The sequence below is a fragment of the Tursiops truncatus genome, chromosome 3 (assembly GCF_011762595.2).
Source record: "Tursiops truncatus isolate mTurTru1 chromosome 3, mTurTru1.mat.Y, whole genome shotgun sequence".
NCBI classification, from domain to species: domain Eukaryota; kingdom Metazoa; phylum Chordata; class Mammalia; order Artiodactyla; family Delphinidae; genus Tursiops; species Tursiops truncatus.
In genome coordinates this window covers 116,561,291-116,671,044 of record NC_047036.1, presented here as the reverse complement: position 1 = coordinate 116,671,044, position 109,754 = coordinate 116,561,291, and the positions used below count along the sequence as shown (strand labels likewise).

The window sequence follows — 109,754 nt, the reverse complement described above, 5'->3', positions numbered from 1 at the left end:
ACTCTGAGCTCGTCTCTTCCACGCCTACACAAATGCCTGCCTTCCTCCAATCCTGTATTCTGGTCCTAGCAATCTTGTCTTTCCCTCTGTTGGTGTCCTTCACAGCTGGAGGGAAGTCCACCCCTCAGTGACAATAGTGTGGCTAAGTCCAATGCACATTTTTGAGTTCTAACCTGACCTCCCAGCAATGATGCTACTGATCACTCCCTAAATACAAATTCTTCTACTTTCAGGACATCCCATTCTCCTGGTTTTCCATCTTTGACTCCTTTGCAGGTTCATCATCTACAGGTGCAAGTCAGTTTTCCTTAAAGCTCAGCCCTACACTGCCACCTTCTCTTTTCCCTCCACATTTCTACCTGATGTGATCTCATTCACTCCCACAGTTCTAGTTACTACCAATATACCAGTGCCTTCCACATTTAAATCTCCAGCCCAACCTCTCCTCCAAGCTCCAGGTGTATATACAACTGCTTACCTGACATCTCTACTCTAATGTCTCATAAACACCTCAGTCTAACCCAACACATTCAGAGCCCAACATGATTTTCTTCCTCCTGAGCAAATATACTCCTTTCCTTTGTTTCCAACCTCCACAAACACCACCACTAGGCATCTAGTTGCAGTCAGAATCTCAGGAGTCATCCCCACTCCCTGTTTCTTCAATCCCCACAGCCAATCCATCTACAAGTCCTGTGATTTTACTTCCAAATTTCTCAAGTATGTTCATGTCTTTCCATCATCATCATGTGAACTTGTGCCTCAAACCATTCTCTACATGGAAGTCAAAGGGGGCTCTTAAAAATGCAAATTTGATCATGTCATCCCTTTGCTTAAAATCCGTCAATGGCTTCCCACTGCTCACAGGACAAAAACCAAAATCCCTAAGTGGGGCTGTGAGCTCCCTGTCTTGCCCCTGCCTGTTCTTCATCTATTCCCAACACCCCACTGTTCTTTGCCACACCAGTTTCCTCTTCTAGTTTCTCAAATGAGGCATGTTCTCTCCTGCCATTGGGCCTATGCACCTGCTTTTCCTGCCATTGTTTTGCCTATTAACAGCTATTCATCTTTCAGCACCCTCCCAGACTGTGCAGACTGTCCCCTTTTTCATATGTTTTCATAGCAATACATATCTTCTTTTCATAGGAAAGCAGAATGTCAATAATACCTGTGGGACTGTTTAATGTCTGGTTCCCTCCCTAGAGTGTAAGCCCCATGGGGGCAGGGATGGGGTCTGTTCTCTGTGGTCCATCGCCTAACATACTGGAGATGTTCAGCATCTACTGAGTGTCAGTCGGAGGGTGATTGCCTGGGAGTGCACTTGGGGCAGATTGAAGAACTGCTCCTCCCACAGTTTAAAGTGTCCCAAGGCAATGTTGTGATAAAACTGGGTTAAAAGAGTCCATTTACAATAGCATTAAGCCTGCAAGGTACCTGAGAAGACTTCCAGTTTTAAAGACCAACGAAGGATATGCGAAAGCTACGTGAAGAAATTAAAAGATTTTATCTAAGGACATAAAAGAAGTCCAAAAAAACGAAGGGATACCATGTTCCAGATAGGAAGACAACTCTCTTAAATACATCAACTCTTCCCCCCAATTACTCTATAAATTACATGCTGTTCCGATTAAAGCCAAACATGGTAGTTTTCCATAGAAACTGCCAGACTCATCCTAAAATCCAGATTACAGTAAAAGAGTAAATGGCTAAGAACATCCAAGAAAATTCTAAAGAAGAAAAAGGAGTATGTGTGTATGCATGTCCTGGGGGCAGGGAAGATGCTTGTCACACCAGACTTATGATTTTAGCCCATTTATATGTAGGAACTTGTTATATGACAAATCTCATTTCAAATCAGTGGGGAAAGGGTGACCTAATCAATAAATGGTGCTGGAACTATCAAAATGGAAAAAGAAAACCAGAACCCTAACCTACACCATGATCAAACACAAATTTAGGTGGACTAAAGACTATGTGAAAGGGCTTCCCTGGTGGCGCAGTGGTTAAGAATCTGCCTGCCAATGCAGGGGACACGGGTTCGAGCCCTGGTCCGGGAAGATCCCACATGCCGCAGAGCAACTAAGCCTGTGCTCTAGAGCCTGCGCTCTGCAACAAGAGAAGCCGCCGCAATGAGAAGCCCACGCACTGCAATGAAGAGTAGCCCCTGCTCGCCACAACTAGAGAAAGCCCGCGTGCAGCAATGGAGACCAAATGCAGCCAAAAAAAAAAAAAAAGACTGTGAAAAAGTTTTAGAAGAAAATATAGGCTTATCTTTGCAATCTTGGAATAGAAAATGATTTTTCAAAGATTAAAACACACAAAAGCATGAGGGAAAGATTGATAAACATGACATTTAGAAACTTTCGGGACTTCCCTGGTAGCACAGTGGTTAAGATCCGCCTGCCAATGTAGGGGACATGAGTTTGATCCCTGGTCCGGGAAGATCCCACATGCCATGGAGCAGCTAAGCCTGTGCGCCACAACTACTGAGCCTGTGCTCTAGAGCCCATGCACCCTAGAACCCGCACACAGCAATTACTAAAGCCCACACGCTGCCAACTACTGAGTCCACATGCTGCAACTACTGAAGCCTGTGCGCCACAACAAGAGAAGCCTCTGCAATGAGAAGCCTGCGCACTGCAACGAAGAGTTGACCCTGCTCGCCACAACTAGAGAAAGCCCACGTGCAGCAACGAAGATGCAACGAAGACCCAACGTAGCCAAAAATAATAAAATAGAAAATAAACAAAACTTTCATACTAGAAAATACACTATAAAAAGGTTAAGAGACAGATAAGAAGAAGGTATTTCCAAGCCTATAAAAGTGACAAATATTAGTGTGTGGAATATTTAAAGATTCCCTACAAATCAGTAAGAGAAGACAAACGAATAGAAAAAACGGGCTAAGGATATGTAACAAGCAATTCACAAGATTTGTAAAGGCAAATCAAAAACATCTTTTATGTTCAAGGTCACTAGTAAGGAGGAAGGTAAGTTAAAATAGTGAGATAACCATTTCACACCTATCATAGATGCTAAAATTTTGAAGTCTGTAGATTAGGTAATTTTTAAAGAAAGAAAAAAGTAAACTGCAGCACTAGTAGTTTATTCCAGTAACAGAAGGTAGGCAGGCCTGCAGGGAGCACTTGGGTCTCGGCTGCTCAGTCCAAGTTGTCCAGGAGGCAGCAGCAGCAGAGAGCAGCCCAGCACGCGGCCAGGGCCGCCAGACACCCGGTGTCGTCCGTCTTCCTTTCCTGCTCCACGTACACTGGGGGGCAGGGGAGGGGCGGGGGCGGGGAGAGAGAGACCCAGTCAGAGGGCACGGTGAGCAGACATGTGCTGTGCTGCTCAAGCACTTAGCACAATCTGTGGAGACCTGTTCGAGGTCTCCCTCTCTCTCCAGACTGTCAGCTCCGTGAAGGCGGAGCCACGCTATCTGGTTCCCTGCTCCATCCCCGCTCCAGTGTCTGGCGCACATCAGGTAGTTTCCTGGATGTGTGAATGAAGGTGACATCTGCTCAGCAGCTGTCAGACCACTGTTTCCTGCCACCTCCCCTTCCCCAAGCTGACTACGAAACCCAACCCAGCACTTGACTCATCAAAGTGATTCCCTTTGCAGTGAGGCCTGCCCTACAGCCTGATGTGGCAGGGACTGGCTGAAAGCTTTACACATTATCTCATTTAATCCTCACAACAGCTCTGTTACTATCATTTGTAACTCTCAAAATCTGTTTGCAGGAGTGTGAATTGGTAGAAACCCCTTGGGAGGGGGCGAGGGGGGGCAATGCATACAACTTTGACCCAGAAAACCTGTATCTAGGGTTTTTCTACAGAAATAATTGTCCCGTTGTTCAAAAATATGTGTACATTGTGACTGCTGCTGTATCAAAATAACCCCAAACTAGCAACAACCTTGATGTCTGTCACCTGGAGACTGATTAGGTACGCTAATGCATACCACAGAATAGAATACTAAATGGCCATTAAAAAGAACGGGATGGTTCTTCCATGTTGCCAGTAAATTAAGCAAGGGATAAAAGGTATACAGCAGTGCATTGTTATTTTTGTACAATTAAAAGGATATACACACACACACATATACATACAGGTTTTTGAAAGAATGCAAGAAACATAGATCAGAGTGTGGGAGGGGTGGGAGCTTTTACTCTGCTTTGCATTTTATATCTTTCTCAAATCCAGGCTTGTCCGGTTCCAAAGCCACACTCAAAGCCGCTCGTCCAATGTCACTGCCAGGGTCCTTGTAGGCAGGAGGGAGGGCTGTCCAGTTTCAGCAGAGTTCGGACCTCTTCTAGCCTCTGCCACAGTGCTAGCTCCAGGGGCTTTCTTTGGGGGCAGCTGGCAACCACTGATCTGGGCTCCCTGGTGGCACTGGCCTCAGTCCTGGATGCCTTCCCCAATGTCACAGTTACCTACTGACACCCCTTGGCCCAGCTCCCCTAACCTGTGCTCCCAGTTATGTCGCTCCCTTCACGGCCTGTGACCTTCAGTTTCATCCATCAGATTTGCCTTCAATGCAGTTCTGACTCCCCTCAGGCCTTGCTGACTCAGCCCTGGGCACACACTGGGGTTCCTACTGGGCAAACCTGGCAAGCGGCAGCTGTATCAAATCACCACTCCTCCCTGCAAGGAGCTCGGAGACCAGAGGGTCCTCACGCTGGTGCAATTCCTAAGACTGAGCCCCATAAGCCAGAAACACTCCCACGCCAGGTCGCAAACAGCCCCACTTGCCACTCCTTCCCTCTCCAGCAACACGAGCTGGTGGCATTTCCCAAACCAACCCCAGCCTCTTCTCTTCCTCCCCTTTGGGTTTGAGCAGGTAGTCAGAAGCCCACTGGAGCCTGGTCCTGCAGAAAGAGGGCACCGAGGAGCAGGTACAGTGAGTCTAGCCTTTGCAAACCCCTGGGGAGTCCATGGTCTGCCAGGGGCCACCTTCAGGTCCCTCACCCCCCCCCCCACCTCGGCTCCCCTCTCTCTGTCACCCATGTGAGTGCCAGCATCATGCCTTTCTTTCTCCTCCCACTTCCTCAGCAGAGCCCCACGCTGCTGCTGTCCGCCCTACCAGCCTGTTCCCTCGGCAGCGCTGTCGGCAACTTTAGTGCCTTTGCACCTGACCTCTCCTGAAAGCAGCGCCCGCCCCAGCCCTTGGCTTTCTCTTGACCCTAGCAACACAGTCACTGGGCTCATCCTCCATTCCTTCGTCCTGGAAGTATCCCCTCCACATTTCTGCTCTGCCTCTGGGGCCCTCCAGCAGCACCCCAGGGTGCTGGGACGTGGGATAGATGCCTTCTCACCAAGGCACCTGCCTGCTGCTCCCAGACTCAGCCCTCATCACCCTTTTCTTCACCATCATTGGACTGAAGTCTGTAGATCCCTGCACATTCACAGGCAGAGAACACACTGTGGTCCCATTTCACAGAGGAGGCAACCGCATGAGGGAAGGCTATGTGGTCCGTCCAGAGTCAACCAGAAGGTAGCACTGACACGCCAGTTTCCCGGCTTCTCACACGGCACACTCCCACTGTTCTACACCCGCCTGCCCATCGAGTCGCTCCTTTGCTCACAGACATCCAGGCTCCTCCTTCCTACAGTGCTTTCTCCGTGGCCACCTAGACTGTTCAGTCACGCTGCATGGATCCCATGGGCCTGTATCCGGCCACGTTCAGCAACCCCACTACCGAGCCCTACCTATAAGGGCCTTGGGCACCTCAGGGCCAAATTCCCTTGCTTTTGCAAGACTCAGATCGGATCTACCTGCCCCCACGAGTAAGGCTGCTTGTCAGCAGGCACAGCCCAGCCCTGGCTCAGCGAGCGTCATACCACACGAGAGCACCGGAAGGTCTCCTGAAAAGGAGTGGGGCCAATGCCTCCCCTTCACGAGTCAGGAAACCCAATTCCAGGCACGTGCACAGTGTGAAGGCTGGTACTTGGCTAACTAATAATCCAAAGAAAAGTATTCATTCTATGGGCTGAAGTTCCTCTGGGCTTCAAACACGGAGGCCTGTATTTGGTGGCCACAGAACTCTGGTCTCTGTGGAAAGCAGGGTGAGGACAGCTTTGCCGTGAGGAGGCAGGAGCCCACTTAGGGCCGTATTCACGGAGCAGAGAGACAACTGCCTTGAACCTCAGTGATGCTGACGGCTGCAGCGGGCAAGGTGTGTATTAGCACATCCCTCCCGCAGGCAGAGACTGCCTAGCACAGACCCAGCCTGCGCTCTGCACCCTACCGACAGCACACAAAAAGACAACCCAGTGCAGGGGCACTGGCTGTGTTCTCAGACAAGCTTGTCCCCATCTGCCCAGCCCTCCCTCCTCCTTGCTAAAGCGGCCCCAGAGGCTCCAACAACTCTTCACAGGAACCCGAGATTCAGCAGGAGGGGCGGTGGGATGGGTAAGCAGTGGGTTGTCAGCAGAGTCTGGGGATGGGAAGTTTGGAGAGAAGCAGGGAAGAAACCCTTCCCTACCTGATACTGCTGCCCCAATCCAGGTCACAATTCCCAAAGACACACTGCTCCAATCTAATGGGAGGCACCACAATTAGAATTTAGGGGCAGAGATTTTAATAAGCCATATCAAATTGGATTTAAATACAGGCTCATCTAACTCACTGGCCATGTAGCCTTGGGCAGGTAGCAACCTCTCTTAGCCTCAGCTTCCTGAGCTGTACAATAGGAGTAACGGCAGTAAGCTGTACCCCACAGGCTTGCTGGGAAAATGGAGAGATCAGGCAGGCAAAATGCTGACAGCACAGTGCCTAGCACGTTGTCAGGCGTTCAATAAATGCTCACTGGTGTTACTGCTGTTACTCAAATGGGTGACTCTCAGGCAGACCCCTCCCAGGACTGACTAAAGAGCTGGCCTAAACCGGCAGAGGGAAGGGGTGGGGGGCTCACCCGGACTCAGGGGAGAAGCCTCAGAAATAAACAAGAGGCCAGGAGGCAGAGTCATAGGCTGTTCTGGAAGCAAAGGGCCTGCAAGGTCAGCTAGCCCTTCACTGGGCAGAGGCTAACAGGTCCATCGCAAGGGAGGGGTGTGCTCAAAGCCACTATGAGGGGAGGGGGCAGATGAAGAGAGCCAGGCCACCTCCAGTGGCGCCACAGCAGGAGGACGGACGACTGCTGGAGGGAGAACTGCCAGCCAACTCCGGGCCCTGCTCTCACCCCAACTGCCCGTGGGCATGTGTGCACGTGCATGCGCGCGCGCACACACCCCCCCCACACACACACACATACACATACATACAGTCCCTGTCAATTTTCCTTTGGCCTCAACCAACCACATGGTATCAGAGCCCAGGTTCAGGGTCAGGGAGACATGGTTACATCTTTGGGAAGTGTGACTCTGGAAACCTCAGGCAGAGCCCAGAACAGGGGATGGGGGAGCTGATACACTGAGCCTGGGACAGAAGAGGGACCCGGTTAGCATGGGAACAAACAGGACAACAGCACAAGGGCTATAACCCAAGGACCAGAGACAGACCTGCATCCTGACTGCCAGGCCCATGCCTAGTGACAACCCACCCGCCTGCTAAAGACCTGAAGGCTGTGTGGCAGGAAAGCCCACAGTGCGTTTCACAGTCCCTCCCAGACCACTTGCAGGTCCTCAGCCTTCCCGTACAGAGTGTGACACCTGAGCAGAGATGCCTGCCTGCCTCCCAGATCCGGCTGTGCACCCTTAACAGCCTCTTCCTTCTCTCCCTGCCAGAGAAATGGCTCACCTGCCTCTCCTCCAGGTCAGCTCCAGAAACAGCTGCCTGATTCATTAGCTCCCAGGGTTTAGGCCAGAGATCTTGCTCCAGGTTGGGTTACTATGTGAAAGGTTCTTCCACACCTCACACAGATCTTTCAGATCCTCTGAGAAGCATCTAATCCGCTGTCTGGCAAACTCCCCCCTTCATCCTCCAGCATCTAAAACCAAGCCCAATAAGGCGACCATCAGGGGACTAAAACGGCGGCACAGTACTAAGCGTGTACTAGTGCCACGTGCCAGAGCAGGAGAAAGCAACAGTCAGCCCCGAGAACAGCAGAAGAGAAACAGCCGCCTTCCTCCTCCTCTGCATCGCTGACAGGACAGGACCCACCACCTGCGGCTCAGCGCATCTCCGAGAAGCCTTCCTGACCTGGCCCAGCCCATCAAGGATCTTTCTGACTCTGAATTGCTGCTATCACACTATCATTACAATCATTCAAAAACCTTAGTCTTAGAAATACCAAGCAGTCCTTAAGAAGAATGCAGCACCAAGACAGAGATGGGCCCGAGGGAAGCCCTTAGATGAAAAGGGGAGGCTACGTACAGTACGTGTGGTACAGGGCCCAGAACAGAGCCTGGGGGTAAGAGCAGGAGCCTTTCCCTTTGTAGGCCGGCAATGAGTTTTTTACTTGCGGCATTGGAAATGATAAGAAAACAGGACTGCCTCAGAAATGGCTAGTTTATCCTCAGGGTTTCTAAATGCTGTAACTAGACTATGAGGTCCTCAAGTGCAGGGTACAGGTCTTCTCCCTGGGCTCCCATCTCTACTTCCTAACCCATCTGACAAATACAGACGGGCGCTGGCCAAAGGAAGTCTCGTACAGAGGTAGAGAGACCCATGCGTGACAGGACACGTGAATCCATCGAAAGCCCATCGTCCCCCAGATGGGGCCCCTAGGGCTGGGTCTAAGCTGGTGCAGGGAACACCAGTGCTTGCAGCAATTCCAAATGTCAAGGTATTTCAGAAAAGTATTTTACTCTCCTAGGAAAGAAATGATGTATAATTCTTATAACGTTAAATGTTGTATAAGAACTGGATGAAACGAAAACAGATGACAAGAACCAGCAGACCTGGGGGGTAACACCACACCTGCCCAAAGCTGCTGCGCGTGGAAGACAAGTGACCTCAACATCCTCAGCTGTCAGTGGGCTCAGGGTTTCGGGTCCCAGGACGGAGCCAGGTCTGGGGTCGAGACCGAAAGACCAGCCTGACTTGGGTTAGGAGGGGCAAAATCATCAAGAGCCTGCACCCCCGGGAAGCAAGCGGGTGTAATGAGGTGCACTGCCTAGCATCAGTGCCCACCATCGAGTGACAAGGGTGCCTCCACAATCACAAGGAAGTGGCCAGCTAGGTGCAGTCAGTGACAGGTAATGTGTAAAACTGGAACTTTAACATGCTGTGAGAGCCTATCAAATATCAAAATGAAGCCTGACGTTACGAGTGACCAGTGGTGGTTATGCTGGAGTCTAAAATTAGGCAGTGAGTAAAGCCACCTTTTGGCCTGTGAGTCTAGCCCCCAGTGGAGAAGGGTGAGTCATCAGAAACTGACCTTCAAAAGACATCCTGTTCCTGTGCTTTACAACTCGTAACCAAAAGAATTGAAAGCAGGTGCTTCAACAGGTATTTGCACACCCATGTTCGCAGCAGCGTATTCGCAACAGCCAAAAGGTGGAAGCCACCCAAGTGTCCACCGATGGATGAAAGGATAAACAAAACACGGTTTATACCTACGATGGGATATTCTTCAGTCTTAGAAAGAAATTTTGACATTTGCTACAACACGGGTGTACCTTAAAGACCTTTTGCTAAGTGAAGTACGCCAGTCCCACAAGGACAAATACCATATGACTCCTGTTACATGAGGTCCCTAGAGCTGCCAAATTCAGAGACAGAAGTAGAAAGGTGGTTGTCAGGGACTGGAGAGTGGGTTTATTTTTTAGTGGGTAAGGAGTTCTAGTTTGGGCTGATGAACAACGTTGTGGAGATGGACGGTGGTGATGGTTGCACAACAACGTGAATGGACTTAATACCACCAAACTGTACACTTAAAAGTGGTTGAAATGATAAACGCTACTTTCTTTCATCCTCCGCTTATTCATGAGGATTCCAGGCATATCAACACCCTGCAGGGAAAGAGATATGGGAGCTTTGCAGGAGGCAAGGCTCTATAGGCTGGTGGCTCAGGGACGTTCTGTCCCAGCAGCTGTTTCAATTCTCCTGGGTTGGTGGTGTGATTGATCCCGCCTTCCCCCGGGCTGCCCTTGAGGCCAGACGGCTAGACGCCCATCACAGCCATCAAAAAAAGGAGATCCGCTGTCTGCCAGGTGCCCACCTGCCCTCCAGCCCGAAGACCCCTCCAGACCTCTCCAGCCAGACCTCACAGAGGATGTGCTGGAGGAGAGAGAAGCTGCTGTGGCGGCGGGTACTCTGCTCAGGCTCCCTCCCACCCCACATGCTCACTCCTCATTTCCCTGACACAGCCAACCCTGCAGGGGAGTCCGGGATGAAAGACACGGTGCCTGACTCAGGCAGCTCACAGACACCTTGGAAAGAAGAGCCAAGGACCTATCTGAGGAAGTGCATGGTGACATGCCATACTGGGGGGCGGGGGGACCAATGTTCAAAACTAGAATCCAGAATCAGGACAGGGCCTTTCAGAAGGAGCTAAGGAGAGAGGAATATCAATCCTACTACTGCCCTGTCCTTGTTTTCCTTCCTTTACAAGAAAATTTAAAGAAATGCTGGCTAGTGAGCAGCTCACCCAGAAACAGGCAGCATTTTAGGTTGGCCCAGGCTGTGCTACAGCCCTGGCTTCTCCTGACCGATAGAGTCATCATGGCCTGACACCCCCTGCCCCAAGGAGGGAGTGGTGGTGACGGTGATGAACTGCACGATCTGTTATTTCATACCCTGCTAAGCAGCAGGGAAGACGCTCGGAACCAGGGAATCACGGAAACAAAGCAAGGAGAAAAAAGGTAGGAGTAGAACAGAAATAGAAGCCTCAAACTCCCACTGTCAGCGGCCCCTGAATATAAGACAACAACTGCCATGATTCTGGATGCTAAACAGAAACAGGAAAATTATTTTTCTGGTTTCAGGCACCGGGTTACAGAAAAAAGTGGAGAGGCTCCTTTGGGGGGAGCTGGCTCTTTGGAATGGGCCCAGATGGGCAGAGATCACCACGGAAGTGGCTGCGGGTTCTTACAATTAGTGCCCCGGCACAGACAGGCACAGGCTGCTCTGCCATCGGCAATATGAGCCTGACTCACACTGAGTGCCGGCCTCAGGAGCCTCGTCCAAATAGGTCTTGCTGCATTTTCTAACAAGGCAAACACCACCATATCGCTTTTATTGAACACAAAATGTGTCTTTATCTTAGGTATACAGACGACAACTGGCTTCTGCACGTACCAGGTTCCCGAGTTACTGATTAACAGTCCTAGCAGACACATTTATGTAAAACGCCCGAGGTTGTTTTCTTCCTCCTTGGTCAAGCTTAATTTGGCAGACAGTAAAAATAGCTGTATTTTCACCTGAAGGCACCCCAGTTTAGAGCCCTGGTACATGGTGAGTTCTAAGGGAGGGACGGGACAGGAGAGCCACTCTCAGTGGGCGTGGTGAGCAGGTGATCCAAGCAAGGCACACCTGACTTGTAACGAGTGCCCCCCCACCCCACCCTCTGCCCCCTGAAGCACACCGCCCACCACTTCACAGCACCAAAGGTCATCCTTATAGATCTGGAAAGGACTGTGGGGGGGACCTGGGCTCCGCCAAGCAGTCCCCAACGGTCCCTGCTGTTCTGTAACACCGCCGCAAGCCACCCAAAAGTCAACCACCAAGGGTCCTGAAAACTACCACCACATCCACTGAGATGGGCCATTTGGCAAACGTGAGGCCAGAGACTTCCCCAGGGGAGAAGGGGAGGCGGGGGCCTGGCCTGCAGGGCTGTGACTAGAACTCTGTTAGGCAGGCAGGGCTGGAGTTCAGGAAGACAACTTCCTTCCATGGTCAACTCTACTAGTTCTAGCCGGCTTGTCACTGAAGCTGAATCCAAAAACAAGTCTCCAACAGCATGACCAATCACCTTGCCAGTGAAACAGGAAGAGACAGGCTAATCCTTGCTATGAAAGGCTGAGGTGGGAAACTAGGTGGGAGATTAGCCTTGGAGATGGAGAGGGTACGCAGGGAGCCTCCAACACGTCAGGAAGGACGGAAGGCAGCTGATTGCTCCCCATCCACTGAGCGGGGTTCAGCTGCCCAAAGCGGTGGGTTTATTTACAGCCCCGCCAGTTTGGAGAATGGAAGGGCTCTCAGCAAACTCTGAAAGCCCGGCACACTTGGCCTAGGGCTCACTCCTGCCTCCCTGCTGTCGTCCTCAGCCAGGAGCGCCCCTGAGATCACAGCACAAACAGACCCCAGCCTCCTAGCAGCTCGCCAAGAAACACCGTGGAGATGAGGAGAGGTGGCTGTAGAGTCGTAGCCCCCGGGTCCGCTCTCAGTGCCACTTTGAAGGGTGACAACCTCTCCTAGCTTCAGTTTCCTCACTTGTAAGATGGGAATAATAATAGCACCTCTTCCGTCATTGGGTTTTTGGGGACTTAATGAGTTAAGCCACATAGGCCAGTGCCCAGTATACAGCAGACTCTTGGTTTTTGTTAGCTGCCATTGTTACTCCCAAGACAGAGACCTGAAGGACAGAAGGCAGGACTCCCTAACTGCTGAGACACCTGGAAGCAACATGGGCATTATGTAAGGTTGCTAGCAGAGTCTATAAACAGTTTTTCCTTCTACACAATGAACTGAGGTCTTTTTGAAGAACCAACAAGTGACAGGGAAATAGGGTAAAAGAGGTGTCTGTTTCCCTTAGGTACTGCCGGGCCACCTCCTGAGGATGCCAGGCTGCTGGGCGATGACCCAGAAGGGCCGAGGGCGCTGCCCCCTAATGAGGCACAACCTCACAGCTGCCCCAGTGATCCGCCCCACCACGGCAGCAGCTGGAGCTGACGACCACCAAGAATCCTTCTGCCAAGCCCTCACCCTCCCTACCCTTCTCCCAGGTCTGCACAGGGGAAAGGTCTTGCTGAGGAATTCCTTTTGCTCTCCAAGACGAATTCTGGTGACCCTTAGCTCCTGATTCTACCTGGATAAAAATGCCGAACATGCCAGCGTCACTCACCACGTCATGCCCCTAGTCTGGCACAGGGCACTCCGTAGGCCTGGCATATAGGGGACATGGAATGAATGAGTGAACGAATGAATGAGTGAATGAACGATTTGTCTTGCACCTTTCACCTCAGTTGGAAAAGCTGTTTCCAGTCTACCTTGCGAGCAAGCTGCAGATACAGGCTTAGCTGGCTATTCTGTGAAGCAATGGCAAAGCACTATTAAGAAAAAATATGAAGACCCTGTCAGTCTTAAGTTCTTAAGGAAGGGTGTCACTCCCACTTCTGTCAGTTTAAGTCCTTCAAGAGATCTTGGCTCATCCTGAACTTTCCTGAAATGGTTGAGGGCAGTCCCTGGTATCAGGGCCATCACTCTATCCCAGAAGGGATCCATGTGACTAGGAGATCATCTTGGGAAAGAATGAAGCAAGCAAAAGGAGCTCAGGGGCCCGAGCCTGGCTGGGCCAGGGAGAGTCGGCCGCGCAGCCCCAGAAGACACTTTCTCCAGAGGGCCTTCCTGAGAGCCTTTCCTTCAGATCTGTAGGCCTAGGGTACTGTGCCCACAGCCTTGAGGAACTCATGGTTACCCATGGCTGCCCAAGGGTACTTGGACAGGGCTTTTTTGGGGGGAGGGGGTGGGGCCGGAGAATATTGATCCTTTATGAACTACCCATGATACACCTATTCTCAGAAGCAAAAGTCCATTTCTACCCATTAAGAACAACTCGAAAAGAATCTTGCATGCTCCAAAATCCTCCAGGCTGACAAGGTATCCCAGGCTACCAAATGGACTCATTTCAGGGTTAAATGGAAAAGTTCAGAGGGAACCAAGACACTACCAAAAAGTAAGGCTAATGGAAATGTTTTTTTTCCCCTAAGGAAATGCAATTGAAAAGCACTGAAATCTTTCCTAGGCTATTCTCAATTTATGGTCTTTAAGCAGGTTGTGTCCCTGGGAAAGGTTCTGATGCCTTGGACACCAAGAACAAAGCTTTCCACATCACCGCCACACACACCCAGGTGCAAGCTCTAGGGGAAACGTGTGTGCGTGTGCATGCACTTACACGTGTGTGGGGCAGCGGTGGGGATGCCCTTCTCCAGCTTCAGAAAGCCTCTAAGGTCTAGGAGGCTGAGGATGCGTAAGGGCACCCTAGGGAGTGAGCCACCTTTTCCAACCAGGATCCTAGCTTGGACATGCAGCACACCACTGATATAATGAGAAAAAAGCCACTGAGGCCAGCAGGGGAACAAGGAGGGAAGCAGTACTGGCCTCTCAAAACTAAAAGAGTTACAGCCCTGACGGCACACAGCAGCAAGCTTCCTGGCTGCGAGCTGATAAGGCTTTCCAGAAGAGTGGATAGGAAAGTTGGTATTTCCTGGAGGAGGAAGCCACTCCCTCAGGGAGCCAAGGCAAGGGTCCAACAGCAGAAGGGAAGGGCAGGCTACAAATACCGTCACGGTCCACTCACTGGCCGGTCCCAGTGGGTCTCTCAGCCCCTGCCAGACCAGCTCTCAGGGGAGGAAGCCCCCAAGGGCTGTAGCCCCCAAGGTCCAGCCGCTGCGGATGCAGGTTCACTGGGCTTGGGGGCCGAGCTTGCTACAGCTGGCATAGTCCACTTCGGTAAAATGCATTTCCCTTAAGCTGTCTGTGGCTCGGCTTCCTCACCTGAAAAACGGAGACAGTAACACCACCGACCTCTTGGGATTCTTATAAAGATTAGATGATTAACGCCTTGAAAAGCAGCACAGTGCCAGGCACAAAGTAAACAGATAATACATTATAAGTATTATTGCTGCTGTAAAAAAAATAAATGGCTAGAAGGAAAAGCACTGTATTGTAGAGTGGGGGGGGAGGGGGTGCTGGGGGCGCCCAGCATGAAGTCAGCAGCGTGAGACTGACATCCGCAATGGAGACTTCACCGGAAACCACTGATTGCCACCCGCAAGACTCACATTCTACGGGACCAAGATGCAGCTGAGGGTACACAGATTGATGAATTTAAGATGAAGAAAAAAACCCAAAACACCCAACAACAATTTTACATAGCATTTATATTAGCTGCAAATATATCTCCTGGACAGAGATGAACATACTAGTCAAATTTCAAAAAGGGCTGCATCATAAAAAACTGAACACAGACCAAAAGATTTATACAAAAATGTTAACTACTGTCTCTGGATAGCAAAAGAATGGGTATTATTTACTTTCTATAAAGAAGAGATATTCCTGTAATTTAAAAAGTAACTCCTGTAATTTAGAATGAAGCCATGTTTTTCTATGTGAGAACCCGGTTGTACCCTAGGAGTAAGTGGCCTGGGATACAGCAGAGCTGCACTAAATCAGGGTTCGGAGAACGCCACTCTTCTGGCCCCTGACCACGCTGGGCGTGGTCCCCACACTGGTGTCAGTGAACACTGGGCTAACCCCTCATCTACAGACACCAGCCCTCGCCATCTTCATTGTCAGCATTTTAGTTATGATCGTCCTGTGTTGCGTCCCGCTTTTTGGAGCGTCTCAGCTCTGGGGAGCCACAATGTAAGCAGAATATAGATTTTTCCCCTGCGGCTAACCACACTGACCACGGGGAAGTGGGTGCCCATGGGCGCTGGGCCACAACAGCTGGGGCTGCAGGCAGAGCCACACGGACTGTGCTCGGGCCCTGGGCCGGCCTCGGCACAGCTAATGCCTCACTGCCATTTGGAAGGACGCATCGTAGTGAAAGTCCCCCGCCACCCTAGGTGACCTCACTCACAGGGCGGTCCCAACACCACGGTCCTGGCTCCAATCCTAGAGACGACCTGATCTATCCCACCTGCACCTTCCAGTTTCCCTGGATGCCTTTTACCCAAAGCAGCCTTCCTTTCCTTGCCCACCAAACTAATTTCTTCATTGTTTACATCAACCTAACTTTAAAAAGCTTATGCGAGATGTGAACGAAAGGCATGCAGTACTGGAGCAGAAAACCCGGGCTGCACCTGGGCGCGAGTGGTCTGGGAGCAGGGTAGGACTTCAAACACCCCTGTTTCCTGGGCCAGCCCGGTCCAGCCAACTGAGCACACTTCCCTGACCAGCTGAGTAAACTGGATCTGCAAAGAGCAGCTGCCCTTTCATACTCCATTACCCCTGAGCGCTGGGCAGGCCAAGGCTTTTGAAAAGGCAAAACAGAGTGTTTTACATGAAGCATTTGACCAAAACAGATTGTGTCTCTACATCCAAGAAGATGGAAAAACCCAAGGCCATCTTTAGGAGCCTTTGGTCCCCCAGTGTCCTCGTGACCAGACTGTCTTCATGTGACGCCAGTTCCCAGACCTAGTGCAGTCACAGGGCAGGGGCCGGGGCACAGGCGCACGGGACTTCATCTAAGCACGGGCCTAGCTAAGCAGATCTATCAAGTTAAAGCCTGAGGTCACTAATACGGGGAATGAGAATCAAAACTGGTGCCAAGAGCCCAGTTCACTCACTAAAGGCCAATCGCATCTGCTTTTGTGAAAAGAAAGGAAAAGAGTTGCAACTGAGTGTCCCAGAGAACACACGTCATACTCAGAGAGCCCACCTCTTTACCGCTGTTAACAATGCAAGTTATTATTAATATTATATATATAATATAAAATATTATATAAAAATATTAATATTTTGAAGTATTTCAAGGGTATTTCCTAAAGGAATGCAAATGAGCATGAAAGTTAAGAATACAATTTGAACCAGATAGACCTGGGTTCAATTCATGGCTTAGTGAGTTACTCTTTGACTTTAGGCCAGTTCATTCACCTCTCTGAACCTGTGTCCTCATCTCTGAAATAGGAAACCACCAAGACCACTGTATGGATTAAAAAAAATAATGTACACAAAGCACCTGAACAAGATCTAATTAGAAACAGTAACATTTATTTAGTGCTTGGCACTAAATTACACAAGGCATTTCACAATTGTTGAACGAGTGAGTGGTGAGATTCCAAAAAGAAAGGAAGACAAAGTTAAAAAACAAAAACAAAAACAAAACTTCTACTCATTCATGGGAGGCCCCATGACACACGGAAGCATGTCAGGCTCTGGGTCAGACACCTGGGGAACCACAGGCAAAACATTACAGCCTCTCTAAGACTCAGGTTCCATATGTGTAAGATCTGGGATAACACCACTTACCTGGAAGGACTATTGCAAGAATTGAAGCCATGCCCATAAAGCTCTCAGCCCAAAGCTGGGCACCTCACTAGGTGCTCAATAAATGGTAGTCACTGAGGAGCACAGGCTTTGGGGTTAGATTGGTGGGTTTGAATCTCAGCTCTACCACCTCCTAGCTGTGAGACCATGAACAAGTTTCATGCTTTCTCTGCTTGAGTTCCTTCATCTACATGACGGGGATGAGAAAAGATCTACCTCAGAGGGTTGTTCTCAAGACTAAATGGGTTAACACATAAAAATGCCTGACACACCGTAACCACTTGATAATTATTAGCTCTTTTATTTAACTATTATTTATTAACTATTCGACAATTAATATTAAATGTTCAAAAGCTTAGACCACTGGCTTCAAACTCTTCTTGTCCTCCTGGTTTTAATCTAGGAATTGGTATCAAACACCCAGATTCTCCCATCCCACCTGCAGAGAGGCTCAGAAACAAAGCCTGTCTGTCCAGTAAGAGGTCAAGAGGGAATTCTTTATAGCTCCAAGTTCCCGGAGCCTTCTTCCTGGGCAGGTCACCAGAAAAAGTCATGAATTTTTCAGCTGCTAATGAAGCTGATTAGGAAGGCCTCTTTCTCCACTGGGCTCAAAAGCCCAACGTACAGTTTTCATTATGAAGACTCTATCGCAGTGGTCCTCAAAGGCAGGTTCTGGGCCCCTAGGGAACATCTGGTAATGTCTGGACAACATTTTTGGTTGTCATAACTGAGCAGATACCACTGGCATTTAGTGGGAAGAGGCCAGAGATGCTGCGAAGCATTGTACAATGCACAGGACAGTGCCCCATTGCCCCCGCCAAAATTATCCGGCCCAGACGTCAATGTGCTGAGGTTGAGAAATCCTGCCTTATAGGAAATTTGCTTATGACAAAGTAAGTTGGGAGGAAAACAATACACAATGGAATCTACACTACAATGGCAGCCAGGTGCAAATGACACGTGCACGTAAGTAAGACCTGTCTAGGAAATAAGAACACAAAAAAGATTTGAGATGATGGGGTATCTGGACTATGAATGGGAAAACATTTTTTTTTTCTATGAGAGTCATTACTATGTTTAGGGACCAGACCACTCAATGGAGGCAAAAATGACCCAAAGCTGCATCTCTCAGTTCTGATAATTCACACACCTGTGACTGCCAGTATCACAACAGTGCTCCACAGTGAATATTCTGCTCAGAACCCAGACCAAAAAATAACGTGAGGGAGTGAAAAGTAGTGCAAAACAGTCTTTTCTGCAAATTCAAACCCAGAGTTTAACACTTGAAAAAGCTTATTCCAGAAACTCACCCTGTCTTCTCTCCTGCATATCTTTATTTTTTTAAACTTTCTATTTATACTGGAGTATAGTTAACTGTTGTGTTAGTTTCAGGTGTACACAGTGATTCAGTTATACACATACATGTATCTATTCTTTTTCAAATTCTTTTCTCAACCAGGTTGTTATAAAATATTGAGCAGAGTTCCCTGTGCTATCTTTAAACTTCTCATCTTCAATCACTCAACAAGTAGTTACTGGGGAATCAAGTGGTCAGTCAAATTAGACAAGGTCTCTACTATCAGGATGCTTTCAGACAGTGGTGGAGACCGTAATTCTCTAACTAGAGCCAAGGCTGTAAAATTACAAACCCAAGAGTCCTATGAAGGACAGAAGCTGACCCAGACCGGGGTGGGGGTAAGGTATCACTCAGCATCACTGAAATGACACAGGAGTGAAATGGGAAGGATTAATAGGTTATTTGTACTGAGTCAAGAGAGGTGTGAATTTTCCAAGCCATACAGAGGAAATACCATTTGCAAAAGCCATATGGGAGGAGAGGCCCAGAGAGGCTGAGAAACTGAAACAGAATCTGCTGGCAAGGCTAGACCCTGAAGGACCTCTCAAGACCTTTTGGAATGTTGGTCTTTATTCTAAGAATAATAGAAAACCATTAAGGAGGGCAAAAGAAATGTTTGAGCCCTTAACTTGTATAGGTTCTACTCTGGCACGCCCAAGTATTAGGTGAGGAACTGCTTCCACAAAAACCTTTTTATCCTCAGGTAAATCAAAACTTCTGGCCTATCACAAAGAAACCCAGGCTGGTAGCAAAGCCTCCACTAAATGGAAGCCAGTAGACCATGACAAAAGTAAGAAAGAGCAGTTTCCCCTCCAAAGCAAGAATCAGCAAGCTCCAAGCCTGATGGGCCATGAAGGTCCCTGCCCTCCCTAAGATAGGGAAAGGGGTCCCTGCAGTGCTGAGAGAAACAGCTGGGGTCAGAGCCCTTACCAAGAGCCACGCATCCCAGGAGGACCCCATAAGCAGCCCGCCTTCTCCTAGTTGAGGGGCCAAGTTCAGGCTGGATCAGACCACAGGCAACCGTCCCATTTGCCCCCAGTTTCTGCACCTTCATCTAGATAGGCCCTGAGATTTCATGCTTTCTGTAGATCTTTCTGGAAGCACTACTACCTACCAGCTACCGTGCTAGGTCTGGGAACCATATTGTCTCCCTCTCATATCCCTTCCTTACTCATCTTCCTCTTCTTCCTCCCTTTCTAGAGACCTCCCTCCTGTGGCCACTGGGTCTGTCTCTCTTCTCATAGCAAAGAGTCTATGTGACCAGACCTACTTGCTGAGTCAGAAACCACAAGTTTCCCGATTCTGACAGGGCTGGCTGAAGTTTTAAAGATGTTGGCCCAAGCCCATGTGAGACATAAGGGCACTTTTCCAAGGAATTCCATGAAAATGCCCTTTGGGCACTAGAAGATTCAACTGAACGTCCCAGAACGTGTGCTAAGAGATGCAAGAGGAAGGACGAAGGTTAAATGAATTAACTGAACAAAGATCAAGTGAGGATAAGATATAAAGAAGTATTTCACAAGACAGTCAACCCTTGCCATGAAGAAGGCAGAGATCAGGATAAACCAGGAGACCAAGAAGGAAGCAGCACAAGGTAGGCCAAGCGTGGACCTTGGCCAGACTGGAAGGCAGCAACGGGGCAGAGCCCTCGGGCGCTGGCACCTACCCCGGTGGAGGAGCCTCAGGGGCACCGTCATGGAGAACAGGCTCTCAGGTCACACACGGTGTTAGAATGTTTGCTCGCCACTTACTAGCTCTGACCTTGGGCAAACTCTTCTTTAGTGAGACCCACCTCATAGAGCTGTCACGCTGACTAAATGGATATACAGTGTTCAGCACCAGGCGTGACACAGCAAAAACTCAGTTAGTAGCAGCTCCTTGGAGCCACTCCCAGGGTTCTGTACAGAGGGGATGAGGAGGAACAGGGACCCAAGGTAAAGCTGGGAGTAGAATGCTGCAAAGACACCTGTGCAGGCAGAGGACATTGGGGGAGGGGACGCTCAGCCAGTCAGCACATACTTGGAATCGAGTAGTGAACATGACATACAAAAGTCCCTGCCTTCAAGGAGCTTACATTCCAGCAGGAGGAGAAAGGCAGCCAAAGGGACATGTGAACAATGTGTTGGTAAGAGAAAAGAGGTGGACATAGTGGGGAGAGTGTGCCAGGCTGTGGTACTTGGTTAAATGGGGCAGAGGGAGAGGGGAGGTGGCTGGAAGGCCTCTCTGACTAGGTGACTGACAGCTGAGCAAGAACCACGAGAGGACACAAGCCCAGTCGACTTCGGAGGAGAGGGAAAGGGAATGGCAAATACCAAGGCCGGGGTGGGAATGGGGCAGCCTGTGAAGGTGGAGCAGTGCATGGGGGCAGCCCGCTCATGGAGGGCCTGGCTGGTCACCCTAAGGACTGGCTTTTACTCTGAGTGATAAGGGAAGCTTCTAGAGGGTCTGGGGAGAAAACAGACAGCAGGGGGCAAGAGCAGGAGGAGGGAGACCAGTTATAAGGCTACAAACTGCAGATGACATGACTTTGGAGTTGTCCGTCCTATGGTTGTCTCAGACGGGTGGGGATTCTCAGGGTAGATCAGGAATGACCCTCAGCAACTGGCTTCCCCACCTTTCCCCTGAGGGCTTCCGGTCTTCACCACCCCCCATCCAACCACAAGCAAAAATTCAGAAAAGTGGTGTGGGCCAAGGGAGGGTGCTAAGTCCCTGTTGCCCATACACTCTACGTGGTATATGACTTTGTTTACGGCTTCGCCACAGTCCTATAATACCAATATTACAGATAAGGAAACAGAAACTCAGGGAACTGGAGAAACTCCACCTAGATTCCTAAGCCAATGCGGCTTTAGGTGGCACCAGGCAGTGTCCTTGCTGAGACATTCTGTCATCTGATGCCTGGCAGAGAAAGAAGGTACTGAGCTGGACTTTATCTATGCTGAAAAGTCTTCTCGGGGCAATGACGATGCCTGATCGGAGTTTCTGATGAAAAAAAAGCATAAAAGGCTCAAACAAGCCAAGCTGTAATTCCAGACCTCAAGCCAGTTAGCCAGAGATGCCAGACGGTTAAACTCCTTTCTCGTTTATCCCTGCGCTGAGTGATGAGAGCAGCGTCAGACACCAAAGGGAGTGTGCAGGGGCACCATGCCATGTTACCAGCCGGCACTCTGACTGTGGACTGAGGAAAGGCCGCTCACAGCATCTTGCTGGTTGGCCAGTGACCCGGCAGGGCTCTCCTGGAACAGGTGCTCCCCCCTTTTGCTTCTTCAAATTACAAAGAGCAAGAAAAGGGGCACTTTTTTACAGGCTGAGAAATCCGGTTCAAAGGCCAATCAGGCTTCTGAACTCCATGGGGGCATCCCAAGGACTCTGCTGGAGCAGAATTCATTTTATTTTACGTCGATACATTGTCAGATATCGGTCCTAACCCAGAAGAATAAAACCGCAGTATCTGGACTCACAAGAGTTAAATAGCAAGGGAAGGGGCTCAAAGGGAAAGGGGACCAGACATGGAGCATGAATTCACAACCACCTTTCGAACTGGTGATATTTCCATCCATCCAGCAAATATTTACTGAGCATATACCACGTGTCAGCACTGTTCTAGGTTCTGTGGAAGCAGAGATGAAGGAGAGAAAAAATCACCTTCAGGAAGCTTACAAGGGGAGGCAGGCACACTCAAAGATCGGGGAGGTTAAACAATCTGCCCAGGTCCTCGTGTTAATAAGGGGATCTGAACGCAGTTTTTATCACACTCCACTTCACCTGTCTACTAGGAAAGTGGTACCCTGTTATAACCACCAGGTTTTTGTGTTTGTTTCGGTGGCTGGGGGCAAGGCAGAGGGAGGAGGTGGAGGGAAGGTGTCTGGGAATTGCTGTGGAATCAGTGCTGGATCGCAGTAGCAGGCCATAAAGAAGAAATGCATTTAGCTTGGAATCAGGACTTACATCCTAGTCAAAACTCGTGGACCCTGGGCAAGTCACTAAACCTCACTGTACTTCAGTTTTAGTATCTCTAAAAAGAGGGATTCGGCCTAGCAAGGAATGGTAAAACGGCCTCATTTTACCTAACAATTCAAGCCTCACTCATAGCGGCTGCCTAGGCTCCTTCGGTAAGGAGGATTCTGAAGCCAAATTTGGGGCTGAGCAGCTAGAGCCAGAATTGATGAGTGATGTCTGCCATGAGCTCGGAAGGGTGATCAGCTGAGAACTCTATAACATTCCCAATGATTTGAGGTATCTGAGTGGGAGCCATTTCAATTTTGGTGAGAGAATTTCTTTCTTTCTTTTTTCTTTTAAACATCTTTATTGGAGTATAATTGCTTTACAATAGTGTGTTAGTCTCGGCTTTATAACAAAGTGAATCAGCCATACATATACACATATCCCCATATCCCCTCCCTCTTGCGTCTCCCTCCCTCCCACCCTCCCTATCCCACCGCTCTAGATGGACACAAAGCACCGAGCTGATCTCCCTGTGCTATGCGGCTGCTTCCCACTAGCTATCTATTTTACATTTGGTACTGTATATAAGTCCATACCACTTGGTGAGAGAATTTAAAAACCTCGGACTTCATGACTTTCTAACCAATTCACAGAACTTTCCTTTGAAAGACAGATGGCCTATCTTCTGACCTAAGACTGGAGATATTGTTGTGTTTAATTTTCACTTTAAACAGTTTTGTTACTATGGCATATTCATAAGAACCTAGAGTTTTGTTATTTAGAATGCTTCACTGAACATGAGTTCCCCCATCACCCCTGGGACTTGGGAGTAGAGTTTCTGAAGATCTCCCCACCCATGTGCCATTTTGCACTGTGGCTTTGTCACCCACCCATCAAGAGTAAAGTCCATTTCCCCTCCCCTTGACTCTCTGCTAGCTAGACCTGTGGCTGCTTTGACAGAGAGTGTGGTGGAAGTGATGTGCTGAGACTTCTGAGCCTGGGCAGTAAAAAAGCCGGGGAGATCATTACCTTGTAGTTGCAGAAGATTTGGGGAAATCTGGGTGAAAGGTATACAGAATTGTTTGTACTATTTCTGCAAAGTTTTTGTAAGTCTGGAATATTTTCAAAATTAGAAGTAAAATGAAAAGTTTTTTGTTCGTTTGTTTTTTAAAGGAAAGCCTGGCAGCTGCCACTTTTGCACTCTAACGCCTAAGGAGCCCAGACCTCCTGAGGCTGTCACACTGTGAGGCCCAAGTCAGCCACACTGAGAGGCCACGTGGAAGGAGGGAGAGGGGGAAAAGGGATACTGGATGGGGGATTTTCTTTTTTCTTTTTTTTTTTTTGCACTCAAAAGAACAATTCCTTGTTATGATGAACCAGAAGTACAAGATTTCACTGAAACTGAAAACAGGTGACAGAATACGACTGAACTTAAATTAACTTCACGGGAAACAAGAGGGTCAAACCAAGCCAGTAAGAGTGGAAAAGCCCAAGCCTGGACGGGACACGCATAAACATAGTAGCTTCTCAGCACGGGCATCACGTGACCCCTCCCAGCAGTGAGACAGCCAGCAGTCATGCTCCCATCCTTCTCTCTCTTCCAAAGCATCTGCCAAACCGAACAGCTTCTTCCTCTGTATTATTGGTGTGAGCCAACCCAATGGTGCCCCTTTAGACAACTATAAATATGAAAGCCAAGAAAGAAAGTTTGTAAATCCCATTCAAGGGTAGAAAGTACATATATTCAACTCAGCAAACTGGTTATCTCCTATGTTCCAGGCCCAGGGAGCAGAGATAAATCTTTCCTGCCAAGTCCTGCCCAAATTATAGAATCTCTAACGCCAAGATTTGGGGTGATTTACTACATAGCAATAGATAACCAAAACATATGTCAAGCTTCCACCTGTGGCAAAAAGCCTTAAGTTCTGGTTTGGCAAGACCTGGCTATCCAAATGGGTCTTTGAACACAATCCTTGGGCTGACACATGCTCCTTGCCTAAGTGCTTTTGTATCCTGAGTTGCTTTTTTTTTTTTTTTTTTTTCGTGGTTCGCGAGCCTCTCACTGTTGTGGCCTCTCCTGTTGCGGAGCACAGGCTCCAGATGCGCAGGCTCAGTGGCCATGACTCACGGGCCCAGCCGCTCCGCGGCATGTGGGATCTTCCCGGACCGGGGCATGAACCCGTGTCCCCTGCATCGGCAGGCAGACTCTCAACCACTGCGCCACCAGGGAAGCCCCTGAGTTGCTTTTTAAACAGCATCCCTACTCTTATTTCAGTAAGAAATCTCCCTGCATATCTAAGAATATTAGAAGATTCCCCCCCTTTTTTGTAGTAGGGTTTTTGCTCCTTGTGCTGCCTCTGTTCCCTCAGTGTCCCTTTTTCCTGTCTGTTTTGGTCACCATCTATCATCTGGGGCCTTTACTCAGGTCTCCGATGATCCTCTGTTGTTGGTTAATATTTAAGGCTGAGATTCTGTCACTTGCAATCTTAAGAGTCTTGACCAACACAAATGGTGGAAGCCTAAACTAAAATAGTATGAGCAAGGTTGACTGGAGTCAGACATTAAAGAGGTAAATTAGAGAGAACATGAAAACTAACTGAATTTGGAGAGAGGAGATGCTTTGAAAGAAGTCTGTATGGGGTGCAGCTGAAGCACTTAGGAGTGGTCAATTCTATGGGAGGTGTGGGATACAGGAGGGAAAGCTTCACAGAAGTGCTGATATTCTGTTTGATCTCTCCGTACAGTTGGGCAGAATGGGAATGAGGAGTAGGGAGTGAAGGGAGCAGCATGGCTGGTTAGAGGCCATCCTCGATGGTGACATCCTTAACTCCAAGCCGAGGGAGTTACTGGATGAGACATCTGGTGGTCTTAGAAGGGGATGGGTATAATTTGCATATGGGAGAGAGGTGAATTGTTAAAAGGAAAGATTGGAGCGTGGTGGACTATCTGCCAAGATGGCCACCAATGATTCCTCTCACTCTGTATTCACATGCTGTTCCTCCTAGTAAGATGGAATCTATTTTACACCAATGTTTATAACAGCCATTATTTATTATTCAAAATAGCTCAAAAGCAGATACCCAAATGTCCATCAACTAATGAACAGATGAATAAAATATGAACAGATGAATAAAATATGGTATATCCATACAATAAAATATTATTTGGCAAATGAATGGAGCACTGATAGTTGCTACAACGTGGCTGAACCTTGAAAACATTACACTAAGTGAAAGAAGCCAGTCATAAGAGAGCGCATATTACGTGATTCCATTTATAAGAAAAGTTCAACACAGGCAAATCAATAGAGACAAAAAGTAGATTCGTGTAGGAGGAGAGTTAAGGAAATCGGGAGTGATTGCCAAAGGGTTTCTTTTCGGGGTGATGAAAATCTTCTGGAATTAGACAGTGCTGATGGTCACACAACTCTGTGAATACACCAAAAACCACTGGATTGGACACTTTAAATGGGAGAATTGTATTGTATGTGAATTCTATCTCAATAAAGCTGTTGCCAAAAACGCAGGAGTGGGGGGAGATGGCATCTATTTCCCCTCCTGCTGAATCTGGCCAGCCTTTGAGCAACAGAATACAGGGTACGTGAGGCGGTGCCAGCTCTGGGCCTAGCCGTTAAAAGCCTGGCAGCTGCTACTTTCACACTCTTGGAAGCTAGTTGCCGTGGAAAGGGAGATGTGTAGAGAGAGGCCTCATGGAGCTATACCCAGGCCTTCGTCACGTGAGCGAGGCAGTCTTGGACATTTCAGCTCCAGCCAAGGTGACAGCTGCATTAAGTCATGCAAGTGACCCCAGGAGAGATCCCCTAAAGCCAACTCACAGAATCATGAGAAATAATAAATCACTGTTGTTTTAAGCCACTGAGTTTCAGGGTGGTATGTTATACAATAAATAACTGAATCACAACCTCTCTGAGCCTCAGATTCCACCTCTATAACACGGGACTAATGCTTCAGGGTCATTATGAAGATTATGCCAGTGAAGCTAATGCCAGTGCAAGAAATACTAGTTGGTATAGTTGTTATTATTATTAAAAATCTCCCCAGGAGATCCTTGACGTATTGCAGGTGTGCTCCCTGGGAAGCCTCATTCCCACAAGCACCTGCTGCTTCCAATCACATGGTTTCCAAAAAGCTGGTTTCCTGAGAAAAACAAAGGCTTAAAAAAAAAAATACTGGGGCTTCCCTGGTGGGGAGAGTCCGCCTGCCAATGCAGGGGACACGGGTTTGAGCCCTAGTCCGGGAGGATCCCATGGGCCACGAAGCAACTAAGCCCGTGTGCCACAGCTGCTGAGCCTGCGCTCTGGAGCCCGCGAGCAACAAGTGCTGAGCCCGCATGCCACAACTACTGAGGCCCGTGCTCCTGGAGCCTGTGCTCCGCAGTGGGAGAAGCCACCGCAATGAGAAACCTGCGCATCGCAATGAAGAGTAGCCCCTGCTCGCCACAACTAGAGAAAGCCCGCGCACAGCAACGAAGACCCAATGCAGCCAAAAATAAATTAATTAATTAAAAAAATACAATATCTGAAAAAGTGAAATTTGAACTAAAAAATAGACTACCAAAGAAGGTTCTGCTTAGATTAGCCATCTACCCACCGACTTGTCCATTCAACACTTTATTAAACTCTTACTAATTACCAGACACCAATTAAGAGTAGCTAAGACCCTAAAACAAATAATTTCCACCTAGGTAGCTGTTAACAGAAGGGACTACACACATGAACTTCAGCTGAGAGATGGCATATGCAGTAGTAGATACATCTAAAATCATCCTGCTAGAGGAAAAAACCCTTAAATTTCTGCAGAGAGCTCAAAGACACATGCTTAGAATGCAGGCCCCAAGAATGATTCCGACTGGGGATTCCAGGAGCAATATAAAGAGAAAGAAATGAAAGGGGTCCCTAAAAAGCACATCCCTTAGAGAGAGGGGAGTCAGAGGGTCCCATTCACAGAACCTGGACCCCAGGTTGAGAGAAGAACTTGACCACCTGGCATCCCCTGCCATACCTGGTATAGAACAGGTCTGGGCAACTAACGATGCACAGGCTGATGACAGAGAGAGAAATCCTGTAGAAAAGGATGTTAAACTGCTTTCAACTGCATTTATGAAATCATTGATAAATTGATAACACTGAAATAAAAAAGCCTTTTAATCCTAAGAAGAATTAAGATATTTTTTTTTCCCTCAAAAACGCTGATGTAATACTTAAATTACACCAAACGTAAGAAAGAGGGCCAAACCTGTATTTTCTGCATGAGGGGACAAGGTCCACTGAGCCCAGGAAGCACTTATTCTAGACAAGCTCTATAATGTTCCAAATCCACTGAATGGTAATTACAGTCAGTATAAACAATACAGGCCCAGAAGTGGCCTACAAACCATACAGCAGGAGGGCTGTGGGTGAAAGACACAACCTAGGGAGGCACTGGCCTGAATCTATTGTTTAGTACAAACGCTGGGCTGACTTTTTTTTTCATTGACATATAACATATACTAAAGTGCACAAATATTAAGTGTGTGGCTTGAAAATGTTTATACCCAGATTAAGATAAAAGAATACTCCTAGGGCTTCCCTGGTGGCACAGTGGTTAAGAATCCGCCTGCCACTGTAGGGGACATGGGTTCGAGCCCTGGTCCGGGAAGATCCCTCATGCTGCAGAGCAACTAAGACCATGCACCACAACTACTGAGCCTGCGCTCTGGAGCCCGCGAGCCACAACTACTGAAGCCCGCGCGTCTAGAGCCTGTGCTCCGCAAGAAGAGAAGCCACCACAGTGAGAAGCCCACACACTGCAACGAGGAGTAGCCACCGCTCGCCACAAATAGAGAAAGGCTGCACACAGTAATGAAGACCCAACGCAGCCAAAAACAAAAAACCAAAAAAACTCCTAATACCCCAGAAGTTTCCCTGTGTCCTTCCTAGTCAATAACAAACCCTATCCTAGTCTCCGACACCACAGCCAGGAGTAACCACTATTTTGATCTCCATCACCATAGATTAGTTTGGCTTAATCTTGAAATGCACATAAACGGAATCATATATTATGTGGTCTTTTCAGTCGGCCTTCTTTCATTCATCACAGGGTTACCTTGTTTTGAAGCAGAAACCCCAGAAACTGAGATTTATTTTCAGGAAATCCCCCTCTCATGTCATAGACCTGGATGCCAACTGCTCTGATTTATACTGGTTGCACTTCCTGCAGTCCTCCAAGCACATGTTATAACAATTTATAACAAAACAGAACCATGGATTGTAAAAGTTTTCCTTCAAGATAAACTAAATCTTTTAAAGCTATTCAAATCTATTCAATCTCAATACAGCCCCTGACTTGACCCCATAAAAGTAAAATCTTTCCCATATTGAGCGCACAATTCCTCTTAAACCTATTTTTCTTCCTTGGCATCCACCCATTTTAAAGAACCCTCAAATTCTGAAATAAAATGAATTGTCAGTTCTGTTACTACTTTTGATTAGTAAGGGGTTAAACTATAGGAAAATCTCGGAGGCAGCCTAAGGCCCTAAATTCAGACAAATGTGTCAGGTCAGAAAAGACAGGAAAGGGACAACAGTACAGCAATAACATACAGGTACAGATTCCACAGTCAAACTTTCAGGATTTAAATCTGGGGTCTGGCCATTTCTAGTTGGGTGGCGTTGGGCAAGTCGTTACTCCACAATGTGTCTCAATTACTTCATTGTAAAATGGGAATAACTTCATAAGACTGTTGCAAGGATTAAATGTGAATGTATATAAAGCTCTTAGGAGAGCACCTGGCACATAATAAGCACTCGGTAAGAATGAGCTATATTCAAAAGCTGAAAGCTCTAAGACAGCAACTAGTCTGCAAACCAAAAGGTCATAACGGTCACCAAGACATGTAGCACAGTGCTTCTCAAGATGTTTCCTTCCTAACCCTTCACAGACTGCTACTTTTTTGTAAAACGCAAGATTCCATGCTCGAATGTCACAGCAATGTCAAATTGCTCTCAAAGTTTTAAAATTTTTACTCTCACTTTCTGTATTTATCTCATTGCAGCCTGATAGCCGCTCAGGGACTGGCACTTGTCTGCACAGTAAACTTTGAGTAGCACTGTTCCAGCACACAAGAAGGACTCAGAAGCCTACTGACAACTCAGCTAGCAGGTTAAATAGAATTATGAAAACATATTAGTAAAGAAAACCCACCCCAATAGCAGGGGCAAGAGGATGACTTGAGGGTCAACAAGTTGAGACATAAAACAACCCCAACAGGCTAAACCTGTAAAGCAAAACTGGCTGCCAGAGCAAGAATCCAACCGGTACTTTGCCCCCTCTCACTGCTCGAGCAGATGCCTTCAGAAAACATGTCGGCCAGGAAGTCATCAGCCCCACAGGGGACAAGAGAAAGGAGGCAGAATTGATTCAGCCCTCCCAAGAAAGAAGTCCTTCTCAGGAGTTAGAAGCCACCCTAAGCAGTCACCAAGCTTTGGAAATGTCACATGGCAAACAAAGGCCAGAGTTTCTTCCCTGCCAAAGAAAACATGCAAACATTTCCATTGGTGACACTGGACTGCACACATGCACACCTACGTAATACACATACAGTCGCCCCTCGGTATCCACGGAGGATTGGTTTCAGGACCCACATGATACCAAAATCTGCGGTGGCGCAAGTCCCTTATATATAAATACCTTATATGAAAGGTATTTGCATATAACCTACGCACATCCTCCTATATACTTTAAATCATTTCTAGATTATTTATAATACGTAACACAATGTAAATGTCATTTAAATAGTTGTAAATACAACGTGAATGTTATGTAAGTAGTTTCTGGAGCACAGTAAATTCAAGTTTTGCTTTTTAGAACTTTCTGGAATTTTTTTTCCCCAAATATTTTCAATCTGGTGGTTGGTTGAATCTGTGGGTGCAGAACCTGCAGATATGGAGGACCAACTGTATACATGCCCCATTCACATCACAGTACCTGTGCTTTTAGGAGGCTCCTGAGGTCCGCCCGGCCAGCCATACTGTGGGTATCCTTGGTAGGGGTACCCCTGAGGAGGTGGGTAGGGTCCCCCCATAGGTCCTGGAGGGTAGCCCTCAGGCCCCATCGGTTGCTGTGGATAAGGTGGGTACGGAGCCGTCGGACCGGGCCCTGGATACGGTGGAGGGTTCCCTTGGTTCATCAGGGATCTGCTGAGTACACCTAAGAGACAGACAATGAAAGTTATTTGCATTTAATCTGGGGAAATCGTTAGGATAAAAACTGTAATCATGAGATCATTTACAAATTGCCTTAAAGATATCTTAAACCTCTTGCACATCTTCAGCTCTGCCCATTTTGTTTCCTTCTCACCATCACAATTGGCAAATATCTTATGTATCTGTTTGCCTTTTGTCTGCCCCCCCCACTAGACTACAGGCTGTGACAGCAGGAATCACATCAGTTTGGGGTCATCACCATGACCCTGGAGCTTAGCATAGTGACCGGCACAAGGCAGGCCCCAGTAAATGTGCTGAATGAAGAACCGATTATTATTTTGTTTTTTAATTCTCTAAAATATCCATAAATGTGACTGGATAGCTCTAAGAAGAAGGCAGAAAGTCTAACAGCATTAATTATGAATCAGATCAGCAGAGGCTGACCTGGTGACAGAAATCCTCCAACAAACAGGGCTGGGCCACAATGGGGTTTTCTAACAAGCAGCAACACTGGCAGTGAGTGACCAGTGAGTATAAAGCTTGCCCCCACCCTGGGCACTGGGTGATCTGCTTGCTCTCCTGAGACCCACAGCTCTGAGCAGTTGAGCAGTATGCTCGGTTGTCACTACACAAAGGGCAGAGATGTCCACAGAGCATGCCAAGCACCTCCTCTGACCATCCAGGCTCCCAGGACTCTGGAGCCCTCCCCAGGAGCCCCCACTTTGTTTTACAGGTTCCTGCTCTCGGTGGTTTGCTTCTGTGAGGGAGGCCATTTCTTCCCAGTCCCCAAAGCCTTTTATCCATTCTCTTGATTGGGCCTGAAGTCTGGAGGGGGCCAGCATCTCCTTTCTATCATCTCTGTAGCCCCCGAAGTGCCTGACACAATGACTTCCTGATTAAAAGCATTACTGGGGAATACAAAGTACATATATTCTGGATGAACATGATTGCTATCATCTTGTTGCCTTGTACTCACCCCTCTCCTGTACTGATATTTAACGTTTTACCTATCTGAGTAAGTTAATAGAGGGAAGAGTCTCATACTCAAAATTTAATAATTTCACCATTAGTTCTTTTTCATAATATGCAATCAATAAATTCATAAATGACTCTATAAGAAGAACAGAGTAGCCATAAAGTAAGGTTCCCTAGAAAATCTGCATTAAAACAGTGGACTTTGCTGGCTGCCCACGCAACAACCACATCCCCCTTCATAATAAGTCAGATTTCCAGTTAAGTATCCATTCTTTCTTCCTGTAGTTTATGTGCTTTGGGGGAAGCTCATTCCTTACCAGTTCCAGGGTGAGCCCAATCTAACCTAAGCCAATCCAGGTCACCCTTTCCTCTTTTCCATCAAGACTGATTCAAGGACTCCAGGACTAAGCCAATCACAAATGGCATCCTTTGGGCACTCGGATTAGTTCGAAAGTGGTTTGATCAGTTAAAATCTTGGGGCTTGGGCTTCCCTGGTGGCGCAGTGGTTAAGAATCCGCCTGGCAATGCAGGGGACAAGGGCTCAAGCCCTGGTCCGGGAAGTTCCCACATGCCACGGAGCAATGAAGCCCACGAGCCACAACTACGGAAGCCTGCATGACTAGAGCCCATCCTCCGCAACAAGAGAAGCCCACGCAATGAGAAGCCCACGCACCGCAACGAAGAGTAGCCCCCCACTCGCCGCAACTAGAGAAAGCACGCACGCAGCAAGAAGAGCCAACGCAGCCAAAAATAAATAAATAAAATAAATAAACTTAACAACAACAACAACAAAAATCTTGGGCCTCTCCTAACACACTCCCAACCTTCCCTTCCCCTTAACATAGTCAAATACACGGTCTAGCAAGGACATGGCCTACAAAATTGCTGACAGCCAATCTGCAGCCGTGAGGGAGCCACCAGCCTTAAGATGAAGTAGATACTTCAGAAAGGTAGAGCAGAAAGAAGGAAAGAAATGGGATTCCAGGGACTTCCCTGGCGGTCCAGTGGTTAAGACTCTGCACTCCCAATGCAGGGGGCCTGGGTTCGATCCCTAGTCAGGGAACTAGATCCCACATGCCACAACTAAAACAACAACAAAAAAGATCCCGCAGGCTGCAATGAAGGTCCTGCATGTGGCAACAAAGATTCCGTGTGCAGCAACTAAGACCCAACGCAGCCACATACACACATACATAAATACATAACTAAATAATTTTTAAAAAAATAAAGAAAGAAATGGGATTCCAGATGACTTTATAATAGCTCATAAATCAGATTAAAACCCAACCTAGGGCTTCCCTGGTGGCGCAGTGGTTGAGAGTCCGCCTGCCGATGCAGGGGACACGGGTTTGTGCCCGGGTCCTGGAAGATCCCACATGCCGTGGAGCAGCTAGGCCCATGAGCCATGGCCGCTGAGCCTGCGCTCCACAAAGGGAGAGGCCACAACAGTGAGAGGCCCCTGTACCGCAAAAAAAAAAAAAAACAGAAAAACAAAAAAAACCCCACCAACCTAACCTAAGCTACCTCTGTAGAATTTCCACTACTAGGAACCAATAGTAAGGTAAGCTAATGAACCCCTCTGATTGATGTTCAAGCAAGCAGACATTTATGCAGTGCTGACTGTGCCTGGCACTGTGCTAAGTAGTGGGGTATAGAAATGGATATGCTTCAAATCCTTCCCCTGGACAACAGGTTAAAAAGACAAACATAAGGATGGTAGTTTTTAGAAAAGGTGGTAAACAGACTGCTGGGTAGCAGTAGGGGCTTAAACTCAGTTGAGAGGAGGTGGGAGTGAGGAGAGTATCACTTGAAGGAGGGGATAATAAACTGAAACTTTGTAAGATGAAATCGGAATGGCTAGAAGATCTCTCTTTTGACCTCATCTGCATTCTGTCTCTCATTCTTCTTTCTTCAGGGGCCTGGGAGGGATTCAGAAAAGAACTAGGGTTCTTTCCCTTCTTTGCTCTCTGGTCTATGCCAACGTGGCATCACACTCTGACCTGGAAATGGCCTTTCCCTTTACCCTAAACCAAAGGCTCACGGTGACAAACACTGCAATCATCACGTGAACCTGGGCACCTAACTGCTGACTACTTCTGCATTCCCTCTCTCCTGCCTGGAAGGCTGTGGTAAACCTAGTGAGCCCTGGTTAACACAGAAATCAGTCTCATTAACCTCCCTACAGCTATTCCATTAGTTATTTTTTAAGTCACAGAAGTAGAACACAGCCATCATAACTACTCTTTCCTGAAGTTCAGTGTGTGTGTGTGTGTGTGTGTGTGTGTGTGTGTCCTCTGTACTGACCTAATTCCATCAAAACTGTAGTTTAACTTCATTAATCCAACAAGACCCTGTAATAATGATCATTCTCCCTCTAGCAAAGTCTACACCTATATTTCTCTGAAGACACTGCCCTTCTAAGAACAATGAGCAGTGAGAAGGCACAGAGAATAAAGCGTTTAGAACTATCACAACCTCACACCTCAATGTTTCCTGACTTTTCTTGATCGATCTATGTGTATCTATTCCTCATTATTCCTGGGACCCTCAAAACTCTCCCAAATGTATGTCCTCCCCTTTCTCCCTCAATCATGTTTCCCCCTCATTTTTAGTATGTAACTTTCTCCCTCTGCCTGAGAAATTGCTTAATGTCTGGGGTCAGGGGAACCCCATGTACTACTCAGATGCACTTATAAAGGCATAACAGATGCTCTACTGTCATGACCAACCCCCACCCCACACTCTGTCCTGTGTTCCCAGAACACAGTCACCTTAGAGGAATAAAATCTGGAACTATTTTCAGTTTCCTCTAAGCAGGAAAAACATCCCAGTAAGAGAACAGCAAAAGTCATAGAAATAGCATCTGTGTCAAGATCAAAGATTCCAGAGCTGGCATCTTAAAAGCAGGAGTTCACCCAGTGGGAATCCATTGTTCCCATGTTTGTACAGAAGCGAACCCAAGTAAAGAAAGATTCCCTCACCTTGACACAGTCTAGTACAAACCACTTAACATAAGCAAAATATAAATGAGCTTTAAATTTAAGGTATGATACAAAACTTTAAAACATGAATGTTTTCCCTTATAAATTTGGTCAGGTGAAATGTAAGCTCTACTATAATAGAGTGTGTTACACTGAGGATCAAATGTAAACAGTGGAAATTGTAGCATTAAAGACAAATCATAGCTCCAAAAGAGACAGCTCAAATCAAGCAGCAGCCAAGATCCATTAAAACTGCATTGAATCTGGGCTTCCCTGGTGGCACAGTGGTTGACAATCCGCCCGCCAGTGCAGGGGACACAGGTTCGATCCTTGGTCCGGGAAGATCCTGCATGCCATAGAGCAGCTGGGCCCGTGCGCCACAACTACTGAGCCTGCGCTCTAGAGCCCACGAGCCACAACTCCTGAGCCCACATGCCACAACTACTGAAGCCTGTGTACCTGGAGTCCGTGCTCTGCAACAAGAGAAGCCACCACAATGAGAAGCGCACAAATCGCAACAAAGAGTAGCCCCCACTCACCGCAACCAGAGAAAAGCCCACGCGCAGTGACGAAGACACAACACAGCCAGAAACAATAAATAAATAATAATAAAATAAATAAATTTTTTAAAAAACCACTGCATTGAATCTATTTGCAAAAGAATTCAGATTAATGATAGTAAAGATGATCCAAGATCTCAGGAAAAGAATGGAGGCATAGACCGAGAAGACAAGAAATGTTTAACGAAGAGCTAGAAGATCTAAAGAACAAACAAATGGAGATGAACAATACAGTAACTGAAGTGAAAAATACACTAGAAGAAATCAATAGCAGAATAAATGAGGCAGAAGAACTGGTGAGCTGGAAGACAGAATGGTGGAAATTAATGCCATGGAATAGAATAAAGAAAAAAGAATGAAAAGAAATGAAGACAGTCTCAGAGACCTCTGGGACAACATGAAACACACTAACATTTGCATTATAGGGGTCCCAGAAGGAGAAGAGAGAAAGGACCTGAGAAAATATTTGAAGAGATAATAGCTGAAAACTTCCCTAGCATGGGAAAGGAAACAGTCACCCAAGTCCAGGAAGCACAGAGAGTCCCATACAGGATAAACCCAAGGAGGAACACGCTGAGACACATAGTCAAATTGACAAAAAATTAAAGACAAAGAGAAAATATTAAAAGCAACAAGGGAAGGGACTTCCCTGGTGGCACAGCGGTTAAGAATCCGCCTTCCAGTGCAGGGGATGTGGGTTCAATCCCTGGTCACGGAACTAGATCCCACATGCATGCCACCACTAAGGAGACCACTGGCACAAACTAAGGAGCCAGTGAGCCGCAACTAAGGAGCCCACCCGCTGCAACTAAGACCCAGCACAACCAAAATAAATAAATAAAATAAAAATTTTTTAAAAGCAACGAGGGAAAAGCAACAAATAACATAAAAGGGGGGGTGGGACTTCCCTGGTGGTGCAGTGGTTAAGAATCCGCCTGCCAATGCAGGGGACAGGTGTTCAAGCCCTGGTCCGGGAAGATCCCACATGCCGCGGAGCAACTAAGCCCATGCGCAACAACTACTGAGCCTGCACTCTAGAGCCCGTGAGCCACAACTACTGAAGCCCATGCGCCCAGAGCCTGTGCTCCACAACAAAGAGAAGTCACTGCAATGAGAAGCCCATGCACCACAACGAAGAGTAGGCCCCGCTCACTGCAACTAGAGAAAGCCCGTGTGCAGCAACGAAGACCCAATGCAGCCAAAAATAAATAAATAAAATTAAAAATTTTTTTAAAAAAGAAAAAAAACATACAAGGGGGGAGTTCCCTGGCAGTCCAGTGGTTAGGACTCAGCACTTTCACTGCTGGGTGAAAGCCCTGGGTTCAATCCCTGTTGGGAAACTAACATCCCACAAGTTGCTTGGGGAAAAACAAAAACAAAAAAACATACATGGGAATTCCCATAAAGTTATCAGCTGATTTTTCAGCAGAAACTGCAGGCCAGAGGGGAGTGGCATGATGTATTTAAAGTGATGAAAGGGAAGAACCTACAACCAAGAATACTCTACCCAGCAAGGCTCTCATTCAGATTTGACAGAGAAATCAAAAGCTTTACAGACAAACAAAAGCTAAGAGAATTCAGCACCACCAGACCAGCTTTGCAACAAATGCTAAAGGAACTTCTCTACGTGGAAAAGAAAAGGCCACAACTAGAAATAAGAAAATTATAAGTGGAAAAGCTCACCAGTAAAGGCAAATATACAGTAAAGGTAGGAAATCATCCACACACAAATATGATATGAAAACCAGCACTCACGAGAAGAGGAGAGCACAAATGTAGGATATTAGAAATGAATTTGAAATTAAAAGACTGGCAACTTAAGACAATCATGTTTATATAACTAGTGGGAAGCAGCCGCATAGTATAGGGAGATCAGCTCGGTGCTTTGTGACCCCTAGAGGGGTTGGATAGGGAGGGTGGGAGGGAGGGAGACGCAAGAGGGAAGAGATATGGGGATATATGTATATGTATAACTGATTCACTTTGTTATAAAGCAGAAACTAACACACCACTGTAAAGCAATTATACTCCAATAAAGATGTAAAAACATTAAAAAAATAATAATAAAGTAAGATTCCACAGGGTGGGGGAAAAAACAAAAAACCTTCATGGGAACCGCAAACTGAAAATCTAAAATAGATAAAAAACGCACAAAAAAGAAAAAGCAATCCAAACACAACACTAAAGTTAGTCATCAAATCACAAGAGAACGAAAGAGGAGGGGGAGAAAGAAGACCTACAAAAACAAATCCAAAATAATTAACAAAATGGCAATAGAAACATACATACTGATAATTACCTTAAATTTAAATGGATTAAATGCTCCAACCAAAAGATACAGAATGGCTGAATGGCTACAAAAACAAGACCTGTATACATGCTGTCTACAAGAGACCCAATTCAAATCTAGGGACACATACAGACTGAAAGTGAGGGGATGGAAAAAGGTATTCCATGCAAATAGAAATCAAAAGAAAGCTGGAGTGGCAATATTCATATCAGACAAAGTAGACTTTAAAATAAAGACTGTTACAAGAGACAAAGAGGACACCACATAATGATCAAGGGATCAATCCAAGAAGATATAACAATTATAAATATATATGCACCCAACATAAGAGCACCTCAATATACAAGACAAATACTAACAGCCATAAAAGGAAGAATCGACAGTATCACAATAATAGTGGGGGACTTTAACACCCCACTTTGATCAATGGACAGATCATCCAGACAGAAAATCAATAAAGAAACACAGGCCTTAAATGACACATTAGACTACATGGACTTAATTTATATTTATAGAGCACTCCATCCAAAAACAGCAAAATAAACATTCTTTTCAAGTGCACATGGAACATACTCCAGGACTGACCACACGCTGGGCCACAAAGCAAGCTTCGATAAATTTAAGAAAACTGAAATCATGTGAAACATCTTTCCCAACCACAACACTCAGATTAGAAATCAATTACCGGAAAAAAAAAAAAAAACTGTAAAAAAACACAAAAGTGGAGGCTAAACAATATATTATTAAACAACCAATGCAGCACCAAAGAAATCAAAGAGGAAATCAAAATATACCTACAGACAAACACAATGACCCAAAACCTATGGGACACAACAAAAGCAGTTCTAAGAGGGAAGTTTATAGCAATACAATCTTACCTCAGGAAACAAGAAGAATCTCAAACAACCTAACCTTACACCTAAAGCAACTAGAGAAAGAACAAACAAAACCCAAAGTTAGTAGAAGGTAAGTAATAAAGATCAGAGCAGAAATAAATGAAATAGAGACAAAGAAAACAATAGAAAAGATCAATGAAACTAAAAGTTGCTTCTCTGAGAAGATAACCAAAATCGATAAATCTTTTTTTTTTTTGCTTTTACTTTCATTTGCATTTATTTTTTGCAGCATTTATTCCCGGGCCATAAGTTTTTGTTTCTTCAATTTCTTCTGGGATATCTTTTTCTTCTGGGCAACCTCCTCTTCTGGTTTAGGAACAATCTGTTCTTTTTCAGTAAGGATCATCTCAATGTGGCACGGAGAGCTCATGTATGGGTTGATCCGACCATGAGCTCTATAAGTCCTGCGCCGCATCTTGGGGGCTTTGTTCACCTGGATGTGCTCAATGACCAGAGAATCTACATCTAAGCCCTTAAGTTCAGCATTACTCTCTGCATTTTTGAGCAGGTGCAGTAAAAATTCAGCACTCTTTTGGGCCACCAACCCTGTGTCCAGCCCCACTGTTTGGCCTGGGCACACCTACCAACTCCACCATTGTAGCGACGGAATGGCACACACTGCTTCTTTTTTTTTTTTTTTTTTTAATTTATTTATTATATTTGGCTGCATTGGGTCTTCGTTGCTGCGCGCGGGCTTTCTCTAGTTGCGGTGAGCAGGGGCTACTCTTTATTGTGGTGCGTGGGCTTCTCATTGCGGTGGCTTCTCTTGTTGTGGAGCATGGACTCTACGCATGCGGGCTTCAGTAGTTGCAGCACGCGGGCTCAGCAGTTGTGGCTCGAGGGCTCTAGAGCGCAGGCTCAGTAGTTGTGGCGCACGGGCTTAGTTGCTCCGCGGCATGTGGGATCTTCCCGGACCAGGGCTCGAACCCGTGTCCCCTGCATTGGCAGGTAGACTCTTAACCACTGTGCCACCAGGGAAGCCCCACACTGCTTCTTTAAAGTGACATCCTTCAGATACTTAGTGGCTTTTCGGATATGCATACCCTTAATGGCCTGGGCTGTTTCACGAGTGTTCTTAAAGTGAACATGAAGATTTGAACCTCTCGACTTGCATGATTTTGTGGGATTTTCTGGGTCAAGTGAATAGCGAACCATTTTTAGAGGTCACCTCAGGCCGCTGACCGGAAAAGCAAATTGATAAATCTTTAGCCAGCCTCATCAGGAAAAAAAGGGAGAAGGCTCAAATCAATAAAATTAGAAATGAAAAAGGAGATGTTACAACTGACACCACAAAAATACAAAGGATCATAACAGACTACTACAAACAGCTATATGCCAAAAAAATGGACAACCTGGAAGAAATGAACAAATTCTTAGAAAGGTACAACCTTCCAGGACTGAACCAGGAAGAAATAGAAAATATGAACAGACCAATCACAAGTACTGAAATTGAAACTGTGATTTAAAAACTCCCAACAAACAAAAGTCCAGGACCAGATGGTTTCACAGGTGAATTCTATCAAACATTTAGAGAAAAGTTTACATCTATCCTTGTGAAACTAGTCCAAAAAATTGCAAAGAGGGCTTCCCTGGTGGCGCAGTGGTTGAGAGTCCGCCTGCTGATGCAGGGGACACGGGTTCATACCCCGGTCCGGGAAGATCCCACATGCCGCGGAGCGGCTGGGCCCGTGAGCCATGGCCACTGAGCCTGCGCATCCGGAGCCTGTGCTCCGCAACGGCAGAGGCCACAACGGTGAGAGGCCTGCGTACAGCAAAAAAAAAAAAAAAAAAAAAAAAAATTGCAAAGAAAGGAACACTCCCTAACTCATTCTGTGAGGCCACTATCACCCTGATACCAAAACCAGACAAAGATACCACAAAAAAAAGAAAATTACAGACCAATATCACTGATGAACATACATGCAAAAAGACTCTACAAAATACTAGCAAACAGAATCCAACGATACGTTAAAAGGATCATATACTATGATCAAGTGGGATTCATCCCAGGAATGCAAGGATTTTTCAGTATCTGCAAATCAATCAGTGTGATTCACCACATTAACAAATTGAAGAATAAAAACCATATGATTATCTCAATAGATGCATAAAAAGCTTTCGACAAAATTCAACACCCATTTATGATAAAAACTCTCCAGAAAGTGCGCACAGAGGAAACATACCTCAACATAATAAAGGCCATATATGACAAACCCACAGCTAACATCATACTCAATGGTGAGAAGCTGAAAGCATTTTCTCTGAGATCAGGAACAAGTCAAGGATGTCCACTCTTGCCATTTTTATTCAACATAGTTTTGGAAGTCCTAGCCATGCCAATTAGAGAAGAAAAACAAATAAAAGGAATACAAATTGGAAAAGAAAAAGTAAATCTGTCACTGTTTGCAGATGACATGATACTATACACGGATAATCCTAAAGATGCCACTAGAAAACTACTAGAGCTAATCAATGAATTTGGTAAAGTTGCAGCATACAAAATTAATACACAGAAATCTGTTGCATTGTTATACACTAACAACAAAAGAGAAAGAAACAATCCCATTTGCCATCACATCAAAAAGAATAAAATACCTAGGAATAAACCTACCTAGGGAGACAAAAGACCTGTACTCTGAAAACTACAAGATGCTGATGAAAGAAACTGAAGATGACACAAACAGATGGAGAGATATACCATGTTCTTGGATTGGAAGACTCAATATTGTCAAAATGACTATACTACCCAAGGCAATCTACAGATTCAATGCAATCCCTATCAAATTACCAATGGCATTTTTCACAGAACTAGAAAAAAAAATTTTTTTTCTCATGAACCATGTGCATGGCTAAAATTTTTTTTAACTTGTATGGAGACACGAAAGACCCTGAACAGCCAAAGCAATCTTGAGAAAGAAAAATGGAGCTGGAGGAATCAGGCTCCCTGACTTCAGGCTATACCACAAAGCTACAGTCATCAAAACAGTATGGTACTGACACAAAAACAGAAATATAGATCAATGGAACAGGATAGAAAGCCCAGAAATAAATCCAAGTACCTATGGTCAATTAATCTATGAGAAAGGAGGCAAGACTATACAGAAAAGACAGTCTCTTCAAAAATGGTGCTGGGAAGACTGGGCAGCTAACATGTAAAAGAATGAAATAGAATATTTTTTAACACCATGCACAAAAATAAACTCAAAATGGATTAAAGACCTAAATGTAAGACCAGATACTGTAAAACTCTTAGAGGAAAACAGGCAGAATGCTCTATGACATAAAACACAACAATTTCTTTTTCTATCTGTCTCCTAGAGTAATGGAAATAAAAACAAAAATAAACAAATGGGACCTAACTAAACTCAAAAGCTTTTGCACAGCAAAGGAAACCATAAAGTGAAAAGACAACCCACAGAATGGGAGAAAATATTTGCAAATGATGCAACCAACAAGGGATTAATCTCCAAAATATACAAACAGCTCATGCAGCTCAATATAAAAAAACAAAAAACAAAACAAACAAAAGCAAAAAACCCAACCCAATCCAAAAATGGGCAGAAGACCTAAATAGACATTTCTCCAAAGAAGACATACAGATGGCCAACAGGCACATGAAAAAATGCTCAACATTGCTAATTGTTAGAGAAATGCAAATCAAAACTATAATGAGATATCATCTCACCCCAGTCAGAATGGCCATCATCAAAAAGTTTATGAACAACAGGTGCTGGAGAGGGTGTGGAGAAAAAAGGGGACCCTCCTACACTGTTGGTGGGAATGTAAATTGGTACAGCCACTATGGAGAACAGTATGGAGGCTCCTTAAAAAACTAAAAATAGAGCTGTTGTATGATCCAGCAATCCCACTCCTGGGCATATATCCAGAGAAAACCATGGTTTGAAAGGATACATGCACCCCAGTGTTTACTGCAGCACTGTTTACAATAGCCAAGACATGGAAGCAACCTAAATGTCCATCAACAGATGAATGGATAAAGAAGATGTGGTACATACATACAATGGCATATTACTCAGCCATAAAAAAGAATGAAATAATGCCATTTGCAGCAACATGGACATGGAGACTATCATACTTAGTGAAGTAAGTCAGACAGAGAAAGACAAATATATGATACTGCTTATATGCGGAATCTAAAAAAAATGATACAAACGAATTTATTTACAAAACAGAAACAGACTTACAGACTTAGAGAACAAACTTATGGTTACCAAAGGGGAAATGTGGGGGTGGGGAGATAAGTTGGGAGTTTGGGATTGACGTGTACACTATATTTAAAACAGGTAACCAGCAAGGGCCTACTGTACAGCACAGGGATCTCTAATCAATATTCTGTAATAACCTAAATGGGAAAAGAATCTGAAAAAAAATAGATACATGTATATGTACAACTGAATCACTTTGCTGTACACCTGAAACTAACACAACATTGTAAATCAACTATACTCCAATATAAAACAAAAATTTTTTAAAAAAAGGCTGCATTGAACACTCTTATCTGATGATCCCACTCAAGACATGCTCAAAGTCATAGGATTTTCAGTCATTCAACCATACAATGAGAAGAGCAGAAACTATTCTTTCGGAAAGTGGCCCATGGAGGTAAGATCACAATAAAAGACCTCATCAAAGCAGAGATGAAGGAAAGAATAATAGTTTTCAAAGTTATTTTTTTTAATGACAAGACACCTGGTAGCATGGCACTGACCCTGCAGGCAGTAGAGTGGAGAATGTTCCTCTGGAAAAACTGAGCAGCCCGAGGGGAAAAAATTACTGATAATACTCGAGGAGACTCCAATGACTCACCCAGTCACTCCTCAGAAAAGCCCATGCACGCAGAACTTCTAATCAGCTTTTTATTGCCTCATAAATAAATGAATGAACAAGGATTATCAAGACATTTAAGGAAAGCCTGCAACATAAAAGAACAAAACAGAAAAAAGAAAAAACAACCCAAACGTCCAAAAAAAAAGAAAAGAATAAATTACGGTACATCTATATAATAGTTCCTTTGCAATTATTCTCAATTTGAAGCATGATATTAATAGTAAGCGTAGAAAAATGTAAAAGCATGATCCCATTTTCTTTAAAATAAATATTAATAAATGGATCAGTGTTACAGAATGAAGAATTCTACAAGAGACCCACACAGTAGTCACCTAATTTAATAGAAAGGCATCACTGCAACTCAGAAAGTAAAAATTAATCTTTCCAATAAATAGTGCTGGCTATTCTAATGGGAGAAAATTAAAAAAATGAACCTTGATCTCCATCCTTATAAACAAAGAATAATTCACACTGTACCCTGGACACAGTCACACTTTTAGAACAAAGTTTATAATATATTCATGACTTTGGAAATATTTATCTTATGACCCAGCAATTCTACTCTTAGATATATACTGAAGTAAAATGAGCACGTAAGTCCACCAAAGACACATGTAAGAATAGTCAGTGACTTCCCTAGTGGTCCAGCGGTTAAGACTCCGTGCTTTCAGTGCAGAGGGCACAGGTTCAATATCTAGTCAGGGAACTAAGACCCCACATTCCCACATGCAGCACAGCATGGCCAAAAAAAAAAAAAAAAGGAATGGTCAAAGCAGCTTGATTTATTATAGCCCCAAACCGGAAACCATCCAAATGTTCATCAACAGCAGAACAGAAAGATTACGGTACAGTTATACAATAGACACTGCCCAGTGATAAGGAAAGAACAATTACTACATGCAGCAACGTGGATGAGTCCCACAGACAATGATGAACAAAAGCCAGACTCAACAGACTTCACACTGTAAGACTGCATTTATATGAGGTTCAAGAACAGCCAAAACGAATCTACGGATATTGACTGGAAGAGGCACAAGAGGAGATTTCTGGGATGATGGAGATGTTCCACATCTTGAGCTGAGTCATGATTACATGGAACAGTTTTGGAGTTGTACATTAAGATTTTCATGCTTTGGCAGACAAGCCTGGGAAGGGCTGAGGGGACCGTCCTGAGAAGCCTTGATTAAAATGGGGAAAAAAAAAAAAAGATTTTCATGCTTTAAGTGTACAGTAACAGTAGACAGACAAAATTTGGCTAGAAGGAAAAAAACATTTATAGTGGTTTTCCCTGGGTGCTGGAATTATTGGCAATTGTTATTCTGTATGTTTGAAAATTTCAATAAGGAACCTATATAGTCAGAAAAAAAATAAGTTTTCTTAGTGCTTTTTGGTATTTTCATGTTACCCACCTCTTTTTTTTTTTTAAATGCCTAGAATGCTTCTGTAGACCCCTTCTAGTGTCCCAACTTCCCTATTATTAATTTTCCCTTGTGGATAAACTATTTTATATCTGCTCTTCACTGCTTTTTACAGTGATTTTTGTAATTGTGGTTCTTTTTTGTGGGGGGGAGGCACTCCATGCGGCATGTGGAATCTTAGTTCCCCGACCAGGGATCGAACCCGTAGCCCCTGCAGTGGACGTGCAGAGTCTTAACCACTGGACTGCCAGGGAAGTCCCATGATTCTTTGTTTCACAAGACACTTCAGCTTCTTAAGTTCTTTAAATGTTTTTTCTCTGCTTCAAACTGAAAAGTCACTTGGCTAAGTACCAAACATGGGGTTAAAAAAAAAATTCTCTTGGTTACATGCAGACTTCCCCTACCTTGGGACTATTCTTATCTTCAAAGCCAGAAGTCATGCTTATCCCTCCATCTTTACATATCCTTCTTGGGAATTTATAAAATTGTAAAGTTTTTTTTAAAAAAAGGGCTGATTTTACTCTGAAGACCTCCTCTGTGTCTTTTCTGAACTCCCTAATTAGGGATCTTCGTAAATAGATTATTTTATATTCTAGGTCCCTCAGTTTTTCTTGATTCTCATACCCATAATTTTGGGTATTGTTTGTTGGGCTAAAAAAAGCTTTAGAATTACTGGTTTGGTGGTGCTCTATCATCTCAGGTTTACAGTTTTTGTTAAATTTTGGCATTGATGTGTTCGTTTATTCCATTCACACAGTCATTTGTTCCTTCTATAAAAAGTAGAGACAGGGCTTCCCTGGTGGCGCAGTGGTTGAGAGTCCGCGTGCCAATGCAGGGCCCCGGTCCGGGAAGATCCCACATGCCGCGCAGCGGCTGGGCCCGTGAGCCATGGCCGCTGAGCAGCTGGGCCCGTGAGCCATGGCCGCTGAGCCTGCGTGTCCAGAGCCTGTGCTCCACAACGGGAGAGGCCACAACAGTGAGAGGCCCGCGTACCGCAAAAAATAAATAAATAAATAAATAAATAAAAATTAAAAAGTAGAGCCAGTAGGTCAGGGAAGTCAGAGAAGGCTTCTAACGGGAAGCAATGATCACACTGAGAGTTAGGCAGAAAGGGAAATGCGGATTACTCAACCTTCACACTCTGGTCAGAAATAACGCTCACAAACAGCCTTACTAAGAGTAGACTTTCAGGATCACTGCAGCTTCTTTTTCTATAGTTATCCTTTATCTCTTTTAATAGGAGTCATGTAATTTTATTCGTTTACTTGTCAGATACTATTGGCAAACCTAATCATTTGTTTATTCAACATTATTAAGTACTTATTACATGACAAGCCCAGTACTGAGGATATGAGAGAAAGAACTCTAGCTGCCTTCCTCTTCCCCTTCAGTACCACTGATAATAGAAATAAAATAATTGGGACTTCCCTGGTGGCATAGTGGATAAGAATCCACCTGCCAATGCAGGAGACGCGGGTTCGATCCTTGGTCTGGGAAGATCCCACATGCCACGGAGCAACTAAGCCCATGCGCCACAACTACTGAGTCTGTGCTCTAGAACCCATGAGCCACAACTACTGAGCCCACACGCCTAGAGCCTGTGCTCCGCAACAAGAGAAGCCACTGCAACGAGAAGCCTGCCCACCGCAACAAAGAGTAGCCCCTACTCGCCACAACTAGAGAAAGCCCGCACGAAGCAACGAAGACCCAACACAGCCAAAAATAAATAAAATAAATTTATAAAAAAATAATAAGTAATCTAGAGATGATTTAAAGTATTCAGAGGATGTGCGTAGGTTAAATGCAAACCCTATGCCATTTTATTTACGGGACTTGAGCATCCACATTATTTTGGTATGAAGGGGTCCTGGAACTACTGAGAGATGACTACACACAGTAAAAAATGAAAGATATCTTTGGGTAATGTCTGCCCCATGGCTTTTAGGAGAAAATAACCTATTTCTTCACTTGTTGAGCAGGAAAGCCACACTTCTAGATGCTTCCAACAACCATCCAGCTACCACTGAGAACATGTTTTGTCCCAGCACCAGGGCAGGATCCACAGCTGTGAACAGTCCCATGGGTTTCAGGCCAACCTCACCAAGGGCCCCTTCTCCAGCCTTTATTAGTCACGGATGGTCCTCTGCAGAAGCCAGAGGACTACCTGAATGTAGGACAGCCTTCTGCCTTCAGCTTCTGGAAGGACACCCCAAAGGTGGACCTCACTCAGCCCCTTGTCTGACAGCTCCCATAATGCCAGCAAGCCCACCCCCCCACTGCCCACTCCCCCCTTGGGAACTCCAACCACCAGCTGCGTCCCACCCCTCAGCTCGGGAACTCCGGTCAGCACCCCACTGATGCTGCTATCTTAAAGCCATGGGGAAGTGAAGGCTGGCTCCTGCTCAGAAAAAAAGGCTGGGGACCTCTGAATTACATCTAGTCATGGGATGTACAGGAGAGCATTGTAACTCTGGAGCTTCAAACAGCCAGCCCTCAAAGTGACAATGGAGGGAAAATGAGCCCAGCAAGAGGGAGGGTAGGAAGCAAAAGCAGCAGTGAACAGAAGGGAAAGAAAAAGGGAAGAAAGCTGTTAACAGAGAAAGTGAGTTGGGGAGATTAAAGAATAGGTTAGAGCAGGGAGAGAGAGAAAAGGGAGGAACTCTGCTCCCTGCCAACTTGACAGGACACACTAGAAAGGGACAGTCTATTCCTCCCAACAAGCCTGACAAGGCCACTTCCCAGGCCAGGTCCCTCACCAGCACGGCCCCTGAAAGACAGGCTCTGCCTGCCCCCTCCCAGAGCATTAGACTAGGCTTTGTGGGAAAACTGAAATCTTGACGGCTTAGAAAAAGGCCCCTACAGCTTCATGTGCTGGCAATTTAACTAAGCACTCCTGGTTCCTGCCGGCTACCAGCCCAGCCCTGGCTTTGCTCCACCATTAAAGCACGCTCTCCTGACCGACCCTCTGCGGGAGCGGCAGCTCAGTCAGCACCGCAGGGCGGCTTTAAAGGACAAGAGTGAATTTCACTGAACACCAGCAAGTACCAGTCACACCTGCCATGTGAGCACCCTAAGGACCAGACATCCCAGGGCAGCTCACTCCCCCCGCTTTCATTTTCATAGAATCTTTTTAAAGGAATACGCATTATGGACAAAAAGGTTAGAAAAAACACATGCTAGATGATAACTTCAGAGTTCTGTCATTAGTAACATCCACCAAGAGCAACTGTATGTATGGAAGACAAGGGGCCCAAAGTAGTATGGAGTATTGATGAATTAAAAACAAAAACAAGAAAACAAACTGCATCCACCCTGAACAAAAACCTGAGTTTTCCAAGAGCGCACCTGCACAGAAAGAACAACAGAACACAGCATCAATAAAGTCACATCCCTGGTGGAGGGCCTAGAGTTTAATGTAGTATACAGGCTCACCACCACTTGGGCCTCCTTCTGGCAAACCTCATGTCAAAACACCAGTGTTTTCAACTGACTGCATGTATTTCTTTTCAGTTCCTATGTTTTTCACTCTGCTGTCTTCCTGGTGTCATATAGCCATGCAGAGTTTCAGAAGATGGGATTCAAGGGGCCCTCTCTGAAGGCCTGCCTACCCCCAAACCATTCCTACCACCTGTTTACTGCCACCTGAAAAAATTAACAGAGTGAGTCATGTCTTTGGATGAAGGCAGTATTTTTCCAACTGGAGTATGTGGAACGATTTGGGGAATGTGGACAGACAACTTAATTTTAATAGTTATGCTTTTTAATATTTGCTTTCTATTTGTGGCAGGTGATAGTGGTTTCCAATTTAAGCCAATCATAGGTTCCCCTTCAAATAACTTTTAGAGTTTTTAAAAAATGGCGTAATTTAAAGAAAAATGTTAAATAATAGTACTGATGGCAAAGAGATAAGACAAAAATCATGCAGGTGGAACACAAATTAAGTGTGAGAAACAGATGAAGCACCCACCTCCAAGCCCTTAGAATGCAACCACCCCTCGCTGGAGTTCTGCCACCATCACACATCGAATATCACCAAGATTTAGTTCAGCAAAGTCAGCAGAACCAGAGGACGCAGAAATTGGATCAGAGATTGATGAATCACACCAGCCTTTAGAGAGGGTGCTGCGGAAGAAAGGCTGGGGGTGGGGGAAGGGGGGACACGGGGTCTGGGGTCTCTGGGAAGCTAGCGGGCAGCAGGAAAGCAGTAAGTATAGGTTTAACGACAAGGACTCATGAGATAGGCACATTCCTACAGAAGTCCCCCTCTTCACACATACTGTCCCCAAATGATCCTGCCCGAGGTCCCAATACTGAAAGCTGATGGGTGAAGTACTGAGAGCAGAAGTCTAGCACCACTTCCCAGGTCTTCCTATTCCCAAATACCTTTGCAATTCAATTGTTCCCCACCCCTGCCTTTCTTTGAACACTGGCCAGGAGGCCAGGTAGATTTCAGTGGTGATTTATTTTCTGGGCCAATTCTCTTGAGACTAATGACTCTTTAACACAAATCAGAGAACTGATGAAAGGCATCTGTGAATAAGGCATTACTCTCCAATGAGTAAATTCAGGTAGATCAAACCCTCCCCTCACCATGATTACCAAGACTCCCTTAAATCATTCACACACATCACCACAATAAACTGAATATCAACGATAAAGAGAGTCACACAAATTTTTTGGTTTCTCAGTGCAGATGAAAGTTATGTTTTCACTATACCGTAGTCTATTGAGGGTACAACAGCATTATGTCTAAAAAAATAATGTACACACCGTAATTTAAAAATACTTCACCACTGTGGGACTTCCCTGGTGGTCCAGTGGTTAAGACTCCGTGCTCCCAACGCAGGGGCCACGGGTTGGATCCCTGGTCAGGGAACTAGATCCCACACGCATGCTGTAGCTAAGAACCGGCGCAGCCAAATAAATAAAATAAATATTAAAAAGAAAATACTTTATCACTGAAAAATACTAACAAACTTCTGAGCCTTCAGCGAGTTGTAATCTTTTTTGCTGATGGAGGTTTGAAGTATTGCGAGAATTACCAAAATGTGACACAGAGAAACAAAGTGAACAAGTGCTGTTGGAAAAATGACGCCGACAGACACAGGGTTGCCACAAACCTTCTATCTGTAAAAATCGCAGTATCTGCAAGGCCCAACAGATCAAAGTACAATGAAACGAGGTATGCCTTTAATCAAAAGGTTCAGAAAAATATAAACCATCCTTTGTTTTTGACAAAGCCATACCAGACTTGCTACCCACAGACACTGGATTCAAACCATTTATCTCCCTTGCTTTTTTTTTAATTTTTTTTTTTTTTTTGGCTGCGTTGGGTCTTAATTGCTGCGTGCAGGCTTTCTCTAGTTACAGAGACTGGGGAGCTACTCTTCGTTGTGGTACACAGGCTCCTTATTGTGGTGGCTTCTCTTGTTACAGAGCACAGGACTAGGCGCGCGGGCTCAGTAGTTGTGGTGCATGGGCTTAGAGGTTCCGCACCATGTGGGATCTTCCCGGCCCAGGGATCAAACCCATGTCCCCTGCATTGGCAGGCAGATTCTTAACCACTGCGCCACCAGGGAACTCCCTCCCTTGCTTTAGAACTGAGGGCCCATCCAGTTTCCTAGCTCTGGTTTTGAGGCCTAAATCAGTACTAATATTCCACATACGTCTCCTAAAAACTACAAAAGAAGTCATTCTAAGCTCACTGCCTTTTGAAGAGCCCTTTGTATATAGTGCCCAAAATGGTGTGAACCTTTTTGGCCAGAGCCCGGAGGGTCAACTCATGCCCAATCCCCTTGCTTTTAAACTGCTGTGTTTTAATTGCTGACTCCCATTGTACAGCCAAGCCAATTAGTAGGGCTGGTCAAGCGTGAGGAGCTTGGAGGCCTAGAACACAGCACTCAATTCAGCCTGAGAAAAACAGGAAGCCTCTCCTGTCAGAACTTCCCTGTGAGAACTATGCCTAGACAACAAATGTCACAAGTCCGAGAGACGGATGTTGTAGTTCTGTAGTTCCCTGGGCACGTCAGCAAGCACTTGAATCTCTATCTGATGGAGGACTGGCAGAGTGACTCAAGAGAATGAAATTTTAAAAGATGACTATTTCACTCCTCATTCAATTTAGTGAGCATTATTGCCCACTTCAGTCTCTGAAGTGCTTAGTGAATAACTCCTTTAGGGTTGAAAGGATGTAGGGTCCAAAACCCAAGAAGCTGCAAGGTTTACTCCAGGCACTCTAAACCAGCTGGATAAAGTGTGAAACAGTCTGAACTTATTTACATATGAAATGCAAACATGCACTTACCCTCAGGTCTCCAGATCTGATTATTGGCTTATTGGTAACCAAGCCCAAATACACCCGGAAACAAAAACAAAAAAGCCTTAGGGTGCTGAATGAGGCTTTTACCAAAAAAATTTAGAACGTCCACCCTCTTTTTTTATTTCACTGCATCTCAAAAAAATATCAATCATCCAAAAATTAAAATATTCTGCTTTAGAGGAGCTCAAATTTCATAAAAGCCTCCCATTAATATTCCTTCAGAACCTCTGTGAAGGACTTCCCTGGTGGTGCAGTGGTTAAGAATCCGCCTGTCAATGCAGGGGACACGGGTTCGAGCCCTGGGCGGGGAAAATCCCACATGCCGTGGAGAAACTAAGCCCACGCGCCACAACTACCGAGCCTGTGCTCCAGAGCCTGTGAGTCACAACTACTGAGCCCGCGCGCCTAGAGCCCGTGCTCCGCAACAAGAGAAGCCACCACAATGAGAAGCCCACGCACCACAACGAAGAGTAACGCCCACCCCCACCCCGCTCTCCACAACTAGAGCAAGCCCGCGCGCAGCAACAAAGACCCAACAGAGCCAAAAATAAATAAATAAATAAATAAATTTATGGGGGGGGGCCCTCTGTGAAGCCTTTCCTTTCGGCGGAGCGCGGTGGCAAAATGGCCGTGCAGATTTCCAAGAAGAGGAAGTTTGTCACTGACGGCATATTCAAAGCTGAACTGAACGAGTTTCTCACTAGGGAGCTGGCTGAAGATGGGTACTCTGGAGTTGAGGTCCGAGTTACACCAACCAGGACAGAAATCATTATCTTGGCCACCAGGACACAGAATGTTCTTGGTGAGGAAGGGCTGACGGATCCAGGAATTGACTACTGTGCTTCAGAAGAGATTTGGCTTCCATGAGGGCAGTGTAGAGCTTTATGCTGAAAAGTTGGCCATAAGCGGTCCGTGCTCCACTGCCCAGGCAGAGTCTCTGCATTACAAACCCTTAGGAGGCCTTGCTGTGCAGAGGACCTGCTATGGTGTGCTGCGGTCCATTACCCCGTTTCAAGGTTGAGGACTGTTTCCAGCCAAGAAAGGAGGGCCTGCCCTTGGGTGACAAAGGTGCAGGCCTAGAACGCTCGTGGGGGTCTCTGGCTCATACCCTAGCCCTGGTTCCCACCTGGGCCGAGTTCCCCTTAAGGGAGGGTATTTCTGTTCTTCAACAGAACAGCCAGGCCTGGTGTTTATCATTGCTTGTGTTGAGGGAAACACTATCTTTCTTTCCTAACATTGAAGTCTTAAATTCTCTACCAATGGGAACATTTGTGGGGGCAGCCGGGGTGAATGAAAGCAGAAAATTTCCCAAAACTCTCGGCCTACTTAACCGCCCTGACAGCACATAGTTACAGTGTCTGGGGGAGGGGGAGTGGACTGTTTCCAAAGGAAGCATGATTAGTTGGCCGTTCCAAATAATTCCAAAGACCATTTAGAAAATGGTTAACAGTTTTTTAAAAATGTGGCCCAGAAATCTAACTTCCAGCGATTCTTAATATTATGGGGCTTCTGGAGAGCCCTGTAAAAAGCTCTTTCATAACAAGCCCAGCCAATGAATAGGTACACGGGGGGGGGGGGGGGGGGGGGACTCTTCAGGTAAGTAGAAATATGTGGTAAACACACATTGCTCAATGCTCAAATGACCTGTCTTAAGACATGTTTTACAGAGAATGATGTGGCTGATCTGACTGGGAAGCTCGCTCTCCCCAGCTGCCAGCACTCTGGATTTGTCCTCCCTTGAGTGCTGTGCTGGTTTCTCCGTTTAATGCATAAACCAGCTGCAGCCACCTTGCCAAGTTCTCAGCAATTCCCTCAACTGCCTTTTACTGTACAGGATTCCTGGAGTCCAATTCTGTTTTCTGGAGTCAAACAAATACAAAACAAATTGGTGAGAAGTTTCAGCTATTTCACTTCCTCCCAGAAAACAGAAGTTTGTGAAAGGTTCAATCTAAAAAGGACAACTGTGTGCTTTTTGTTGTTCACAGGATCAGTAAATTTCAGAGCTGGAAAAAAACCCATATATCACCAAATCATTCCTCTTCAAAAATCAAAATATCTTCTTCCTATTTCTCAAGAATTTAAGACAAAATGGCCAATTAACACTTAAGCAGCCTTACCTAAGAAGCCCACAAACTGAGGGTAGCAGGTAGGAAAGGGGAACTCTGTTCTACAATTAACAAAGAGCAGGGGACTCCTTTCAGCTTCCCCAATGCCCCCATTCATGTTTGGGGCACTGATTATCCTTCAATAACTTCTCTGCCATTAAATCTCCTACTACTCGCTCAGGGTTGGGTTTCACCCTGGGGATAAGAGGTGTTTGTAGAACACGCTGAAATTTCTAAAGGGTAAGTGCTCTGGACAATACAACCTCAGTGCATATCAAGGGTAGCAAAGCCCTCAGAGAGTCATTAACTCACCCGGCCAAATGAGAAGAGAAAATGAGCCGCAGCTGCGTGCTTCCTTTCCCGCATAAGAAGGAATTTTTAAAAAATCTGCTAACAATGGCCGGGGTAATTGGCACCTGGCTGCCTGCTCCCACATCCTTGTCTGATACAAAGATTTCAGAAGCAGGGTTCACAGAATCCCAACGGACCAGAGTTCTAGGCGTTGTCACCTCTTTTCCTGCCTCCTCGGTGTCTCCCCATCCCAGTGTTCCCCTACCCCAACCCAGCCGACGCTTCAATGGCTCCCCACAGTACACAAACCCTCAGCTGAGCGCTCAAAGAGTTTTCCCCAACCGGCCCTAACCTAAATCTCCAAACTTCCCCTCCGCCCCCAAAACCGCCCTAGCACTCGGTCCAGTAAGTCGCCGAATCGTCTTTCCCTTACCTCCAGCGCGAGACTCAAGGTCTCCTTCTCCAGAGGTCCCCTTTCCCTCCCTCTACTCGTCCAATGCCCACAGCTGCCGGAGATTAGCCGCCCCCCTCAGGGCTCCGCTCAGATTTCACTTCCTCCAACAGGTCTATTCAGATCCCTAGACACCGTTCTCAATAGTGAAGATTCCTTTTCCCCCGCAACACCTTTCCTGAACACCCCCGGCCCCTGCTCCCACCCGAGGGGCTCCCGAGCGCTCTCCCGCCCCAGCAGGCCCGGCTCAGAGCACGGAGTGGATCCCCGGCAGCGCCCTAGAAATCGCAGCCCAAGGCGAAGAGATGCAGAAGCCTCCCGCAGACGTCTCCCGAGACCGGGTGTGGCGAGCCCAGCTCTCAGTCAGCCGACTTCTCGCAACGCGGAGCCCCTTAGTCCACTGCCCAGAGGCCGGGCGGGCGGCGCTGGATCTTCCCAGCCTCCGCCAGCGGCGCTGCGACGGGACCCGGAGGAGCAGCCGCGATGAGCCGGGGTGGGCATCGGGCCGGCTGCAACCGCTCCCCAGCTCCTGGCCTCTCTCCCAGCCCGTGCGCGCTCCTCGGCCGGAGCCGGCCCATCCCGCCCCGGGGCCCTTCGCTCTTCCGGCGCCCTCTGGGGAGCTCGGGGGAGCGCAAAACCCCGGAAGGGCCCTGCCCGCGCCTCACCCCCTCCCTGGTCCCATCTTGGCCGGGTCCGGCTCCGCCGCACCTTACCTCTCTTCTCTTCGAAACTGCTAGGCACTGGTTCGGCCCGGACCCGCTGGGATCAGACGAGACCGCACTAGTCGCGCCGCACCTGCCAAGGAGCGAGTGAGGAGCCTGGGCGCGCCTGACGTCACAACCGGCCCGAGCGCCGCGAGCTCAGAGTCACCTGATCACCTTGGCAACCCGCACGGGGCGGGGCAAGGCGGTGGGCGGTGTCATAGCAAGAGCCCAGTTCCCTGCAGCTGGTCCTGGAAGCGCCTCCTGAAGCGCTCCCGGGCTGTTGACGACGCGGAGCCTCGAGGTCCGTCTCTGGCCTGGCTGCTCAGGCCTCCGAGTTGGAATGGATACCTGAGACTCCAACAGGCACAGGCATCAAGTTCGATCAGTGCTCCGAGACTCCAGACGTTATCCCCTCGCCGCCAGTGCAAGTGCCTGGCTGGCAGGGCCTGTGTCCCCACCATACCCGGTTCAGTGCGTGGCACGCAGGTTCGCTTGTGGGCTGCTCCTCTCCGTGTCTTCTGGGTCTAGACCCAACTAGGTTCGAGGGTTTGCTCCGCGAACTGTACCTGAGAGGGCTGGGGCTGAGGCTGATAACTGGATTGCTCTTTGGCAACTTTCCCCATAAGCCTCTCAACAAGTAGTGCAGCCTTTGCTGGAGAAAGTAGTAAGACTTAATTCATTCAGGAGAGGGGAGGAGACGGGCTGTAGCCCAGGCCCAGACCTCCTGTCCTGAAGGCCTCCTTCTATTCCAACAGAAAGAGAAAGCACTGAAACACTCCCAGAGCAAAGCCTAGAACAAGCCCGGATGTCCTACTTGAAAAGCTTTTTTGTTTTTCAGATTAGATATCGATTTTCTCAATTTCCTCCCCTTGCTCACTATAATCGTATGCCTGCACCTCTATGACTTTCCAGTTGCTAGACGTAGACCATCAGCTTCAAAATGAAAATCTAACACTCCATGGAGGTCCTGGTTTGAAAGCCACTGCTTATTTCGTCCCTTCACTTTCTGAGTTCCATTTAAGTTTTACTCTTCTAGTCCCTGCACCACTATGGAGGTTTCATGTATGTCGTCCTTCCCTCTCAGCCTGTGGGATTTTAAACCAAAAAGTTATTTTATAAATAACTTCTAGTGAGCACACTAGAATGTGTGCAATGAGCAATGAGCAATTCCAGGCTGCTTGAGGCACGATTCTTGAAGATCAGGAGTTTATCGGTGGTGTACCTCATATCCAAGTACCACCTGTGCTGTTTACTTAATAGTTTCATTTTAAGTGACACTTCTTTATTTTTATACATTTATTTAAAAAAGAAACTAGCAGGACTTCTCTGGCAGTCCAGTGGTTGAGACTTCGCCTTCCAATGCAGGGGATGCGGGTTTGAGCCCTGGTCAGGGAACAATGATCCCACAGGCCTCGTGGCCAAAAAACCAAAACATAAAACAGAAGCAATATTGTAACAAATTCAATAAAGACTTTAAAAATGGTCCACATCAAAAAAAATCTTTAAAAAAAAAAAGAAACTAGCATACAAACGGGAATAAAAGACAGCTGTGAAAGATAAAGTAGAGTCATGACTCCAGTCAGAGGTGTACTAATAGGAGAGAAGAGATTTAAAACATGAGCCCAGGTCCCAAAGGGCAGAGATTCGGAGGCAGGAAGATGGTGGGAGCAGGGCAGGGGCAGCCACACCTGGGGTGGCAGATCTGAGGAGGGGAACTCCAACTGCAGGTTAGGGACAGGTTGGGGAAGAGTTGGGCTAGAATGAGGTTTGAGGGAGGCAGTGGAGGGGAGAAGTGCTAGGAGCAGAGAGAATGGAGAAGGGATCTAGAGAAAGGAGAAGGAGCAGTGGTTTGGGGAGAGGCTGCTGAATGGAAACGTGTACTAATAGCATTAAGGGAAGGGAGGCTGAGAGGCTGCAAAAGTGAGGACTGCAGAGAAGGAGGAGCAGGTGAGAAGAACCTGATGTAGGCCCGAGGGGAAAGCACAGGGCCTCTGAGGCTCTACTGTGGGCAGGGCAAGGTGAGGGTGAGGGCCAAGGCGGAGATAACTGCCCCTGCAAGGGAGCGAGGCTGGAGAGGGCAGCTGGGACATTATGGGGTCATGCTGGGGGAGAAGAGATGAAAGAACGGTGTTTTCAGTAAGGTCCTTGGCCACTCCCCTTTTACTGAGCTGCTTGGGTGTGACAGGGCATAACCACCAAAGGAAAAAATAGAACGTTCCCCACCCCCATCCCCACCACCCCCTTGAGGAAGGAGTGCTATCAGATGAGTACAAACTCAAGGAATGTTACTTGGCAGCATCCAAGAACCAGAGACATGGCCAGGGAGCACATCCCACATGACTCTTTTCTAGGATTTGACCTCAAGTCCCAGGAGTAAGCAGCCAGCCAGATGTAGAAGTCACTGGAGTTTCTTCACAAGTTTCCATTCCCAGAAATAAAAATGTCTGTGTGGAAGGTCCTGACGAAGCATATTTTTTGTGAAAGTCCATTAGCCACTGGAACTGCAATGGATTTTCAACATTTGTGAACTCAGGAGAACCATCCAAGGATTGTGGAGGCAGCATGATGCAGGGGTTGGGAAACTGTGCTCTGAGGTATATTCATTTTGTGAAATCAGACAAGTTACCCACCTTCCTTGAGCCTCAGTCTTATCTGTAAAATGGGTATAATACCTACCTCAGGAGACTGTCATCAACTTGAGGTGAATTCTAGGTCAAAGGAAGAACCCAGATTCACAGTTTTTCAGAAGGCCATTTAAAAAATCATTGTAGGGCTTGCCTGGTGGCACAGTGGTTAAGAATCTGCCTGCCAATGCAGGGAACATGAGTTCAAGCCCTGGTCCAGGAAGATCCCACACGCCGCAGAGCAGCTAATCCCGTGCGCCACAACTACTGAGCCCAAGTGCCACACTACTGAAGCCCGCGCGCCTAGAGCCCATGCTCCACAACAAGAGAAGCCACTTCAAGGAGAAGCCCGCGCACTGCAATGAAGAGGAGCCCCAGCTCACTGCAACTAGAGAAAGACTGAGCGCAGCAACGAAGACCCAACGCAGCCAAAAATATAAATAAATTAATTTTTTAAAAAATCGTTGTGGACTTCCCTGGTGGCGCAGTGGTTGAGAGTCCGCCTGCCGATGCAGGGGACACAGGTTCGTGCCCCGGTCCGGGAAGATCCCACATGCCGCGGAGCGGCTGGGCCCGTGAGTCATGGCCGCTGAGCCTGCGTGTCCGCAGTTTGTGCTCCTCAACGGGAGAGGCCACAACAGTGAGAGGCCTGCGTACCACAAAAAAAAAAAAAAAAAAAAAATCGTTGTATTTTCATTGGACCCCATTTGTTCAGTCACCAATTGGGTGAAAGAATGTTTCTTGGATGCCTAATCTAGACTCCACACTGTGATGGATATGAAAGGAGCAAGTTCTCTGACTCGGTCCTCCAGACATCACACTCCTGCTAAGACAGTGAGACAGCATGAGAGGTCACAAAGCTCCTGTGAAATTGAGTGCTAAACTATGTCATGCCCTTCTCTGCCCTCAGCATTCATGGAGAGGGATGCCATGCCAGCTGCATTGGCTGAAGTGGGATGTATAAAAGAAAGGGTCTGGAACAAAGCCTGAAATTTGGAGGATTTGGAGAAGTGGTGAGAGAAGAGAGCATTCTTGGTTATATCATCTGGACGACATGAACACCTGAGACAGGGGCTCAGTAAATATTTGCTGAATGAATGAATGAATGAATGAACAAATAAGCAAGGGCAATAACACTAGAGAATGGTGGGCAGAGACATAAGATCAACCTAAGTGGACTGTGGAAATTGGACAGTTGTGAGAAATAAGGTAGAGACACAGCAGATTGTAGAGGAGCTTCTGAGATAGCAAAATCTTCTGGTAGAAACATGGGGTCTGGAGCCAGAGTGACAGGGTCGACCTCCATCACTTATTGGCCACATGACCTTGAGTAAGTTATTTAACCTCTCTGTGCGTTAGCTTCCTTATCTGGAAAAAAATAGGCATAACATTGTTATCCGCTTTACAGTGTTTTTATTTCCCACCCTCATCCCCACCCCCAGTGTATCTATAGTGTTATTTTGAGGATTAACTAAGATAATGCATATGAAACCTAAATGTGGCACTTGGCACATAGTAAGTGCTCCAAACTATTCACTTCTCTTTATTATTAGTATTAGTTTTATTAAGGCCTGAGAAGAGTATCGATTTAATACAAAAAGTATAGGAAACAAAAAAAAAAAAAAAAAAAAAAAAAAAAAAAAGTATAGGAAACCACTGAAGCTCCTCAGAATGGGAAATGGGAATGGGATGCAGTGTTTTGTAAAGAATCATTGAGCAGCAGAATTCAACCTGGTCAGAAGGGAGAGTAGGGGCAGAGGTGCAGCCCCAAAGGGTAAGGAAGGGCTGACGAAGTACTAGAAACCACCCCTCCTGAAAAAGAGAAAGACTGTGCCCCCTTGCTCACACGTGTGTGGCGGTCAGAGCCCGGCAGGCAGAGGCGCTCAGTAACCCTGTTAAATGAACATCTCTACATGCTGCACAAGTCAGACAATGATTTTCTGGAGCTCTCAGGCTCAATGGCAAACACTGTGGAATTCCCCTAAGAACAGAGTTTTAAAGCACTGGAGAAATCCACTAAGACTTGGCCTCTGGCTTATTTCAATGTCTTCCCCCCCGTGGAAGCAGACAAATGAACACATGTGAAAGGAAAGCCAGTGAGTGTGGACAGCACATGCACAAAACCCAGAAAAGAATGACCAGATTCTTTTTGTGTGTGAGGATGTTAAAGAAAGGAGAAGAAAATTTCACTTCTGCTGTTCACTAGCTCACTGCTCTGCCTGGTTCTAATGGAATTTGAGGTTCATGTGAAGTAGAAAGAGGCATGAGTTTGCTTCTGGTCATGGTTTAAGGTTTTGGGTTTTACCTGAGCAATGAGTCTCACAGTTTTATGCCTCTTCTTCTGATTTACATTTTCGAATTCCAATTTGCTAGTCAGGAGTGTCTCCATTGCAAGTGACTAAAATGCTGTTCAAATCAGTTTAAGAAAGAGGGAGAGAGAATTTATTGGCTCTTGAAACCAGGAGTCCAGAGGCAAATCTGAACTTCAGGCATAGCCAGATCCGGGCACTCAAACAGTATCACCAGGAGTCTCCTCTCTTGATCTCTCAGCTCTCTTCTCTGCATTCTCAGGCAGTCCCTCTGAGAGTGTCAGAATTACATTCTCATAGCAAAAAGTTCCGAGCAGACAAAAGGCTTTCTCTTTCCCAACAGTACTAAGAAAAGCTCCAGACTGGAGTCTGACTGTTTGCATCGGCTTTGGGTAACTTGCTTTTCTCTGAATGTGTGGTTGCAGCCAGAGGATGTGACATCTTGGCTAGTTCCATGCTGTCCTCTGGAGCCTGGGAGTAAGGTTAGCCCACCCCCCCAAACCCCACAGTTTAAAATTTGGAAGGAACAGCTTCCCCAGGAAAATAGAAGCTTAGTTACCAGCACTAGGAAGAGCGGATGCCTAGCAAACAAAAAACACAGCTGACCCCTACAGGCCACCGATACCAAAACCACAAGCTTATTGAAGAGTCCTGTAGGCACATGTAACATTAATATTCCAATATTATTCCGGTAGGATAGCTTTGAATCCACTTGGGAGCCAACTCACCTTTCATATTTCCAGGAAAGTTGCATCCACTGGGGTGCAAACTCCAGCACTCAGAGGTTGTCTTGCTGAGATCATGGCATAGAACTCACCATTGGTTTTACCTAAGTGTACTCTCCTCTCTGGAAGTATTACTTCTGAAGAAAGTGCTTCAGGGAGCACTTCATGCTTTAAATGTGTTTCTACAGCACCCTGAGTTCTCAAGAGGCATCACATAAAGCCGTGCAATTTTAATTGTGACTTTTTGAAGCACTGATTCCTGAAGTGGCCTGGCATTCGGATAATGATCTTAGAAACCCAGCCCTGGAGGAAAACACATTTTTCTCCTAGGCTGTGACTCAACTGAGTATGAAGTTCCCATCAACTCTTAAGAATCTCCCTACCTTTTGATATTTTGAAAATAAGAAAAAAAAATCAGCCCATATAAATTTGAAATACTCACCCCATATGTCCATTTGCATTTATATTTATACAATGGACTAATGATGATTTAGCACATGACATATGAAGAATAAGAACTCAGGGAAACATTAAATCCACATATTCAGTCAGCACATTTACTAAGTGCCAACCGCCAACAATGTGCCAGGGACTGTACTAAGCTCTAGAGATGTAGGAATAAGCAAAACAGATTTTCAAAATCCTTGCTTATATCAAACTTACATTTCAGTAGGTGTGTCCATTTGTATACAGTGTTGGATCTCACCTGCGTCATTGACAGGAATTAGTGATAATCACCAATAAACATACAGGGCAAATTCTCAGTGAGTGCTTCCTCTAAGGCGAGGCTTCTGGCCAGTGCTCTGCATGCATTATCTCATTATTCTCTTCTTCCTAGGGATTAAAAACAGGCTTCAGAGAGATGTAGACACCTGTTCAAGGGGCCCTAGGAGGTAAGGGGTGGGTCAAGACTGAAACTCGTTTCTCCATATCTGCCTTTCAACTTGTACCTTTTCTTAGGGTGTGGAAGGGGGATGATGGGGAGTGGTGGGGTTACGGCAAACTGGAGAGCAAACTCTGTGCAAAGGGAGCCACTATCTGGCCACTTGGCCCAGGCGAATGTGGCCCAGTGCGGCCAAGTTTTCTGATTTTTTCAAGAGAAGCCGGCAAACAGGATTTTGATGTGAAAACCAATTTTAAAAACACTGTGAAAGCCAATCAAAATCTGTCTGAGCATCATTCAGGCCACAGGTCTGCCCCTCCATGAAACAGCACCCCCCAAAACTAAATGTGGGTAGAAAAACGCAAATACAGCTCTGGTTCTTGCACGAAGTAGTTGTCAGGTTGATTTGATAAGGCTAAGGCAAACAGGTGCCCCTGTTTACCAATAAGGCAAAGTCCTTAATGAAAGGTAACTGAGGGAGCAGCTGGAGCATTTCAACCCCCTACCTTGGAGGAGGTTGCATTGAGCTATCTTAGGCTGGGTTGATAGGCCATGCTTATCGGAAAGGGAAAATTTAACTTCAGGGCGGGCTTCGTGTTGCATCTGAGGTCCTAATAATGATCACTATGCTGTCAGCACACAAGATGTTGTTCAAAATAATTCTCCTCCTAAAAGTCACATTCTGCTCGCCTCCTGGCCCTTCCTTGCCTCTCCCCCTCCGCCCCAGGCCTCCCACGCTCAGCAAGACTTTCCTCTTACCCACTCCGTTTGCCAGGGGATGGCAGCCACAGGACAGGCGGTGGTCTCATCACTGGGGTGGTCTGAGACTGGAACAGAGTTGGTTGCCTATAGGTGGCAGTGCCTCTTCCTGTCCTGGCCTTTGGAGGGAGGGAGGGGGCACAGGAGAGCTTCCACGTTTAGAAAACATTTGCACCGGGCTTCCCTGGTGGCGCAGTGGTTGAGAGTCTGCCTGCCGATGCAGGGGACACGGGTTCGTTCCCCGGTTGGGAGGATCCCACATGCCGCGGGGCGGCTGGGCCCGTGAGCCATGGCCGCTGACCCTGCGCGTCCGGAGCCTGTGCTCCGCAACGGGAGAGGTCTCAGCAGTGAGAGACCCATGTACCACAAAAAAAACTTTTGCACCATCAATAGACTGAAACTCTACAAGACAATAGTTTTACTTAAAATGTGTAAAGGAATTCCCATCTTCTGGATCTTAGCAAGATCAGAAAACCTCTGTTTACTACAGGAATTGTTTCAGAAAGGAAAGTGAAATCTGGCACATGAAAAATCCCCTTTCTACCCGCTCTCAAGATAGTAACTTTGCAGACATATGCCATGTGTATTCCATCACAGCAAAACAATGCTGTCGTGCACTGGGGACAGATTTGCTGCTGCTGCTGAGGCTGCTGCTGCCACCGCCGCCTCCACCACCTCCTTCTGTTGCTTGGATAAAGCTGAGGCATGTGGCACTGCTGTGAGATTCTTAGAAGATAGGCAATTGTTCCTGGCTGGGACCCTACAAGTCGGTTTGTACCACGAGGCTCTAAATCCTAGCTCCTCTGGGCCCTGGGAGCCTTTCCTTTGGAAAACACACATGGTAAGGACTTAGACACTTTCTGAAAGGGATAGGACAAGGAAAACGTGTACTCTCCCCCATCCCTTGCTTGGATAATCATTTAAGACAGTGGTCCCCAACCTTTTTGGCACCAGGGACTGGTTTCATGGAAGACAATTCTTCCACGGACCGGGGGTGGGGTGGGGTGGGGGGGATGGCTTCGGGATGATTCAAGCACATTATATTTATTGTGCACTTTATTTCTATTATTATTACATTGTAATATATAATGAAATAATTATACAACTCACCATAATGCTGACAGGAGGCGGAGCTCAGGCAGTAATGTGAGCCATGGGGAGCAGCTGTAAATACAGATGAAGCTTCGCTTGTCGTCTACCACTCACCTCCTGCTGTGTGGCCCAGTTCCTAACAGGCCACAGACTGAAACCGGTCCATGGCCCTGGGTTTGGGGACCCCTGACTTAAGAGGTGAAGTGACTTCTCCCACTCAGGGAGGCAGGGTAATGCTATGATTAGGAGTGTCCAGAGACCTGCATTCCAGCCCCAGTTCCCCTACATACTCATCTTGGAGCCCAGAACATTTTACTAAATGGTTTTGGGCCTCAGTTTTCTCATCTGTTAAGTGGAAATAATAATAGGCCCAGGCACATAGAGATGTCGCAAGGGTAAACTGATGCGCACAAAAGCTGCTCTCTTTGCACAGAGCACATCTCCAGGTCACCGAAGCCTCCATGTATCCTCACCATGGCTACCCTCCATCCACACCCTCGGAGAGGGAACAAGTTAAAAGGTATCTGCTTCATCTTGGCCCTACCACTAATTTCTGTGGCTCCTTGGTCAGGTGATCAGGAGTTACACATGATGACCAGGGCCACTCTAGTGCAATTCTTTTTTTTTTTTTAATTTTATTGAAGTATAGTTGATTTTTAATATTGTGTTTAATTTCTGCTCTACAGCAAAGTGACTCAGTTATACATATATATATTCTTTTTCATATTCTTTTCCATTATGGCTTATCATAGGATATTGAATACAGTCCCCTGTGCTATACAGTAGAACCTTGTTGTTTCTCTCTAGTGCAACTCTTTAGCTGCAGCAGGGGAGACCTTTGCACCCACTACCCCTAGAGCCTTATTTTGGACACCACCTTTGCCTGAATTTCTGGCTGCTTTGGCCACAGTCCAGATGAGAGTGTGCCTGTCGTCCACCTCCTGCTCCAGGCCCCTCCCTGGTGAGGTCACATTGACAGCTCTGTAGGTGTGGAGTCCACCTGCCTCAGAGTGGGAGGGGCACTGTGTACACATGCAGTTTCCTGGGCTCCATCCTAGACCCACTGCTTCCAAATCACTGGAGCAAGGGCCTAGGAATCTTCAAGTAACAAGCCCTCTGAGGGAGCAGAGCCCATAAAAGTTAGCATTTATGGCCCTCTGGTACCTCAAACTCTGTAGATGTTTTCCTCAACCTGTCTCTCCTCGTGTGTCTGGCTTAACTGGACCACCGTCCGGCAGGGAAGCCAGGCCTTCAAGCCAGAGACCTGAACTTCCCTGAGTTCAGGAGAGCCCTGATTACCTTGTAGCAGAGTTTGGCCCTTCTCCTTGCCCCACCGGTCCTTGTTCAGGCCTTCCCCGTGATTTCACACCAGAACCAGCAGTCTTGCTCTCCATGTGCCCAATCTGGAGGTCTTGATCTGAAATATAAACTTGGCCCTAATACTCTCTTACTTAAAATTCTCTAGGGGTTTCCCATCCCCTGCAGGATCAAGTCTGATGAGGCGTTTATTTATGTATTTTGGCCGCACCTCACGGCATGTGGGACAGTTCCCTGACCAGGGATCGAACTCTTGCCCCCTGCAGTGGAAATTCAGAGTCTTAACCAATGGACCGGCAGGAAAGTCCTTGATGAGGCATTTAAAAGCCTTTCCCTTCAACCTCAGATCTCCTGCCACTCCCCTAGAGGCAAAACTCCAACTAGACCTATGTTATGCTCAGGTCTTTGAATGTTCCATGGAGCTGCTCACCTCTGGGCTACTCTAGACACAGCACCCTCCACTGGAATACCCTTTCTCCTCTTCTACTCTTCCTTCAAGTCTTGGCTGAAATGTCACCTCCTCTGGGAAGCCTTCCCAGATGTTCCCAGGTAGCGCTGACTACTCCCTCCTCTTTCCCTGTACACGTCCTCAAAATATCACCCATGACCCTGTATTTGCCTTTATTTGCTTATGTGTTTCTGCTCCACTAGACCCATGAGGGATTTGCATTTTATTCATTTCAAATTCCACACCTTTATTGGGGCTGATAAGGTCGTACGTGATCTGGCTTCCACCCAACTCTCCACCCTGTCTCGTACCCCTCTCTGCCCTACCCACTTCACTTAGTCACACTGGCCTTCAGACTGGTCCCAAGATTACCAAACTCCTTCCTGTTCTGGGTCTTTGTTCCCGCATTGACCTTTTTCTGGAATGGCCTCCCCTAGATCTTTCCATGGCTGTCTCCCTCTTGACATTCAAATCTCTGTTCAAATGTCACCTCCTCAAGAATCACTTGGCCAACCAATCAAAAGTAATCTTCCTTCCCCCATTCTCTCTTACATACCATATTTTCTTCCCTTCATAGCATTTATAGTTAATTCACTTTAAAAATCAGCCTTATTGAGGTATAATTTGCATACAATAGAACGCACATGTTTAAGGTGTACAGTTATGTGAGTTTTGACAAATACCCAAGTATCCACCACTCTACGAAAGATGTAGAATATTTCCATAATCTGTACAATTTTCCTGAGTCCTCTTTCCAGTCAATATCCTCCCTCCCCATGGCCAGCCCCAGTCAATCTCAGCTCTGCTTTCTGTTCCCATAGCTTCATTTTGCTTGTTCTAGAACTTCATTTAAATGTAATCATCCAGGAATTTCCCTGGTGGTCTAGTGGTTAGAATCTGGCGCTTTCACTGCTGTGGCCTGGGTTCAATCTCTGGCCAGGGAACTGAGATCCCACAAGCCACGCAGTGCAGCCAAAAACAAAACAAAAAAAACCAGTGTAAATATAATCATCCAGTATGTACTCTCCTGTCTGGCCTCTTTCACTCAGCATAATGTTCTGGAGGTCCATTCATGTTGTAGCATTTATCAGCATTTGTTTCTTTTTATTACTGAGTAGTCAGCTATTGTATGAATATACCACAATTTATCTATTTGCTTGTTGATGGACACCTGGGCCATTTCCAGTTTTGGGCTATTATGAATAATGCTGCTTTGACTTACAGACATAGAAAACAAACTTATGGGCTTCCCTGGTGGTGCAGTGGTTAAGAATCCGCCTGCCAACGCAGGAGACAAGGGTTCAAGCCCTGGTCCAGGAAGTTCCCACATGCTGCGGAGCAACAAAGCCCGTGCACCACAGCTACTGAGCCTGCGCTCTAGAGCCCAACTACTGAAGCCCACGTGCCTAGAGCCCGTGCTCAGCCAACGCACTGAGAAGCCCACGCACTGCAACGAAGAGTAGACCCTGCTTGCCGCAGCTAGAGAAAGTGCGCACGCAACAAGGAAGACCCAACGCAGCCAAAAATAAAAAATAAAATAAATTAATAAATTAAAAAAAAAAAGAAAACAAACTTATGGTACCAAAGGGGAAAAGGGTGGCAGAGGAATAAATAAGGAGTTTGGGATTAGCAGATACAAACTACTATATATAAAAGAGGTAAACAACAAGGTCCTACTGTATAGCACAGAGAACTATATTCAATACCTTGTAATAAACTATAATGGAAAAGAATCTGAAAAAGAATATCTCTATCTATCTATGAATCACTTTGCTATATACCAGAAACTAAGATGACACTGTAAATCAACTATACTTCAATTTTAAAAAATCTAAAATAAAATAAATAAATAAACCTGCTATGACAATTCATGACAAGCCTTTGTGTGGACATACATTTTCTTTTTTCTTTTCTTTTGTGTGTGTGTGTGTGTGCATGTGTGTTGCTAGTAATTACCTTATTCGCTTAATAAATATTTATTATGTACCAGGCCCCTGGGAACAGGAGTAGGGCCGTGGGGAGAGGGGGACTGGAAAGAAGGAAAGCAGGACAATGGTGTGTTGCAGAGTTGGTCACCACTGTGGGCAAGTGGGGCTCAATCCGGTGGGGAGGATCTGCTGAGGAGCAACACGGAGGGCACCTCAGAACTGTCCACCGAGCATCAGAGAAGCAAGCATATATCTGTGGGTCCAGGGTTGCCCCAGTAGGGTTAAGTTCCTCACACTGCCAAGCCACAGTGCTTGAGTCCAGACACAAGCCTGGGCAGAAGGCAAGACCTGTGGGGAGCAGCTAACCCAGGGGGCTTTTACCTGCCCCAAAACTGGTTGCCACGGCGACGGCTGAGTAAAAGGTGGGCCAGGATGGGAGGAGGGTCACAAGAGGTCTCCGATACACATTCATTAAACAAATATTTATTGAGTGTCTCCTATGTGCCAAGCACTGGGTTAAGCACTGGAAACAGTCATCAAAAAGCCAATCCCTGTCCTTATGGGGGAGACAGACAGTAAACAGTTCAGTAATTGATACAGTATTGTATCAAGCAGAGATGAGTGCCTTGAAGAAAAATAAAACAGGGTAGGAGAACTGTGAGCTGAGTGGAGGGATGGGGCTCATTTGGACCATCAGGGTAGGCCTCTGAGAAGCTGATATTAGACAGAGAGTAAATGGAGCGAGAAACTGAGTCACCTGGATACTGAGGGTAAGAACATTCCAGCGGAACAAGCTTAGGGTGTCAGAGAAACAACAGGGAGGTTGCTGCGGCTGGAGCCGAGTGAGACCCAGAGGTCAGGAGAGAGGGTCTGGCAGGCCTCAGAAATGAGCTTGAATTTTATTCTGAGTGTGATGTGAAGCATATTTTAAGAAGGGTTGTGACACGGTCTTACTTATGGTTTAAGAGTTATGTGGGGTAGTATTACACATGTATTAGAATGGCTGACATTTTTATAAAAAAGTGATAATACCCAGTGCTGGCAGGAATGCAGAGCAACCGTAACTCTCATACAATGCTGGTGGGAATGCAAAATGGTAGAGCCAGCTGGCAAAACAGTTTAGCCATTTCACATAAGTTTACACTTACCATGTGGGCTTCCCTGGTGGCGCAGTGGTTGAGAGTCCGCCTGCCGATGCAGGGGACACGGGTTCGTGTCCCGGTCTGGGAAGATCCCATGTGCCGCGGAGTCTGCGTGTCTGGAGCCTGTGCTCCGCAACGGGAGAGGCCACAACAGTGAGAGGCCCGCGTACCGCAAAAAAAAAAAAAAAGAAAAAGACAAAATTTACATTTAACCATGCAACCCAACAATACCACTCTTAGGTATTTACCCAAGTGAAGTGAAGCTTATGTTCTCACACAAACCTGTTGCACAGATGTTCACAGTAACTTGATTCATAATCACCAAACACTGGAAACAAATTCAAATATCCTTCAACTGGTGGATGGCTAAACAGTGGCACATCCATGTAAGAATACTACTTAACAATAGAAAAGGACCAACTACCGATCATACATGCAACAACCTGGAGGAAGCTCAAGAACCTTACGCTTATGAGTGAAAAAATTCAATCTCAAAAGGTTGCATACTGTATGATTTCATTTATACAACATTCTCAAAATGACAAAACTATGGAGATGGAGAACAGATTAGTAGTTTCCAGGGGTCAGGGAGGAGGACCAGAGAGGCATGAAGTGGGAGTGGGTTTCACTACAAAGAGGTAGCACTAGAGAGTTCCTCCTAGTGATGTGAACAGTTGTGATGTAACAGTTATCAATCTTTTTTTAAAATTTAATTTATTTATTTTTATACAGCAGGTTCTTATTAGTTATCTATTTTATACATATTAGTGTATACATGTCAATCCTAATCTCTCAATTCGCCCGACCACCACCACCACCCCAACCCTGCTTTCCTCCCTTGGTGTCCATATGTTTGTTCTCTACATCTCTGTCTCTATTTCTGCCCTGCAAACTGGTTCATCTGTACCGTTTTTCTAGATCCAACATATATGCATTAATATATATTTGTTTTCCTCTTTCTGACTTACTTCACTCTGTATGACAGTCTCTAGGTCCATCCACGTCTCTACAAATGACCCAATTTCATTCCTTTTTATGGCTGAGTAATATTCCATTGTATATATGTACCACATCTTCATTATCCATTCATCTGTCAATGGGCATTTAGGTTGCTTCCATGTCCTGGCTATTGTAAATAGTGCTGCAATGAACAGTGTGGTGTATGTTTCCTTTTGAATTATGGTTTTCTCTGGGTATATGCCCAGTAGTGGGATTGCTGGGTCATATGGTAATTCTATTTTTAGTTTTTTAAGGAACCTCCATGCTGTTCTCCATAGTAGCTGTATCAATTTACTTTCCCACCAACAGTGCAAGAGGGTTCCCTTTTCTCCACACCCTCTCCAGCATTTGTTGTTTGTAGATTTTCTGATGATGCCCATTCTAACCAGTGTAAGGTGATACCTCATTGTAGTTTTGACTTGTATTTCTCTAATAATTAGTGATGTTGAGCAGCTTTTCATGTTCCTCTTGGCCATCTATATGTCTTCTTTGGAGAAATGTTTATTTAGGCCTTCTGCCCATTTTTTGATTGGGTTTTCTTTTGGGGTTTTTTTGTGGTACGCAGGCCTCTCACTGCCGTGGCCTCTCCCATTGCAGAGCACAGGCTCCGGACGCACAGGCTCGGCGGCCACGGCTCATGGGCCCAGCCGCTCCGCGGCATGCAGGATCCTCCTGGACCAGGGCACGAACCCACGTCCCCTGCGTCGGCAGGCGGACTCTCAACCACTGAGCCACCAGGGAAGCCTGGGTTGTTTGTTTTTTTTAATATTGAGCTGCATGAGCTGTTTATATATTTTGGAGATTAATCCTTTGTCTGTTGATTCATTTGCAAATATTTTCTCCCATTCTGAGGGTTGTCTTTTTGTCTTGTTTATAGTTTCCTTTGCTGTGCGAAAGCTTTTAAGTTTCATTGGGTCCCATTTGTTTATTTTTGTTTTTATTTCCATTACTCTAGGAGGTGGGTCAAAAAAGATCTTGCTGTGATTTATGTCAAAGAGTGTTCTTCCTATGTTTTCCTCTAAGAGTTTTATAGTGTCCGGTCTTACATTTAGGTCTTTAATCCATTTTGAATTTATTTTTGTGTATGGTGTTAGGGAGTGTTCTAATTTCATTCTTTTACATGTAGCTGTCCAGTTTTCCCAGGACCATTTATTGAAGAGACTGTCTTTTCTTCACTGTATATCCTTGCCTCCTTTGTCATAGATTAGTTGACCATAGGTGTGTGGGTTTATCTCTGGGCTTTCTATCCTTTTCCGTTGATCTATATTTCTGTTTTTGTGCCAGTACCATATTGTCTTGATTACTGTAGCTTTGTAGTGTAGTCTGAAGGCAGGGAGTCTGATTCCTCCAGCTCTGTTTTATTCCTCAAGACTGCTTTGGCTCTTTGGGGTCTTTTGTGTCTCCATACAAATTTTAAAGATTTTTTGTTCTAGTTCCATAAAAAATGCCACTGGTAATTTGATAAGGATTGCATTGAATCTGTAGATTGCTTTGGGTAGTATAGTCATTTTCACAATATTGATTCTTCCAATTCAAGAACATGGTATATCTCTCCGTCTGTTTGTGTCATCTTTGATTTCTTCGTCAGTGTCTTATAGTTTTCTGCATATAGGAATTTTGTCTCCTTAGGTAGGTTTATTCCTAGGTATTCTATTCTTTTTGTTGCAATGGTGAATGGGATTGTTTCCTTAATTTCTGTTTCTAATCTTTCGTTGTTAGTGTATAGGAATGCAAGAGATTTCTGTGCATTAATTTTGTATCCTGCAACTTTACCAAATTCATTGATTAGCTCTAGTAGTTTTCTGGTGGCATCTTTAGGATTCTCTATGTATAGTGTCATGTCATCTGCAAACAGTGACAGTTTTACTTCTTTTTTCCAATTTGTATTCCTTTTATTTCTTTTTCTTCTCTGATTGCTGTAGCTAGGACTTCCAAAACTATGTTGATAATAGTGGCGAGAGTAGACATCCTTGTCTTGTTCCTGATCTTAGAGGAAATGCTTTCAGTTTTTCACCATTGAGAATGATGTTTGCTGTGGGTTTGTTGTATATGGCCTTTATTATGTTGAGGTAGGTTCCCTCTATGCCCACTTTCTGGAGAGTTTTTATCATAAATGGGTGTTGAATTTTGTCGAAAGCTTTTTCTGCATCTATTGAGATGATCATATGGTTTTTATTCTTCAGTTTGTTAATATGGTGTATCACATTGATTGATTTGCATATATTGAAGAATCCTTGCATCCCTGGGATAAATCCCACTTGATCATGGTGTATGATCCTTTTAATGTGTTGTTGGATTCTGTTTGCTAATATTTTGTTGAGGATTTTTTTTTTTCTGTGGTATGTGGGCCTCTTACTGTTGTGGCCTCTCTCGTTGTGGAGCACAGACTCTGGACGCGCAGGTTCAGCGGCCATGGCTCACGGGCCTAGCCGCTCCGTGGCACGTGGGATCTTCCCAGACCGGGGCACGAACCCATGTCTCCTGCATCGGCAGGCGGACTCTCAACCACTGCACCACCAGGGAAGGCCCTTGTTGAGGATTTTTGCATCTATATTCATCAGTGATATTGGTCTGTAATTTTCTTTTTTTGTACTATCTTTGTCTGGTTTTGGTGTCAGGGTGATGGTGGCCTCATAGAATGAGTTTGGGAGTGTTCCTGCCTCTGCAACTTTTTGGAAGAGTTTGAGAAGGATAGGTGTTAGCTCTTCTCTAAATGTTTGATAGAATTCACCTGTGAAGCAATCTGGTCCTGGACTTTTGTTTGTTGGAAGATTTTTAATCACAGTTTCAATTTCATTACTTGTGATTGGTCTGTTTATATTTTCTATTTCTCCCTGGTTCAGTCTTGGAAGCTTATACCTTTCTAAGAATTTGTCCATTTCTACCAGGTTGTCCATTTTATTGGCATAGACTTGCTTGTAGTAGTCTCTTAGGTTGCTTTATATTTCTGCCATATCCATTGTAACTTGTCCTTTTTCATTTCTAATTTTATTGATTTGAGTCCTCTCCCTCTTTTTCTTGATGAACCTGGCTAAAGGTTTATCAATTTTGTTTATCTTCTCAAAGAACCAGCTTTTAGTTTTATGGATCTTTGCTATTGTTTTGTGTCTATTTCATTTATTTCTGCTCTGATCTTTATGATTTCTTTCCTTCTACTAACTTTGGGTTTCGTTTGTTCTTCTTTCTCTAGTTCCTTTAGGTATAAGGTTAGATGGTTTATTTGAGATTTTTCTTGTTTCTTGAGGTAGGCTTGTATTGTTATAAACTTCCCTCTTAGAACTGCTTTTGCTGCACCCCATAGGTTTTGGATCATCGTGTTTTCATTGTAATTTGTCTCTAGGTACTTTTTGATTTCCTCTTTGATTTCTTCAGTGATCTCTTGGTTATTTAGTAACGTATTACTTAGCCTCCATGTGTTTGTGTATTTTACGTTTTTTCCCTTTAATTGATTTCTAATCTCATAGTGTTGTGGTTGGAAAAGATGCTTGATATGATTTCAATTTTCTTAAATTTACCAAGGCTTGATTTGTGACCCAAGATGTGATCTATCCTGGAGAATGTTCTGTGTGTACTTGAGAAGAAAGTGTATTCTGCTGTTTTCAGATGGAATGTCCTATAAATATCAATTAAATCCTTCTGGTCTATTGTGCCATTTAAAGCTTGTGTTTCCTTATTAATTTTCTGTCTGGATGATCTGTCCATTGGTGTAAGTGAGGTGTTAAAGTCCCCCACTATTATTGTGTTACTGTCGATTTCCTCTTTATAGCTGTTAGCATTTGCCTTATGTATTGAGGTGCTCCTATGTTGGGTGCATATATATTTATAATTGTTACATCTTCTTCTTGGATTGATCCCTTGATCATTATGTAGTGTCCTTCCTTGTCTCTTGTAACATTCTTTATTTTAAAGCCTATTTTATCTGATATGAGTATTGCTACTCCAGCTTTCTTTTGATTTCCATTTGCATGGAATACAAATGGAATGCAGGGAATTTTTGCAGGGAATTTTTCAGGGAAAAATTGGGAAAAAAATTTTCAGGGAAAAATTGCAGGGAATTTTTCCATCCCCTCACTTTCAGTCTGTATGTGTCCCTAGGTCTGAAGTGGGTCTCTTGTAGACAGCATATATATGGGTCTTGTTTTTTGTATCCATTCAGCGAGACTGTGTCTTTTGGTTGGAGCATCTAATCCATTCACATTTAAGGTAATTATCTATATGTATGTTCCTATTACCATTTCCTTAATTGTTTTGGGTTTGTTTTTGTAGGTCCTTTTCTTCTCTTGTGTTTCCCACTTAGAAAAGTTCCTTTAGCTTTTGTTGTAGAGCTGGTTTGGTGGTGCTGAATTCTCTTAGCTTTTTCTTGTCTGTAAAGCTTTTGATTTCTCCATCAAATCTGAATGAGATCCTTGCCGGGTAGAGTAATCTTGGTTGTAGGCTCTTCCCTTTCATCACTTTAAATATATCATGCCACTCCCTTCTGGCTTGTAGAGTTTCTGCTGAGAAATCAGTTGTTAACCTTATGGTAGTTCCCTTGTATGTTATTTGTTGTTTCGTTTTGTTGCTTTTAATACTTTTTCTGTCTTTCATTTTTGTCAATTTGATTACTATGTGTCTCACTCAGCGTGTTTCTCCTTGGGTTTATCCTGCCTGGGACTCTCTGTGCTTCCTGGACTTGGGTGGCTATTTCTTTCCCCATGTTAGCAAGTTTTTGACCATAATCTCTTCAAATATTTTCTTGGGTCCTTTCTCTCTCTCTTCTCCTTCTGGGACCCCTGTAATGTGAATGTTGGTGTGTTTAATGTTGTCCCAGAGGTCTCTTAGGCTGTCTTCACTTCTTTTCATTCTTTTTTCTTTATTCTGTTCCATGGCAGTGAATTCCACCATTCTGTCTTCCAGGTCACTTATCTGTTCTTCTGCCTCAGTTATTCTGCTATTGCTTCCTTCTAGTGTATTTTTTTATTTCAGTTATTGTATTGTTCATCTCTGTTTGTTTGTTCTTTAATTCTTGTAGGTGTTTGTTCTTTAATTCTTCTAGGTCTTTGTTCAACATTTCTCTTTTTTAAAAAATAAATTTATTTATTTATTTTTGGTTGCATTGGGTCTTTGTTGCTACACACGGGCTTTTCTCTAGCTGTGGCAAGCAGGGGCTACTCTTCATTGTGGTGCACAGGCTTCTTATTGCAGTGGCTTCTCTTGTTGTGGAGCATGGGCTCTAGGCGCACGGGCTTCAGTAGTTGTGGCACGTGGGCTCAGTAGTTGTGGCTTACGGGCTGTAGGGTGCAGGCTTAGTAGTTGTGGCGCATGGGCTTAGTTGTCCGTGGCATGTGGGATCTTCCTGTACCAGGGCTCAAACCCATGTCTCCTGCATTGGCAGGCAGATTCTTAACCACTGTGCCACCAGGGAAGCCCTGTTAAACATTTCTTGCATCTTCTCGATCTTTGCCTCCATTCTTTTTCTGAGGTCCTGGATCTTCACTATCATTATTCTGAATTCTTTTTCTGGGATGTTGTCTATCTCCACTTCATTTAGTTGTTTTTCTGGGGTTTTATCTTGTTCCTTCATCTGGTACATTGTCCTCTGCCTTTTCATTTTGTCTATCTTTCTGTGAATGTGGTTTTCGTTCCACAGGCTGCAGGACTGTAGTTCTTCTTGCTTCTGCTCAACAGTAACAATCTTGACCGTGGTGGTAGTTACAAGAATCTCTACTTGGGATTTAAGTGCATAGAACTAAACATACACCCACACACACACACGAATGAATGCAGGTTAAAAATTGGTAGGGCTTCCCTGGTGGTGCAGTGGTTGAGAGTCTGCCTGCTGATGCAGGGGACACGGGTTCGTGCCCCGGTCCGGGAAGATCCCACATGCCGCAGAGTGGCTAGGCCCGTAAGTCATGGCCGCTGAGCCTGAGCATCCAGAGCCTGTGCTCCGCAACGGGAGAGGCCACAACAGTGAGAGGCCTGCGTACCACACACACAAAAAAAAATTGGTGAAAACTGAATAAGTTCTGTTGTCTAGTTAACAGTAATGTACCACTGCAAGTGTCCTAGTTTCGATATTTTACTACAGCTCAATGTAAGATGTCATTTTTATGGGAAGATGGTTAAAGGGTACATGAGACTCTTTTATTTTTGCAACGTCCTATGAGTCTATAACTATTTCAAAACTAAAAGTTTAGAAATAAAACTCTAGTTGGGAATTCCCTGGAAGCCCAGTGATTAGACTTGGCACTCTCACTGCTGGGGCCTCAGGATTCCATCCCTGGTTGGGGAGCTAAGATCCTACAAGCTGCCGGGCTCGGCCAAAAACAAACAAACAAACAAACAAAAACCCTCTAGCAACTGGATAAAAACTATAAAAGTCTTTTTTGAAATTTGGGAAATTTGCAAATGGATGAATAGTAGATGACACTTGGGAATTTATTGTCACCTTTCTTAGGTGTGATAACGTATGGTCATCACTCATTCTTAGGTGATATGTGTTGAAGTTTTAGAGGTGAAGTGTCAGTGCCTACAACTTACTTTCCAATGGTTCAGCAAATATATGCCTGTTATAGATGTTATTTTAAAATATAGCAAAATGCAAACAATTATTGAATCTAGGTGGTAGATTTAAAGGTATTCACTCTATTATTATTATTATTATTTTGGCTGTGTGGCTTGTGGGATCTTAGTTCCCTGACCAGGGATTGAACCCAGGCCACAGTAGTGAAAGCACTGAGTCCTAACCACTGGACTGCCAGGGAATTCCCACACTATTATTCTTTTAAATTTATATTGGAAACATTTTAGAATGAAAAGTTAAAGAGAAAAGGGACAAACTGCTGATATGTACAACAATGTGGGTGAATCTCAAAAGCATTAAGGTAAAAGAAAGAAGCAGACTCAAGGCTACATACTGTAAGAATCCATTTTGGAAAAGGCAAAACTATAAGGACAAAATCAGATCAGTGGTTTCCAGTGGCTGGGGTTGGGGGAGAGGTCTTATTTATCACTAAAGAGCAAGAGGAAAATTTGGCAGGGGGACACATTCTATATTTTGATTGTGATGGTGGTTACATGTCTGTGTTTGTTGAAACTCACAGAACTGTACACTCAAAAAGATAAATTTTAATGTGCATCTAACACCCCCCAAAAAAGCAGAGGAAAGTAACATGTATAGAAGAACCATTAAAACACAAGCTACTAAAGACCTAAATATAAGACCAGACACCTTAAAACTCCTAGAAGAGAACATAGGCAAAACATTCTCTGACATAAATCGTACCAGTGTTTTCTTAGGCCAGTCTCCCAAGGCAATAGAAATAAAAGCAAAAATAAACAAACGGGACCTAATCAAACTTATAAGCTTTTGCACAGCAAAGGAAACCATAAGAAAAAAATGAAAAGACAACCTACAGACTGGGGGAAAATATTTGCAAATGTTGCGCTCAACAAGGGCTTAATTTCCAAAATATACAAACAGCTCATACAACTCAACAAGAGGACACAAACAACCCAATCAAAAAATGGGCAGAGGACCTAAATAAACATTTCTCCAAAGAAGACATACAGATGGCCAATAAGCACATGAAAAGATGCTCAACATCACTAATTATTTGAGAAATATAAATCAAAACTACAATGAGGAACTACCTCACACCAGCGAGAATGGCCATCATTAAAGAGTCTACAAATAACAAATGCTGGAGAGGGTGTGGAGCAAAGGGAACCCTGTTACACTGTTGGTGGGAATGTAAATTGGTGCAGCCACTATGGAAAACAGTATGGAGGTTCCTCAAAAAAACTAAAAGTAGAGATGCCATATGATCCAGCAATCCCACTCCTGGGCATATATCCAGACAAAACTCTAATTCAAAATGACACATGCACCCCTATGTTCAAAGCAGCACTCTTTACAATAGCCAATACATGGAAACAACCTAAATGTCCATCGACAGATGAATGGATAATGAAGATGTGGTACATATATACAATGGAGTACTACTCAGCTATCAAAAAGAATGAAATAATGCCATTTGCAGCAACATGGATGGACCCAGAGATTATCATACTAAGCAAAGTAAGTCAGAAAGAGAAAGACAAATACCATATGATACCACTTATATGTGGAATCTAAAATATGACACAAATCAATATATCTATGAAACAAAAACAGACTCACAGATATAGAGAACAGATTTGTGGTTGCCAAGGGGGAGGCAGGGTAGGGGAGGGAAGGATGGGGAGTTTGGGATTAGCAGAGGCAAACTATTATATATAGGATGGATAAACAACAAGGTCCTACTATATAGCACAGGGGACTATATTCAATATCCTGTGACAAACCATAATGGAAAAGAACATGAAAAAGAATATATATACGTATGTATGTATGTATAACTGAGTCACTTTGCTGTACAGAAGAAATTAACATGACATTGTAAATCAACTATACTTCAATAAAGTTTTTAAAAATTACAATAAAACACAAGCTATAGGGGGACAAAGATCTTATCTAAGACTTGTTTGTTGTCCTTATAACACACTTGGCATCTAATAAGCACTGAATATTAGCTTGTATGTGCAGTAAGTTCCCCCCACCAAGCCTGCCAAAAAAAACCCCCTGTATTCCAGGGACCCTCAGCTGTGCAGGGCTCTGTAGTACAGGCTGGGCATGAAGCAGCTGCTCCATGACTGTTTGTGGAATAGGTGATTTGGCCTTGTCTTACTCACATGGATTTGACGTATTTCCTGCTACATCCTCTGGAACAGTGAGGTCCTTCGGTGTCCTGTATCCTGATGCTCTCTGTGGCTATGTTAGGGACCAGCAACAGCTCCAGGAAGTGGCACCTGGCTGCTTCAACAGAGGCCCAGGAAAAGGCATTTGCCTTTCTCCTGAGACTTGTAAATCCAAACCAAACTTCCTTCTCCAGGCAGCAAAAACTAGTTCATATTAAAAAGAAAAAAAGAAGTTAGAAGTTCTCTTTGCAAACATAAAATGCTAAACAAACATGACACTTAGTTTTCCAACATAACTACTATTTGGCTTTCTCAGTACCAAGTCCCTTCACAGGTTCCCTGTTATCCTCATAGCACTTGAATGTGGTGGCTATTGTTAGTAGCCCCATTGCACAGGTGAGATAACTGAGGCTCAGACAGGTGAAATGACTTGCCCTTGGCCACACCCTGGGTTGCTCTAACAGCCGACCCTACTGCTTACTTACCTGCTTTACTATGTGCTCTTTCACAAAGCGTGCCGCCCCCCACCCTGCCCCCTTTCAGCCATTAGCCCTACCCCTACCCAGCAGACAGCCTTTATGTACAAACACTGTGGGTCCAACAGCATCGTATGGGCCATGAAACTCTTCTTCTGACACAGAATGGAATGTTCTCTCTGCGGTGGGGTGAGCAGTCACATCTAGGTCAAATATGGAAGGAAAGGGGCGGGTGGGGTGAAGGAAGGGAAGGGGAGGAGAGAACATGCAGAAAACACCAGATGCTCTTTCTAGTTTTTAAAAAACACAGGCATTAGGGAACACAGATTTTTATCACAGGCTGTTAGGAGGGAGAAGGGGGAGGGGGAAAAGCAGGCTGTGGAGGAAGACAGGGCTTCTATCCAGACCTTAGAATTGGGTCTGGGTCCCAATGATAATGATAATAATGATGGTGAATGATGACAAGAATAGTCACAGTTGCTGTGTGCCAGGTGCCGAGCCAAGCGCTCCACATGAATTATCTCAGGTAACATTCTCAGTAACTTTTCAGAATTAACCACTATTATTTTCATTCCCATTTTTCAGATTAGGAAACTGAGGCCCGGAGAGTACATACAAGGAATCATATATTTTCATATGTACAGACTCATGTAAATTCATTGAATGAGGTCAGGAAGGACGCACATCAATCTAACAGTAGCCATTACCTGAAGGTGTGTGTGTGTGTGTGTGTGTGTGTGACAAAGGTGGGGAGCTGTAACTTTTTGTTGTACTGTGTAATATTTTTTACAAACGGAATGTGTATCCCAGTATGTGCTAAGAAAGAAAGAAGGAAGGAAGGAAGGGAAGAGAATGGAAAAAGAAAGAAAAAAAGAAAGTAAGAAAGAAAGAGAGGTAGGAAGAAAGAAAGAAAGAAAGAGAAAGGAAGAAAGAAAGAAAGAAGAAAAAAGAGTGGGTGGTTTTAAAGGCTGTGTCCAGGGATCCCCTAATTTGGACCTGGGTCTCTCAGACTGCAGATCCCAGTTCCTAACCATAAGGTAGCACTGCTTTTCAAAGAAAGTCCCGAGTTCTTGCCCCAAACTCCTGACTGTGGGCAGCAAGGAGGAAATGACTTCTGAGAGGCGTCGGCCCGTTGCCCCACCCGCCTTCCATGGAATTCCTGGGGGGACAGGGCCAGTCGCGTGTCTCAGCCCCCGGGGGAGCCCAGTGCTCGCCATCCAAGCCCGGGGCCCGCCCACTGTCACGGAACGGACTCCGGGCCAATCAGCCCCGGGTGATGCCACGCCGGGAGACGACAGTGGCAGGAAATCAAGGTCAAGGCTCCGGACACAATGGGGCCATTGTCGGTCTCCAGTCAGTTGACTTTCAAGCAGCAGTTCTCCATCCACCCTCGCTCCTTCTCCCCATCCCCGCCCCCTGCCAGGAAGTCATCCAAACCCACTGCCTCCTTTTCAGCCTCTGCCCGAAGGAAGCCGCTTTCCGTATCCTACCCTAGACCCGGGAGGCCGGGCGACCCCGTGCGTGGTCTGTTACATCCACCAGGTGGCGACAGAGCACCGCACTTCTGAGGGCAGGTGGGGAGGCAGGGGCCGGCGCCGATCTGGGCGAGGGGGGACCCAGCACTTCTTGTTGTATCCAAAAAACCAAGTCAGATTATATTTTCCCTCACTTGTACTCTGAGATCACCGGGACCTGGAGTCTCAAGGCAAATGGCAAAACGGCCGTAGACAACAGCGCTTTTCCTTGATGGAGAGGAAAGCCGAATGGAAACCTCTTTACTCTGGAAATCATAGCATGTGGAACTTGACCACCTCTCTGGTCTGGGTTAATCAACTGGCTGATTGATTGGTTATGTTCGTATATAAAAGTCATCTCCACAAGGTCTTCCCGCCCGCTGCTCCTCGCCCCCACCCCCCCAGTCTAAGTTATGCCCCCGCTGTTGTTCTGCCTTAGAATCGGCTGTAGTTTTCCTTCTTGGCGTGTATCACAATTTGTAACTGGACACATATTTGTTTGATTCTTTTCCACTTGTATATATGCTCCATGAGAGCAGGCACCGGGTCCGCTTTTGTCACCAATGCATCCTTGGTGCCTAGTATAGGATCTGGCACACAGTAGGTGTTCAATAAATAATTGTCAACCTAATAAATGAATGACGGCCCTATTGAGTAATGGGAGTAGGAACAGGGCTTCAGGATCCTGACAGTTCAGCATGTGTGAATACAGGCAGTGCCTGGGCCCATTAACAGGCTGCACCTGCCCCAAACTATCAAATTAGAGAGTCTGCCCCTGACAGAGAAGAGCTTGGGGTTAAGACTTCTGATTCTGGGCTCTGGCCACCTGGCTCCACAATCTTCCCTCCACCCTGCACATGATGGGCAACTTTGCACATATCACTTAATATTTCTGAGTTTCAGTTTCCTCATCTGTTGACCCAGTGGAACCTCAGGCCCTTCCTGGATCAATTAAGTGGTCAGATGGGAGAAGATTCAAAACATATGCACCCCAGTACACAGGATCCTCCTGACATCTGCTGTCCTCACTTGTGTCACCCGGGGACATGCCCACACCATAGCAGATCCCCAGCCTCAGCCCTGGGGAAGGAAGAAGAGCCTTTCAGGGAGGTGACCAGGAGAAGTCTGTCACTGGCTCAAAAAGGCCTAGGAAGGGGATCCTGGGCAGCGTGCCAACCCCTGAGGTCAGCATTCCCCATTGCTACCAGGGACTCTTGCAGCCCCTCTGCAAAGTGGAATAGGAAGCAAGCCAGAGGATCTGAGGGCTCAAACACTCAAGCCAGCTGCACATCACACATCGAGGTAGCTGAGAGCACAGACCCTGGAGGCCTGTCCCAGCTCTGTGGCTTGTCAGCTTTGGCAAATTATTTCCCCTAAGCCTCAGTCTCCTTGCCTATAAAATAGAGGCGATGATAATAGCACTGAACTCCTAGGGCGGTTTTGAGGATTTAGTGAGATAATACATGAAACATCCTGGCACACAGTGGGTGCTGAATAAACATTAATGTTACTACTATTAAACATTCTTTCTTTAGCTCCTTTATCACAAGTTTCTGTCAGTTTGGAGTTAAGGGACCTGAGACCCAGAGAGATAAAGTAACTTGCTTAGGGTCCCAGGATTCAAACCCAGGTTCCTTTGATTCCAGAGCCTGGGCTCCTGGGAGGTGAAGGAGGTGGTCCCTGGTTCCCCAGGCATGGTGGGGTCAGAGCAGGCAGCAGTGGAGAGGTGGGGAGAGAACCTCCCAGGGCAGGTGGGTGCTGAGGGCACCTACAGAGCCTGGTGTGTCAGCCTGAGCCACAAATCTCCGCTCACCTGTGCCCCTAGGAGGTTATGGTCCCCGATCACCCACTCTGTCCTCTTGGGCTTGGGCCCCTCCTTCTCTCCTCTTCCCTCTCGAATGCAGTCATCTCGACTAACAAAAGTGACCATGGCTACTCTGACGTGTGAGTGATGCCTGCTGGCCAGGCCAAGCCAGTCAGTGTGCCAAGCTGAGCTCGGGCCCCTTCCCACGCGCCAGGGTGCACGGGCCCTTCCACCCCAGCAGTAGAACCATCCTGCTCCCTCCCCAGCTCTGCAAAGGTGGGCCAGGAGCTGGGGCAGAACTGAGCGTGAGGAAGAAGAGGTCAGAAGGGTTGCAGAGCGTAGAAGATGCTGCCCTGTGAGGCCTTGGGTTTGGGAGTGAGTGGGCGTGGTGGGGGAAGGGATGAGGCAGTCCAGCTTCGTTCACCCTCTGGAGTCAGTGAGACCTCGTTTGAGTCCTGACACTGTCATTTAGTAACTATATGACTTAGGGAAGTCACTTAACTTCTCTGAGCCTCAGTCGTCTCATCTGTAAAATGGGGTTATTAAAATCTCCTGAGGTTTGTGGGGACTTCAAAAGATAATGAAAAATGTGGGAGCTCAGTGCAGACACCTAGCCAACCCTCCATGCATAATCTCCTTTGCTGCTGCTGCTGCTGCTGTGGCCGCTGCTACTGTTATTGATGACACCTTGGGGACAAGGCCATGCAAAGAATTTGGCCAGCTTCTGGAAGAAGGTCAACCAGGTCAGCTGGGGGAGGTTTCCTCCTGGCCTGGTCCCCCTGATAATGACACCAGGTCCTTGGACCTGAACTAGGAAGCTCAGAGGTCCTGGAAGGGAGAGTCGCCCTCCCCCACTCCGCCCCCACTCCCAGCAGGTGGTGTCCTGCCAGCCTGTGAGGTGGGATGGGGTCCCCTTACTCTGAGGCAGCCTGGTTTCTCTTCCTTTCCTCTCACTGCTTCTTTGTCTCTAACTATTGCCAATGCCAGAGACCTGCTTCTCTGTGAGGGGACGGGGTGGGGGGCAGGGTGGAGAGAAGACCAAGGGAGCTGGGAGATTAGAGCCAGGAATTTCTCCAGTGTATAAAGAGGATAGGGGTCACTTCTCTCTTAGGCTGAAATTGGTGACATTAGGTAATGTATTTAAGATTTCTGTCCCCATACCCTTCCACCTCCTTAGCTCTTTTCCTAAGCATGATGCTGTTTACATAGTAAAAGGATGGAAGCTTTAATGAAGAAATAAAAATGACTAACGGACAACAGAATATGCAGTCCAGTTGGCCATCTGACACCCCATTTCCAGGGCTGGGGGGCTGTTGCTCCCATATCCTAGCCTGTGTCCCCACTTAAGCCGAGAGCAGACGAGGCTGGGCCTGGTAGAGGGCAGCACAGGCTTGGGCTCAGGCTGGGACTGAAATCCTGCCCTTCAGCCCTTTTCCGAAATACCGGCTTGAGCAGGGGCCCCTTGAGAACCTGGAGGGCTCTGAAGTCCTGTTCCTCAGGCAGGTTCTGTCCGGCAGGTGGGCCCTCCCTCCAGCTCCATTTCCATTCCCCTCTGCTCCATCCCTACCCAGTTCCCCCCAGATACCGGAGAGGGAAAACTTCCAGCCTCTTTAGGGTCTGAACCCTTGAGGACCCCTTAGCCCCTACTGGGGCCTGGCCTGAGGGAGCGGGCAAGCTCCCCGGGGGAGGCCGGCCCCAGTGTGTGGAGCCTCTGGAGCTCCCGATCTGAGCTTCGATTAGGCTGGAATGTTCCCTGTCCGGTTCGCAGCGATGTCCGCAGGGAGATTGTGGGAGGGTGTCTGGCTGTCCCAGGTTCCTTGGGCTTGGAAACGCTGTGGCTTCTGGCCTGCCCATCCACCCTCTCCTCTTGCCTCTGCTCCCCTCACCCCCCATTTCTCAGCGGCTCTCAAAGGGCTCAGGCTTCCCTGGGGCTTGCTCTTGTGGTCCCCTCTGCCCCTACCTCCAGTCATCCCTTCCTCTCCCTAACTTAACTTTTACTCTTTCTTTAGGACTCCCCTCCAGGAAGCCTTGTTGATCCCTCCCCATCTCAGGCTGGGCTGGCTGTCCCTCCACACCTCCACACGCTGTCTCCAGGGTACTTGCCTGGTAAAGCATCTGTCCCCTTTCACTGCCAGAGGACAGGGACGCTGCCATCGCTGGACCTACATGTGGAAGGGGCTCAATTGGAATCAACGAATGAGTGGTGGTCACCTTCGGGCTTTAGGTCAAACACCTTATGTACACCTGCGGCTGCCTCTCCCCTCTCTAAGACCTGGGGTTTAGGGCCCCTTTCTCTTCTGCTTACCCCCACCCCTGCCCCCCACTGCCATCACCTGATAAAGGCCATGGAGATGGTGCAGCAGAGGAGTTAACAGGGGGCTACCTGGCAGATGAGGGACCCAGCTTTCCCAGCTGGGAAAGACCTTGACCCCGGTTTCCTCTTCTGTAAAATGAATAATTTATAGCACCTTCTTAGGGTGGTTTAAGGACTGAATGTAATAACCCCCATATTGAACCCCTTCCCTCCCCCTGGCTACTCCGGGCAAGCGGCGACTCTCTTTTCCCAAGGTCTGTGGTTCCCTCTGGAGAGGGGAGGGCAGCTCTGGGACGAAGTGATGTGGTAGAGCTTCCAGGGGAAGCTCTGGGCACACGGGATAAATGAGTGGCTTCAGTGGCAGGTTCTCTGCCCATGTGTTCGTGTTTGGCTTTGAGCTCAGAAGATGCCTCCAGCTCCAAGGGTGTGTCCTTGATCCTATGCCCACCTGCCTGCCAGGTGCCAGGCTCTGAGAAGTCACCACCTAGGCCCAAGGTGGGGAGCAGATCAGGAAGCCCAGGTATCTGGGGAGTTCGGCTCTCAGAGACATGAGTGAGCAGCCACCTCCCAGCCCTGGCATCTGGAGGCCTCACTGCCCATCCTCAGGCCACCATCCCCAAGGCCACAGGAAGACAGTCTGTGTGGAGGCAGGATGAACTTGACCAAGGGCGGAGGCCAGCATGGCACCCACTCCTTCTCTCCAGTGCTCTTCCCTCTCCCAGCTCTGGGCTCTGGAGGATGGTCTGTAGGAGAGAAGGAAGGTGTGAACCCTGGAGGCACACAGATCTCAGTTTTAATCCTAATTAGCTGTGTGTGAATTTGGCCAAATTACTTCATTTCTCTGAGCCTCAGTTTCCTAAGCTATAAAATGGGGATGACAATGGCAGTTCTCTGAGAAAGTCGTAAGGATTAAATACTAAAATTCATGCAGTGCGTGGAGCTCAGAGTGCACATATTAAGTGAACAATACATGGTAGTGTTACTGTTATTATTACCTGTCCCTTGCTGTGTTCCCAGCATCTACCCAGGATACCTTAATGCTGTCCAACCTAACAGAATCAGAATTCATTGAACATTTATAATACCTTAAAGAGGAGCTCAGTCAACCTAATGAGAGGAGAAAGGTGTCCACCAGGTTCTAAGGCATGGAATGCTCTCCTTTTCTGCCCCTACCCCTGCCTGGAGCCCCAGGTGGTCCTGCCGCTAGCCTTAGCTCTTCCACGTCTAAAAGCTCAAGGAGGTCTTGCTTCACCTTCCTCCTGTGAGAAACTCAGGCAGGCGGGCAGCCCTGCCATTAGAGGCCCAAGTGCCCTGGCTGGGACGTGTGCCTGGCTAGAAAGTGCTAACAAGGATCATGCCTTTGCTCAGTGCTTGCTTCTAGCTTTCCAATGAGGATTTTCAAACTTTCCTCTCCACAGAGACGATGATACCAGCAGGGCAAGTGGCCTCTTTGTGCTTGAGTCTCAAGGGCAACCGAATCCAGCCACAAAGCTTTGTAGCCACCGTGAATGTGGAGTGGCTGGCAGAGGGGAAAGGGAGAGGCCAAGAGACCCACATCCCCCAAGGCCTGGGCCACAGAGGGAAGCAGGTGTGTAAAGCACTCCCCTGGATCCCAGGCTCTGGCCTCACTATGTGGAGCACACAGGAGGTAACATCCACCACATCTGGAAAGACAAAAGGAAGCCAATGCAGAGGCACAGCTGCCTGTGGGTCTAGGCCACCTTATCCACCACAGGCTACTGCTGGCTAACTCGTGGCAGCCGCATAGGCACTTGTGTGTCAGCTGAGGGAGCCTGGCATTATTCCCAGGCAGGCCACCCTGGAGTCCCCTTTTGGTGACACCAAGAGGCACGAGAGAGAGGCTCTGCCCAAGGACTGAGGCTAGTTGGTGGAGCTCAGGAGGCTGGGACACAGCGGCTCCACAGCCTGAAACCCCACCCCTCTACGGTCCTGGAAACTTCAGTCAGTGGCCACAAGGGGCACTGTGGCCTCCTGCCACCAACGGGCGGCAAGGAAAAGCGACTGGCATCCTCAGAGAGAGAGGCTGGCAGAATTCCTGAGTGTGGGGGTGAGGGATAGGGTACAGGGAGGGGCCTTCTCGAAGCTCTGAGGTCATGTTTCATGAGGAAGATAAGCACCATACCAGGTTCTGCCAGGCCTGGGTCCCGGTCAGTCCCCTCCTACTGCCCCTCCCCCTCAGCCGGTCTTCCCCCTCCCCCCACACACACACCGCCCCGGCCCTTTACACGTGCTCACAAGCATCCTGTGATTCTCTTTATCATGGCTTATAGTTCTCTATTTGCCAGATGGCTTGATTAATGTCTGTCTCCCCTACGGACTGTGGGTCTACAAGGTGGTACTCTTAGGATGGCTGGGGCTGTGCTTGTCTTCTTCGCTGTCTCCCTAGCAGTTGGCAAAGGGACTCATTCATTTGAGTGAAAGGATGAGTTAAAGAATAAACTCCTCCATCAGACACCATGGACTCTCTAAGGGCAGGAATGGCTTCATTTATTTTTGTATTCCCCGACCTCTGCCACCGTGCCTGGCCCAAAGTCAGTAACCAATAAATAGTGTGGGATGGACGACTCCCTGGGATTTAAGGGGGGCCAGGAAGAGCCTTTGCAGATGTGTTCATGTCTATCCCTTCGCACCTGTGAGGCAGTGAGGACATGGCCTTCTCCTCCAGGTAGCTCTCCTGGGAATAGAGGGCTCCCCAGCAGAGCTGAGAAGGGGGAAGTGTAGTGCTGACTCAAGAAGAGGATGGGAGTTGAGGTCTCGGGTGGGCTGAACTAAGAGTGCTCTTCCAGGCACGTGGCTGCATTCCGGTGAATGGGGAAACTCTGTGGGAGCCATACCTGGTGAGCGCTCAACTCTGGGAAAGCTCAAAGAAGACAGGGTGGCAGCAGTGTTGGTGTCTGGGCTAAGGTCAGAGGCTGCAGTCATGCCAGCTGTTCACCTGACCCCATCCATCTCCAGAGCCTCCTGAGGTTGGGGACTGGGGCCAGGGCTCCCACAAGTGCCACTCTTTAGATGTGAGGCTCTGGACTTTAGGCTACTCCTTGCCTTCACAGAGCCAGGAAGTCTCAGACACACGGGGAACTGAAGGACAGAAGGAGCGGGGGTGGGATCTTGCCTTGGGCTTGGGGTGGATCCCTGCCCTGTCAGCAGAGCCTTAGTGCTGTATTGCGGGGGGGGGGGGGGGGGGGTGCGGAATGGGTGAGGCTCCCTTAGGGCTGCAGAATCGCCCAGGCTCTCTGACCATTGGTTGATTTGTTGATTTCTGAGCCCACCTTTCATGTCCAGATGAACTGAGGAGAAGGTAGAGAGTCTCCTGGGACCCACGTCCTGTATGCTAAACAGATTTACAGTCCAGAGTTTGCAGCCAATCCCACATTCCAGAACCTGAAAGCAACTTAAGACATATAGCGCTGGCTCCCTTAGCCGACAAACGCGTCTTGTCTTGTGGATTCCTGACTCCCTCCTGGTGGGCAGAGGAGTGCACTCATTCAGGATCCCCTCTCCCAGGGGTTTGTCTGAGCATCTCTCTGACCGGCATGAATCAGAATACAGCCGACACAGATGTCAACCCTGGCACTCCCGCTGTGAAAGCCTGTGCTAAATGTTAGGATTTGAAACCAGAGCTCACGTGCAGCTTGAGACATAATTTAACCTAAATTCTTGCTTCCAGTGTCGCAAAACCCCCTAAACCTAACCAAATCAAAGCAAAATAAAGTGTGGGTAATTGACTAGCCACAAGTAGAGAGATACTGTTTCTAAGACTCCTTTTGAAACGAAACAAACTTGACTTCCTTTTGTTCAATGGTGGAAATATTTACCTAGAATGGATGCAGGCTAGTGTGTGGGCACAAAAAGAATTTAAACACACACACGTTTATCACCAACTCTGTCAGGCCCGACATGTTTTGATAAAAGCTGATTTGGATTCCAAAGAACAGACTGTTTTTCAACGGAAACAGCATCTCATCCAGTCAAAAGATCCTCAGTAGTGCCAAAGCCAGGGGGCAGGTCCTAAGCCGTCGGGGGTCTCAGGCTGCAGGCCGAGACTTAACGAAATATGGTCCTAACCAGCTGACCCAGAGAGGAGCCGACATACGCATACATCCATTCTAGATAAATATTTCGTTTTGTTTTCCTAAAGCCAACTGTGGCCCTTCAGTACACGCCCGGGTAGCGTGTACCGTGGAGGCCGGCTCGGGTCCGAGCGCGTAGAGGCCCGCTCCAACAGGTGCAGCGCGGTTGCGCCCGGCCAACCTCGCGCGGGGTCTCTCCCTGGCACCCGTACCGGCACCGGCGCCGGGCCAGACCAGAGCCCCAGGGCGCAGAGACCGGCCTGCGCATCGCCCGCGGCCGCTTCGCAGTGGTGGGGAGAAGGCAGGGGGCTGAGATGCGTCCTCCCTCGCCCCCTCCTTAAATTCCAGCGTCCTCCATTTGCTGCGCCCGGGGTGCGGCCTATTCAATCGCCGGCCCCAAAATCGGGGCGGCTGCGAGAGCAGAGCCGGGGCTGCCAAGAGGGCGAAGGAGGGGCGGGATGCGAGCGAGGCGAGTCCGCCGGGCAGTGCCCTGTGCGCGTGGAGCTGGGCGCGCTAGCGGCCCGTCACCTGTGCGGGCGCGCAGCGGCTGCGCCCCCACCCAGGCCTGGGGCGCCCAGAGCGACCGAGACGGCCCGAAGGCGGGGCTGGAAGTAGCGGCCTGGCCCCGCTGCGGCGGCGGCGGCGGCGGCGGCGGCGGCGGGAAGCCAAGGAGGTTCTGGCGGGCGCGTCTTCCCTGGCCGGGACGCTCCGGAGCTCAGCGCCGGCGCCCCGGGCGTCCCAAAAGCCGGCGGGCACCCTATTCGCCCCCTGGCGGCTCTGGGGACACGCCGGGCGCCGCCGCCGCCACCGCCACGGGATGAGCTGTCCACAGCAGCACTGGGCGCCGCCCGAGGTCACGCAAGGATCTGTCCCAGGGCTGCGAACCGGGAGGCAGATCGCCCTTGGGAGGAATGGAGGGGTGGTAGGACGAGGCAACTATGAGGTTTGGGGGTTTTCTTGGGATCCACGTCCCCTACATCGCGCGTGGGCTTCTCCACCAGCGTAATAACTGACACCCAGGCACCTCACTCCCGACTGGTCCTCCCTCCCTTCACCCTGGAAATAAAAGCCTCCCTGTCATTCTCACCCATTCTGGGAAATGGCCCCCATCTTCCCTCCTTCTGCAGTGACCTGACAATGGTAGCCTTGAAGGCACAGCCGCACCGGACCTGCCACTCCCCGGACCTTGCGCAGGCAGAGAGCCCTGAGGCAGTGCTGGTAGGTTAGTAGGAGAGGATCAGCGTTCAACGGGGTCCCGAGTGCCCATTGGGAGCCTAGCACTGCCCTTGGTTTTGTAGGAGGTTAAAAGTCCTTGCCCTCTGGGTGCTTCCAATCTCAGAAGACAAACACACCTAAGAGACTGTTGTCATAGCAAGTAGCCTGGCAGCAGGAGTTTCAGGAGAGGACATAGTGGAGATGGGCTGGAGTGTGAACACCGGAGCCATTAGAACTTGCTAAGTGGACAGGATTTGGAAGGGGAGAGGGAGAGGAAGAGGGAGGGAGGGAAAGAGAGATAGAAGATATTCCTGGTCCAGTCTGGAGTAGTGTGGAGGGCTGGTCTGGGAGAGCTAGAGGGGCCACCCCTAGAGGCTCTGTAAGGGTGGGCTTCTGCAGTGGGAGAGACAGAGAGAAGGAAGAGCTGGAGGCTGGATGCCCTCTGGGAAGCAGCAGAAGAGCCTGCTCTGAGGTGCTGGCTGAGGCAGGCTGCCACTTGCACAGTTCCGAGGTCTTCTTCAAGAGGCTGGGTCATACACTACAAAAACCAAAACAACCCCCCTGCCCCCCCAAACAAAAAAAACCGTGGGTCACACTCAGTGGTTTTTGTCCAGAAGGAGGAAGCCCAGGTTATGGAAGGAAGAGGGAGCGGCTGTAGGCTAGGTCCAAAGGTGAAAAGATTAAAAGAGTGAGGCGGGAGGGAGCAGATGAAGTAGCGCTGGGATGAGAAGGAAGCACCAGGCTGCTTCCTGGGGAGGAGGAAGCCAAAGGGCAGGAGCCTGTCTGAGGGGCCAGCAGGGGGCGCAGGGGCCCCAGAACCTCAGGCCCGCCAGAGCGGGCTGTAGTTGACAGTCTGGCTGTCAGTCTCTGACCCATTTCGCATTCCATTTTCCTTACCAAAGTCATCTCAGGTAATTGGGAAGAATGCTTCCCACCCAGCATCTGGCTTTGTACAGAAGATGTGGCAAACCCAGGATGAAACTTCTAAGCCTCACTGTGCCCTCCTGTCCAAATCTGTCTAGGTCTTAGGGCTGCAGGTATCTTGCCTCAGCGTTTGGCTTAGAAAAGCTATCTTTCTGGCAGCGGAGACAGCCACTGGGTCTTGCCTCAGTAGTGTGTCTTCCTACTTGGCCTTAGCATCCAGAAAGGACTATCCATGCCTGGGGTTGGGTAGCTTCATGGTAACCTCTCATCCAGACTCTGGGGCAGGCTCTGAATAGGATCATGGGGTCAAGCCTGGCAGACAAAGAGTGAAGAGCCCACACACCCAGGCACTGGCTATGCCAGCACTCCCACGAGAAGGACTGAAGCTGCCCAGATATTGAGCTGGGAGAGTTAGGGCAGGCTGTCCCAAGCCACCAACCGCAAAGAGGGCTTTGGGCGACGGGACTCCCCTGCAGCCAAGCAGTCAGGCAGGGCAGACTATGAGATGCTCGTCGGCATGGCAGCCCTGGAGGAGGCAGAGGGAGAGGGCAAGCACTGTCACCAAATCCTGCCCTAGTGATGGCTCTGTCAGGGCACTCCACAGGAGAGGGCCCAAGGAAGCACCATTTGAAAGAAAAGCCAGGGTCAAAAGTCTTTTGACGTAAGAGTGGAGTGGGGTTCCAGTGTGTGCAGAGATGGGGTGATGGAAGGAGGGGAAGGGCCCTGGCCTGGCAGGAATCGCATAGGCCAGCAGCACTCCTTTGCCCAGGCCAGATTTCCTTCCCTTAGCAATCAGATCACAATTAAAGGAGAACCTCCACTTACTCATGCTCTGCTTGAATTCCTCCAGGGTCAACCACCTGCACTTTCCCCATCTTCTTTTCTTTCAATCCTTTCATGTTCAACTTTTTTGTGTCTTTTTTTTTAATTCATTTTTTATTTTTGGCTGCATTGGGTCTTTGTTGCGGTGCGCGGGCTTCTCACTGCGGTGGCTTCTCTTGTTGTGGAGCACAGGCTCTAGGCATGCGGGCTTCAGTAGTTGTGGCTCGTGGGCTTCAGTAGTTGTGGCTCGTGGGCTCTAGAGCGCAGGCTCAGTAGTTGCGGCGCACGGGCTTAGTTGCTCCGCGGCATGTGGGATCTTCCCGTGTCCCCTGCATTGGCAGGCAGATTCTTAACCACTGTGCCACCAGGGAAGTCCTTCCCCATCTTCTAAAGGAGCCTGGTGAAAATAGGGAGAAGCATGCTGCGTTTCTTCATGGACAATGCTTGTGGGAGTGTGCCTGAGGGTTTGTGTTCCCTGTGGTATTTGCTACCATTACCCCTCTCTCCCTTGGAACATGCCCCAGAGGGGAACATGGTCTCTCGGCCACCTTTCCCTGCCACTTCTTTTTCAAATTTACACACACAGTATCAATATCTAAGTCCCTACTATGTGCCAGGCACTGTGGCAGACATGTTAGGTGCACGGCCTCATCTGCTCCTCACAATAGCTCAGGGCCCCATCATCCCTACTCTTTAACTGGTTCCAGTTTCCAATCCCAGCCAGGCACAAGGGGTTGAAGTCTGTTCCCTAAGCTGATATAGAGGACACAGTCCAATCTTGGCATCACTCACAGTGTGGTGGCTCAGTAAGTATTAATTAACTCTGAGGACAAGCTGCACTTTGACTCCCCTCTGGCTAATTAAATAAACCTGCCATGTAAATCAGCAGAGGGGACAGAGAGACGTTAGGCTATATTGAAAAGAAACTGGGCTGAGGGACAGTAGGACTGTTGGCCTTCAAGAAGAAATTGATCTTGGCCTGCTCTGGCTCTCTTTGCGTTCTTTGAAGCTAGGGCCAGAGTGGTGGGGATGAGGAATAACCCCTCTTGGAGAAAGCCTCCCCCGTGAAGTCCTGGAGAACTGGGAGGAGGGAGGCAAGACTCCCATGCGCACTGGGCCCCCCTGTTGCCTACAACGACATGAGAGTTCTCTAAGGAACAAGACAGAACTGGCTGGCCCTCACCCTCCCCTCCCACTGCATCCTCATCCTTGAGTCACCATGGCCTTGTGGTCCTGGGTCGGCTGTAGGGGACCTGGGACCCAGGTAAGACATGCTGTGAAAGCCCCTTCCCACCATTGCTGGCAGTGTTAGATTGTTGGGGCCGGCAGGCGCCTTGCTGGGCTCTGCTTCCTTCTGCTTCTTCCAGAAGAAAATGAGCTATGGCAATGGCTCAGGCCCTCTGGAGGCCCAGTTCCCCCTCTGATCAACTGGGAGACCTGGGGCAGGCCATTTAACCTCACCAGGCCTGGCCCTACTCCATTAAATAGGGAAGTAATAATGTCAGCCTCACAAGGGGCCTGTGCGTAAAGTAAGGGCTCAGTAAGTAGTAACTGTTTGATGATGATGATGATGATGACGACGACGACAACTGTCTGGTTCATAACAACCAATTGTATCCCTAATAATGCTGGTCTGTCTTCAGATGTAGCTGGAATAGCTACTGTGTTTGAGCCCTAAGCTGTCACTTTGAAGGTGGTTATTTTCTATATGGAAAAAGAAAGAACATCATCTCTAAATAATGTCATGAAGTTAACATGTAAGGATAAAATGAGATAAGGTAAGGGTGAGGGCAAGGGAAGAGTGAGTGTAGAAGTTGCTGAGAAAGGATGTGGCAGTGTGGCAGGATGCCTATGCCCTTTCCCCTCCCATCCAAGTCTCTTCCTGCAGCCACTTGGGAGCCTTTGCCCCTCAGAGCCCTCACTCCCCCTTTTCCCTTGGGATAGTGTTTCGAGCAGGGCTCAGAAGATTAAGGCCAACTCTGGGGGCCTGTGGCTCATAGCAGGCAGTCCCCCACACTGTCCTCTCCTAGGGGAAGTCACACGGGTCGCCATGGTGGGCCACAGGAGCCCTGCAGAGTCCCCTAGAGCTGCCAAGCAGGCACAAGACAAGCGTTTACATTCAACGTATTGGAACAGATCGAATGTGGTTCTCAAAAAACTCAGACTTGCAAGCTTTGGGGAAGGCCCAGGTTTGGCTCCTTTTAACTCCCAAACAAATTCTTGTGGGATGTTGCAATTACTTGTGACAATCCCTCTCCCTGCCTGGGACTTTGATTTCAGATTTAGACATGTAAAACTGGGTGGCTGGCTGGGCCTTGAGCAACTTGGGAGATGGCTAGGGAAAATTCTTTGCAGCATATTGTGTTTGGAAGCGAGACCTCGAGGAATCAGACGCTGTAGCTCTGTTTGTGTTATAGAACTTTTCAGCCCCTGTGGCAGATTTCCTGGCCTTGAAATTGGTTCACTATGCGGGAGTGGCTCATTCTGTCCTTTGAAACACAAATGTCTAGGAATCATTTTATGGAGTAACTTTTGGAGTAACTTTCCAATCAAAGTTATGACAAATTCTGCAGTCCTTACCCTGAAATCTTATTCACTGGATAAGCAGCAGGTGAAGATTTATCAAGGGGATATTTTAGTGGTAAGTGGTGCTGACCTTGCCCAAAGGTACCTGGAAACAGGAGGAGGTGATGCAGAGACAGCCAAGTGGATGCAGAAACAGGAGAGGAACATGGCCGGGCAAAGCACGTCCAGGTGTCTGGACTCCATGGCCTTTCTTGGTACTCAGGTGTATATGCAAACACTTTGGGCAAACTGCCTATATCTTTGTGTTGCCATCGTACCTGGCCTTAAAGCACATTCAGCTATTCTGGGGGATGAGGTGAGGACCTGGACCCTGGTCAGGCTCCTTTTTCCTACTTCCTGGCTGCCACACCTGCTCTGAGAGCCCAGAAAACTTTAGCTCTGGCTTTTTTGGCTTTCATATTGGCAACAAAACAGCTGGATACAGCTATCCCTGGAAGAGTTTCGAGCAGAAGGGCTAGGACCTCTTGGCCATTGGCAGTCAGCTGGATCTAACAACCTGCCTCTTGAGGCTGGTGCACAGAAATCAGGAATCAAAAATGCCTGGGAATTCCTAGACACTCTGTAAAGTTGAGGGTGGTGAGCAGAGTCATAGGCTGCTATCTGTTGGCAAGTCAGGGGCAACAAGCTCTTCCTTTTAGTATAGGCATCGGGCATAGAATCATTAACACTGCTATTCTCTCGAATACCTGTGAGCTCTCCTTCCAAGCTATCATCTTGTCTGAATGAAGCTTAGAAATTACATGCAACAATGTGAAAAGAGAGAAGGTCAGAATGAGAGACTGTGTTTCAGGCCAACCAGACTCTCAGGGAAATCCTGACTGAAGAAAATATTAAGCCGTACTACTCTAGATTTGAAATATTGGAATTCCTGAGAGAGCAAGACGAGAAGGGGGATTCTAGGAATGGGATATAAAAGCAGGGCATAAAAGAGATAGGACAATTCCCCTGAGTACTTTTAGGTCTTGGACAGATAAAGCTTGGAATTCCTGAGCAAAAGCAAATACTCAACTGTTTCATCCATCTCTGAGTGGGAAGAGGGAATGAGTAAGCTAGAATCACAGGACACTGCAACACCAGGCTCTGGTGGCTCAGGACACCAGCCAATGGACACTGAGAGACTGCAGGGGTCAGGAGAAGAGAGAATGTCTCCCCTGGAGGCCCTTAAGAACATAGCTGAGACATTCTATTTCTGGATAAGAAGGCTCAATATTGTAACGATATCAACTCTCTCCCAACTTAATTTACATGATAAATAAAATCCCAACCAAAATCCCAATAGGACTTGTTAAATGAAATTTGACAAGCTGACTGGGAAGTACATCTGGAAAGAAAAAATATGTAAGAATAACAAAACAATTTGGGGGAAAAGAATGAAAGAGAAAAATACACTGTATCGACACACACTCAAAAGCTACAACTATTAAAATGGTACTGTACAAGGAATATAAAAAAGTTCAATGCAACAGAATAGAGAATCCAGACAGTCACATATATTTACGGGACTTTTGAATATGAGAAGAGTAGTATTTCAAGTCACGGGGGAGAGGATGGCCTATAGGATAAATAATTCTGGGCAGCACGTGACCCTCTGCCCAAAGAAAAGAAAATAAGGTTAGATCCCTAGCTCACACCATATATGAACATAAATTCCAGATGGATTAAAGAACTAACATAGAAGTACAACTATTGGGCTGGCCAAAAAGTTTGTTCGGGTTTTTACGTGCCATCTTACAGAAAAACTCAAATGAAGTTTTGGCCAACCCAATATGAAAGAAATATAAGAAAATATGGGAGAATACGTTTATTATCTGGGCAAAGGGAAACCTTCTTTAAAAACCATACAATACAAAGCCATGAAGGAGAGGACAGATACATTTGATCAAAATAAAAAGCCTCTGTAGAACCCAAGGAACTATTATAAGGTTAAAAGGACAAGTCGGCCTGGACCAAGGGGTGGCTCATTCTGCCTGGCAGCAGACTGTGAGACCAGATGGCCTTGGAGGCCTTTCCTTTCCCTCACAATTCCTTCGTAGAAGTCAGGGTTCAGGAGGAAGCGAACACCAGAGGGTGGCTGCTTTCCATTGTTATCATCCTCAGAGCCCTACAATCAAGAGACAGCTCAAGTCATAGTTATTCAGAGCCAGCGTAAAATGAGCGGGTTGAGTGGATCAGTGTGCAGGAGAGGAGCAATGAAGCAAGATGGAAGGACCAGAAACAGTTTTGCTGGCCCTGGGTGAGGAGGAGGAGGAAGGGCCGACTCTCTGTCAGACATCATGGTCTCCAGTCCGTAGGCCCATCTTTCACAGAGGGGATGTGGCTCAGGCAGGTCCTCCCAAGACCTCATTTTCCCTGCATAGAGAGCCTTTTGGAAGAGCATGTGGAGAAAATGTTGCCCTGTGTGGGCTTTAATACCTCCATCAGACCCTTCAGCTCTGTGAGGATCAGGGTAGTCCTGGGATGGTGGCCCCTGTCCAGACCCCTAGTGGCAGTGAGGATGGGTGTACCTGTGTTCTTGGGTGGGCTGGGTGGCCTTATATGGTCTGATGACTCCAAATCAGAGGCCTATGTCCTAGAGACTTGACTCTATTTCATGTCTAGAGAATACTCCAACTCAAGGCCCCCAAAGAAAAGTGAAACTCTTGTCCCATGGAGCTTCTGTCAGCCAATTCACCCTAGAGGGATCAGGTTCTGCTCTTGGGGGAGGCCAGGGAACCATTGTGTTCAGCTAGTCTCAGCCCATACTTCCTACTTGTGAGCTGACTCTGAGCTAAGAGAGTGTTTGCCTGATTCAGGTAGGAGGACAGGCAAGCCTTAGGAAACCTCTGCCACATTCTGATGCCATCCAGTAAGCTGGGTTGAGCACATGGACTTGAGGTTTGAGAGGAGGGGGAAAATTCTCAGCAGGGAGATAGATGCCATTTTTTTAACATGAACAAGTAGCTGCAACAAGGAATGATGGGTATTGAGGAAAGCAGGAGACAGTACCAGGACTGGCCAGAATTGGAATACACTCAATGATGGAATCATATTCCAAGGAGCAGCAAACAACCTCAAAGGCCCCAAGTTGGCTTTCAGAGCTATTTTTCAGGATTTGTAGGGTGAGGGGTAAGGAGTAAATAAGCACAGCTGGGGAGAAGAATGGGGCTCCTAGCGTCTCATGAAAAGATGCCATAGGGGTAAGGAGAAGCCACTGCCTTGGTGAAATTAAAAAATGGACCATGGAACTTAGATTTAACGTCTCCAAAAGGAAGGAAACAACTACATATCAGTGCAAAAACTGTGGCTGAGTACCAACTATGTAACAAGCATCCAAATGAGGGCAACATAAGGAGACCCCTGCACCTCACCCCCCACCATTACTGCTACCACACAAACCTAGCACAGTCACTCAACCCTGCTTCCCACCTCTGAGATGACACCAGGCCAGTCCCCCCATCTGGCACAAAATATGGCAGTTTAGAGTGCTTTATAATATTGCAACCAAACTTCAGAGAAAATAAGGGATATTTAGCTAGCTCAAAATCCCCAACTTCCAAATGGAGAGGTCAGGCTCCAGCCAGTCAACCTAGGTGCAATAAAGAGAATAGCTCTTTTTCCTCGAAGCCTAAGCAGCCCTGCTTCCAGGTCCTCTTCAGTCCTTCTGATCAGCCAAGCTGAAGAATGCAGCTTCTCAGAGACCCACTAGAGGAGGGTTCTATTTCTACTCTCAGATCAGGACCAGTGATTCTGAACCTATTTGGGCTGTAACTTCCTTTGAGAGTTTTGAAGAAAACTATGGATCCTCTTCTCAGAAAAATGTACCTTGCACATACAGGTATAATCTTGTATAAAATTTCAGGAGCTTTACAGACCCCCAAAAGCCCCAGCTTAAGAATTTCTGCCAGCACTTCCCTGGTGGCGCAGTGGTTAAGAATCCGCATGCCAATGCAGGGGACACGGCTTCGAGCCCTGGTCCGGGAAGATCCCACATGCCACGGAGCAACTAAGCCTGTGCGCCACAGCTACTGAGCCTGTGCTCTAGAGCCCACATGCCACAACTACTGAGCCTGTGTGCCACAACTACTGAAGCCCATGAGCCTAGAGCCCGTGCTCCACCACAAGAGAAGCCACCGCAATGAGAAACCCACGCACCTCAATGAAGAGTAGCCCCCGCTCGCCACAACTAGAGAAAAGCCCGTGCACAGCAACGAAGACCCAACGCAGCCAAAAATAAATAAATAAATAAAAATTTCTGCCAAAGGCAAATCTCTCCTTTCCTTATGCAAGAGCTGTTCCCCAGGCCTGATTAACTGCTATCTTAGATGTCCAACAGGTGAATTAATATTCAGCATTGACCTCTAGTCATCCTGCACCCTTGGCAGATGGCAGATTCTCTGTTGTTGCCTGTAGCCAGAAGGAAGCAGAGCCCCTAGACTGAGACCTCATTTTGTTTTTCAAAAGAGCGCTCTCCTCCACCATCCCTAGAAAACCTCAGACATTCCAGGCCTGGAACAGAGATAGTAAGCGACAAACCAAAAATAAATCTGGTCCAGTACACATCTGGGCCTGTGAAGAGAGCACCACAGACTGGATCCTCCTTGGGCTGGCAGGAGAAAGGTATGTAGGTAGGACCAAAGCTGAAATGGGAAGGGGTCAGATTGGGTTCCCCTCCCTTCAGCCAAATGCAGTCTAGCTGGTCACTCTCGAGAGGCATGTGCTCTTTTCACGGCTCCTCCACCTGGGAGCGCAGAGGCTAACAGAAGCAGGGCTCCTATCGGCTACACAAGTTCCACATTTGTCTCCCTTCTGACCGACAACCGCAACAACAGCAAGGATAATGATGATGAAAGCATTTATTAAACACTACTCTGTGCTATAAGTTCTTCACAGGAATGATTTCATTTAATCTTCCCAACAATCAAATGAAGTCAGCCCTCTTATCCCATTTATAGATGAGGAAATTGAGACCAGGGGAGGTTAGGTAGAGTTGCTGAAGGCCACAAAGCTAGTGAGTGACAGAGTCTGGATCTGCATCGATTTGATTTCAAACCTAATATTTTTAACCTCCACCTCCATGCTCCTTCCCCAAAGGCCAGAACTCGGACAAAGGCCCTGGAAATCCTCCAGAGTGATGGTCTGGTCTCCAAGTCCTTGCTTCCCCTTCCTTATCCTCTGCCCACCATGCAGCAGCCTGGTTCTCATCAGGGTCTCACTTTATGGCGAGTTGGTTGGAAACTCTCAAACTCTACCTCCTATCTCTGTATGACTTTGCTATTTGAGTCCATATTCCATAGCCCTAAATTTATCTTGGAGCCTAAATTTATTTTAAAGTCAGCTGAGCTCAGGAGCCTCATTTCCTCCTCAGGTTTAGAATGAAGGAGGGAGGTTCTTTTTCACTGCTGCCCTGGAATGTTATGGGAGGGAGGGGGTTTAGTTGTCACCACTCTCATTTTAAAGACTCGGGGGAGGGCCAAGTAACAGAGAGTAGAAGAGCCAGGATCTGGTGAAACGTCACCAGTGATGTTGGTGCTCTATGGAAGCCATACTTCTCTGGACACCTCCTACCCTGTGGCATTTGGAAACAGGGCATATAACCTCTTGGATAGCTAGTCTCCTCCCTTCCCTCAACTAGTGGATTCCAGGGAGAGTGAGTTCCCAGCTCATCAAGAAGCCCAGAAGAATGCTGCCCATCAAATGCTCAGTGGCCAAGGGGCCCCCTGAGTGCATGCTGAATGGCTGGAGCCCCAACCCACAGTGCTTTGGGGGGCAGTTGTGGGCAGAGTGGGCATTAAGCTATCTGTTGAGGCCAGGGTTATTGCCCCTTCCCCAGAACCTCATCTGGAGATGAAATACCTAGGGAGAGGAGATGCTGAGGCCCGTACAGAGGTGGGAGGTGCAGGAAGCTAAGGAGAGTTGGCAGCGGGCAGAGAAGAATCATCTCATATTCAGGGTCCCTGTCCTATGCCACCTGTGGGCAAGAGGTGAGATAAAACAGGATGATAGTACTTGCATTCAACATGGATGAGGAAGTCAGCCCCCAGAGGCACTCTGGGAGTGGATGAAGTCCAACCGCCAGCTAAGAGATGTTTACTGAGTATCTGCTGTGTGCCAGGCTTGTCTAGGCACTGGGGATGCCTCAGTCCTGCCCTCACAGTGTTAGCGCATCAACAGAAAAAGAAAAGACAGTTTTGGACAGTGATAAGCACTAGGAAGAAAAAGGAAACAGTGCTGTGAGGGAGAGTGATTGGAAGGGGGTCTCCTTGAAAGGAGAACATGAAAGCTGAAGCCTGTTTATGAAAAAGGGCCACTGTGGGAGGATCTGTAGGGAAGCACATTCCAGGCAGAAGGAAGAGCAAGGCCAAAGACACTTAGGTGGCAATGGGCTCCATGCATTCAAGACACGGGAAGATGACCAGTATGACTTAAGAGAGATGAACAAGGAGGTGAAAGGAAGGAGAGAAAACTGAGGAGTTAGATGGGGCCAGATCATAAGGGTCTTGTAACCATATTTATGGGCAAGCTGCTGTGTGGAGAATGGATTACAGGAGGCAAGAACGGCCATAAGGAGACCTGTGAGGAAGCCATTAGGTGAGTAAATGGGGGACCATATAATCTGTTACCCAAACCAGGATACCTGTGTAACTGAACAGGGGTGCCGCAAACAATTAAACAGGGACAACAGGCATAACCAGGACTTGCCACCGACAAAGCTCTAGCTGCCGTCAGTATGCCCCAGCCAGGACTGTCAGAGGAAGCTCCACAGTTTTTAGCAGTTCTGCTCTGACACACAGCTCCCAGCTCCAGGAGAAGAAATCACTTTTCTGTTTGCCCAGGCTCTGGCCTGGTGCCCCATGCCCAAGCATTTGGTTTTTGTTTAGAGGCCACAGGCTACAGTTGCAGCACAAATGGAGCAGGAAGCCGTTTCCCCTGTGTTCTCTGGCACGGGGGCTGTCCACTCTCAGCGACAACCAACAGGACATGAATGAAGGAACAAACAGGGAGCATGTGGCCACCCCTTCTCAAGGTGGTGTGGAGAGGGTGGAAGCCAGAGAGGCATGGACAAGCTCTAAGTTCCAGAGCAGGGATTCTTAACACGGACTTGAGGAGGTCTGTGAAGCAGGCGAGAGGGTCCCAAGCTTTCATGAGTCTCAAACCTAAAACTCCAAAAGAGATAAAGAAGCTTTGCTTTAGAGAGCAGTGGTTCTCACACTTCACTGTGCCTCACAGTCACCTGGAGAGCTTGTTACAACAGGGATTGCTGGGTTCCTGCAGGTTCTGATTCAGTTCCGTCTGGAGTGTGGACCAAGAAGTTTCTATTTCTGGGGACTTCCCTGGTGGTCCAGTGGTTAAGACTCCGTGCTTCCAATGCAAGAGTTGTGGGTTCAATCATTGGGGAACTAGGATCCCACATGCCGCGTGGCGCAGCCAAAAAGTTGGGAAAAAAATTTTTTTCTATTTCTAACCATTTCCAAGGGGATGCTAATGCTCTTGGTCCAGGGGCCACACCTTGAGAATCACTGCTTTAGAGGATACAAGAAACATGAGGGATTATGAGGGATTATGATCGTCCCTTTTCAGACAAGAGTTCTAATAGATACCACAGCCCTCTAAACCACCCCTAAGTCCCAAGGAATTTCATATTTTATTTTTGGAAGAAGCCCCTGGAGAGTGACACTCTGGACCTTCCCTTAGAGGTCAGGAAGTATCTGGGAAGTAGTATTTTAGAGGATGCAGGAAAGTGCCTTCAGAAACGTAACAGCCCAAGCAAAACTTTGAGCTGGAAACTACAGGGCTGGCCCTGACTGATCCAATTACTTGGCCAATTGTTGGAAAATAGCGAGGTTTGGGGAATCTGGGCAGACCCAGATCCTCTCCTGGAGACTGCCTCCTGTTCCTTTTTGAGCCTATATCTGGAGCCAAATGAACCCAGATAGGAGGTCAGCCATAAGGATGATAGGGTGTCAGCTGGGGGGTATAATCTGGGAACAAGAAAGAAATCGACAGCTCCGCTAGACAGAATTGAAGAGCTCATTCACAGAGCTTTTTGATCAGGTCACCGTGGTGAGGATGGGAAGAGGCAGGAATAGCACTCAGCGCTGTACTTACTTTAAGCAAGAGCAGTGGAGAGAGGCCTGGAAGGGCCATTTGCCAGCTTTCCTCAGACCTGCTCCGAGTAAGTCATTCCCCCATGAAAGGGGCAGGGGAAATGAAAATGTGGATTCATTCATGAATCAACCTTCAGAACAGGAAATGTGGCTTTTGAGTTATACAGAGAAATCTTCCTTTGCCGCAGGGAACGCTGGCTTTGCCATCCAGCTAAATACATCCTGAGGTAAGGCACTGTCAAAGTCAGGAAGACCCTGCAAGTTAGGGGAGGAGGTGGCACTAGAGTGTCTGAGACCAAGGGTCTCAGCTTGCCAGGACTCATGACTTGAATTCTGACTGTGTGACCCTGGGCATACTACTCAATCTCTTTTTGTCTTAGTTTCCTCTTCTGTAAAATGGGGATAATAATAGTGCCTATTTCATAGGGTTGTAGTAAGATTTAATGAAATAACCTAGATAAAACACTTAGCTTGCATATTTTAAGCACTCGATATTAGCTTTAAAAACAAAAAAGTGGGGGGGCTTGGAAAAATTTAGGATGGTGGCAGTACAGACCCACCCTTAGTGTCACTGCCAGAGACAGAAAGCGAAGGCCGAGCTAGGTCAGAGCGGCTGCCAATCTCCCTAGGAGGCTGACAAAGAAACTCCTGCTCCCTGGGGAAGGTCTGAGTTGTGAGCTGAGCATGCAGGGAGAGTCAGGATTCCTAGGATGGTGGGGTTAACTAGACAACCCTGCTGGCTGTGAGGTAGGGATATCCTGCTTTTTTAAACATTGCAACATTCAGTGAGTCTGTTTGCGACATATTCTCACTGCCAGCCTAAGTGCCAAATGGCATGATTTGATCAAAATGAATGAAAATCAATGTTGGTAGGAAAACTGGAACGACGTTATTGGAAACACTCCAGAGATTAGCAAAATTAAGGTAGAATCCCCATTTTCAGAGGAAAAAAGTGGCTCCTCCTCCTTAAGTTCCGGAAGCGTGGGGGATGGTGCTGAAGTGAAAGCAGTAGTGACTGTGCTGGCCCTGAGGTTACCGGGCAGCCAAACAGGGAAAAAGGGATCTCTTTCCTCTGATCCTGAATGAGCAGAACCTCTTCCACAACCCAGTACCCTAAGTCAAAAAGTCCAATCCGCTTAGAAATTGTTACTGGCACTAGGAACAAAGGGAGTTCTAAAAACCATGCAAAAGGGCCTAAGTAAATGACATACCACATGGTTAAATAAAAGTTAACATCCATTGGAGGTGGGGGGTGGGAAGCAATTGCCAATTATATCACTTTAGAAAAGAAAGTGCTGAATAAAAATGACTAATAGTTCTGTTGACCATGCTGGGCCCCTTTCTTGAGAGGCTCACATGGGCCTGTAAGCCTTGCCCTATATAGTTCAGACCCATCCCAAGTCTGGGATGTTCCCCCTGTAGCCCTGCAATAGAACTCACCTCCAGCCCTCCAAAATAACCACAGGGCATATTTAATCATAGTCCCATTTGGAATCTTTTAAAGATTAAGGCCACAGGACAGTTAGGAAGGGGCCTGGCTTCTGGCTTTTCACTCCCTTATACTTACTACAAATCGTGGCTAGAGTTTCTACCACAACGTCCTGTACTAGAGAGCCCTCCTCTGGGACAGGGACCCAGGAGTTTGTCCGATTCCACCTTGAGGAGAGAGGGGAATCTTCAGGAAGTACCCACCTGTTCTCTGTGTGCCACCCAAATCAGAGGCACTACCGAACTTAGGGAAAATTAGAGTTTCTTAGTACCGGCCCTACCTACCCAAAACCCTCAGCTTTAAGTTTTCATGCAGCAAAATGTCTATTATTTTTACTGGAGTTGGTGATTGTCAGATGTGGAAGCTGGTCCAAAGCTAGCTAGCTGTGGTTAGCTGTAGTCCAACAGATAGTCAGCTGTTCTCTACAAAGGAGGGCCATTTTAGCAGGAAAAAACCCAAAACAACAACAATGACAACAACAAAACTTTCTTGGAATTTACCCAGGGAAGCCTGAAACTGTGCTACTGCGAACTTGAGATATTTCTATGGCCATGCATCAGTTTTTAGAGTATAACTACTATCATACACATTTAAATAACAATGAAAAAATTTTCTATAGTGTGACTTTTGCAGGAACGTTGTTCCTGCAACTGCTTGTTCTAAACCTTCTCATATCCAGCCTAAAAGTAAGTGAAAGCATCAGAAAAGATAAAATGAGGAGAAAGCACAAATAAAACTTCCAACTCCATTTCTAAAGGTTGAGGAAAATACCATACACCTGAAGCCACTGTTGCTTTTTGAGTCAGAGGCCATAACTGGGATGGTTCTTTTTGGTCAGATAATCTAATCTTCTCTGAGAAGGTCCCATTAAAACTATTCTGAAGGATCACTCCTGTGCCACATTTTTATTGGTAACTTCATTCACTGTCTACCACTCCACTCACTAGAAGAGCATTTTTGAAAGGATCTTATTTTCAAGCACAACTGCTATTTTCTGCAGAGGATTCTCTTCATCTTTTGTCATGACTCTTTTGTAACCCAAACCAACTTCAAATTTAAAACGACAGAAAACAAAAAGCCTTCTATGGAAAAGGGACATGATCTATGGCAAAAGTTTCTCTTTCTCTTCAATTGTGATAGCTTGGTTAACCGTCACACCACCAGAGAATTTAAAAAACTGACTCAAGAAGCAAGATAGGGAAGCCATTCACATAAAATCTCTAAAATTAAATTTGTTTTAAAATAAAATAGAAAATAGTTTTCCAGTGTGAGACAGCCCACTTAATCCTTATAGCAAGTTAATGATTAGGCAAGTATACCTGCTGCTGAATCCTTAAAATGGCTTCTATCCCCCCCTCCCCCCCAAAAATTCCAAGAGCAACCATAACCACCCCCACCAAAGGCACTGAAACAAAAGACTGATCTGTTTATATAGTCACATGAAAAATAAACATCTTTATTTTTTTGCCTACTTTATTTCATTTTTTTCAAATAAAATTTAAATCTGTACAAAGTATACTGTTACAGTATATATTTTGTAAGAATCAATGCCTAAAAGAATCACAATACTTCAATAAGCAGTACAGCAGACCTCGCTAGTTTCAGCTTTGATATTGAACAAACTCAAGCCGGCTGATGCACAACACATTTGCTTGGTTTCCACATGGTGAGTTCCCAGCACTGAGATGGGAGAACATGACAGCAAGTATGGTTATATTACAGCCCGACACACTGAGCTTCTTCATGTGATAATAACTGCACATATTTAATACAGAATGCTCAAATTTACTTTTTAAATTGCATTTGCTTACTTCTTAGTTGGAAAAACTCAGCATTCTTAATGGGGTCCCCAAACAGTGCAAATTAATGATATTCTACTGTATAATTGGCACATCTCCAATAAGGATTAACTTGTAAACTCAAAGAATATTACAACTTTGTCTTAAATTTTAACTAACATACATCTGGTCCATTTAACCAAAATCATTTTGGAAAGATATTAAAGAACAATTCTATTTCTGAAAGGATATTGTTTTGACCATTCTTTAGAGAAGATAAATTTTTAAATTGTCGTTAAAATGTTTTACTATAAAAATTTTACAAACTCGATTAGAAATTTCAAGATTATGATTCACAGCAGACAAATACAAACTGTTTATATTCCAACAATACCTACTCTTAGACTTTCAAACAGAGCACATCCATGTCAGCTGTGTTAACTAAAATTTTGAACAGTGTACTAAATTTATAAGTGGTGCTGGGTCTAGCAAGTGTAAATACACAGTATATTTTAATGAAAAGAATTGTCTTCTTTATACTTTATTTGTTTTCCCATAAGGAAACAATGTTTACATTCTTTAATAAAGTTAATCTTACATCAGAATATAACTTAATACTGTCAGCAACAGGGACCACACACAGTAAATAAGAAGCACATTTAAAATAAGTCTGAATTCACATAGATTAACATTTGTTGGTTAATAAAATATCGACAGTATTACAATCTTACAATATTTACAGTAAGAAAAATCTAGAGTAATATATACCTTTCACAGCAGGATTCCTTTTTTTAATTATTATTTCTTCCAGTTTGGGATTGTGTATACACGAAAAGCTCAAATAAAGCAACTCTGCAATATAATCTTAAAATAATGGCTACTGGGGGAAATTCTATCACAACCATTGAAAATAATGGTGACTTTTCACGGAGTCTGTGGCATCTGAGAACCTAGTTAATTAACCAAAGACTTGCTCAAACTAGCCTCAGTTACCCAGATTAAAGCTGCAGAACTCCGGCCTTCCCTGACTGCTAAAAACCCAACAGATTTTCTCAACATGCTATAAGAAAAGAGGGAAAATAGGTTTCAGTTCACACCTCATGGCTGGAAGCCTCCGGCCAGTGCACATTCCCCAACTTATGCTAAGAAGAGGGCCAGCTTCATCCCTAAAACACCACAAGAGTTTACCTTCCAACTACAGGGCACTGTGACACCAAGCTCACTCATTCCTCAACTTTCCAGCATTAGGATAAGGCATGAACTTGGCCTATATAATACACACCAGCATCTTAGAGACTTGGGGTCGGGGCAAAGAAATATACTAGTGCAGTTTGCACTGAGATCAACAGGGAAAATGGGAAGCGATGCATGTTTCCGATTAGAATAGCAAGAAGACCCACATCCCTAAACTGGAATTTGGCCAGGGCATCAGAGTTAGCACCCCCTCTCTGAGTACCACAAGCAATTAGGATGTGTGCTCTGGGCCTCCTCCAAGAGAGAGCATCTACAGTAAGTAACACCATGTGGGACATTAGTTCAGTGATGACTCCCAAGAAAGCAGATACAAGTCTTAAATCTGGGGCTGTCCACAGCACCTGAGGTCACTCATCAGAGCTGTGACCTGCCCCAACCCTGCTTACTTTAAGAGATCTGATGGGCACAGAGCACTCAGGGATACAGCTGCTGGCTACTTTGGACTCTAGATCTCACAGGTAATCAACAGGTATCTGGGATTGAATTAGCAGACTGTACCACAGCTCCTTAAACAGACACTGTCAGGTATGAAATCATGTCAAGCATGAATCTTCACTGTCAGGTCAGAAATCAAAGTGGGAGTCTTCCCACATCAGCCAAGGTTATTTTGTCAAAACCTTAGAGGAGTTGAACAGTTTTTCATGTTGCAAGTGATTAGTTTACTTATTTCAGTCAAGCTGGATTGGCAAACCAGACTGATTTATTTAGTTAGCTTTGTTTTTTTGATTCTTACGTATGTGTTAACCCAAAGCTGTTCTATTTGGGCTAAATACACTGACAGAGAAAATTCAAACAACAAAAGTTTTCAGCAAACTTCTGTGGCATTTTCTTTTTGGAAGTCAATGCAAGATCTAAAGGTATTTCTACCCAACAAAGTCTGTTTAAGTGTTTAATGTTATTTCCTTTTTGGTCCTATATAGAATGCTATGACTTCTATATAGGTCTGAATGCTGCTCCATGTAGATGCTTTCTGTATATCTAAAAATATATACTTTTCAGTAGTTCAATACATGGTTAATCTTCCCACAGAGGAAGATTTTTGTAATCACATGTTGCAAAGTAGAAAAACATCTCCTTTCTAAGAAAGGAAATACGTATACTTTCCTATTGTACACTTTTGAATAAGCCCAAAGGCATGCACCAAAAAATCATTATTAAAACTAATACATGCACTAAAATGGTATACAGTTAGACTTAAATAAGGTGCTGCTTTCTCAATTTTTAAATTTGAAGAAGATATTTTGTCGGTTGTTGACTCAAAGATCTCCCCCGCCCCCACCCCACTCCATGGCATCAAGAGAGAAAAATAAAAAGTAAGCATAAACCTTTAAACTATTCTTTACATGGGGGAAAGGACAGATATATCAACTATCTTATTTATAAACTGGATTCCCAGTTTTAAATAAAACCAATATTTACTGGTAAAAATTGTCAAAGCTAATACATCCAAACAAATGTTACTAGTAAATAATGTTCTACATAGAGAATAATTTACTTTGGTTTTATGCACCTTCTCAAAAATGATACCGGTGTCCCATACGTCACCAAACTGATGTGTTCCAGCAAAGTTGTAAGGCAAATCTTTTTCTTCCCTAGTGACGTCTTGTTTCCCAATACACAAAACTAAAATCTTTTGGTGAGAAAGGGGTTAAGATAATGGCTAACCCCTTGGCATCCTGAGCATTGTGGTTTATCAAACTCTACCCTGCTAGAAGCTGTCAGGCACCCTGACCCCTGCCTTGAACCAGGAGTGGCTCCCATGTCTAGAGATGCCCTGACTCCTTAAAAATAGCTCTCAGAACTTTGCTTCTTTTTTCCTTCTATCTGGATGTTATAATGTCTAACAAAGCTGGTTGGAATGTCACATTTTGCTAGTAGGGGCCATCATCTAACGATAATTCCAATCTGAAATGTTTTATGCCAATACTTAGTTCTTAATTTTATCAATTAATTGCATTAAAATTTTCTCTACAGAGTTTACTTAGAGATCCTTAACTTGGGTTTCAGAAGATGTGTGATGCCCCTGAGGTTGTATGCAAAATTATCTGTATATGTTGTATTTTCTTTCTGGGGAGAGGGTCCATCACTTTTGTCAGATTATCAAAGGTATCTGTGACCCCCAAAAGGGGTTATAGGGACTTAGAGGGATACCCGTAATTCATTTTATAACAGGATTGGGAAATGGGGGCAGAAAACTAAAAATGGCCTCAAAAAAGGGGGGGGCCAAATTGTTGATCTTTTCCCTTTATTCACATTTGGGAAATAAGTGCTTCAAACTAGGAAAAATAACTAAGCTGATTAAATTCCATTTAAAAATAATCAAAGCCACTTTCTAAAATTTTTTCATTATCCATATATGGTAAATTTAGTCTCCAAGAAAAGGTTTGGAGACTGAATTTTTCTCTTTTCCCAAAGGAAGTTCATAGATATAATGCTGATCATCATCCACATTTAACCCAAGACAACATAAAACCTAAGACAACTCTAATGATGTAAGCCTTTATGACTTTGAATAAAGGATTATCTAGAGTCAAATACACATTTGTCAACCTTCATTTCCCAAAATTGGTCCATATTTAGATAACTACCGGGCACAATTCCACTAGATAAACCTAAAATCTGAACAACGGAAGTTTAACTTTCTACCTCAATTAAAAACAAAGCCACAAGTTTCCACAATAGAGTCCAGCCACAAACATTCACACTATGTCACAGAGAAGTTTCTCATTTCAAATACATCACTGAATTTTCAGCAGAATTTGCAAACTTAAGATCCAGAATGAATAGCAAAACATGCTGAGACGAGCATGTCAAGAATTAAAACACCAGCCCCGCCGCACCGCCCCCCCCCACCCCCCCCACCCATCCAGAAACACACTCAGGCATTCCAAAAATAAACCAGATCTGAAAAGAGGCCTCTCACTTGTTGGTTTTAAGTATGAAGTGCCTAAAAGGCTATGGGAAAGGGAATATAAAACGAAGTAATTAAATAACTTACAAAATATAATTTTAGCCAAAACACATTTCTGTTCTATTGACAAAACTGTCAATTTTTTTTTTTTTGCAATTCCGAACACTAACTGTGTCGCGCAATCTCACTAAGACAAAAAATATGTTCACAGGTACACTTTTTGTTCTCCTATTCTTTCTAGAGCACATCTTGAGGTTATAATAATGCCTCTAGTTAAAATAAAGTCTCTTATCCCCTGCCACCCTCCCCTCCTCAAAAAGTGAGTCAACCTTGAATTCCAAAAAGGAATATTCATTTAATATAATTATTTCGATACCAGTTATATCACATAGACCATGAGGAAACTCCATGAGTATTATGGAAAACTACATGAAAGAGGGAGCTGCCACTTGCCACCCACTTCACTTTCAGCTTTTAAAGCCAATACCCAGCTAGACTCAAATCTCATTGACTTCAGTGAAAACAAATCAACACTCCAAAATCAGGCCATTTCAGGCTGGAAACTGGATCTCAAAGACACCACTTCATATGTGTGTGTGTGTGTGTGTATATATATATATACATGTATATATATATATATAATTTTTTTCTATCCTAAGCTTTCAGTTTGTCTATTCAAATAGTCTAATAAAACTCACAGTTACAAAGGATTTTATTGGCAAATAAAGGCCCATATTAAAAATTTTATCAAAACAAATTTTTGTTCTACATAGCTAACACTAAGAAATATTTTCTTGGACTTATAAAGAATATTTAATTGCATATAAGTTTTGCTTTGGGAGGGATATTGAAAACATAATTCTGTAAGAAATTAGAAAAGACTAGAAACAAAAGTGAAAGTGACTAGTCTTAATTTTCAAAAAATCAAGTGCAAAGATAAATAGTGCAAATAATGAAAACTAGAAATTTTATAGGCAACTTTACAGTCTTTCCTGCTTTTGCACTTTTACATATTGACAACTTTATAAACCCTAACAACTGTATGCAGCATGGAAATGGGCTATCATTTATCTCCATTGACTAGACTCAAGGAAGCCTTTCAAAGACTTG

General features: G+C 46.3%; 1 protein-coding gene, 1 long non-coding RNA gene and 1 other non-coding gene across 3 annotated transcripts; all 3 read right to left on the bottom strand.

The window, feature by feature from the left end:
- Positions 1 to 3,090: 3,090 nt before the first annotated feature.
- Positions 3,091 to 54,601, bottom strand: LOC109548177 (uncharacterized). The gene is made up of 3 exons (XR_012330881.1): positions 54,445 to 54,601; positions 30,380 to 30,601; positions 3,091 to 3,268 (listed from the first exon to the last, which is right to left on the bottom strand). It is a non-coding gene; the product is annotated as an uncharacterized protein (transcript).
- Positions 54,602 to 59,878: 5,277 nt separating this feature from the next.
- Positions 59,879 to 92,344, bottom strand: LOC117311617 (uncharacterized). Its single transcript, XR_004525895.2, has 6 exons — positions 91,761 to 92,344; positions 90,546 to 90,939; positions 77,377 to 77,586; positions 67,669 to 67,785; positions 61,736 to 62,899; positions 59,879 to 60,927 (listed from the first exon to the last, which is right to left on the bottom strand). It is a non-coding gene; the product is annotated as an uncharacterized lncRNA (long non-coding RNA).
- An 11,792-nt stretch (positions 92,345 to 104,136) lies between these two features.
- Positions 104,137 to 108,554, bottom strand: IGIP (IgA inducing protein). The gene has a single exon (XM_004314055.4). The coding sequence runs from the start codon at positions 104,462 to 104,464 to the stop codon at positions 104,303 to 104,305; it is 162 nt and encodes a 53-aa protein (XP_004314103.1). The 5' UTR covers positions 104,465 to 108,554; the 3' UTR covers positions 104,137 to 104,302.
- Positions 108,555 to 109,754: the final 1,200 nt, after the last annotated feature.

What these genes read in the sequence shown, in the direction of transcription:
- IGIP (XM_004314055.4), bottom strand. Translation starts at nt 104,464, where the DNA reads ATGTGCAGTTATTATCACATGAAGAAGCTCAGTGTGTCGGGCTGTAAT.